The following is a 113,112-nucleotide window of genomic DNA, read 5'->3' on the forward strand; positions in this document are numbered from 1 at the left end:
GGAGTTTGGTCCAATGACTAGCGATGGGTTGTGACTTGCCAGTTGGCGCCGGCGCCTCGAGTCTTCTTCGCCCCCTGTCTCGGCTTTGGTTTTGGTCTCGGCTTCATTTCCCGATACCACAGCCGTATAAAGTGATGGACAAGATTTGAAGGGACTTCCTCGAAAAGCTGTCTCCCTGCTGTATTTTCAGCCAATTAGATCTCATTTCATTTTCAGCTGAAGGGCGCCCATTGTATGTCCTGCTGTCTCGCTCACCGCTTCCTCTCCTGCGGCTCTAACTCCTATTTCAAAACAGGGTGACGGGCCAGCGCCGTTGATTTGTGTGTAAATGTTGTCGGCTGTGATGAGGGGGAGCTGGGCGTAGCTGCACGGCGCATGAAGCCTGTGATAAGCATATAAAAATCGACGACATCATCTTTTTCACAGGTAAACTGTCCGCTCCAACTTGGTCCTGTTCTTCGCCCAGTGTCTGACCTGAGAGGCGTCTACGCCATGCTCTCGTGCTTTTACAGGCTTCTTTCCGACTTCCAGTTCTTTGAGTAGCTTCTTCACACTGAAGTTTAGGAGAGGTGGAGGAAGAAATAGAGATTAGATCGTGAGTAATTGACTTCCACAGCTCAACTAGGAGTTGAGATGCTTATGTCTAAAAGAATCAGAGGCGCAAAACTGATGACACGTTAGTGTGCTGCGAGACATATCGCGTTCTGACGGTGTTAAGCGTATCGGCATTTTATTACTAGCACGATGAATAAGTAGGTTTTCACAAGGTAATGGAAACTATTATTGCTCCATTTACCAAGCCACGAGGCACTAGCAAAAGCAAGTCCCATACGCCCACGGAAAGAGCGAACGTGTGAAGATGTGGTGATTAGATATGTTACAGGCCCTTCGTAGGTCTGCTAGATGTAGCTCACCGAGTTCGCTTTACTCACGTATAAGACAGTAAGTTTTTCTAAGATGATGAAACACACCAATTAAAACGACCAACTTTCACACAATACATGGCGCACGATGATCGTAAGCAAGCCAGTAGCGATCCCAAGTCAGCGAGATCTAGGCTATCGTCCAGAACGTTGACGTAGGCCAGCATGCGACGATTCTCTAAGTGTTCTGAGTATGTCATTTTCTCCCCATCTTGATCAATGGTATCCGTCCAGCGGCTCGTCACGATTCATTCTATTTTGTCCAATGAGCGGCTAGTAGGCTCTGGAGAATTTCCTCGATGAGCTGTCCCCCTTTGGCAATGGCCCACGGGGGGACAGCTCTTCGAGGAATTCAGTAATTTTGGAAGGCCTGCTGGAGGTTATACTCAAAGTCCGATTAAGAAGTCCTGACAATATCAGGACTTCTTAACACTTTAGCGACGATCCTCCGTACGGGTCCCGAGAGACCTGTTAGACAGCTAGATCTAAACTCTAATTGATCAGCTTGAAGACTGCGGGGTAGGTTTATGTTGCTGCCTTCACTTATAGGTATCGATAGACCTGTACCACAGCCACTCGTGAGCAGATCTGATCAGCACCTGTGCGCGATATAAGGCGTCTGGTTCACCCCACAACGCAATGGAAGAGGACGACGTTACGGGCAATTGGGATGTCCAGCTCGACTGTGAGAGCGTTTGGAGCGACAACGAGCACTTCGATGGTCTGGCAGCAGGAGATGACCTGTCCAACGACGACGATCTGATGCACGACCTGCCTCTCGACCTGGGAGACCACAGAATGCCACCGCCCCACTCCATTCCTACATTGTCTACGGCGCCGAAGTCAACGCGACCAACATTAGCAACATTGTCTGAAAACGATTATCCGGGGGGAAAGTGGCTTGCGCCTGTCAATGCAAAGGACAGTCAGAAGTGCATTTGATAAGGACGGTGCCATGGGCCTATTCGCGCTGTTTGCGACAGCACCACTGCGAAATAGCGTTCGTGGATGGACTTCGGTCAAGCGTGAGAGTTAGGGAAGTAAGGCTTGGCCTGACAGCGAGCTCAACGCATACATTGGGCTCGAGATTGCCGTGCGTCTGTGCCCCCTGAACGCTATCTCGGACTATTGGTCGGCTGAAGATTTCTAGGGCAGCCTGCTTTATCGAGGCGATGTCGCGTGATCGTTTCAAACGCATCCAAGGTGCACTTCAATTGAACCGCGCAACTTCAGTGACTTCTGCAACAATAACACAAGTTAGTGAGCTAAAGCTGCCAGAAACAAGAGATAGAAACCGTAATTACATGTACATCGCATACCTTATTTGACAGCTTTCTTTCTGCACAAACAGGCAAACGACCTTTCATTCTCCCTGACTGGAGGTAGACTAACACGCGAGTGAGCGCCTTGTTGAGCGCCTTGTGTCGACGTCGATTAGGGCCAATAGAGCCCTTGTCGCGCATTCTCGCCGCCCTCTCCTTCATAGTTGCCTCGCACGCCGCCCACGCGCACGGTACCTGGCCGCACCACCCGCATAATTCGTCGCTGGAGGAGGGGGACATCGTCGTCCTGCAGACAGCAAATCGGAATGAAGCCGCAATTGATAGATAGAGGTATACTGACCACATGCGCCCTGACCTGATTGGTTTAAAAGTTCAAATGTCGAGCAGTTGGTTCTAGTACATATCCGTAAGGACCTCTACCATACGCGTCGTCGCTAAAGGGTTAATCTATATTATAGAGGCGAAAGTGTTCACCCCAACCCTAATTAAATTGATTGGTTGAATCTGCAAACCTGAGGGGGATATAATAGATTAATATTTGTGTAGAGTCGGCCGCTGCTCACGCATCAGTTGGAACGACCACTATATTCATCCATATCACCAATATCAACTTCAGACGATAACAGAAAATGCCAATTAGTATTGCGGTACCAAATAGAATACCCCCTGTAGAATCCGACCATCTCATTGACTATACAATTCCTATTGTACCTACGCCAAATAGTATACCTCACGTTGGCATCCTAGAGCATCGGAAATACTGTCAGTTTTCAATTCGCTGTCAACAACAAGCACCTGCACCAACCAACCAACGCCACCATGCCTGGATCTCGCCTCGCCAAGACCATGTCGGAGAAGAAGGGGGTCGTCACGTGGATCGAGGAGCACCAAGAGGTCCCAGCAAGGGTTGCCAGGACAAACTTTCGACTATCATTAACGAATGGAAGTCGTCGGACCGTGTGCAGTACACGAAAGGTGGAAACCCGAAGCAGCCTTCAGTTACAGACGTTGCTCAGTGGGTGGAAACAGTCTGGAAAGATGTGCCTGACGACGTTGTTACTTGGTCTGTGGCACCGGCAGAATTCGCTCCCTGTTGCCAAGATTGGCACATCAGTCGCCATGACGTCTATGGAGAAGTATTTTGCCGCAAGTGGATCTCTCGCGACGATGATTCCGATGACAACGATGTTGAAGAGGATCTTCTCGAAAATCTGGACGAGTTCACGATTTGGGACTCCGAGGATTCCGTCTAGGCAATAGTTTACCTCCTCCTAATTGTGTACCTTGCTAAGAATGAAGTGTGTTCAATTCGATTGTATACAGTGCACTAATTGGCATTTGCCGTTAGATTACAACGCTGGGCATCACTACAATAGAACCTAAATTCAATTACGGAGTACCCCCGCTAATACAAGGTCGCATGGACTCTGGTAGGTCGATTTAGATTTGTGACAAACAGATGCGTTGGTGAACCTTCAATGAAATGCGTGCAAGGTGTATTCAGACTGACTCAAATGGTTTAGGAATCTAATCGGCGTACTGCGCAGTTACTATACCTACGGCAGTAGTATTGTTATCCGCACTTCTTGGTTAGAAAGCAAAAAGCAGAATGAATTCAAAAACAGAGAATGAAACCTAGCTAAGCTGCTTGCGACTTGGTTGCCGTAGACAGCTTGGCGTAAACTTGAACATGCAGCTTATGCAGATTGCAGTAGCGGTTGGAGGGCTTCAACCTCGCCAACTGCTGCTGCTGTTGACGCTCCGGCGTCAGCACCGCCCTCCTGAAGGTTACTTCCGGAGGAGAGACTGGAGTCCCAATGCCATCGCAAGTTTCTTGACTTTTGTTATTCGAGGATGCGCGCGAGCGAAATTTTTCACCATCACCAGCACATCTTCGAGCAGGGTAGCAGCAGGCTCCCATGAGTCTTCCGCCTTGGACAGACCCCGCCAATTCACCAGTAGTTCGATACGTTTGTTAGCCGCGCTGTAGCGGAAGTCAAGAAGTTGCGCGACAACATGCCCTTCACTGTTGTGCGCGATGTGACGAAGCAGGTCTTCTGTGACCTCCAGCGTGCTGTCACTGTAGAATTTAAGCCGCGAAGCATGGACTTCGCGCACGTCGCCTGTGACCAAGTTCTTGACAGTAAAAATCCATGCGGAGATAACTTCCAACACCTGAGCAGGTCCACACCATTTAACGCTTAATTTCGAGCGCGTGTGCGCCCACACGTCGGCGTAGAACACATAGTCGCCCACAGCATACTGGGCCATGGCAGTTGTGGCACCGCGATGATGTTTACGCCCTTTCTCGCGAGCCGCACGACTCGCAGTCGCTGAAGACTTGTGCATATCCTCGAGTGCTCTCTGCAGGTCCAGAAAAACAACCTCGCGTGTAGCAGTCAACTCGGACAGGGTGGTGGGCTGTAATGGAGTAGGCAAGGCAATCGCATCCAAGGGCGATAAAGCAGGTAACCCCGTCATGACTGTCACAGGCGCGTTGCCGCCAAGGGATTGCACGGGAGAGTGGTCCAGAACCAACTGGACCACCTTGGTCAAGCGAGGCCAGTCACGGGCGATTCTGATAGCAGCGGACGAAAACACCTGAGGGCCTCTCGCATGACCACCTCCACCGTCCCGTTGGCCCATGGGCAACGAGCCGTCGTGAAGGGGTGGTGCTCCCCGAGAGAATGCTGGAGTGCTTTGATAACCTCATTCTTGAAATGAGTACCTTGATCACTCACCCACGACGTGCACACCCCGAAAACCGCGAACCAGTCCGTTAGGCTGGTATAGGTCGTGTCTGCAGTCGCCTCCGGGACGGCAAAGAACCACAAAAATTTAGAGGCGTCATCTTTGATGACAAGGATGTACTTCTCGCCGCTAGTTGAGTCGTCCATGAACAAGTAGTCCCCATGAATAAGTTCATTGGGACGTTCACCATGGAATGCCTCTCCGAGAGGGATGGGAGTCGGTGGCCCGCCGACAACGCTGACACAATGGAGACATCTGCGGACAAAGTATTCCACGTCCGAACCGAGATCGCGCCACCAAAAGCGCTGAGCAATTGCCGCCTTTGTAGCGACGAGGCCTCGATGGCCTCCAACACCAAATGTCCAACCACACAAATACGAAGTTGAAGTGACCCTGCGTCTGGTGGAATCCAAATTTGACCCGCAGCGACTCGAAACACACCCGCCTCGTCCAGGTGGAGGGCCAAACCTGTACGATCGGACAGTTGCTGACAATGCACAATCTCAGGCATGGTAGGCCACTGGAAATTCTCGTTCAGGGTCGGCGAGTACTCACAAGGGATCAAACGGAATGCACAAATCTTGGGAAGTGATGATCTCCAATGCGAGAGCAGGTCCGCCCACACATTCTCCTCACCGGCAATGTCACAAATATCGTAGGTGTACGCCATGAGCAGCAGAGCCCAACGCTGAAGCTTGTCCGCGGTGTACTTTGGGACAGAACTGAGTACACTGGTCGGATTAAAAATGAAACACAAATTGCGGTGATCGGTGTAGAGGGTGAAGCCATCTGAACGATGTAGGAGATAGTCGGCGCGCTGGCAAGTCGCGACAATGGCATAATCATCTTTCTCCACAATGGGCCAGGACTTCGCAGAGCCTGAGAAAGTGCCACTTACAACATCAAAGGCTCATGGTGCTGGGCCGAAAACATGCGAGCTGTATGATCCGGTGGAATTTGGGTGATAACCGCACCCCAATGCGAATCACTTGCATCAGTGAACACCGAGAGATGGTATTCGGCTTAACATGAGCGAGCTCAACGGCATTGCCCAAGGCGCGTTTGCAAGCCTGGAGGCAAGCTGTATGCTGAGTAGTCCAGCCCACATCGGCCAGCAAAACCCGCATTACTTGACGCTTCGGACACGCGCCCACAGCTTTGTACACTAATTCCATGAGATCCACCAACGGCTGGGTGAGTTTGTTGTGGCCGGGGATCGCCATACGCATCCAGCCCAGCGCACAAATGAATTGCTGCAGGTCCTGCCCGTTGACCGGCGTCCTTAACTGTTGGAGTGCCTCAATTCGTTGGGGGTCATGGCGAACTCCGCTCTTCGACACGATGCGGCCACACCACTTAGCCTCGCGAAGGTAAAAGAACACTTAGACGGGTTTAATTTCAATCCTTTCGATTCACACACCTTGCGGATGTCACGAAGGAACGTGAGGAGGCCGTCCTCAGTTTTGGAATACCCAAGAAGATCATCCAGCCAGATAAGTAACCCATTGTAGAGATCATCTTTGAACATCTCCTGGACGGTGGCTTGGCAGTACGCGACACTGTCAGAGCCGCCCATCAAAACGCGTGTAGGCGTAAAAATTCGCATGTCAGTCAGAAAAGAGAAAAGCTCTTGACACTCCAGAGAGAGCAAGAACTACCAATAACCTTTAAAAAAATCCAAAAGAAAGTAAAACTCAGGGTCATTGAGGTAATCCAAAATGACTTCAATGATCGGCATCGGCCAAAGAAGACGTACAGTCTGAGCATTCACCCGGCGAACATCCACCGTCATTCGAAAGGAATCTGGTTCAGTTTTCTTGACAATCAAGGGGGGAGAGCACCATTTGCTACCCGGATTGCGATAGCACAGTCCTGCATCAATAAGTTCCTGCACGAGTTTTTTTCATAAACTCGCGGTGGGCCGGCGGGTATCGCCGGGCTGTGCAGCGTACCGGAACCGCATCAGGCTTCAAAGTGACTTTAAGAGGTGGCATGTCAACGGGTGGGTCGCGACCTAACGTCACTCTGAAGACGTCGCGAAATTGGAACAAAATTTTCCGAGCTCCGCTCGAAATGCAGCACTGCACCCCAGACGCTCAGCTTCCCCAAGCTTGTCAGTGAGTATTTTCCACTCTTGAGCCCGAGCCTCCGCCTGGTCTTGGTCGTGCACGTCAGGAAAACAGTGGTGATCCTCCTCAGATTGCAAGGCCGTTTCTTCTGGAGTGGGCTCTGGGTGTTTGGCCGCTTCGTAGGCTAGCACGCGAAGTACCCCCGTCGCCGCCACGTTCTCATCCATATAGTAGACACTCTGCTCTACCCGAGCCTGATCCATGAGAGTTTGAGCGGTGTAGCCAAGACGCTCCATGACGCCTTCACTGAGCAAAATGTCGCCCATTCCCGCTGGCAAATCACCAGACAACACCCAACACGTCACATTTTTGAGCGTAAGTTCCCCATTTGCAGTATCAAAACGGAGATCCAACTTAACTTCTTGTCGAATTGGCATAGTTTCGGCTGTAATTCCCTCAATTGCTTCACACTGATTGAGATCGCGCGTGGGAAGCCAATGGCCCCGTGTCGTTAGCTGGTGCAGCACCCTCGGCGTCACGACGGAAACTTCAGTCCCGCTATCTGGCTCAGCCAATGCTGCGACCTGGCCGCCAATTACACACGGCAAGGGTTTCTGCTGCGCAAAGCACCCCCATCAAGCACTGTCGGTCTCGGGTTTACCGCAATCTTGGTGGTAACTGACACGGTCCCCACTGGTTTGGATGTTTTACGGTTTTTGTCATGCAACTCCTTTGCTTCTGTGGCATTGGCATGGGGACATTGGAAAACACCGTGCGTTAGATCTCCGCACTTGAAACACTTCCGAATCGGACCCAGCGCCGACGATTTCTCCATCGTAGCAAAGCCACCGCCTGAACCTGACGACTTGGTCGCTGTCGTAGCCGCGGCACCTGGAGGTGGCTTGGGACTCGGTGTCGTGGACACTGCCCCCCGCGGTGCTGAGAATCTGGGGTGGCGCTGGACCCGGCCCGTCTTCACCCCCGGCGGGTTGGAAGTGACGCCACCAGCTGATCCCGCAGTTTGCTGTATGGCAGACTCAAATATCAGGAAAGCGGACACTCTTGACTTAAGCCACTCAAGGAAAACCTTCACGGACCTCTTGGTCGACTTGTGCACTTGTCGCTTAAGCTCCGTGGTGATCGTTTGTTTGAGTGCGGGTGGTCTCAGGGCCGCACACAAAAATTCGATAGCCATTTTCGGCTCGTCCAAGGGAAAGTCATCCATATCTTGGGCATCCAGAATCTCGTTAAAGTCTGTCACCGGCTTCATGACCCTGGATTCTGCGTCAGGAAGCGAGGTGCTCATGGCAAGCGACCGCATGGCTTGAGCTAGTCGGGCATGATCTTGAACTTCGGGGCGTCGTGCAGCCAGGAAATTGGACTTCCATTCCTCTTCAGTGATCTCAGACTCAGCCTTTCCGATCTCATACATGCAGATCCGGACCAGCGTTCGGTGTTCGATGCACGCACTCAAAGGCATCACAAAAATCTTTCCATACGAACCTTGGTTCAGTGCTGTAATTCGTCGCTTGTATATCAAATAGCTGTCCATGAAAGCTTTTTTTTCTTCGTCGTCGACCCTCGGTAAACGGGCGGCACAGGCGTGTTGGCCCCCGTTGCGACCGTGATAGCGGGTTCCTTTCTGCTCTCTCCAGCCTCATCACCTCCCATCGGATCATCGTCCTCCTGGCCGCGAGCATTTCGGCTAGCACTGCGGGCAAACCATCCCCATCGGCTCTGCCCGCGAGGCGACAACACTTCTTCCTTCATATCCTCGATCTGACGACCTTGATGGCCTACCGTTTCCGCGGCCTCCCGCATCCACTGGTACTGCTCCGTCAAAGCCTTCTGCTGATCTTCCAGCTGCGCGCTCAGTGATGCCTGCTTGGAATTCAGCTCAACTTGATTTTCGTACTGCTGCTGCAGATACTCAGCCGTTTTAGAAGCTAGAACTTCTTTCTGCTGCTGGAACCGGTTGAGTTGATCAACAGTAAGTTGCTGTACGACCTCTGCCTTCTTCGCAACTTGCTCCACCTTCTGCTCCGGTTCCGCTTGAAGGCTTCGTGTCAGCGATGACTCGAACGTCCGCGTCTTCCGCAGCGCCACGACCACGTCTTCCACACTCACTCGAGGAGAAAGCAGCGCCTCCATCGCCAGTTCACGGCTCCCGTGATCCGGACTTCTCATTGCTTCCGCTGCACAGCGCGAAGGGAGCTAAAGAATTATTTGTTATCCGCACTTCTTGGTTAGAAAGCAAAAAGCAGAATGAATTCAAAAACAGAGAATGAAAACTAGCTAAGCTGCTTGCGACTTGGTTGACGTAGACAACTTGGCGTAAACTTGAACATGCAGCTTATGCAGATTGCAGTAGCGGTTGGAGGGCTTCAACCTCGCCAACTGCTGCTGCTGACGCTCCGGCGTCAACAAGTATCGACCGTTCGCCTCGAGGGCGTGCCAAAAGGCAAAAAAAATCACGACGCCCCTTACTCGGTACTGCAGTCACTGCCAAGCACGCTGCTGCTGACGCTCGCCCGACGATTGGGAGTGGTCCTGTTGCACCTGTCACTGTCGACCCCAACACTGCCGACGCTCGCCCTACGACTTTAGGTTCTGGTGCGAACGTCGGCGCGAGATTGAAGCTGAAGTCTTGCTCGTCTGTTGTCTGTAATTCTGGCGCGCCAGTTTCTTGCTTTCTTCGATGGCGAGGCCAAGTTCAATTAGGCGCGTCTCGTAGCGCTGAAAGTATACACCTTCCTCACGTCGCAGAGGACTGTACCGCACGCTGTAATTAGGTCTGGTACACCAAGGGCTCAAGCATCGTGATGAACTTCTTGATCGTCTTCTCGAACTGTGAGGGATCCATGTGAAACATCGAGGAAACTGAGTCCCAACTACCGCAATGCTTGAGCGAAGCAAGCAACATGAAGAGAATATCCTTCAGATCGTTCGAGCTCTTCTTCCCTCTACCAACATTTCACTTAGAATGTGGTCCTCCAGAACGTTCCACAGTTGTTCAAACTCTATTGGCGCGAAGTTTCACATTCTCAGCACACGTTCGGCACCTTGCACATGCAGGCAAAGGTCGTATATCGGTGAACGCGACGCAAGATCGTCGTCAAATTCTCCTTTGTTGGTCTGAAGTTCTTTACGCGATAGAGCGCGATGCCGAGCTTCCTCTTCGACGAAAAGCTGATCCCAGCGTTCATGGTCTTGATTGCCGAGGTCTTCTTGGGTTCGCCGGGCTTGGTTTCGGGACGGGGCCATAGCTACTAAGCCGATGGACAACCAAATTGGAAGTGAGAGTGGGAAATAGGACTTGATAGACTACGCGGGAAAGTACAGCTTCTTATGGAAAGGAGTCTTTATCGAACATATGTCCCTGGTTTGTTGTTGCAGTCTGGTAAATGCCACAGCTCAAAGCATCTGCTACAGTACAACTGTTTTTCCAATTGCACATAGACACAACTGAATTGCACTGGGGCATTTCATCTAATACTCAGTACCCCGGCCGGAATTCTGATGTACATGTGGAGGCAGGCTTGTCGTTAGTATACTGATTTCACCCTAAAATAGTATTGATAATTGGGTGCGTGGCAAATATAATATTACAAAAGTAATAATATCAAACTACTAAAACGGTCTTACCACAGATTCCGCGCGCATTTCCTCACCCACTCAATCTCCTCGTTCTTGTGACAAAGAAATAGCTAGCACTGGGCTCGTTCTTTGCTCGTGTGTGTGCGGAGAGGGCTCATTACAAACGAACCTGTCGAATTGATTCTCTCTTGAAAAACTGTTGAGGAGCAAAGCCCCAGCCACACTCGAACGATAAGTGCTACGGCCGGAAAGGTCTGCTCACCAATGTCAACGAACGTCGATGAATTCACACGGCGTCCCGAGCTCGGGTGGGTTTGTAATGACCAATATCAGCCGGAATCCAACACCAGATTTACAACTCGCAGTTGCTTGAGTCGGTTGTCAGATTCCGCGAGAGTAGCTTCATCCACCACCGTAGCGACATAGATATCCCTTGATTGCTTGCTGGGGAGAGCTCGCCCTCCGGTTGTTCGTTATTCCTAAAGGTTATAACGAACCCTGGACTGCAAAATCTATGCATAGAGCTGACCGCATTAGATGATAGCATATCATGGACCCTAGTAGTGCTAGCCGTACCGTTTGGAAAGATCGGCTAGTTCATTGCAGCCGACATCATGAACAGACCGATCGCAGTTGCAACACGGCGCCGTTTCCGTCACATCAGGCACTCAGCAATCAGCCTCGGAACACCTCATTGGACCCGGTTGCCATCTTCGGGGAGGAAACCCCAAAATGAGCGGAAGAGTACGACAGAGTAGCTCGGTGACCACCCATTGCGCGCATCCTTTTTAAAGATATTGACCTTGAACTTCATCCTGGAATTTAGTAGTATATTTAGTAGTTTTGTTAGTACTAATATTGTGATTTTTCCTTCTAAGTTTTTGTTAGTACTAACGACTACATGTGGGATTTGTACTACTCATAACAATTATAATTATAGAATTAGTGTGTAGTATTATTCTTGGCTTTACTACCAATCCGTTAGTCGGTTCTACATCGCCTCGGCCTATCCGCTTCCCGTACTGTCAATTTCCTAGGCCTCGTTTCATTGGAGGAAAAAATAATTACGCTTTGCCAATCACTCACAAATGCTGCGGCTGGTATCGTCGACGCGGAGTCGCCTGCTGCGAGCGGGGGCCTTCCGCGCTGCTGCGGCTGCTGTGGGCCCTGCAGCCTCTGGCCTGGCTGTGGGTAGCGCCCCCTTTCAGCGCTGCTACCAGGCGCCTCGCGTCTTCTCTTCGTCCACGACAGATCATGACGCACCCTGGAAAACCATCGCTGTGTCCAATCCCGTGGCGTGGCAGGAGGTGGTGAAGCCGGCGCTCCTCGCGTTCTTCAAGCGCGAGAAGCACCTGATGGTTCCGATCAAGTTCGTCGTCCCCCACGGAGATGACGCGTACCCCGAGGCAGCGTGGGGGTATCCCCTGGGCAAACACGCCGAGTGGCTGCGGAAGCAGTGGAGAGAGGAGGGACGCAAAATTGACCAGAAGCAGCGGGAGGAGCTGGACGAGATGGAGTTCGCCTGGGATTGGTCCCAATACAAATGGGACCGCTTCGTTCTGCCAGCACTTCGGAGGTTCTACGAGTTGAACGGCCACACCGATGTGCCTACAGGCTTTGGCATTCCGAAGGGGAGCTCTGAGTGGCCTGAGCACTTGTGGGGGCAACATTTGCCTAACCTAGTACGGAACATACGAAACAAAGGATACTTCGCTAATCAGGTAAAAGCACATCAGGATGAGCTGAAACGACTGAAATTCTGCTACGACTCGACATTATACGATCGCAATTGGCGCGAGAAAGTGATGCCAGCATTGAGAACCTTTCATCGGGAGTTTGGCCACTGCAATGTGAGCCAAGCGTTCACGGTGCCGTTGCACTTGCCATGGCCAAAAGCAGCGTGGGGGATGCGTTTAGGTATTACTGTCCGGAAAATTCGTTGTGGAGAGATTGGAGCGAACCGAGACAAGCGTGAGTTGGAAGAGCTGGGTTTCGTGTGGAATTTTATTGAGTCAGAGTGGAGTGAGCGTATCATGCCAGCTTTAGAGGCCTTTCGTCTCCTGAAGGGCCATTGCCGAGTGCCATCATCTTTTGTCGTTCCATCTGATGAAAATTGGCCAACACCATCGTGGGATCTAAGGCTCGGAAATGTGGTGGACAAGATTCGTGGCAGAGGCTCTTATAGTGCACAAGTTTCACGCGACAAGACTCGATTGGAAGAATTGGGTTTTGTGTGGGATTTTTATGAGCATGAGTGGAGCGAGCGCATCATGCCTGCTTTGACGACTTTTCATCGAATTAAGGGTCATTGCCGAGTGCCTAAATCGTTTGTGGTCCCGGCGGAAGCAACTTGGCCGAGAGAAGCGCATAGTCTCAAGCTGGGCTGTGTTGTTCACTACATCCGTTACCACACCTCCTACTTTGATGGAATTGCTCGAGCGATGGACAAGTTCGAGGCGATCGAATTCGACGTGAAGATCCCAGTTTCCAAGTGGCACGAGCGCGTCGAGCCGATGCTGGATGCGTTCGAGCAGCTGCACGGCCATCGCAACGTGCCACGCGACTTCGTGGTTCCGTCGACCTTTCCCTGGGAAGAGAAGGATTGGGGCGTCCAGTTGGGAAAGCTAGAGCGGAGAGGATCGCCCCGGGAGATTTAGCATGCCACAGCATCAAACAATTAGCATCGGAAGCTGCTATTGAGTACTAACTATCCTGCTTAAAGTATCTTTTTCTCCAAACCGGTTCCAGTGCAGGATCGGCGCGAAGACAGCTTCGAATACAGCATGTCAGTACTACCGTAGAGAAGAGAACCGTGCGAACAGCTCTCACTGCAAAACTCTTTACGCAAACTCGAGAACGATTGATTGACAGTCCGTTTGAAAATTACTGCGGCGCCTACGTCTACCCCGCCAACCTACCTGACAGTCTAGACACCAACCTGCAGACCACTTCTTCCTTTGCTGCTGCTGCTGCGCTTACTTGGTCTGCAGCACACCGGCGGCAATCAACTTCTCGATCTTGGCCATGATGTCCGGGTTCTGCAGGTGGCGCTGAGCGCCCATCGGGTCCGTCTGGAAATCGTTGAGCACGTTCTGCATCACCGGGTCGCGCAGGATCGCCTGGATCTCCGGGTCGGCCATGCCGTGGCGCGCGCGCTCCTCGTCCGTTTCGCCGCTCTGGATCTTATACATGACCGTCCGCAGGCCGTCGATGCACTCCTGGTGGTTCGGGTCGAGCGCCAGACCCTTCTCGTAGCTCTCGCGAGCCTTGTGGAACTCCTTCATGAAGCACTGGATCGCACCCATGCGCGAGTACGCCTTCACATACTTGGGGTCGAGCTCGATGGCCTTCTCGCAGTCCTTCTTGGCCTCGTTGAACGACGTCAGCTTCGTGTACGCCGCCGCGCGGTTGGCGTAGTACACTGCGCACGACGGGTCGCGCTTGATGGCCTCCGTGTAGCGCTCCACGGCCTTGGGGAACTCGCCGTTCTTGAAAAAGTCGTTGCCCTCGTTCTTGGCCGCCAGCGCCTTCTCCGGGTCGATGTACGCCAGCTCCTTGGCCTTGCGCAGCTTCACCTGCAGCGCCTTGATCTTGCGCTCCACGTCCTTGGTGCGGTTCTCCATCTGCGCGCCTTCGTACGCGTCGATGGCCGCCGTCAGGTTCTGCTCCGTCTCGCCCTTCTTCAGGTGCGCGTTGCCGATGCGCACGTAGGCCTTGGCGATCAGCGCGTAGTCGGCGCGGTGAGCGCGGCCAACTTCGATCGCCTTCCTGCAAAAATAATAATAATAATAAAGCATCGTCAGTAAAAGAATGCAACAACAACAACAAAACTCAAACACTTCGCTTCAACTCACTTGCAGTCCTCGATGCACGCGTCCAACTGGCCCATCTCGAGCTTCACGGCGGCCAGGTTGCTGTAGAACGACATGTTGGTGGCGTCCTTCTCAATGGCCTCGTTGTAGCACTCGATGGCCTCCGAGAACTTCTTCTGCTTGTACAAGGCGTTGCCGCGCTGCTTGGCGTCGTCCGCGGCCTTCTTGGCTGCGCGCTCGGCCTTCTCCTCGTCCGTCAGGTCCTCCTCCACGGGGACGGGCGCGGGCGCGGGCGTGGGCTGCGCCCTGGGGGCCGAGGCGGGCTCGTCGTCGCCCATGTTGATGTTGAGCCCCATGAGCTCGCCCAGCACCGTCATGACGCGCGAGTCCTGGATGTGCTCGTTGATCTTGCTCGGGTCGCGCTGGATCTCCTGCAGCAGCTGCACGAACTGCGGGTCGCCCAGCAGCGGCGCCAGGCGCGGGTTCGTGGCGATCTTGCCGAACATGTCGGGCCCGAAGGCGTTGGCCAGCGGGTTGAAGGCCGCCGCCTGCTGCGCCTTCTTCACCTCCTCCAGCCCGCTCAGACACGCCGCGTTGCGTGCGTCCAGCTGCAGGCCGGCGCCGTAGGCCGCCGCGGCCTCGTCGTAGCGCCGCAGCGCGTGCAGCGCCGCGCCCTTGCGGCTGTGGCCCTTGGGCCAGTCCGCCTTGGCCTGGATGCACAGCTCCGCGTCCGCCAGCGCGCGCGCCGCGTCGTCCAGCGACAGGTACGCGGCCGAGCGGTTCGAGTAGAACACGTGGTCGCTCGGGTCCAGCGCGATGGCCTTCGAGTAGCAGTCCACGGCCTGCTGCGCGTCGCCGGCGCTCAGCGCCGCGTTGCCCTTGGCCTTCCACTCGGCTGCGGTCTGCGCGGAATGATTGGCCAGTTTAAGTGAGTTTAGCACCTCGGTTAGAGACGGTTAGAGACGGTTAGAGAAAAAGAGCACACCTCCGCCATGATCTCTCTCTCTCTTTTGGGTTGTTGCGCTTTTGCTTTTCCGCGACTGACGGAGCGCGTTCCACTCGATCGATCCTTGTTTCCTCCCTTTTCATTCGCACATTCCAGAATTCGGCGCGCGGCCAATCAGCGCCGGCCGACTGCATCTACGAGTTTGTATGGAATGGACGCACAGCGACGCGGATTGGTGGAAATGCATGTTTGAGGTTTAAGGCTCTTGCGGCGCTGCTGTGCGGGGCGGCTCGCTCGCCTGCGAGGGGAAGCTGCGCGGCTTGAGGCGCAGCGTCTGGCTGATGCCGATCTGGGTGAGCGGCTGCACCAGCGTGGACGGCGTGACCACGCGGCTCGGCAAACTCGACTTCAAGCTGCTGCAGCTGGTGGTGATTGGTTGACACATGGATACATTTTAGAGGCAACTTCAACTTGGCTCGGCCACCAAGCACCAAAAAGGCAACATGCATACCTGGACTCGTGGAACCTCTTGAGCTCCTTGGTGACGTGCGTGGAGAAGAGGCCAGCCTCCGAGTCCGTCGGGTCCTGCGACCGCATCTTGCGCTTCTGGCTCGGACTGCTGTCCACCAGCACTGCCAAAAAAAAATAATATCAACGGTACCAGTTAGTCTACAGGTGTATGTCTGCCTGGATGAAAAGCAATGGTTGTCACGCACAGCAGGGGACGGATGCTCGGATGGCCGAGAGTTTGTTGCGGGGGCCTCTGCGTGCTCGCTCGGGGGTTTCGTACACCACTAGGCCTGGCCGGATCGCGCTGGTCTGCTGCGGGGTGAAGGTTGTGTGTGTGTCTGTGAGGGTCGAGGTGGATTCGGCACTTGTCGTGCTGCTGTTTGTCGATGAGTCGCTGGTGGTGGACGGACCTGTTCGCTGCTCTGCCTGCTCGTCGGCGGAGACGGGCACCACGTGGGCACCGAGGTGGCCCGGGGGCGGGCATCGGTACTCGACCTCCCACCAGGGCACGACGTCGCTGCTGCTGCAGCTGCTGGACGTGGACGCCGGGGTCGACTGCCCCGTGACCGACGCCCCGTCGCCGCTAGCGGTGCAGTCGGCGTCGATCCGCAGCGAGAGCCGCGACTTGCCCGCCGCGAATCCTCGTCGGGATCGGTGCGGCCGGGACCCGAGACTTCGGTTCGGTGGGGCTGTCGTTGCGGTGGGGGACGCCACTGAACCGACTAGAAAGGGCGAGGAGCGCTCGCTGTCGGCGCTGGCGGGGGCCTCGCTGCGTGCTGAGGTGTTGTCGGGGCCCGAGGTGCTGTCCATCATGGCGGCGGTGGACACGAAAAGCAGCCGAAGAAGATCTCTCTCTTGAGCGAGCGAGCTGTCTTATGCCGGGTGACGCCCCACGAGGATAGAGCGCGCGCCTCGAGAGATCCTCGCGAGCGGCGGCGGCCTGCAAGGGGCCGCACGCAGCAGTTGGCACCGAACGGTTTCTCCGTAACTGAGGCCCCCAACTTCTCCGGCCGCTAAACTTATCCGGGTATCATGCCTGGCGTTCGCGGATTGATCCTGCAGCTCGCCTCGCTTTGAGGTTGGCGTCATGTTCCTGCAAAAGTTGTTGGATCCGGAGGATGAACAGCGTCGTCGCGTCCGCCGCGCGCGGATCGTCCGTCGCAACCGCATCAAGAGGGAGGTTGCCCAAGGTCTCCCTGTTCGACACCGCCGCGTCCCGAAAGCTAGCGACTACGTTCTCAACCTGGACGAGCCGGAAGAATGGACCGAGTCTAAGTCTCCGTTCCGACCAACGTTCGGTGGCGAATCCTCGCAGCTACGCCAAACGATGAATCAAAATTGGGGCAATGCACAACAATCGGCACCTTCACCGACCAAGTCGTTGTTTTCATCAGCGACTAACAAGCCCCGGTCGTCCGTGACCAATGCACCTCTTACTACTACGGAGAAATCTGCTTCACTAGCGTCGGTGCTTTCGCGAAAATCGATTTCTCGATCGATGACGCCACATATCAAAGCCAGGTGGCAAGAAGTTTTCCAACAGGTTGTCTTCAAGCGGCATGAAGAGATTTTAGCCAAGGACCCGAACCGAAAGTGGCGGCAGGAACGATTTGGTTTGCTGCTTTTTGCCAGGCGGGAATATGCTCGCGCTAGTGAGCACTTGGACAAGGCGGTCAGTCTCGGTGCGAATTCTAGTCTCTGTTGGCGAAGGCTGGCTGAAAGCTACTATCACATGTGGAAAGATGGCGGCGAGTGGGAGGTGCTCTGGGCTTGTCGAGCTGCGTACGAGCAAGCTCTCAACCACTTGGAAGTTGCGTGCAGCCCGATTGCGTTGTTCATGTACGCGCGAGTGCTTGAGCTACTGGGCAGCTACACCGGTGCGTTGACGATCTGCGCCTCAATTCTGCAAACATTCCCGAGATTTGAGCACCTTCGAGAAGTCAAGCTTCGTTTCGTTCTGCTCCAGCGCTACCAACTCTTCTCATTGACCAGCGAGACCTCATCAAGGCTTGCAGTGCTGAGAAAGTGTACCGGGTACACGCAGGAGTTGCTCTTGGATACAGCCATCATCGAGGTATTTTTTACACGTACGTGCCTTCGTCGTTTGGTCCCTATGTTCTAACATGAATGAAACACTTCAGGGGCCACGACATCTCAATGTGCTTTACCTGCACACTCGCCTGAATGAAATGCTGGCCGAGCTCTCAACACTGGCAGTTTCGGAGCCGCAGGGGCAGACACCAACGATAGCAAAACCAAAACTTGCTCAGGTCAGTGTCGATATTTTGTTCCAGGAGCTGTACAAGCTAGCGGTTAAGACTCCTGAGGTCGCACCTCCGCCTGGGGTCAGGTGGAAACCGTGGAGAGACCGCAGTGAGACGTACACGGCCTTCGCCGAGTACTTTAGAGCTCAGGGCGACAATATCCTCGCGTCGGATGCACTGTCCCGGTCACTCGAACTCTTAGAAACTCTACCTCCAGAGAGCAACAGCTCTGGGAAGTCAACCAACTTGTGGAGAGGTTTGACGGAAGAGCAACGCCACCAGCGCATTGCTCTGTACTTGGTGCTTGCTCGTAATTACTACCAGTGCAACCAAATGGAGAAGGCGATCCGCTCAATGGAGGCTGTGTTTGATCTCGATCCTCTGCATGCAGAAGCTCGTGCCAGTCTGGTCGAGTGGTTCCCCGCGAAATGGCAGTACGTGACGTCCCTATCATTTGAAACGTTCACCCATGTATGCTGAATAACGCCAATCACGTGACCATGCTGCAGATACCGACTGGAGTTGGAAGATGCCAGCCAAGTACAAATCGCTCGCGTTCTTCGAGGAATCTGGGACCGCAACCGTGCCTTGCTACGTCGTCGGGAAGTAATTCGTGCAGCTGAGAACAAGTATCGCGAGAACCCATATCACCTCGGTTATCGACGAAAACTACTTCGATTACTGCGCGACAAATACGCCTCCTTGTTTGCGGCCCAGGATCTTGCAGCTCGTAGCATCCAGCGGGGTGCTCGACGATACCTCTACTACGCCCGTATGCGATGGAAGAAAGAAGACCAGCGTGAAAAAACTCTGCGAGAGCTGGTGAGTGCTACACCGTAAACATAGATCGTAGCGGTCCGTGCTAACTACTCTTGTTGTCTTTAGAAAAGCAAACACCAGACGCGGAAGTACCGGTACAACCACATCGTTCGAAACCAATTGGCAGCCTTGCTACCCGACGAATACGAGCACCGATTCTTTCGTGAAGACTGTAGCACGCTTCGTATCCAGGTGGGCCACAAAATCATCGTCACAATACGCAAAAACTCTAAAATTGCTGATTGAGTTAATTCTTTCTTCTTCACAGCGGTGTTTTCGTGGTAAACGCACGCGAACGGAATTTTGTCGGCTTCGTGACGCCCGGCGACAGCAACTCCAGCACCAAAACGAAGCAGCAAAATGTATCCAGAGATTTTCCCGTCGATATTGCTGCCCCCAAACTGCTTCCTCACCGCCAGTTGATGAATTACTCTTTCGTGCACAACAGAAGATCACCCGTGCTAAGGAACGGCTGGCATTGATGTTGCAGCGCCTCTATAGACGATGGAAAGCTGACCAGCTTCACAGACACTCCTCCTTAATTTATGTGATTCAAGCTGAGGCTAGTGAGCAACGTCGGACTCTCCTCGAGCAATCTAGCGTTCTCAAGATTCAGCGATTGTGGCGTCGGTACACCGCTGGTAAAACGTTAGGCGGGCGGGTCAACAGCCAAGCGCACGTTTTCCTTGTGGAACATCTTTTCGCGGCGCAGAGACGTCAAACCACGCTGGGAGTCGACCTCGACCGCGCAGCCCGAAAGATTCAAGCGGTGTATCGCGGCAAACTCATGCGTCACTTTCTCCAACTTCTGCGGGGAAGGGTTTTAGCACCACCCTGTGCAAGTCCAATTGGCACGTTGATCGCAAAATGTGAACGCAATCATCAAGCAGGGACTGAGACGATGGCAGTGCTGCACTCGATCGACAACTTGGACGAGAAACGGTCTCTGTTCGATCACCCGGTTCTTGTCTTGCGTGGTGCCCGCCTATCCCGACGACCCGAATCTCCATCAACTAATGAAAGCTTTTCACTGCAGCACGTTGTGTCTGCGATTCAATACAGCGCGGTTTTGAAGTGCTTGATCTGCGCTAGCGGTGACTTCAAAGGGCATCGAATTTTGACGCTTTTTCAAGCTCTTCAAACGAGAAGAAACTTGAGGGTGCTGGCACTGGGTGAAATTAGCACCGCTCCTGGTACAGGATCGCCAAGCCATGAACAGTCAGAGCAGCTAGTGGGATCTTCTCTGTGGAGTTCAGGCGACAATAAAGATAAGGGTGCTCTCACCCCGTCATCTTCTCCGCTTGGGCGGCGGCTACTTGCTCTCCCATCTCCACCATCGTCGCCGCAGCCACATCAAAAGCGTCAGCTAAGTGCAATGCACACCCTCTCCAAGGCTCTATGCACGTCAAACTTTCTTCTCGAAGAATTGTACTTTGAACGAAATTCGCTGCTGGTGAGACCTCAAGAAGGTGCTGCTCTGGCTGGTATTGTGGCCGACTACTTTTTCGCGAGATACGGCCACCTTCACACGTTGGTCGTAGCTCACATGCGATTTTCAGACGAAAGCGGCGCGCTGCTGGGTGCTGCTCTAGCAATCAACACCGTCTTGCGGAAGCTGGATCTCCACGGGAATTTGCTGAGCGATGGCGCAGCAATTGCTATCGCAAACGACGGACTCCCCCACAACACTTCACTGCGTTACTTGAATTTGGCTGAGAACACAATTGGAAGCGTTGGGGGAAAGGCACTGTTCAAATGCCTGGGCACCAGCAATCGGTCATTGCAGACACTGATATTGCGGAACAATCACCTCATGAGCGATGTCATGCTTCTTCTAATTGAAGCGTGGCAAACGAACGCGGTGATTGACAGTGTAGAACTGGCAGGGAACCTGATCAATGAGCGGTATCTGCAACAATTCCAGGCAGCAACTACTGAGCGCCGTGAGGTTACGCCAGCGAAAGAAAACCACGAGCTGCGTCTGCTTCTGGCGCGGAAGCGCTTTGGATTCCGCGATACCCGTTCGCTCGTCAGCAGGCGGGGAATTGGGATATTCTCCACACCCGTCACTTCACCCGGAAAGAGAAGTGGTCTCAAGACGAAGACGAAGGGCGCACCGCTGTCACCAAAGAAGTGGCTAAGTGCCAACACGCCCAAGATCGTCTCGCCCATCGCGTTCCCCACATCGATGGACAGCCAGGCCAATGAAGTGTATGCAGCAACAATGTTTTCAGTAGAAAATGCGTACGCACCTGCTCGACCCCGAAAGCTGCTGAAAGCGTCGTCACCTGCTCGATTGATTTCGCCCTCAAAGCTGCCAGCACTGTCAACTTTCCCTGGCAAGAAGCGAGTAGCATGGTGACCGGACAACCACTGGCTGACTAAGTGGACAATGATTAACATTTGTTTTGCCATCAATACACGTGATACAGTCCGCGTCACCGCGAAGCCCCCACCTCTAGCATCACAGTCACTACCCGTCCACAGGTCAGTAGGTCGAGGCCGCGGCGATCGTGCCGACCCGCATGGCGAAGGTGCCCATGAGAATGAAGCCGTTCTGGAAGACGATGGCGGCGCCCGGCCACGCCGACTCCTTGAAGTCGTTGTCCACGTACGTGTGCGTGAACACGAGTACCGAGCCCACGAGGGCCGCCACGGACAGCGCCATGCAGAACATCACGAAGCACCTGCAGCGTAATAGTACTACGTGGTGAGAAAAGTACTTTTTCATCAACTACCCGAAGTTGGCGACACGGACTCCGTACCGCGCTCTGGAGGCCACTTCCGATCCGTAGGCGAAGCGCGCGTCCTCCGAGAGCATGTCCCAGTCCACCGTGTTGACCCTTGGCGGCACGAAACAAGCCATTTAGTACTATATAGTATAATATCGCTGTCCGCAACTACTACTCCGCCCCTCACAGGAAGAAGGCGAGCATGGAGACGATGCCCGGCAGGTACTTAACGAAGTCGAAGGGGATCTGCGAGTCGTGGTGCGTCGCGAATGCCGCACCATCCGCCAGCACCCACCAGCCCGCGCCCACCAGCAGCCCCGCCATGTAGCTTCCGGCCTTGCCCGGATCCACGCCCATAGTATTTTATTAATAATACTAGCAGCTAATAAGTTGAAGTGGTGCGGATAGGGGTAGTTGCTTGTTTTTAGTAATTTTGTTTTCAAGACTGATATGCAAATCTACAGTTCCAACTGTGAGAACACAGAGATTTTTAATGCTTAAAAGCATAGAAGAAGAAGCCGGTGGTCTCCAGAAGTGGCGTCTTGACTGTAGAATGCAATCCTTAAGGCGCAGTAATTTCCAAACTGACTGCCAATCGATCAGTGTACACGATTTTTGCGTAAAAATGTTTGTTGGCTGTGCTGTACGGACGAGTTCCTGCTATAATTCAAGCTCTTACTCAGAAGTTTTACCACGTCTATGCTTGCTGTCTTCGCGCCGATCCTGGCACTGCAACTCCTGTGAAGGACCTTCACGGAAGGTACAGAGGTGCTCCGACGACGTACAGTAGCTTCCAATGCAAGTTTGCCAAAATTGTTGTGCTGTGGCTAGTGGAGTTGCGCTTTCGGCTTTAGCTTGCCCAGCTGGATACCCCAATCCTTCTCTTCCCAAGGGAAGGTCGACGGAACCACGAAGTCGCGTGGCACGTTGCGATGGCCGTGCAGCTGCTCGAACGTATCCAGTATCGGCTCGACGCGCTCGTGCCACTTGGAAACTGCGATCCTCGAGTCGAATTCGATCGCCTCCAACTTGTCCATCGCTCGAGCAGTTTGGTTAAAGTAGCTGGAGCGGCTGCGGATGTGGCTAACGACGGAGCCCAGCTTGAGACTATGTGCTTCCTTCGGCCAAGTTGCTTCCAACGGGATCACAAACGAGTAAGAAACCCGACAATGTCCATATACTTTGTGAAAAGTCTCCAGCGCGGGCAAAATGCGCTCGCTCCACTCATACCCAGAGATGCGCCACACAAAACCCAACTCCTCTAATCGAGTCTTGTCGCGCGAAACTTGTGCACTGTAAGTGCCATCGCTACGGATGCTGCCGACGACGCTTCCGAGCTTTAGACCCCAAGACGATGTTGGCCAACTCTCATCCGATGGTACCACAAACACGGAAGGAACCCGGCAATGACCCTTAATTTCATGGAAAGTCTCCAAAGCAGGCATGATGCGTTCACTCCACTCATACTCATAAACATCCCACACAAAACCCAATTCTTCCAATCGAGTCTTGTCGCGTGAAACTTGTGCACTATAAGAGCCTCGGCTACGAATCTTGTCCACCACACTTCCGAGCCTTAGATCCCACGACGGTGTTGGCCAATTTTCATCCCGTGGCACCACAAAGGATTTTGGCACTCGGCAATGACCTTTCAGGAGACGAAAGGCCTCTAAAGCTGGCATGATGCGCTCGTTCCACTCTGACTCATAAAAATCCCACACGAAACCCAGCTCTTCCAGCTCGGACTTGTCTTGGTTGCTGCCAGTGCGTCCACTACGAATACTTATGACAGTAATACCTAAACGCATCCCCCACGCTGCTTTCGGCCACGGCAAATGCGATGGTACCCTGAACGCTCGGCCCACATTGCAGTGGCCAAACTCCCGATGAAAGGTTCTCAATGCTGGCATCACTTTCTCGCGCCAATTGCGATCGTATAATGTCGAGTCGAAGCAGAATTTCAGTCGTTTCAGCTCGTCCTGATGTGCTTTCACCTGATCAGCGAAGTATCCTTTGATTCGTATATTTGAAACTTGGCAAGCCAAATATTGCCCCCACAAATGCTCAGGCCACTCGGAGCCCCCCTTCGGAATGCCAAAGCCTGTAGGCACATCGGTGTGGCCGTTCAACTCGTAGAACCTCCGAAGTGCTGGCAGAACGAAGCGGTCCCATTTGTATTGGGACCAATCCCAGGCGAACTCCATCTCGTCCAGCTCCTCCCGCTGCTTCTGGTCAATTTTGCGTCCCCCTCCTCTCCACTGCTTCCGCAGCCACCTGGCGTGTTTGCCCAGGGGATACCCCCACGCTGCCTCAGGGTACGCGTCATCTCCGTGGGGGACGACGAACTTGACTGGAACCATCAGGTGCTTCTCGCGCTTGAAGAACGCGAGGAGCGCCGGCTTCACCGCCTCCTGCCACGCCACGGGATTGGACACAGCGATGGTTTTCCAGGGTGCGTCATGATCTGTCGTGGACGAAGAGAAGACGCGAGGCGCCTGGTAGCAGCGCTGAAAGGGGGCGCTACCCACAGCCAGGCCAGAGGCTGCAGGGCCCACAGCAGCCGCAGCAGCGCGGAAGGCCCCCGCTCGCAGCAGGCGACTCCGCGTCGACGATACCAGCCGCAGCATCGAATGTCGAATGACAACCATGTGCTAAGCGCTAAGTACGCACTCCCAGACGTCATAATCCCCTCGAGTCGCATCCTCTAGCCGCCACTATCCAACGTCCTGAGCGCCATGGAGCTGTCCCGCGCCGAGAGCGCGCTGCGCACGCTCAAGAACCGCCCCAAGGTGCCGGCGGGCGCCGTGTCCACCGCGCAGGCCGTGCTGCAGCTGCTGTGCCCCGCCAAGTCGCTCTCGTCCTCGCCCTCCTCGCCCGCCAGCGACGAGGAGACGCGGCGCGAGCTGCTGGAGCAGGAGCTGCAGACGCTGCTGCTCTACGGCCGCGAGCGCTGGGAGCCCGTGGCCGTGTTCCTCGTGGTGGTGCGCGAGCTGCTGGGCCGACGCCTGCAGCTGCCCGACCTGGACGCCGACACGGACCTGCGCCTTCCCTCCTCCTCCTCCTCCTCCGCCTCCTCTTCCTCCTCCGCCTCCTCCTGCGCCCTGGACCCGCCGCTCTACGTGACGCACATCGCGCCGCTGTCCGACGCCTTCATAACGCAAACCGTCAAGCAGGCCGTGCACCAGCACGTGGAGTTCTACGAGCCGCGCGTGCGCATGGCCGTGGCGCGGCTGCTGGGCGTGCTGGCTCGCTGGGACCTGGCCTGGGTCTCGCAAGAGTTCGCGCCGCAGCTCGTGGACTCGGTCGTGGGCAACCTCAGCCGCTCGCCCGACTTCGAGGAGACGGGCTTCGACGAGCTGGACGACAACGTGAGCCAGAACGGCATGGTCACGCCGCCGCAGAGCCCCGAGAGCACGCCGCGCACGCCCTCCACGCCCTACCGCCTGGACGACGTGAGCGGCTGGAAGGCGCTCGAGAGCTCACTCTGCGCGCTCAAGTACATCATCAAGGGCAGCGGGCAGGCCTTCCTGGAGCAGCGGCAGGCCGAGGACGGCGCCGCCAACGAGTTCGTCTACCTCACGCCGCAGATCCTCGAGCTCGTGGCCACCAAGAGCTGCTTCCACATCAACCGCCACGTGCGCGTCGTGGGTCTCGACACCATCACGGTGCTCTCGGACATCGCCCCCGTGGGCTTCCTGGTAGACCACCACGCCGACGTGAGCGACGTGCTGAACAAGTGCATCAAGCGCGGCATGGAGGACAACTGGTGCCAGGTGCGCTACGCCGCGTCCATCTCGGCACGCACCTTCCTGCTCAAGCTGCAGGAGCAGGGCCGCGCCGCGTATCTGCCCGTCCTGCTGCCGAGGCTGTGTCTCAACAGGTACTACATCGCCGAGCGCGTGCAGAAGTACTCGCAGGAGTCGTGGCGCATGATCATGGGCAACCAAGGCCGCGAGCTCGTGGCCAGGTACGCCAACGAGATCGTGGGCTATTACGTGGAGATGACCAACCACTGCGTCCGCGAGTCGGCGTGCCAGTGCATCGCCGAGTTGGGCATGAAAGTGGACCCGACGGCGATTCGCCCGCACGTTGGACGCCTCATGCAGGCTCTGCTCATCTGCTTTTACGACGTATCGAACCTGGTGCGCGACGCGGCGTGTCTGGCATCGGCGCAGCTGGTGCTTGGCTTCCCCGATGAGTGTCGCCCCTTCCTGGACGAGCTGTATCACCTGTGGATTGACCACCTTTCGGACGATATCTGGTCGGTGCGTGAAGATGCTGCCATCGCGTTGGGCAACGTAATTCGTGCCTACGGCCAAGAGGCGCTCGACCGTGTGGTCAAGGTCACGGAGGAGTATCTGCCGCTGGCGAAAAAGCAGCCAGCGATGACGCAGCAGGAGTACGACGACCTCATGCGCTCTGAGAAGAAGCACCTGAGCAAGCAGGCCTTCTCATGCTGCTCGCTCGAGCCCAAGCTGTTCGAGCGCCACGAGCACCGCGACAAGGAGCCGTGGGAGCACGCTGACGGCGCCATTTACATGGTGCGCGAGCTCTGTGACGTGGCTCCTGACCTTGCGGTGAAGTTCCTCCCGCAGGTTGCAGATATCGCAATCCTGCGCCACTTCCCGCAGACGGCCGTGCTGCAGGAGACGATTTGGAAGCAGCTGCCGCTGATGTGTGAGGCGCTCGGTAAGAAGGTGTTCAAGCGCTACCTCGAGCTGTTCTTCGACCCCTTGGTCTTCACGCTCGAGGGCACGAACCGTCTCGCCAAGTTCGCGGCCCGCGACTGCGTCGCTCAGATCAGCAAGCAGATCGGACCCAGCATCTTCTTGGGCCGTCTGGACGCGAACCCGGCCTGGAAGGAGACGCTGGGCCCTGTCGTGCCGGTTCAGCCGTACATGATCAAGTAAGCAGGCGTCTGAAGAGTGAGTGCCCACCACTTAAGCGATCGCGTTGACATGACTTTTGTCGTCTCCTATGTATTGCATTTGAGCTCGCATCTGCTAGTAGCTCAGGGCGTAGTGCTGTTTGTACCTCGACAGTTGAATTAACCCGAAGAGTAATATTGCAAACAACGAAAACCCAACTCGAACGCAGCAACATCAGTCGATTCACTAGTAACCATTTGCTTCACTGCCAACCTGCTCCTTCGTTACACGCTGCCTCGTTCGCTTCCAAGTTAGATCTTAGCCCGGGAATTGATTCTTGCGAGAAGCAGTTTTGGGCTATGTTGACTTTCACGCGTCAGGCACGCCGATACTCCACCGGGCCTTGGGGCGTCACTGCGACCGGCACTTGAGTTTCGTAGTGCGACATCTGCTGCTGCAATTTCTTCTTGTTCCGATACACGGAGCAGTACCACATCGAAGCGCATCCCGCGAAGAACGCACAGATGATCAAGATCAAAAGCACCAGCATTCTTCTTTCTTCTTGAACAGCAGGAATGGTAAGAAGGAAACGGGAGGATGAGGGACGTGGCGTATGAGACCAGTTTACCGTCTCGGTTTGGTTGATATTTTATAGTTACCGTGGAATTAATTCGGATACACTCTGCGTTTTTCAGCCCCGAAGATAAGATGCCTGACCACAGAATCAAGATCCACATTTGCGGTGTAATGATCGCTTTAGGTGTCAGTTTTAGTAAGTTCTTCGAGCCTCAAGCCAAAGTAGAGCGGGTCATTTGGTATCGTCCCAATGCCGAGTTCATCATTTACGTGGCTCGAGATGACGCCGACAACGAGTGGTTTGTTACCAACAGCATCGACCTCAAGTTGCACAGACTGACAAGTTCGGTGAAGGCGATGATGAACGATAACAACACACCAGGCGTATCTATACCCTTCAAGTGCTGGCTGAGATGGTGATTCCAGCCCAGAGCGCACCAATGACCTATCGGTTGGATCACAAGTATACGCCCACGCTACCGCCAAAGCCGCTAAGCTACGTTTCATTGGACATCAAGAAGCGAGTTTGGAATATGCCAGCACAAGGAAGTGTGAAAGGTAACGGCGCTTAAAAGCATACGTGATACAGAAGTTCTTGCATCGAAAAGGAGGCGCACTGTGCTACCTGTTAAGTAGTAGACTGGATTAGCGAAAGTATCTCAGTAACGATTTTTGCTATTTCGAATAGTTCAGCCCACTAGCAACCGCTTCCAATTCGTGCACATGGGCAGTGTAGCCTCTCGCTGCGTTTCAATCCCGAGTGCGAACCGGGTGCGCGAAGGTATCCTAGTCGCACTAGGGCGCCAATTCAGTGGAAACCAGGACGTATCGAGTCAGTCGGCGCGTTCCTGGTTAAGGGCGTGCTTCCAGAGATACGACGAGGTAAGTTTCCCACTCCGAACGAGCAGAATGTCGTTGCTGGTGTTAATTGGCCGTGTGAATGTCGACAGGGCGGTTCTGGTTTTGTGTCGTGTGATGCAGTACTCAACGTGGTGGCTGAACTCACACTTTTCCGAATCCACGAGTGGTCTGCGAACGAAGTCTCGCAATTCTGTGCCTTCTTTTTCCGAGGCGAAGACGGCGAGCGGAATTTCGACTACCAATTGTTTCTCGACTACCTTTTCTTCCCAGTTAACCAGCACACTTCTCGGATCAAACTGAAGAAGCAGATCACCTCCGACGATATATTCACTGTTCACGAAGGAAAGATGTACTCACCACCTCTTGGTCCTGAAGAAACTGACGAACGAGCATGCAATCCTGTTATTCTCAAGCAGCTCGACCTCACCAGGTTCACGGCTGAAGTAGAGAAGAATCCACAGTATGGTGAAGCAGCAGAACTTGTGGCCCTGTTACGACATCGAGTGAACGAGTTGCGACTGCTCACGCATCCGAACCTGGCAGGACTTCAGACGACGCTGCAGAACGGAACGTCGCTGTATATGGTCCAAGAACACCATCAGATCTGCACTCTACGCACGATTCTCGAATCGTTTGGGCCGATGAAGGAGCCGACAATTCGCCGCTACCTTCTACAGATTTTGCAGGCTCTGTCTTTCCTTCACGACCATGGTGTGCATCACGGGTAAGCCCAGTCAGCAAGGCTGCTGATTCATGTGGGCAGCTAATGATATGTTATTTTGATACAGAAATTTGAACATGCAAACAGTCCATATTGACAGCTATGGCCTCCTCAAACTGGCCGATTTCGGCCTTCGGCGCTGTCTGCTTCCTCTACTTGCGCTAACGAACGCTGCTGACGACGATTTTGCTCGCAGAATTTTGGTACGCACGCTAATGATGATTTAAAAGAGTGTCAAACTTCACGTGTAATGATGCTCTCATATTGCCGACGTAGGCCCCTGAAATTCTTCGAGATTGCCAAATCTGGGGTGAGAAGGCTGACGTGTGGTGCGTTGGTATGTTGACGCTCCAAATGGCAAATGGGCTCGTGAAATACCCAACTCAGTGCTCGCTAGAGAAGCCTACAGATAGAAACCCTTCGCTTCGTGACACTCGTTTCCGATCAAGCAGGGCGAGCCAATCTCATATGAAAAAACGCGGCTCCGATTCACCCGACGCACTGGGAACATCCCGATTTCCATCACTCCCAGAAACGGCATCGAAGAATTTGAGGAGTTTTGTCCGTGCCTGTCTTCAGCGCGATCCCCGCAACCGACCAGCAATAAAAGAGCTCGTGGAGATGGGGTTCTTTCGCATTGACCAGGCCAAAGAAACGAACGAGGTGCTTCGCACGGTTTGCACCGATTTGGACGCAACAATGCGCAAACTCATGTCGTCGTCTCCAAGATCGATGCGCCCCAAGGCGAGAAACTAGCTTTATCTCTTTATAAAGAAAGAGCAAGGTTGGAACACGCACGAAAGAATCAATCATTATTTGGATATAAGCTCGTTGATCTTCGAGGAATTCGCCCGCACTGCAGCAACGATTTCTTTCGCTTGTCTTGTGAGATGCGGGTCCAGTAAAGCACCCGTCGTTAGAGCAGCTTTGACCGGTGACTTGACGGCGTTAAGCTTCGTTTTCCTCTTAGTTTTCCCGAATGCTCGGACTTTCGACGGAGAAGTCAAGCGATGTTGTCCATTCAAACCTGGCGCCTTCACTGGCGAGCGGAGACTTGGAGCAGATGCAGACGCGCCAAGAACCTGATCAATTACTGGGGGCTCGAGATCGGCGGTCGAGAAATGTTTCTGGATCGTCTCTTTGATGAAGTCACGCATGTTCGAGTTCTTGGCGCCGGTGGGGTAGAAGAGCTTGACTTCGTCACTCTTGTCCACTTTGCTTAGCTTCATCTTCGTGGGAGGTTCTCTTTCAGGCTTGGATGTTGGTGCTGTGGGTGTCACGGGTCTCAGTAGTGAAGAGGCAGGATGAAACACACCAGTGTGACTCAAATCTGGCAATTGGATTGGCTCCAACAGTAGGTGAACCGAAGACAACAGTGCATTAAGTCGAGCTGCTTGCTCTTCTGAGGTTAGAGAAACCGAGCTGCCGCGTTCAAATGTCGTGGTGGAGCTAGAATTCGACTCTAGCCCATGCTTCTTTTTCAACTGGCGTTCATGTATTTCGACCACTTTGCGTGCGACTGGCAGCAGTCGACTCGAGTGAAACGATAACACGTCCAGGAACGGGGGTGGATCCACGTACGCGCGATTTAATGCCAGCAGCTGGCCGATTGTGGTTGGTCGTGGGGTGGCGTCCACATCCGCGCCTTCAGGTTCCTCTTCGCTCTCAGAGTCGTCGATCTCTTCCTCTTCCATCGCTTTTGGTAAGTGAAATCGAGGAGACGTGAATAGATGCAAGTAGTAAACGGTTGAAAGATTGTATTTTGAGTTTTACAGTACATGCAGTTGGGGTCTTGGGATCGTAACTACTCAACATGAATTTCGGTGGTGGCGGTGACTGGTGTTGTGGGATATCAGCGAGTTGATTAAGGGTTTGACGTCATACTGTGCTCAGCACAGTCGGACGATGTCGGCAACTGTAGGTTCGTCATTCTCCCAGACTTCAGAAGCAGTCCGCCACGATGGAATATGTAGACTGAAAAACATGGAACGAATCCAATACCAAGCAGTGCTACAGTACAAGAAGTTCCTATAGCGTTACCTCAAGGAGGTTCAGCTGCGGTGAGAAGAACGGGGATTGGAAAATGAGGCAGTAGCTCAGCGCCTGCACAGCACTTAGGCCCAGCGCTCAGCGAAGGCGAAGCACCAAGGTTTGCAACCCTAATAATCATTTGTTGGTGAGTAATTTTGACACGAATAATCATGGCCATGCTCTGACCGCAGGGAACATTCCACTGGAAGATCAATCTTCCCGATTGACGAATACTTTACTGCGCGTCTACTGTAGTAGTATCCGTCAGTACGCCAGTAAACGGGGACTCAGGATAGCATTATTAAACATGAAAGGAGCTTAATCTTAAAAATTTTGCTAACTAGCACAGTAGTTTCATCAACCTCATGACATGTATGTTTCGGTTAACCCCCGATACATCACTGTAACCTGACCGGGTTGGGCCAACCCCGCCCCGAGGCAACACTACTGCAAAAGCGATGAATAATTCAAAGATCGATTAATGTATAAGCCGCAAAGAGACCATCAAGAAGTTCTTTGTGATAGAAGGAGGTTGCTTCAATGTGATAATAGTAGCGTAGCGGTTTAACTGCTCTGATTCTTGCCGCCATGTAAGGAATCCCCGTTTACTGGCGTACTGACGGATACTACTACAGTAGACGCGCAGTAAAGTATTCGTCAATCGGGAAGATCGATCTTCCAGTGGAATGTTCCCTGCGGCCAGAGCATGGACATGATTATTCGTGTCAAAATTACTCACCAACAAATGATTATTAGGGTCGCAAACGTTGGTGCTTCGCCTTCGCTGAGCGCTGGACCCAAGCGGTGGAGTATCCTCGACATGTGTGGCCATGATGAATCACCATTGATGATGATGACCATTACTATAATAGTATCTGCTAGAGGAAAACCACGTGAGATTTGATGTCCAAGACATTATTGTTCGCGTGATTCATGCCAACAATCATGAAAACTGCATCACGCCGCGTGATGCAGTTCTCTGTTGCACACTTTCCCTGGGTTCACACTCAGTATCGGATTTGTGTAGCTGGCCAAGAGCTTGTTGGTCCCCGAGTACAGTACTAAAGCACGGACTCGCTGACAACTATGGACCAGCAATCGCGGTCGACAGTCCGACCACCTCGATGGCCCCAACTCTTGCTCGGAGGCTCTGCCTTGTTCTCGGTGATGATGTTGTTTTCCCTGTGGACGAAGCTACCGTCGCACGAAGCCTTGCGTCGGCCAGTTTCACCAATTCCGACGACTCCAGCACAGCTAGCCACACAGCCAAAGGCGGATCTCTTCACCCTTGTCCAGAATCGCCGGAACGCGACCGTGACCGTCAAAGTTCTCCATATCGACGACTTGACGTTCTCCGAGTCGTACCAACACTGGGCACCTGTTATCCAATCCGAATGTGTCCACGGAATGGACGGCCGATCGGCTCCATGCATCAAGGAAGCCAACAAAACGAATCTGGTCGAGGCACAGGAGCTCCTGTATCCTGCGTTTAGACTCAAGTTGCCAAGTTTCACGAATGGACCGATGCAGAGTAAGTGGCTCTCGGGTGGCTTTCACGTTGCACGGATGCGTATATCGGAGGACCTACAGTGGGCGGAGTACCCAACGTTCCAGGGGCAGAATATGGTATTTTCAAACGCGGTGTACCGAGGAGACCCGCCGCCGGACATTTGGTCGGACAAAGGCTGCATGGGCCACGACGTATCCCACGCGTCCTTCATGCATAAGATGTATTCCAGCGAGCTGGAGGATGAAACGCGAGTGGATACACTTGTCGTCGCGACGAGCCCCGATTCCTGGTCCTTCCAGCACTTCATCGACCGCGTTGCAGTTGTCTGGAGCCAGGCGCAACTTGTAATCCCCACCATGGAGAAGGATGGAACGGTGATCGTAGCAGGAAGGAAACCCCGCGACTCGATCGTAAACGAGATCTACGACGTTATGGTTGGGCAACACCTTCACGGGCCCAAGTTGGTCGCGGCAAAGCGTCTCGTATTTTCGTGCCGTGCGCCTCTGATTCATCCCTTCACGACGCAGCGTATCACGGAAAATATCTTGCGAGAGCTGCCACCACCGAAGTATAGTTCTAAGCCTGATCGTGATATCATCCTGTTCCTTTCACGGTCGAGGGGTGGTCGAGCTGTCAATGGCGGGCGCCGGATTTTGAATGAGCCCGAGCTATTCGACGCAATTTCAGCGAGGCTGAATGCCACCGGTCGGCCGGAAAAGCTCGTGTACTTCAAGCACGATCAGTTTCACGGACTGAAGGATGTTGCGACCTTCATGCGCGATCGTGTGAAAATGATGATCGGGCCCCATGGGGCGGCATTCTACAACGCGCGCTTTGCTCAACCTCGAACTGCGCTCATCGAGATTGTTCCGGATCCCAGCCAGTTTTTCGTGCCGTGTTTCTGGGAGCAAGCACGGCTTCTTGGTCAGGACTACTCGGCTCACGTGGGTAACACCCAGAACAAACAAAATGACATGATTGTTGATGAGGTCCAGGACGTGGTCGAACTGGTTCTGAAGCGGTTGGACTACCTGGACGATTCGTATCGCATGGAAGATTCGCTTGGCCACACGTACGCGTGGGACGTTGAGACAGCCTCGGCAAAATGAAAGTAGCGGAGACTCATCGAATCAAATAGACATCAATAATATAGGTTAAGCTAGTATATTGAACGATCGTTGTCTCAACAGTAGAAGCAGCTCCGAAAAAAAGTCGCGTGAATACGGTCAAGCACCACTAAGTGACAAATAGCTTTACAGACCGTGCTAACCGACCTTGAAAAACTTGTTCCAGAGACCTCCTGCGTCTGTAGATTTCTCGCGAGGTTAATCGAATTCGCTGGTTGTTTCGCTCGAGTAACGTAAGCTTGAGCTATAACAAGAGAAAAACTAACACCAAGAACGCTTCAGACTATCGAAACACAGACACGATATTCCTTACTGCTTTTTGTGCCTCAAAAGCCTCATCATGACTTAAACATGCACTCGAACGCTTGCGTGAACTGCGTAAATGAAACGCGCTGGTCGTTAATTCCGACCGCCGAAAGAATCTTGCTCTCCTTGATCCGGGCTGCCATGTCCTCGTACGTGATGGTCGGTTGATCCAGGGGGGCGAGCGTCTGGAATGCAGCCAACGCCGCATCCAGCGCCACGCGTCCATCCTTTGAGTCTGGACCCAAGCGCAGGAAGACGCTGCGCAGTAATACCTGCGAATCCTCGTGTCGCTTCAACTCCTGCTGCAGGGAGGCGAATCGATTCTCCAGCGGCGCCAGACGTGCCTTCTCGCAGTCGATTCTAAGCTCCCACTGACGCAGTTCTTCCTTGTAGCGCTCCGCCGTGATCTCAAGACTCGTCAATTCGCTCTGAAGCGCAGTCTTCGTAGCAACCCCAGCCTTGCTGCTCGTCACTAACTCCTTCTCAGGACGCGAAGAAGAACGAGGCGACTGGAGTTCCAGCGCGCGCTTTTCTTCAAGTAGCCGGGCGATCTCGACCTGCACGTCCACCAGTGTGCAGAGGTGTCGACGCGGCACGCGAGACAGCTTTGCACTCATTTCATCTCGCCGCTTCTGCTTGCGCTGCAGAGCAAGCTGCTTGTCCTGCACAGCCATCTTCAGCACGAGCAGATCTTCGGCTAGGCACTGGTTCTCGAGCTTTTGGTCGAGTACGCGCTCTCCCCATTGCGCGGCCGTCTTGGGCTTCGGAAGGCTCCTGGTCATACCGCTGGAGCCCCCACTGAGCGTAGCCGAACGCGGCACTTGGCGCATGACGTTGGCCAGTGCCGCGCTCGTTTTCAGCTGCTGCAGCTCGCTCTTGACGGCCGCCGACACCTGCTCTTTCTCGGCGAGCTGCATTGTTAGCGTGTGCAGCTGGTTCGTGAGCGTCTTCTTCTCCTGGCGGAGCTCCTGCCGCATCTCGCGCAGCGTGTCCTCGTCCCGAAAGAAAGCTGCTGAGCTGCGCATGAACGCCCGCGCAGGTTTCATCGGCCTCTGCTGCTTCGTGGTAATCGGAGTCGCCTTCACCGTCGGGTCTTCTGCGTCAGGAGGCGGACTCGACGGCACTTCCTCCTCCTCTTCTTCCTCCCCTTCAAGTTGGTCAACTGGCTCGACATCGTCGTGGTCGTCGTCCTCATACTCTTCTTCTCCTTCTTCTTCTTCTTCGTCTTCTTCATAGTCGTCTGCGTCGGGAACGCCGTTGTTATCGACTTGATCCTCTTGTGTCCTTGCAGCCTCTGACAGGAACCGGATGGCGTGTTCGCCGGCGTCCAGCTCCCACTGCTCCTCGCCGTCGTCGTACTTGACGTAGTAGCCCCTCTCGGCCGAGAAGGCGGCCACGATGCCCTCGAACCACTCGTCCTCGCCCTCCCAGAACACCTGCACGCGGCTCCCAACCGCCCGCTCGCCGCGCATGGCTGCAAAAAATGGCTACACCAACTTCAACAACCGCCAACCATCACTCTCACTAGGTATATATCGGTACACTACATATCTTTGTGGCACACGCGCCATTCGAGTATAGCCATGTTGCTCAACGTGAACGTCGGGGTGCTGGGGCACGTGGACAGCGGCAAGACGAGCCTCGTGCGCGCGCTGAGCACGCGGCTGTCCACGGCGGCGCTGGACAAGCACCCGCAGAGCCAGCAGCGCGGCATCACGCTGGACCTGGGCTTCTCCAGCTTCCTCCTCATGGGTGCGCAGCCATCTCTCCAGGTGACGCTGGTGGACTGCCCAGGCCATGCGTCCCTGTTTCGAACGATTTTGGGAGGTGTAGCCATCATCGACGCGGTGCTGCTGGTGGTGGACTGCCGCAAGGGGCTGCAGCCGCAAACCGTCGAGAGTCTGTTGCTGGCAGCACTAGCAGCCAAGAAGCGCGTTGTGGTGGCGCTCACCAAGACGGACCTGCTGCCCGGCGCAGCCCCTGATAAATTGGCTGCAATCGATGCAGCGACAACCGAGATACGAGCGTTCATGGCTACATACTTCCAAGTTGAAGTTGAAGTTGTCCCAGTGGTTCCTGTGGCTGTCGGAGCTGATCAAGAGGCCGAGGGGATTCAGGAGCTGCTGGAGGCACTGAAGACCCACTTGCAGCCTCCGGATCGAGACGCTTCCGGAGATTTTCGACTGGCGGTGGACCACTGCTTCGCTGTGCCTGGGAACGGCACGGTGTTGACTGGCACCGTGCTGTCCGGAGCTCTGAAGAGGGGCGACGAACTGGAGCTGCTGCCGATGGGAGTGAGGGCCAAGGTCAAGACGCTGCAGGTGTTCAAGCAAGACGTGGACAGCTGCGCGCAGGGGGATCGAGTCGGCGTCCGGGTGAACGGACTCGACCCGACGCTCGTGGAGAGAGCGCTGGCCGTGTCGCCTCCCGGCAGCTTGGCTCCGGTGACGCAGGTGGTGATTCCAGTCACGCGGGTGCCGTTTTTCCAAGGTGCGTCGTGTAAGAGTGGTGGGAAGTGTCACGCTACAGTGGGGCACACGACCGTCATTGCGACGACCACGTTCTTTTCGAGACTGGGGGTAACATCAAAAGACGAAGGTGGGGAGTTCGACCCGTCGGCTTTGTATGAGTACAAGGCGGAACTTGATTTTGGTCAAGGTGGCGGTGGCAGTGAGGGCGGGAGGAAGGAGGCGTCGACTTTCGCGCTACTCCAGTTCGAGCACGCTGTCTTCTGTCCACCGGATGCGCTTGTGGTGTGCTCACGTCTGGATCTGGATGCGAAGCGATTTCCGTGTCGCCTGGCGTTTTACGGCGCTGTAAATAGTGTCGTCGGGTCAAATGACGAGGAGTTGGGTGCGTTGGCGGCTGTGCACCGATCTGTGGCGGATCTGGCTAAGCTGCAAATTGGCCGAGTTAAAGGTCGAGAGGGTTTTGTGGATAAGGTGATGGCTCCACGGAGTGGCGACAGTGCTGGTGCAACTGAGGTCGTCGGGCGTGACATGTTCTCCAAGGACGTGAAGTGGAGTGTTTACCAGGAAACGATTGTATTATTCGAGCAGGCACGGGTGCTGGGTACGATTCTTGGGCCCTTCGGAAAGGCTGGCAAGTTCCGCATAGCGCTGGTGGCAAGTGCTCTACATCAGTCGATCCCTGTGCCAGGAGAGAAGTTCGTGCTGCGCTTTCTCAATCTGATGACACTAAAGCCTCCTAAACTTAAAGGGAAGTCGGCACCAGTAACGAAAGCTGCACCCAGTACAAAGCCCAAAGTCACCACCAAGGACAATGGACGCTCATTTCTGCAGGACAAACGCTTGATATATCCTGAGGCTTTCGCGCCAGCACCAACAAAGACAGCGTCCGAGGTAGACGTTGAAATTGTGGTAGCCGATGCCGCCAATCTGTCTATCATGGACACACCTGCTCCAGGGGATGAAGGTGACTCTACCAAATCAACAACTGCACCACGCAGTGGCCGTATTGAGAGACTGAAGGGTGAAACTACTACAGAGGGAAGAAACCCTTTTGCGATTGTCGCGGATATGTTTTTTACAGAGCAAGAAGCCAGGGAGGCTGTAGGTTGTCGTGTACGCTGTATTCGTGTCGATCAAGGCAGTCCTGACCTTGGCAAGATTGAGAAACCTTTTGGTAAGGCTGGTAAAGTTCGCGTTGACTTCCAAGGATGTGGAGGGACAACGGGTCAGGTGGGAGATACTGTTGAGCTATGCTGATCAGCAACACAAGAACAGCGTAGAGAGCTTCGGCAGATAATGGTACCAACCACTTTTGCTTATGCACTGGGGAACTGATTCAAGTATGAAAGGAGGATGATTCAAATGCATACGGGAAAAGGATAATTACGACGCTGTGTCTTGGCGTCGCCTCCCCTGCTACAGCATTTATCTCTTCATGTGGTTGAATAAGCGCAACGCAAGCAGCGTGAGGAAGCGATAGACGACGATGAAGCCAACGACGAATGCGATATTCCTGTGGAGATCGTTGTGTTTGATGTTGAAGACGCTCTCAAGGCACTCCTTCACCGTCAGGTCGGCAGGAAGTGTAGGCGGTGATCCTGTCAACACCTTGCACCCGATGTCGGATCCGTCACTTGAGCAGCTTCCCAACACAATCGACGAGAGGATGGCCAGGGTGTACCTCTGCAGGTTGATGTCGTAGATCCACTTGAAGCCTTGAGGGATGGCGTCTCCTGGCGGGTTGAAGCCGCTAAAAAGCAGGAAGATGGAAATGATGAGGACTCCGAAAATCGTTGCCACGTCCACGGTTGGCATCATGTAAGACATGAGCTGGCCGAAGTACGCATGCCAGAGTGCGTGCAGTGACAAGTAGAGCCAATACGCCAGGAAGGTCTCCAGGCCGGTAAACCCCACCATGGGGAAGAAGATGGCCACGAACAGCAGCGTGCTGACGAACACGTACGGGATCTCAACAAGCGTCGACGCGACAAAGTACCAGAACGCATTGTACGTCTGGGAAGCACGCTCTCGGTAGAACGACAAGCGCTCCGCCGAGGCAACTGACACGGCTCCGGAGAAGCTGTTGAAGCCAAAGAACCCCGTCGACACGTACAGCATGCCCATGCCGGAGTTAATCCCCGCGTACGTTCCGTACTTGGCGTTGCCGCACGTCAAGCCGAAGAGCAGGCCAAGAAACACCGAGATGAAGAAGCGCGTCAAGTTGTAGGACGCTGTGCGCCAGTACATGACGAAGAAGCGCTGGATCAAGAACCTAGCCTGGGCCAATTCCGTTGCTGCGCGCTTGTCTGCGTATTGCAACGCTGGGATCGAGGACGACGGGCGGAAGACGCCATTTCGCGTCATGCTAGCTTGTAGGCTCTGGAAGAGCATACTCTCTTTGAAGACCCCCACAAAGTCGGTCTTGTCGCCGTTGTCGTTTCCAACGCCAGCTCCGATCACCTCCAGCATCCATGTAACGGGATTGTAGTTTTCGGCGAGCTTCTGGACGCCCTCGATGGACTCGAAGTAGTGGATCATATCGCATGCTTTCTTCCCCAGCTCGCCGAAGAAAACGGTCTCGCCGCCTCGCTTCAGCAGGAGGAGACTGTCAAACACCTGGAAGACTTCCGACGAAGGCTGGTGGATCGTGCACACAACCGTTCGCCCGGTGTTGGCAACCTTGCGTACGCCATCCATGATCAGCTTGGCAGACCGAGCGTCCAGGCCACTGGTAGGTTCGTCGAGGAAGAGGACGCTCGGCTGAGCGGCCAGCTCGACTCCAATCGTCAGGCGCTTCATCTGTTCCACTGAGCTGCCGCAGATGATCTGGCCTGCGATCGGGTTCAAGCCCAAAAGCTCGAGGCATTCGTTCACCGAGTCGAACTTCCGGCTGTCGGGGATGTCAACGCCCTGACACAAGAAAGCACTAAAGGTAAGGGCTTCACGGAATGTCGAGGAGTCTGAGTGGATGTCCATTTGCTCGCAGCACCCCGTCGAGCGACGAATCGCCAAGTCGGTAGCAGGATGGCCGTTCAACAGGATTTCTCCTCTGATCTTGCCTCCTGTCTTGCGTCCAGCGATGACGTTCATGAGTGTCGTCTTACCAGCACCGGAAGAGCCCATCAAGGCTGTGATCGTGCCCGGTAGCGCGTATCCGCTGATGCCCTTCAGTAGGTCGATGGTTTGCTTCGGGTTAGCCGGGTCCGGAACAGAATACCACAAGTCTCTGAACGCCACCGTGACGTGGGTGAAATGCTTTTCGTCTGAGGCCGCGACAGGGACTACAAGTTCATCCGCTAACAGCTCGCAGCGAGGAGATTGAATGAGAGCGTAGTCTTCTCCCACTTATTTGGCGGCGACCGAGTCGAGTGACACGTTGTCCGAGCTTCAAATCGGATGTATTCCAGCGCAAGGTACGACAGGAGCATGAAGGCGACGTTCGCGGCTGCCATAAAGACCATGCCGTACCAGAGCCAGCCCTTCCCGGACTGCACTTCAAAGGTTTCCAGTGAGTACTCGCCCATCTTCAAGCCGAAGTCGATGCAGTAGTCGATCCCCTCGTACACGCAGACGTCGAAAGTCGAGGCCGTGTACTGGTTGACAGCTAGCGCGCGAACGCCCCAGGCCATGGGGTTGACCGAATAGATCCACACCAAGAAGTCAGGGATCTGGTTCGTGGTGATCACGAAGCCGCCGAACATGAGGAAGAACAGCACGGAGACTAACGAGACCGGGTTGGCCACGTTCAAGTTCGGGCACACCGACGCCAGGAAGAAAAACCAGGCCGCGAAGCACAAGTTCGTCAGCAGCAGCATCACCTCGAACAGGAGGAACGCCTGGATTGACGACACGTATCCGCACATCCAGTACACGATCGAGCCGAAGACGATACTCTCGACGACAGCAAGGGGGAGTTGCGACACCGAGTTAGACAGCACATAGGACGCCGTCCGGAAGAAGTTGGAGCCGCGCTGCTTGTAGAACACCTCGCGAGCTGCGATGAAGCTCGGGATCTGCGCCTGCTGCCCGAGTGAGACGAACATCATGGAGCAGAAGATGATGCCCATGACCAGCTGCGCGTCCGTCGCATTGATCTGGTAGAACGTTGTCGAGTACAGCAGCCCCATCAAGATCACCATAACGGCCCGGCCAACGAGGAAGGCTCGATCTCGCATCACCAGCTTCCGCTGGCGAGAGAAGACGGTCATCGTGCTATCCCAGAAGTTCTGGCGAAATTCCGGCAGAGCATCGATGAACTTCTTCTTGTCGTCGATCAGAGTTGGGTCGGTAGGGCGGTTCTGCTGCTCGAGCATCTCTCTGATGATGCTGGAGCGCTTAAAAGCGTCAGCGAAGTCGATAACGGAGCGCGGAATGCTGCCGGGAAACTTGTCGACCTCGTATTGGAACTGCTTGTTGGTGCCTAGATCAAGCAGGAAGTCTGCCTCGTCACGATGCGGCGGGCACTGCAAGCCGAGGCTTTCGAAGTACTGCAGCGCGTTGACTCGAGGGCCGTTGTACATGATCTGCCCTTCGTTGAGAATGATCACCGAGTCGAAGAGCGAGTAAACCTCTGGCGAAGGCTGCAGCAAGGAGATGGCCACTGTCTTGCGGAACTTCTTGGCGAGGCTGCGCTGCGTCGCGATAATGTCGAACGTCGCAGCGCTGTCCAGGCCCGTGCTGATCTCGTCCCATCATGATCACGTGCTTGTCACCGAACGCCATCTCTCCGGTCGTCACGCGCTTCCGTTCACCTCCTGACACTCCACGAGTCATGGCGTCTCCAACCACGGTGTTCTGGCAATTGTCCAGCCCCAACTGCTGGATCACGATGTCCGGGTAGTGTTTGTACATGGCTCGTGCTGCATCCAGAGCTGCCTTGTTTTCCTCAGTGGTTCCGTTGACGAAGTGCTGTTCAGTGCTCTTGCACCGCAACACGCGTGGGCGAACTCCAGCGTCTCCTTCACCGATAGAGCGGTGTAGTGTTTGTCGCGCTGACTCACGTACAACGTGAACTGAGGCAAGTTCCTGCGGAACTCGGACGATGGGAAGCCGTTGTAGATCACCTCGCCATCCACCGCGACAGCTTTCGCCTTGGGGAAGCGGCCACTCAAGACCTTCAGGAGCGACGACTTGCCCGATCCAGGCTGCCCGAGCAAGAGCGTGACGGTGCCCTGCTTGAGCACACCACTCACACCTTTGAGAATGTGCTTCTTGACGACGTGCTTCTTGGCGCCCAAACTGCGCAATCTTGTGGCCAGCTCGTTAGGGAGTGTCGGGAGCTCGGTTTTGACCTCAGACTCGTTCTTCACCACGATGTCCGCCGTGATGGACACGCTCTCGAAGCGCACCTCCACTTGTGGTAGGGCTTTACCTAGAGCAGCCTCCATCCGCGTCGCTACGTGGTCGTGCAGTGCGAGGGCCCCGCCAGCCATCATGGTCTTGCCGTTTTGGTACGCGATCGTCGACACGAGTGGTTCATCTGGAGCGAGGTGATGATCCATTGGTCTTGAAGGTTTTGAAGCAGTTGGCCGCAAGTTAGAAGATGCTTCGACTGTGAAGAACCAGCACAATTGGAAAATGGTCTCAATCAATTCAGCTCCGCTCGCGCTCACCAGAAGACTTGTCAAACAAGCAGCGGTTCCATGATTGCGATGGAGCATTTATGCTTTAAGAAGCGAACATAATCACCTGCGCGTTCCTGTGGCCCGACTTCCTTGTGGCAAAAGCGGATTGACGACACCATGACGAGCCCGAACGACGATTTCCTTGCAGAGCTCGACGAGTTCCTTGGCTCATGTGACGTGCCGGTGTTCTCTGCGATGTCGAGTCTCGTCGATGGCGACTTGAGTCTACCAATGCTGTCCAGTTAAGCGCTCAAAGCGAAAAGAGTGAAGAAGCCGCCGTCGCCCTCTCTGCTCAGCGAATGCTCATCAGGGCTGAGAAGGACCGCAAGCGACGGAGACTCTGCCACGAGCGACAGAAACTCGAGCGCGAGACTCTCAAGAAGCAAATCCAAGAACTCTCAGTACTGCTGGAGGAACGTCTACGGAAACAAACGACAGGGGAGCTCAAGAACGACGGTGGAAGTCTCCTCTCTAAAACGTGGGAAGCCATTGCCAAACGACAAATGGGAGCGCGGCGAGCAGCGGAGGAGCAGCATCGCCTACTGTGTGCTGCAGTTAAATCCAAGGCAGGTTTGATCCAAGAACTCAACGCTGCTGTGAACGGGCAGCTTGGCAACTTGACCCTGACTAGCGATCAACAGGGTGAAGTGGCCACACAACACAGGCCTCGGTCTCTCGATGCCGAAATATACGCTGTTTACATCCAAGAGCTCCAGAAGCTGTACGCGCAGACGGACGATGTCTTCAAACAAGCAGGGCATCTGAAGGCTGAGGCGATATGGAGGAGGACGGGCAGAACTGGAGGGTACTTCGAGTATGGCGACAAGCGCCTGCTTCCCTTCGGGTTCCAGCAAACCTGCGAGACTCTGTGACAGGCGTCTCACATGTTGCATCGCCAAGAATTCAGAGAACGCTACGACGGAGTCGATGACCCGGACAACACCATCGCCGTCAGATTCCGAGTTACTAGTCGGCTGAAATTTGGCAGAACTGTGTCAGTCATGCAGCACGCAGTGAGTCGTCGATATGAAGAAATGAATCGCGTGGTGATCGTCTGGCGGTCATTCACTGAAGGCGAAGGTTTTTTCGCTGGCATGAACTCGGACGAGTCGGGGTGGTGCGTCCTCAAACCATCGCTGGCGGGGATTGAAATCGAGTTGTGCGTCCGGGACACCCCGACGCACATAGCGACAGCGACGGAGGAACCTACCGTTGAACAGTTCACAGGATTTGTCTTCTCTACAAAGTCGGATAACTACAGCGAAATCGCTCACATCCTGGAGACAATGCATCTAGAGCGCAAGACAGGGTAAGTTAGTTCATATGATCGATTGTTTCTCTCTCTTTCCTCTGCACTGCGATTCAGCCGAAGAAGCAGCATTCACGGTGTGTGGTGCATGGTGGATTCGCAGCCTGCTCCGGTGGTAGTAGATTGAACGTCTTGAGCACTGACGCCCGGCTCTGTAAGCTGGAGGGGCATGCCATGCAGACTGCAGCCCCTTTAGTGGCGTAGGTCCCCGGAAAACACGGGTTCAACCGATAGTCGGTGGTGGCGAACGGACAGAAGTAGCCTGCAGGACACCAACCACTGCACGATGCTGCACTTAGCCCTTCAACATCTCCGTAGGTTCCTCTTGGACAGCGAATACGAATTCCCTGGCGACAATAGAAGCCTTGTGGACAAATCTTCACGTCGTTTTGAGTGGCATTACGACCATCGTCTGCCATTTCACTCGTCAAAACGCTGTAATATCCGCTCGCCACGAACTCCGGTTCGTTGCCTGTACCTTCGGGACAATACACAGTGCTATTGCCACACTCGTTCTGCGTGCGCGAGATACTTGGCGGATTCGGGTACGACGGACAATAGTACCCTGGAGCGCACAACCCAGAGCACGCAGCCGTACTGAGGCCACTTATGGCGCCGTAGGTGCCAGCAGGACACTGGTACTTGATGCCGTCGATGCAAAAGTACCCAGGCTCGCAAGGTCTTTGAAAGAATCGGGTCGTGTTGGTGACGCCGATGGAATAGTAGCCGACTTGGATCAGTTGCGGCTCGGGCGAACCAGTACGACAGATCAATCCGTCTGCGCCACACTCACGCTGAATTGGAGACGTGCTTCCCTTGGGACAGTAATAACCTCGCGTGCACAAGCCTGCACAGAGCGGTGATGTCTCGCCAGACTTGTCGCCATAGCGACCAGCAGGACACAAGTACTTCTTGCCATCGACGCAAAATGTTCCGGGCTCGCAGATGCGCTGGTCGTCGCGAATATCCTCACTACTCGGTGCTTGTTCGCCAGATGAACTCACGCTGTAGTCCTCGAAGCCAACGTCGGAGACCATTAAGAGGTCAGCTCCGTAGGGGAGCAGTCGAACGGAGTAGTAGCCCGACCATACCGGCGTGGGGACAGCGCTACCACTTGGACAAAACACGTTTGCGTCTCCACAGACCTGAGCCGTGCTGTTCCGACTTGCGAGTGGGCAATAGAACCCGGGGGAACACACACCAGCGCACGTCGGTCTTGTTTCGAGGCTGCCATCACCATAATATCCTGCGGGGCATGGGGAGCGCACACCGCCACCGCAAAAGTAGCCTCGTTCGCAAGGAAACTGCTCCGATCGAGTGTACACGGAGTCAGTGCTGGCTGTACCATCGCCAATGGAAGAAGCCAGAGTCTTGGGCACGAGGTCACACGATAATGTAGCTTTGTCAAAGTACAAAGCGAAGATTGATGCGTCAAAGCTATCTCCACCAGCCAGACGGAAGCAAGTGCACGATCGTCGATCGCTTGTGCTGACTGTTGTGTACTCTGGACATGGCTGGCAGAGGCTCAAGTCGTCTCCAGTTCCGGGCTTGAATGTGCCAACTGGACACGGTACGCATTTCGCAACTGGGAAAGAATAGTCTCCGTAGTCAACACTGATCGGACTCCGGCCGGTCACGACGTCCATGAACGCGTCGACGGTGGTGGAATAATCTCGATATTGGCCAGGCTCGCAGCCAGGGGCCTGCGTAGTATTCGGCATGATCGCACGAACTAGCAGCGACGTGTAGTAGCCCTGAAAAACATCCCAGGGGTTCGCTGATGCCGCAGGACAGAAGACGGCTGCAGAGCCACACTCATGCTGTGTTGGCGTCGTACTTCCTGGCGGGCAATAGTAGCCAGGCGCGCAGGGACTCGAGCATGTCGGTCTTGTTTCCATCTCTTCCGAGCCGTAGTTGCCAGCCGGACACGGGTAACACGTCCCTCTCCACGCAAACTCCCCTGGTCGAGCCTTGCGTTGATCGTACCATCTCGCTCCAGCAACATTGTCTACAGAGATGGCGCAGTATCCTCTATCCGTCGGAGTTGGTAACGCAGAGCCTTGCGGGCAGTAGGCTGCACTCGTGGCGCAGGCAACGGCTTGGGCCACGATGCTGCCTTCGGGGCAATAGTACCCGGCCGCGCAAGGGCCCGAACACGCAGGAGTGGTGAGGCCAGCCTTGTTCCCGAAAGTACCAGCAGGACATGCATAGCGTTCTCCATCTACGCAGTAATGGCCTGGTTCACAACGCCTCTGGGCCACACGGGTGATCCGATCCTTGTCGTGTTGTGCTGCCAACGCGTCTACCGTTAGTGATCCCTGCGCTATTAGCAAACCACCGACGGTGTAATACCCTGGTGATACTTGAGTCGGAAATGCTGATCCAACTGGGCAAAAGACATCTACGCTGCCACACGGAAGCTGCGTTGCACTCGTGCTGCCTCGCGGGCAGTAGTATCCAGCTGAGCAGGGTCCAGAGCATGCAGCACTCGCAAGTCCCGTGGCATTGCCAAAAGTTCCGCCTGGGCAAAGCCTAGAGCCCCCTGGAGCCTCGTCCGGGCTGCAGAACGACCCGAGTGGACAAGCAGCTTCCTCTGTTGCCGATATTTCATCGACGTGAGTTCCTCGACTCGGTGCTCGTGGCGTAGCGCTTCCCGCCGGACAAAAAGTGTCGTGATCACATGGCCAAGTTGTAGCAGACCCAGTGCCTTCCGGACAAGCGTATCCGACCGGACACACGCCGGAGCAGCTCGCGTCGATGAGGCCTTCCGTAGCACCGAAAGTTCCAGCGGGACATGGAGTTGGGTTGATGCTAGCCTTGGGACAGTAGTAACTTACGGGGCACTGCCCTGAGCACTGCGGCGTCGAAAGTCTCGACGAAGATCCATAGGTACCGGCAGGACACCCTCGCGAAGTTCCAGCTACGCAAAATGAGCCTGGATTACACGGACTGATGGTGCTTCGACGTCGATCTGTCGGTTCTCCTCCTAGCGCGAAGAAGCCTTCGGGCACGGCTGTCGGTTGCGTCGCCCCCAGCGGGCAGTAGTTGTCTGCTGCACCGCACTCGATCGGCTGGGCGGTTCCTTCCGGGCAGTAAAAGCCCTCGGGACATGGCGCTGAGCACTGCTTGGTGCGCAATCCTTCCTCAGCTCCATAGACGCCGGCAGGACACGGCCGTCGTTCGCCACCGCTGCATCCAACACGAACGAGTTACGATCAGATAGAGCCAAACACTTCCGAAGAGAGCGTAGTAGACGGACGTGCAGTAGGAACCGGGCGGGCACGGCATCGTGCCTGGGCATGGCCGTGTTGTGGTGGCTCCGGGAACTGAGTAGTAGCCTTCAAAAGTGCACACGCGCTGCACTCGCCGGCCAGTTGTCCACGCACTCGCAGCTTCTCCTGCATGAACTTCACCTGTCAACCACGCTGCGAGCACCAGAAGTCTCCAAACGCTACGCTGCATCCGTTCCGACGTGAAAGATCGCGAGTCCTACACAAAAGCTGTTAGCATGGCACGCTGCAACAGGTTAACCCAAGCAAAGGCCATGACTAGCACGTTCGACAGATTCAAGCAAAAAGCAATTTTACGTATGATGAAATGTCCAGTCACTTCGGAGAGAATGCAGAGGGCACACGCGTACAAGCGCACCGCTGATTCGCTACATAAGCTACACTACCGCTTCTGCTGCACTGCGCATGTCCTGCCTTCACGTCTTCTCCGCAGCGACGGGCCATCTGGGTCTTCATGACAGTCCGATACTCGTCTAAGACGAAGTGGAACCTGATGTACCCTGGGCCGTCTGCAGGTTGCCCTCGTAGTAGACCTGCCACAGCTGCACGAACACCACGATGTACACCACCAGCAGCGAGCCGAACACGTTGGCCGTAAATGTCGCGGCCGTGTGGTCCCAACCACAGTACTCCGTGATACTCATCTTGACCATGGGGTAGAACTGACTCATCACGAAGAAGCCGAAGAACATAGCAGACACGTAGTTCCACGGGTTCGTGGCGTTCTCGTACTCAAAGAACCGAATCAGCGCCACCAGTTGACTAAAGAGCAGCGTGAAGAAGAAGAGCACGTTGGGGATCTCTGTCCACGACGTCTTCTGACCGGCACCCGTGTTGGCCCACGACTTGTCTTTGCCCGTCACACGCGCCTGGATAGCCTCCACAATAGCCATCATCGTGATGAAGGAGAAGGAGAACCAGGTCTGCTGGGCACGCCACACATCGTTGTTGTCGACGGCGCGGTTGGCCAGCAGGTTGAGTACCCAACGGCAGAACGTCACGGGCAAGAAAGAGTACAGGAACTTGGTACCACGAGCGTAGATGGGAGCGTCACCCGTACACAGGTAGTAAATAGCGATCGCCACGTAACACAGAGCGGGAATGGAACCGAACGGGTAGAGCACCGAGTCGTAGAAGAACATCTTGCGCGGGAACGCAAGCGCCGGCTTCGGGTCCGGGGCAGGCACACGCGGCGGACGCCAGTCCGGGTCGACCTCGCTCTCATTCTTCATGAGCAGAATCTGCACGGCACCCTTGGCCCAACGCTTCTTCTGACCCATGGCAGCAGCGACCGTTTCGGGCACGGCACCTTCGCACAGACGAATGCGGTCCTTGGCATCACCCTCGAAATCCTTGCGGAAGTACACCGAGTCCCAGCCAGAAGTGTGCAGCACGTTACCCGTGTAGGCATCTTCCGTCTGGGTACCGTACTGAATGCCACCGATGGAGTCGAAAGCCTGGCGACGGAAAACGGCGTTGGTACCGGCGAAAGCTGCCGAGTCGAAACCATCACGACCACACTGTACAGCGTCGAAGAAAATGGTGTTCTTGTGTCCACACGGGTCTCCCATGATGGTCAGCTGGGGCGTGTCCTCGAAGTACTGAGGAGTCTGCACGTACGACACCTGGTTCCAGGAAATGTCGTCACTGTACTGGCGGCCTCCGCCGTCCACAGCCTCGCCCTCCGAGAAGAAGAACGGCAGCACGGCAAGCAAGAACTTCGGGTGCGGCTTCATATCATTATCCAGAATCAGCAAGTACTTGCCATCGGCACCTTCGTTGAAGAGGGCGTTGTTGATGTTACCAGCCTTGGAGTGGTGCGTTTCGGGCTTCATGCGACCGATGAAAGTCACACGCGGGATACCGCGGTCACGGTAGTCGTAGTCGTCCGACAGTGAACCAACAGCACAGTCGCGACGCTGCACGCCCTTGCTTCCCTCTTTGCGGAGCTCACGCACAGAGCTGTGCTGGCGACGCCACGTCTTCAGGGACTGATCGTCCTGCACAGGGCCGACCACGCGCTCGTGCATGATGCGAGCGACGTCGCCACGCAGGTCACCACAAATCTCAATCACCTTGGTGTTGACCGTAACCTTGAAGTGGTTGTTGGCGTCCCACACAGACTTGGCGTAACCATCATCAAGGATGAAAATGTGCAGCAGCTCCGGAGGGTACTGCATCGCAAGACAGTTCTTCAGCGTAGCCATGGAGTCCGTCACAGGTTCCATGTAGTGACACAGGAAGATGTCGACGGTCGGCCACTGCTCTTTCGGGATAGGCGGTTTGAAGTCGTTCATGTAACGGGCGCCACGACGAATCGGACGCCACATACTGAAGTTGAACAGCAGACCCAGGAAGTAGTTGAGGAACTCGCTAAAGATCATCATCGCGTACATGAGCCACGACATGAACGGCACGTTCTTGATGCAGTAACCCTCGCCGGAAGAGGAGTCGAAGTTGACCGTTGAACTGTAGCAGCCCGAAATCTCGCTGCTGGGCAGCTCACTGCAGGGAAGCGTGGGGCGGGCGTGGTCGCAGAAGTACTGCTGCGGGTACATCGTAGTCAAGTAGTACAGCCAGAAGATACCGGTGGCAGCCGTACCGAAGTAGAAGACGTGGAACATGCCACTACCCGACATCTTGTACTTGCGGATGTTGGGCGTGTCAACGGGCTCAGCGGCGCGGTTGGCGATCGAGTAGGTCGACATGGCGAACGAGCGGAATGAAGGCTCGTAATAGTTGCGCACGCCGGCGATCGAGTCGTTGTACTGGCTCATCTTGCCGTCGGGGCCCTGCACACCCGAGTCCATGAAGCGGATGCTGCGGCTGTTGTCCTTCATGCTCACGCCGCCCTCCTTGGCGTGCTTGGGGTCGACAAACGACGTCGTGCTGAGGTACGTGCGGTGCGGCACCTGCTGCCAGCGGTCGGGCACTTGAGACTTGTTGTTCATCGTGACCGACGGCATCTGCGCCTGCGAGATGCTGACGTTCGGGTCGGCGTCGTCCGAGGGCATTGCCTCACCACACTCGGTACAGAAGGCCGTGCCGCTGGGCACCGTGGCGAAACAGTTCTCGCACACGAGGCGCACGCGCTCGTTCATGGTCTGGGCAGGCAGCGTGGCGCCCGTGGGCAGCTCCGGCATCTGCTCCTCGACGGGGCCGAGCTGGGCGTGCGCACCAACGCGGTTGTAGCACATGAGTCCCCAGCGCATGGAGAGCTGGTTGAGGCCGCCGACCACGAAGACGGCGCCCCAGATGAGGAACATGAGCGTCTGCGCGCTGCTGTCGATGCCCTTGAGCGCGGCCGAGCCGCCGTCCTGGATGGAGGTGTAGGCCACGTCCGACAGAACAGCCGTCGAGTCGATGAGGCGGGACACGCCGTCCGAGGCCATCCAGCCGCCCGTGATGGCCGAGAAGATGATGTACTTGAAGCGGTGGTTCTCCAGCTCCGACGTCTTGGACGACGAGCAGCACACGAGCTCGAAGATGATCATGAAGGCGATGACGAACTCCTGGCGCGCCAGCTGGTTGTCTGACGGGAAGAGTTTCACGCCGTCGTACGCGTCCACGAGCAGCAGGTAGCAGGCGATGATGCCGCCTGTGACGAGGATCAGGATGTACGGGCCGAAGACCGTCATGAAGCCCACGATGAGGGCGATCACGAAGCCCGCGCCGCCGCCGGCCGCCACGGCGATCCACTCGTTGGTGCTTGTCAGCGACGAGATGGCGGTGAAGGCGACCACGAATCCCCTGAGGTGGAATATCACAACAGCGGAAAATCAAATTAGTGTCTGGAACGTTCCAAAATTAGAACCGAAACGACACCCAATAGTGCGCCCTCGTTTCAGAATTGGAGCAGGAGTGATGGTCAGTGCGGCACGTACATGGCGAAGGCCGAGAGGAACTGCGTCGTCACGAAGAGCGAGCGAGCGCCGAGGGACAGCGACGACCAGCCGCCGCAGGACAGCGACACGCCGCCCAGGATGCCCACGACGGAGGCGATGATGCCCGCGCCGGTGAGCCCCATGCTGCTGCTGCTGGAGAGAGCCCGCTGCTACAGTGGTTGGCTGTGTGAGGGGAGGGGGGTGAGTGTTCCTCTGTCTTGGTCCGTCCGGCAGACGCGCTACGAAGGGTAAGGCGCCGCTCTCAGTCGCTGGACGAGGGGAGGCGCGCTTTGGTCTGCTGCCGAGTGAACACAAAACCAGAAATGAGGCCTCGGGAGCGCTCGGTTTCCGCGCCGGGTGTTTTCTCTGTGGGGGCCCGGCCGTTTCCCCCTGGCGTGCGATCGACGCGATAAATTACCGATAAATTACGGGAGAATCCATAACTGAAAAAAGACAGGGCGCAGAGAAGAGCCACAACTGGCTCCTCGCGACTCAGGATCGACAGGAGTTTCAGCGCCCATTTTCGCAGGTCTAGGCTATTGCTTTGCATGTACTTCCATGTAGCGACTTGCTGGTGGGGTGCAATAGCTCTGGGTTGTTCTATTCGCCTGCCAGGCGAAACCTCCTGCCGTTAACGGCGGGGACGGAGCCTGTGCGGCTGAGCTACAGGGAGCAAGGCTCCGGGTTAATGGATCTTGGTCATGGCGTTGCATCAGCGGGCTTTCCCCGGGAGCATTGCAGCCGGCCTGTCACCGCGGCCGCCATTACCGCGACAACACGAGGCGTCCCGACTAGCGCAGCGGAAGAGACCGCCTCCGCATGCACGCACGCATGTGGCGGCCGGCGCAATAAGACTCGGTCGCCGTGTGGCTCGCGTCCGCTACCGCCGTCGCCGCCATGGGGTCCGCGTGGCCAGCGCAATTTCAGTGCCGATGGGCTCGAACCCATATGACAAGTGTGATCTCATGCCGGTGGGTGTGCGGCAACCAGCCGTCCTAGACGCCATGGAGCTTATCCGCAGCTGGCAGGCTCGTGCGATCGATTGCCTTGAGTCCCTGGAGCTCGCGAGTGACAGCCCCTCGTCTCGTCGCGACAGCCTTCTCCTCGCGTGCCGTCGACGACTGCTGTTAAAGCGGGGCCGTCCGCCGCGAGCCAACGAGCCGCGGAGCACTTCAACCTGGCGCTAAAGCTCGCCTGGACAGCCTCGCCGTGAGCGCAGCCAGCCATTTTGGCTGGGCGGCACCGCTCCTCGTCGCGCCGCAGAATTCAGGCCGCGCTGATGGGCGTCACCGCAGTGGCACCTCCAGCCTGGATGGAGTCCAGCCTTCGTGCCCAAATATTGCCAAGCAGAAAAATCCACACTGCCGCCTCCAAATCCCTCAGCTGCCCAGCGCTGGACTGCTCGGATGGCTGGGCACGGCACCGCTCGGCACCGCGACGATACTCGCGGAGCTCGCCCAGGAGCTGCCGGAGCCGCCGACGCCGCCGCGGAGATAATAAATGCGACGGTGAGCGGGGGATGCCGCCGGCTCACCCGTCCACCAAGACGCATGCACAGCCAGCTTCACCAAGACGCTGCAGTCTGGCGGCGCTGGTGGTTTCTCAAATTTTCGCCGTGACGATCGCGTCAATGGGCGAACCGTCGCTGGCCATCTGGCGCGAACTGACTCGCAATCTATCGGTAAATTACCGGGGCGTTTTGGGGCGGCAACCGCCGCCGGGCGCGGGCCGGTCCCCACTCTGTATTTTTCTCTTGGCGCAGTCGCAAGGCGAGGGCACAGAGCTCACCACCTCCACTTCTGACACGGCGGTGGTCCCCACATACATTAGCCCGCCCACACACACGCAATGGCCGCAGCAGGACTCGGACTCGGGCGGTGCGCGCTGGCGCTGCTGCTGCTGGCGCAGGCCGCGCAGGCCAAGAACTACTTTAACCAGTCGGCGGGCTACGTGATCGAGATCTCGACGGACGACTGGAGCAACTACGACACGAACGGCGGCTGCGTGACGTGCCCCTACACGTGCATCGCGCCCACGGAGAGCTACGACGGCACCACCATCAACTCGAGCAACACGACGCAGACGGCGTCGCTGCCCAGCATCTACACGCAGGTGCAGAGCAACGGCTGCTGCTACGCGTCCTCGGCCACGACGCAGCCGTCGTGCTCGAGCGAGGCCAGCCCGTCCACCGCCGAGAACTGCGGCTTCCTGTACGGCCCCACGCTCGAGTGGCGCATCAACAACGCGCTCAAGCCGCTGAGCGACAGCATGACGGCCATCCTCTTCGCCTCCACGGACTGCAAGAGCTTTTGGGCCGTGGGCAAGCAGGACATCCGCTACACGAGCAACACCAAGAGCATCAAGGGCTCCAAGATGATCCAGCACGGCTGCTACGGCGACCCGAACGGCACGCCCATGGTGCTCAGCGGCTGCCTCACCAGCCAGCTCACGTACTCCAAGACCAAGTCGTACACGTGGAAGAACCTGGCCGAGAAGTGCGAGGGCCTGGCCGGCCGCTGCGTCATCACGAACGCCGTGTGGGAGGAGCACCTCAAGTGCTGCACGTCGCGCACGGGCCTGGCCTCGGACTGGGACACGACGTACGAGGTGTACACCAAGACGCCGTCCAAGACGACGACGCTGAGCGGCGCCGCCATCACGGGCATCGTCATCGGCGGCGTGGCGCTGCTTATTTGCCTCATCCACTTCGGCGCCAAGGTGCGCGAACGCGCTCGCCAGACGGCTCTGATGCGCGAGCAGGAGGCCACCGACGACTACGAGGAGATCATGACGCCGCTCACAACCGCCGACAAGCAGCCCGTGGCGCTGCAACGCCCCATCGGCCCGGCGAGCCTCGACGTCTCCCTGCACGAGGGCGACCAGATCTACCGCAAAAAGGACGACGAGCTGCTCTTCGAGGGCGACATGTACTAGGCTTCTCATACCCCGACAGTGCAATGTCGTTGGAATGGCTGCTCGTCCCGCTCAAAAATTCATCCCTATTTTGTTTGTCTAGTGGTGCTGCGTTGCTGCTTTAGATGCTGTCGACGTCGGTCTGGCTCAGTCCTTCGTAGCACGTGAGGCCCGCGGCGTTCTGGGTCGTGTCCGCGGCGCCCTTGGACTTGAGGTACTCGGCCAGCTCCGTGTGCTTGTACGCGTACAGGTAGTGGAGCGCCGTGTTGCCGTTCAGGTTCTGTAGGTTCATGTCGGCGCGGCGGCGCAACAGGAACTTGGCCAGCCGCTTGTTGCCCTGCTGGCACACGAGGATGAACAGCGTGTTGCCGTGGTTGTCGCGCGTGTTCACGTCCACGCCCTGGTCCAGCGCCAGCTCGAGCTAATGGACAACAGCACAAGAGAGAGGTGAGACCAACGGACGGACCTGGCTCAGGGCAAGTCGAACACGACGGCAGCGTACGCCTTCGAGGTTGTTGTTGCGCGCGCAGAGCAGAGCGCGAGCCTCGCGCTGCTCCTTGGTCTCGTTCTGCTGACTCGAGTCAGGATCGAACATGTCGTCGCTGGGCTCGCCCTCGTTCTTGGCCACTGCTCCGCGTCGGATGACCGCGCTGGGCGTCCCGGACGCCTGTTGTGTGCGCAGGAACTCGGCCCATTGCATCTTCTTCTGCTGCAAGTCCTCCGCTGGCCGCGGCACGAAGTGCGCTCGCAACTCGGGGATGAACTCGGGCGGCTCGTACGGCGAACAATCTGCGGGGTCCAGCATGCCTACGGGCGTGGCGTGGTTGGTCTGGTTGATGAAGCTTGAGCGAGGGCCCTCCGTGTGCGCTTTGTAGACGCTCCGAGCGAAGTTTGGCGGCAAGCGTGAGGTTTTGAGCCGCTTCCAGCCTTCGCCTCGACGATTGATGGGCTGGGCAGCTTTCGCTCGGGCTGGCTGCACCAGTTGAAGCTGGAGTTTCGCCATCTTGGCGGCCACCAGCGCCGACTTGGATCGGTCCATGCCTTCCCCCATCAGAGCTGCCATCTCGTCGTTCAGGTCTACTTGTCGAGCGTCGTTTTCATCCACTTCTTCGTCCTCGAAGATGAGACTTCGTCTGCCGGTGCGAACTGTGGCTCGAGATGCTGGTCGAGACCGTGACGACAGACCAAGCTTCGCCTTCAGCTGCTGCACGAAGTGCTCGTCTTCGAGTAGAGCTTGTATCAACGCGGCTTGGGCCTCCGTATTCGCCCGTTGCTTTGCGGTGATGGAGGGGACAACCGAATTCGCTGCCGAGAACTTCGACGCTGCGGAAAATGTGCTACGATGCGTCGTGGGTGGCCTGGAAGCCTCGCCGTCGTCCTTCTCGTCGCTCGTCTCCCAGTCCTCCGGTGGTTCCCACAGAAATCGCCGAGCTACAGGCAGCCCCGAGTTGAGCGAGTGGTAAAACACGACGCCACTTTCGTCTACAGTGAGCTCTCGCATTTCCCAGAAACCCTGTTGCTCAAGCACGATTGATCCCGCCAGTCGATGAGCCCATTCCTGCTCTACAGCTTCTTCCGTTGCGCTATTGATGCCACCTTTGCTTCGAGCCTCAGCTTGAGCCGCCGCAGCTTCGAGTTCCTGCTCCAACCTCTTCTGCTCCTGACGTTTAGCTTCGAGTGCTAGTCGACCAGCTTCGAGCTTCTGCTCGATCTCGTAGAGCTTCTTCTCGTATGCTGCTCGAGCCTCACGCTCTGCGACCATGGCCAAATAGTTCGATAACCGGGCACCCAACACGTTCACCATGGTCTCGTGGGCCATTGCTACGCTGAAGTAGGTCGGGTCGTTCGGTCCGCTGGTCAAATGGTTCTGGATCACGTAGAGCATATCCTTCTCCATACGACGCCGGCACAAATGCATCTCGACCGGGTCGGTCTCGTGCCAGCAATATCGACCGCAGACTCCAGGAGCATTTGGGTAGGCGGTGGTAACGCTGCAATACTGCGCTACTACGTCGTAGCGTGGTGCCATCGTGCGTCCTTGTGACAGCAAAAACCACTGCCGGAAGTTATGTCTATCCGTGAACTCGCTCCAGCCTCGCCGATGACCCACAGGTGCAGACGGCAGCTCCGTTAGCTGTAACCAGTGATCTTCTTCCTGCGCAGCGTCGTTGAGCAGCGCTATGGTTCCAGGCAGCAAGTCGTCCAGTATTGACTCCAGACGCGTACTCAACAGACTTCTCAAACAGGGAGATACGAACGCCATAACCCGACCGAAGTTTGCTTCGGCTTCTGCGAGAGTGTAGAACGCAGCTTCCAGCTCTGGAGGTGGCATCTTGGAACCAACATGCCATGCAAACCACAACGGCGACAATATTGGTGCATCTAGCGCTAGGACAAGCATCACGAGGATGGAATTCGATGAAGACAGCACGCTGTTTCGCGCAAACAGAGCTACCGCCTTGGTGTACTCCGGTGGAGCAGCACCATCCTTTGAAACTTCATGATCTGGTTCATATCTCCACCAAAGCACGGGTGTGCTCCCGACAAGCGTGACGCCTGGCACTCGTTCCAGGACGTTGGGCTGGGCTTCGTGATCCCATCTACCACAGACAAGCAAACTCAAAGGACGGAAGGGGGTCCCTCCTCTTGATGCAGCTTTCCGCCGCCGAGTGCTTGCAGAATGCATCAACGACGCTTGTGAGCTGCTAGTGGGCATTTTGCCGTGGTAGGACGGCCCACCTCCGATGGAGACTGTTTGTTTCAGCGCTCTTGCGCTCGAAATCGACTGGATCTGCGAATATCCTTCCCGAATGGCTTGTTCATCTCGACGCCCGCTTAGTGAGCGGCTTTCAGGGTCGACCAGCTCGCTTTCGTCCTCACGGGCCTCCTCCAATATACGATGCCTTGTGGGTTGGTGGTTGAAGTGATCGAGGTTGGTCAGCCAGATGTGGTTCACGTCGAAGATGAATGTTTTGGTCAAGTTGCGTTTGCGGGTCTCGGCTTGTGTGCGCAGGTTCTCCAGGTTTTGCAGCGTCTCGAACAGCGCGCATATCGGATGTCGCGTCACAATGGGGATGACCGCGAGACTCGCCTGCTCCTTGGAATTGGCACTGCCGCACGTTTCGATCTCCTGCTGCTGCTTCTTGAGCTCCACAAAGGCGAACCACAGCGTCTCTCGATCCTTTTCTGACCGATACTTGACAAACAGATCGTCCGACAGCCAGCTCGTCGGCCCCTGCAGCTCCATGCTCGTCAGCAACGCCAATGCATCGCCCTCGACGCTTTTCGCGCTGCGGCCTTTAGGATACACTCGCGGGTGGTGCTCGCAGCCCGTGATCTTGTCGGGCTTGGCCCAGCACGCGTTGCACATGCGTTTGTCCACTGCATGGTCCGATCGGTGCGCCGGAGAGCCCACCCCCGTTGCGTCATGCAGACCCATCTTGCGCAGCAGCAGCGCCACGTTGTCCACTTCGTGCAGCGCCTTCTTGAGCTTCGGACCTGGCGGCGTCCCCGCCGGCACTCCGAATCCCCCCGGGTCAGCTCGAAGCTTCGTCAGCGACTTGTACAGCGGCGACTCGAGCAGCTTGAGCGCCGACGAGCGTTTTCCCGGCGTGTTGTTGGAGCCCACAGCTGGTTTGCCTTTGCGGTTGATCGCCGGCAAGTGCAGCGGCGAGTAGATGCTCCCGGGCGGCACGTACGCCACTGGAGAGCGCGGCGGTGGCAGCCTCGGCAGCGATCCGTCGTCTATCACCGCCTCGCTGCTGGAATGCTCACTTCGGCTGGGCGAACGCAGCGGCCTCGTTGTTTGCTGCTGGTTGCTGCTGGTATTGGCCGCAGACACCGGCGCCGTGATGATGAGCGAGCCACCGGACGCGTACGTGACTCGCAGCTCTTCTCGCGTGGGCGTGGTGGTCTCCGCTGCATTCTGGGCGGACGCTTTGGCGAGCGCGACGCGATCTCTGGCGGCCTGCTGCTGCTGCTTCTTGTTCTGCTGCTTGAGGATCTTCCGGGCCGTGGACTCGACGCTGTTGAGGAACGTGGTGAGATCGTCCATCGTGGGCTCCGGTGTCGTCTACAGGAAGCAGACGCCGCGCATGGTCGAGCCGCCAAGGCGCTCGAGTGTGCTGCACATGAAGGGGCACAACCGTTACGCTGCTGTCTCAAGGGAATCAGACGATATATAACAGTTCTCGAATGCACATGAGCAACGCTACGGATACGTTCATTCAAATTCATCAATCACCACCTCTGCATGTCGCCACCAACCTGCTTCGGGCCTCGCGCCATGCGCTACGGAAACCTACCTAAGCTACCTGCGTCCACCACCGGAACACGGTCAATAAAATCAGGTCAATAAACTCATCTGCCATCTCCACCGCCGACTCAGTTCTTGAGCGTCACGCGCGACTTGAAGGCGTCGTAGCGGCACTTGCCGTACGCCAGGAAGTCGAAGTCGATCTCCGACTGCGCCGCCTGGATGTAGCCCCACACGGCCCAGAACATGTGCGACGCCAGCGAGTACGTGTTGGCCTCCAGCCTCAGCTGCTCGATCTCGTTGTCGCTCACGTCGTTCTCGTCGCCGTCCTTCCCCGCCAGGTACGCGCGGCAGAAGTTGCGCTGCTGCTCCTCCGTCGGGTACTTGGTGAAGTCGCCCAGGTGCGCGTTCACCGTCTTGTGGTAGTCGTACGCCCACTCGCAGAAGTGGTTGCCCAGGTCGTAGCCGCGCGGGTTGTAGCTCGTGTACTCGAAGTCGATGAGCACGGCATCGCCCGCGTCGTTCTTCATGATGTTGCCGTACTGCAGGTCGTTGTGGCTCAGCACCATGGGGGACGGCACCTGCGCCAGGATCTTCTCCAGCTCGTCCACGTCCTTGGCCAGCTGCTTCAGGTCCAGCACGCCCTTGAACTTGTCGGCCGTGCACTTGACGCGCGCCACCTCCAGCAGCTTGCGCGTGCTCGAGAGGTACGTGGGCTGGCGCTCGATGTCGATGTCCAGCTCGTGGAAGACGCGCAGCTGCTTGGCGATGACGCGGGACTCGTCCGGCTGCCGCATGCGCTTGCTGGTGTACGTGGAGCCGTGGATGAGCTTCTCGGCGCGGCCGTTGGCGAACTGGCCCAGCAGCTCCACGCCGATCTTCTTGTCGCTCAGCAGCTGGAACAGCCGCGTCTCCTCCACGCGCGAGAAGAAGGACTCGGTGCCCTCGCCGTACACGCGCACGAGCACGTCGCGGTCCTTGCCGTCGGGCTTGTGCACGGCGAAGATGAGGTTGGTCATGGCGCCGCCCAGGTGCTCCACGTCCACGCTGTCGGGCTGCACGTCGCTCCAGCTGGGCATGCTCTTGGTCAGCGTGGCCACGATGGATGCCTGCAGCTTGAGCTTGGCCTTGTCCACGACGGCGACGGCCGCCAGGTACGGCGCCACCACGACGGCGTCCTCCGTCATGTTGTTGTTGTTGCTGAACGCCATGGCCAGTGCGTGTGAATGCGTGTGCGAGCGGTTGTGGGTACGTCCGAAGCGGCGACTTGGGCGGCACGAGGCAAAACGAGGAATGACGCTGTGCTTGGCACCACGGTCTCAGTCAGGGTCTCTCCGAATTTGTACGGATCCGTTCTCTCCGAATTGATGTATATTCGTACTTTAATGAATTGTATACTCGGTGTAAGTGGGCTTCTCATTTTTGCCCGCGACAGCTGCAAATTGCGCGGGTAGAAGAGAAGCTCGCCATGAATTCTCTGCCCCCCATGCTGCGCTGAGCTGCGCCCGGCAACCTGCTGAGCAGCCGTTGCCGCCCTGCATGCACAGCCTGCGAGAAGCGAAAAATGCCATGTGCGGCTAGAGAGGAGCCGCGATCAGCACAGGAGCCCCAAGGAAAGACAGGCCCTGGGCCACTTCGGCCGGAGATACGAGTGGCTTCACTTCCGTGCAACGGCGAAAAAGAACCCTTTGGAACGGCGTGTTCCGCAGCGGCGTGTTTGTTTCACGAGATGTCGCTCCTTCAGCTCCGCTTCGGGGCTGGGAGGCTTTGCGAGCCTCCTCTGCGTGCGGACGGCTCGCGTCAGTCGGGGTGTGCCCCGACGCTGACCGAGAGCTGACAGCCACCATGCAGGAAACGTGATGCAGAAATGGCCGTGTCCAAAACCAGCTGGCCCCGAGCGTCCATCCCCCCGGTCCGTCCATCAAAACAGCGAAGCGAGTCTGCCACCAGCGCTGCTGCATATTACTTAAGTATCATGCTAGCGTTATTGATGGCGTGTGTATAATTCACAGGCCACACGCGGCACGTGCTCGTTCAAACAAGCGATAGGGCTGCTTCGTACCGGCGGAAATGAGAGCGACCGACACCCACAGCCCCACGATTCGAGACGCCGTCCGAGCGTCAAATCAGCTGGCCGACCGCGCAGCCGGGCCACACGGCAGTGCACGTTGCAGTGCGCGTGGGTGAAGTGCAAGGAGGTACAATTGGCATTCACGAGCTTACTGTTCAGACTAGACGGCGCGCTGTGCACGCGGATTACACGCGATGGAAAGACCCGCTGCGCATCGACCCGGGCGGCGTGAGCGCCATCCCAATGCGTTCCTCGGTGTACCGGCGATGCTGGTTCTGGCGCTTGTGGCGGGACCAGGCCACGGCGATGCCCGCGACCACGGCGGCCACCGCTGCCGCAGCGGCGATCCCAGTGCCCAGGGCCTGGTCGCTGCCGGAGCTGGTCCCTGGTGTGTTCCCGCTCGAGGTGTCCACCGTGTACGAGGCGGCGCTGTCGCTGGCGCTCCACACGCAGCCCCACGTGCCGGTCGAAGCCCTCTTGCACACGGCGTCGCTTTTCGCGACGCACTTCCCGTTCGAGTAGCTAGCAAAGTAGTTGTGGCAGTCTCCGACAGCTACATCGCCCGGAACGGGGCAGCGATCGCCTGTGGGTGAGTCCCCGTTGCCGCTGCAAACTGCGCCCGTGACGCAGTACGTGGCGTCTCCGTCGATGCGAACGTTCGAGCACATGTTTTCAGCCGTCATCATGGTGCCGTTGCAACTTGCGGCGGAGACTTCTTCTTCGTTGCCAGTCGTGGTGGTGACTCCTGCATTGGAAGTGGCAGTGGGGCTCACTACTTCGTCATCCCATACACAGCCCCAAGGACCGCTGGCGATCTTCTGGCAGACGCTGTCACGTGGGGCCACGCACTCGCCGCCCAGGAAGCTCCTCATGCCGTCTTGGCAATTGTCGACTGCGACGTCGTCCTTGAGCGGGCAAGCATACCCTGTAGGTGCGTCTCCCTCACCGCTGCAAATTTGGTCCGGAATGCAGAATGTAGCGTCGTCCCCGACGCTGATGTCGGTGCAGTCAACAAATCCTGAATCCGAGTACGAGGTTGAGAAGCCTGAACCGCTATAGTAGCCTAGCTCGCTATGGTCAGAGGCATCGCTATGCTTCGAGCCACTGTTGTGGCTTGAATCGCTGCCATAGTCCGAGCCACTGCTGCTGACATCGGAGCTGCCGGAGTCCAGGTCGTCAGTAAATGGAGTCATCTCGTCGCTGCCGTGCGCGCTATCGGAATCCGCAGACTCCGACCCAAGTTGATTCATCGTGCTCGTGGTATCAAGTTGATATGGCAACTGGGTCGAGTTGCGTGTATCCGCGCAAATGGAGAAATGCAGCAGTCGAGCAGCGACACCTGCACAACATTGGCAGCAAGGGTTCTGAGGAGTGCCGCTCCTTGGCGATATGGGATTGGTCTGGGCGATGCTGGGCAACAAGAAGAAACGCCACAGCTCTCCGAGACCTGTCAAGTTAACGGTAGCACACCTCTGATCAGAACGCTTTGCAAGCAAGCACTGCAGCCAAGCAGTGCCAACAGGGAATGGGATGGAGCCGCATCGCCAATTTAGCAGATTGTCTCTACAACGGAACTGCAAATAACATACGCTCTGGGCACGTTACGTGGCCAAATGTACCGGCAATTCTAAACGGTAAGTTGGAGTGAGTTCTTCCATTGAAACGGCAATGCTTCCAGTTTACACAAATTCCATCGCAAGAGGATCAGTGCATATATATAATACATATAATATATATGCTTAATGCGTTCAATGGCGGCAGGACATCTCCTGCTGCATATTGCACTATTTCGTATGACGATGCCAGCGTCATGCTGGTAGTAGAGCCGCTACTTGGCGTTCGGGACCGTTGTCGTTACCGCTGGAGGATCCAGCAGCTCTTTGACCCCATCGTCATCATCTTCTTCAACATGGCCGCCACGGACAACTCCATCGATGGGGGGTTAAGACCGTTAGCACGCTGGTGGTCACATTTCGATACCCCTGGACAGTCGTGACGACAACGGTGGTCTCGTTCACCCGATATGTGGCGGCGACAGTGTCGTTGTCGGTCTGGGTCGTAGTCTCGTCGGTCGTGCCGCTCAGCGAAGAATTTCCGCCCTCTTCTCCCTCGTCGACGACATCTTCTTCCGTCCTAATGACAGTAGTGGCAACAGTCGTGGTTTCATTGACAAAGGAAGCGGTCGTCACCGTGCGATTTTCAAGCACGCCCATGGCAACTGGTAGCGCAGACGTGGGGTCCTGAACGCAGCTTGATTCAGTGGCAAGGCAACGATGGCTAGCGCAAAGCTTAGAAGGCGAAAAGAGGAAGAGGGCTTCATGACCGATACCGGAATTCGGAAGACTGCGCCGGGGCTGAATGAAAAGTGACATTCCCCGCGCCCACACGGAGTTCGTAAATATATTTTAGAGCATGCCCTACAACGTGGAAACCCCGCAGAAATCCAGGAGGCATTCACGCGATGAAGTGCGCTGCGACGAAGCGTCTCGATGCTCGCGGTTCGGATTTCCCAAGGTCTCACATTTATGATCGGTTTGCCCGCAGGAGCACGTTGAAGTTGGAGGCTACTATTGAGAGACAGCGGCTTCTATTGGAGTCATTTAGTGTCTACCACATTAACACTACTTTTGTCTCTGAAAGTAACGCGTAAGTAGTTTTCACCCCTCCCATACGATCCCATACAGTTCCTCAGCCCGCAATGCCGCGCAGCGTCAAGGTGTCGCCGGACGCGCCGGGCGTGACGGTCATGGCCTCGGACGGGCGCGAGCTCACGCTGCGGCGCGGGCTGACGTTCCTGGACCGGCCGTCGGCCACCGCGTTCTTCCAGGACTTCGCCAAGGCGCAGGGCAAGCGGCTGGTCATCAACAAGAAGAAGTCGGGCGGCGCCCAGTACGAGTACGTCTGCGCCAGCCGCGCGCCGCCCTGCGGCTTCCGCATCAAGCTGCTCAAGAGCCGCAGCGCGCAGAGCTCGCACTTCTTCGTCAGCTCCTTCGAGGCGCAGCACGCGCCCGACTGCGCCGGCGCCCCCAAGCTCACGGTGCGCCAGGCCGCGGCCGTGCTGCTGTCCGACGCCGACAGCGCGTCCTGCTCGGCGGCCGCCAGCGTCAAGGAGCTGCAGCAGCGGCTGAAGCAGACCAGCGGCGAGGCCATCTCGGCCCGCAAGGCCTACCGCGTGCGCGACCGCCTGCTGCGGCTGGCGGCGGGGCAGTTCACCAAGGGCTTCCAGCGGCTCGAGAGCCTGCTGCGCGGCTTCCGGAGCAAGAACGGCGGCGCCCACGTGGCGTTCGAGATGGACGCGGCCTCCAGCATGTTCAAGCGGGCCTTCCTGTCGCACCCGTTCCTCAAGGGCTACCAGGAGAGGGGGCTGCAGCCCGTGCTCGGGCTGGATACGGCCCCGCTGGCGAGCATGAACTACCGCGGACAGATGTTCGTGCTGCTGGGCAAGGACGGCAACAACGAGGTCATCCCGCTGTGCGTTGCGGTGGCCTCGCAGCCCGACGCGGAGCACTGGAGCTGGTTTCTGATGCACTGCCAGCAGGCCCAGGTGAACTTCTCGAGAGCGGTCGTGATCGCCGACAGGACGCGAGGATTGGTGGCTGCTGCGGAAGGACTGGGGCTTCCCTTGAGGCAATGCACGCAGCATATCATCGCCAACTTGAAGGCCATGGTGAAGAACTTGGCGACGGTGCAGGTGGAGGACTTGGTGTGGCGCGCGCAGGCGGCGGACAGCGACGCGGAGTTTAACTCGTGTCTGAGCATGATCGGGTTGACGTGCCCCGCGGCGGAAAATTACCTGCGGGGTCTCGACCCGCGGACGTGGACGCTGTTTTGTGTGGCGCAGCAGGTCAAGCTCTACGGGTGGAACACAACGATGTTTTCAGCGGAGGAGAACAAGACACTGCTGGCGCTCCCGCCGTACGACCTCATGCAGTACTACATGGAGAAGTTCATGACACTCGCCTACAACCAAAGCGTGCACGCCAAGAAATGGGTAAAAGAGGGCAAGGTCTTCACAGAGTACGGGGAAAAGCTGCTTGAGGAACAGCGCGAAGCAGCCAACTTCCAGGTGGTGCAGCCCAGCGACGAAGACGTGATCTTCGTGACCGAGTCCCGCTCGTTCCCGCCTCGGCGTTACCGCGTCGATTTCAGCCAACGCTCATGTTCATGCGCGTACTTGTTTCAGATGGGAGTGCCTTGTCGTCACTTTCTTGCTGGATTGACTTTTTTCAAACGCTCGGGCGAGGAATCAGGCTATGTGGACGCGTGCTACAGCGTCAGCGTCTTCGCAGAGCAGTATGACCTTCAACGCACAGGCAGTATCGAGTTGCTGCTGGATTCGGAGCTGGAAGAAAACCACGCAGTAAGAGCGCCTATCGTAGCGCGCAAGCGCGGTCGCCCCAAATCGAAGCCGTACCCGACTGGTAACGATTCGTTAATAACCCCTGCTGTCGCGAGCGCAGTTTTGACCGGCGCCAGCACCATTTTGATGGAGGGGAACGGTGCAAAGCAGCGGTGCTCCGCCTGCGGACAGGAAGGGCACAGCAAGCGCTCGTGCGACCAGAATGTGCCGCCAACTCCGTCGATGGTGGGCGAGGTCGCGCCCAACATGATGGTTTAGATATTAGGATGTAGTTTGCGGGGCGATATGACCCCGAGAAAATGTACAAGCAGTTCGAGGCAACTTATTAGTCGAAGCGGTGGCGTGGTGACAAATGCACTGTTACTTCTAACACGAGGAAACGAATGTGGGATCGTTGCTCGACGGAAGCAACACGTGGATCAACCAATTTCTGAACACGCCAAAAACAACCTCTCGAACACGCCGATCCTCCAGGGTTCGATTTTATTCTGCTGAGCCACCTTCCTTCACGAGTCCGTCGAGAAGCAACCCTCTCTGCCTTCCGCACGCGCCTTCGCCAGACCAAGCAAAGCAGCGTGTTTCCTCACCAACACACAGCTGGAGCCTCTCCAACTTAATACTGAACACGTGCTGAATGCGTGTCACATCGATTCAGAGAGCCCTGCGCCACATCCCCACTGGCCACAGAGCGCGCATGGAGCACCGCACCATCTCAACGAGCGAGACGCTGAGCGTGGCGCCCTACCTCTCGGCGGTGGCGGCGCTGGGCCGCGCCAAGCTGGAGATGCAGGCGTCGCTCGTGTCCGCGCTGACCAAGAGCGTGCCCAGCTGGAGCGACGTGCAGCCCGACAGCGTGGACGTGGAGCACCTGGGCGGCGCCATGACCAACCTCGTCTTCGCCGTGCACAAGCCCGACGGCGAGCACCGCGACGTGCTCGTGCGCGTGTACGGCGAGGGCACCGAGTCCTTCTTCTCGCGCGTGGAGGAGACGCGGCTGTTCCAGCTGCTGAGCGACAAGAAGATCGGCGTGGAGCTGCTGGGCCAGTTCGCCAACGGCCGCGCCGAGAAGCTCATCCACGGCTCCACGTACACCAGCAAGCGCATGCGGCAGCCGGACGAGTCCCGCGTCATCGCCAAGCAGCTGCGCGTCTTCCACGAGCTGGACATCGACATCGAGCGCCAGCCCACGTACCTCTCGAGCACGCGCAAGCTGCTGGAGGTGGCGCGCGTCAAGTGCACGGCCGACAAGTTCAAGGGCGTGCTGGACCTGAAGCAGCTGGCCAAGGACGTGGACGAGCTGGAGAAGATCCTGGCGCAGGTGCCGTCCCCCATGGTGCTGAGCCACAACGACCTGCAGTACGGCAACATCATGAAGAACGACGCGGGCGATGCCGTGCTCATCGACTTCGAGTACACGAGCTACAACCCGCGCGGCTACGACCTGGGCAACCACTTCTGCGAGTGGGCGTACGACTACCACAAGACGGTGAACGCGCACCTGGGCGACTTCACCAAGTACCCGACGGAGGAGCAGCAGCGCAACTTCTGCCGCGCGTACCTGGCGGGGAAGGACGGCGACGAGAACGACGTGAGCGAGAGCGACGTTGAACAGTTGAGGCTGGAGGCCAACACGTACGCGCTCCTGTCGCACGTGTTCTGGACGATCTGGGGCTACATCCAGGCGGCGCAGTCGGAGATCAATTTCGACTTCTTGGGCTACGCCAAGTGCCGATACGAGGTGTTCAAGGCTCGCATGCCGCTCAAGAACTGATACGGCAACAAGCTGCTGGCGAACGTTGGCAGATTTAGATAGAGGTTTCACAGCGGTATGCCAAGTTGCGCTTCTTATTAGTAGCTGAGTACATGTATAGAGCATGAATGTGCAGCGCTGTACGCCCCTTGGTTGACAAGATGCACGACTGTACTCCAAAACCCAGGTCGAATATCGCGGCATTGCTGAGTATCTTGTATCCGATATACTTGTATCACCTGAAGCTCTTGTCCGTGCAAATTCTATGTGCACGCAGTACATCCCTGTGGTAACAACTACTACACGTAGAAGTAATTCTACAGCGCTCATCCAATGCAGCTTCTCTTTTTGCCAAGTCAATTCAGGTATCTGTCTACGCCGTGCCTATTGGGATCGAAGCGAGCATGGTCAAAGGTTTTCGCACCGATGGTACATACCAATACTTCCATGACCGCTATTTTCACAGCTCGGGAAAAAGTGCTGACGATGAACAAGAAGAAAGCCATGAGAACTTTGCCAGAACCAATGTCCCCGGCGGTAACACACCCGGTGGCACTACGAAAGCCGACACCACTCCTTGCCTGATAAGCGAGGTCACGACGGTCAAGGCTTCGAGTACGAGACCACGACTGCCATCACAGTCTTAGCGCGGCCTCGAAATTTTCACCCGGCGAGACGGCAGGAGCACAATGACGAAGACAACAACAACGATGCTGTCATGGAACTTCTCGACACCTCGACGGTGCCGAGGGTCTCTGCTGCATACCGCCGACGCGCTGATCGACACAATTAGAGGGCAGACAGCATCGTACTCGCCTTGCATACTTGCTCGGTCGTTTCTCGAGCAGATTCCTCTTTTGACAGAACCAGTATGCCGATTTTTGGGATCCGTACATACCTTATCTGTTTCAGAAAGCCATCACTACCCATCACTTTTGCTTGTCACTTTGCTGGAAGTGCGCAATAATGGAGACCAACCCCACAAGCGATGTCAGTCTGGGCGGAGGAATGCTGACAGCAGCATTACCCCCCCCCCCCCCCGCTAATACATGTACGTACACTTGCCGTACCACGACAGGGCGTGATGATCGCTGTGAGATCTCAGCCCTGTAATACATGGTCATGGTTCATTCCCGCGTTCGCCGAGTACTGTGCTAGTGATCCATCCAAACTACTACTACTAGTATAATTGATCCCACGAAGCGTGTCATATTGATTAAAAAAAGATCCAGAATACTGGGCGAAGAAGGCTCTGAATAATGAAGACACTCGCTACCTAAGCTGCTACTGCTTCGACGCGTCCAAGAGATCACCGGACCCGACGACAGCCTTCTTCATTTCGAGACGCGGCCAAAGCGCCAGTCAGTGAGCGAGTGAGAGACCGTAGGCGACGTACCGCCTGTGCGTCAACACCGCCGCAGCCGTTTACGGCGTCACCACGTCCACGAACGTCTCGAGACGCGCGCGCTCCGCCGCCTCGGCCGAGTGCTTCTGGTACTGCTTGTACAGTGTGAAGCCGGCCACAGCCGCGACGCAGCCGGCGGCCGCAGCAATGGCGCCGACGGCTCCCCCCGACAGGCCACTGGAGGTACTGGGTGCCTCCGCGGCCAACACCGTCGCGGTGACGGCGCTGCTGCCGCTGGCACTGCCAGTCTCGCCGGCGTCGGTGGTGCCCTCGCCGCTGGCACTGCTACTTGAGGAGAGCACGCACCCCCAGGCGCCCGTCTTGATGATCTGGCACGTCGAGTCCACGGGCAGCACGCAGCTGCCCTCGCCGCCGTAGCTGGCCAGATAGTCGTGGCAGTCGGCCGTGGCCACGGCGCCCTTGGTGGGACAGAGCGAGCCCTCGGGCTCGAGACCGGAGCCGCTGCAGATGGGACCTTCGATGCAGTAGGTGGCGTCGTGCTCGACACTCACGTCCCAGCAGCCCGAGGTCGTAGTGGTGGTGGTGGTGTTGGTAGTGGAGGTGACGTTGTTGGCCGCCGCCGCTGAGGCCAACATGGCCGCCGCCAAAGTCGTGATCGCAGAAATCTTCATTGCTTTCTGTGCTGTTGCTGCTGTTCTGTGCTGGAAGCTGTTCACGCGCCGCTGCAGATTCGAGAATGGACGGTGCTCGGAGTCCAAGCGGAGACCGTCAACTTTACGGTCAAGCTGCGGTGAGAAAAGATGTGGTGCAAGCCCGCAGAGATGGGAGTCGGTCTGATGATCGGGCGAGCATACCATCGTGACACCCTGCGTGGAGCCTCGTTTGATCGCGTCGCAGCAACGCCCCTGAGATACAGACAGCGCCGAGCCGCCTACAAAGCGATGCAGCAACTAGCAGCGACAGGAAGAGACCATGGGCGCCTCCATGGCGATCGTCGCGCGGCCTGCACTCGGCTGTCGGCCAGCATTCCCCAGCCATCGACAGCGGATTTTCGCTTGTTAAGCCCGGTGGGGGGATTACGCCTCCGCCTCGACTCGTGCACGGCCTCGTCCTTGAAGATTTGGCGGACATGACACCATATTGAAGCCACCATCGGCGCAGAGACGCCTTGCGGCTCGAACACCGCCGACCGCGGCGGCCACGACCAGCATCGCCGTACTGGCGGCCAGACTCGGAATCTGACTCCAGTCAATAAGGATATTATTATACCGTGTGATGCCTCGAGATGGCTTGGACACTCACTACAGTAGAGCTCTTGCGCCGCGTGCCGAAGACAACCATTGCCTGCACAAACTTGTTGGGGGTTAACTAGCCAGACCTGGTGCAGGCTGAAGTGTACAGGTACAAGTGCACGTAGGAGCGCATGGAAGCTGAATCATCGCGATCTTCAGTTTGCCATAAACAGTATGTCTTGTGATTGCGCCCTGCGACAAAAACACACATCGAATGTATGTAAATGTATTACATGTTGCGGTTATTCTGGCTAGGGGAACTCAATGGTGCATTGATCCAACGTAAACGCTAGCTCCAGCTCAAACTCTAAACAGAAGACAGCAGCGCACACAGCGGACGCACTCGACGCGTATTCACTCGACTTCTCGAGCTACGCCCCACAACTAGAACTCAAAAACAAATGCAGGAACCAGGAAACTTGATCGCCCGCCTCAGCATGCTGTCGAAGACCAGCGCCGACTTTTCCCTTATGACGTCACCACACCCACCATGAAGCTCCGGGCCTCCTCCTTCTCTTCCTGCAGCTTCTTGGCGTGATGTCTGTAGATGGCCAGGCCGCCACCGCCGCAGCAATAGCACCGATCGCACCTGCCGACACGCCGCCGGACGAAGTCGCCTCCACCTCCGCATGCATACGCGAGATCGTTTCATCACCAGCGGCGCTGCCGTTGCCGTAGAAGCCGCTGCCATTGTCATTTGTCGTGGACGCCACCGAGTCCTCCATTGTCCCCGGAGATGGCGCAACCCCAGCACCGGTCTGGATCACCTAGCACGCGCTGTGCACGGGCAACACCGCAGGTATCACTGCTCGTGTGGTCGGGTAGCAGTCGGCGATGGCAGTGTCGCCCTTGACGGGACACAGCGTGCCGGCGGGCGAGGCACCCGAGCCGCTGCAGTTGGGGAGTAGGTGGCGTCGTTCTCGACGCTGGCGGACCAGCAGCCGAGCTCCTCGTCGTAGACCGACGGACGCGGTGGTCGGGGCCGGCGTCGGGCGAATCCAGACTGGAATGGGGGTCGGAACGGGATCGATCGCGTCCGGCATGGTGTTGTCCGAGTCTGGCATGGAGCTGCCAGGACCCGATTCGGAAATCGTAGCTGGACGGGAAGCGATCGGAAAAACGTTTTTTTCTCGGCTGACCGGAGCCAGTCTCCCCTTGGGAGGCCGCCTGTGTGGGTAACAGGGCGACGAGGCTGCAGAAGGGAGAAGGTTGAGGTCTTCATTGTCGTTGGTTGACGCTGTTACTGTTGCTGTGAGCTAAGCTGAGAGGACTCGAGATGTCGAGTGTAGTGCCTGTCGCCCTCGCTGAAAAATGCAGAATGGGAAGCGCATTGTGACTGCCTGAGGAAGCGTGCGGTCCGAAAACAACACAAGGCGAGTGACTCTGCGGTATCCACATTTCCCATCTGCGTGAGTGTAAATACAGGCAGGCAGTGTGCAGGTCAGGGCGTCTACCGGCCGCTGCAGTGACTTCGTCCGCACACTTACGTCAAATTTCACGGTTGTCCTCCTCTTGCTGGACTGACTGCCCGGATAAGGTTGGACGATGGAGGACCTTCGACTCTCACAATAGATTCCTTGTGGATCGATCGTGTTGAGAGCTTGTCCTCTTATGATTTACTTTGTGCTTACCACGAAGGCCGCACCTCCAATACATAGATACAGCTGGAGTGTAGGATGTAAATAGGTGGAGGGAAACGATAAAATAAAAATCGGAAGATTGCCAGCTGTTCAGCTTCAAGATCGCAAAACTGAGGAAATCGTAAGCCTACGTGTTGGGGCAAAACAATGAACTGAACTGCTGGGGAAATAGTGGTGCATTCATCCATCGTAAACGCTTGCCCAAAACTAAAAAAGTTCAAAGTAGGGAAAAGGTAGGAGGCTCGCCTTGCCTGGCCTCGCTTCGACTGGTTGTCGTCGTACAGCGCCTTGCTGTCCACATCGCCGTGGCCCCTACTTACGGCGTAACAACCTCCACCATGACGCTCTCCTTCTCCTCCTTCGCCCTCTTGACGTGCTGCCTGTAGATGGCCACGCCAGCAATCGCCGCCACCGCCGCTGCAGCTGCTGCAACCGCGCCGATCGCACCCGCCGACACGCCGCCGGACGAAGCCGCCTCCGTACCCGGCAGCGCGACAGAGATCGTCTCATTGCTGGCGCTGCCGTGGCCGTAGGAACCACTGCCATGACCTCCGTTGCCTCCATTGCCACCGTTTCCGCCATTGCCTCCATGGCCTCCATTGCCACCGTTTCCTCCGTGGCCGCCATTTCCACCATTTCCTCCGTTATTGCCACCGTTCCCGCCGTTGTTGCCGTTCCCGCCACTGTTGCTGTATTTGGTTGGGGCCGGGGTGGGGTGCTCGTACTTGGTGGGGGCGGGCGTCGGGTGTTCGTACTTGGTCGGGGCGGGCGTCGGGTGTTCGTACGTGGTGGGAGCCGGCGTGGGGTAGCTGCCGCCGAGGACGCAGCCCCAGGCGCCGGTCTTGATGACCTGGCAGGTGGCGTCCACCGGCAGTGCGCAGCTGTCTCTGCCCGTGTAGCTGGCCAGGTACGAGTGGCAGTCGGCGATGGCCGCGTCGCCCTTGACGGGGCACAGCGAGCCGGCGGGCGAGGCGCCGGAGCCGCTGCAGATGGGCCCGGCGATGCAGTAGGTGGCGTCGTGCTCGACGCTCACGGGCCAGCAGCCGAGATTCTCGTCGTAGACCGGCTCGGTGGTGGTCGGGGCGGGCGTGGTCGCCTCGTAGGCGGCCGCCGCCGCGAGCAGCAGCGCGCAGTAGCTGGAGAGCGCAGAGATCTTCATCGTCGCCGAGTGTTTGTCGGTGTTGCTGAGGTCTCGAGCTGTCGAGTGCGGCGCTCTAAGTCCTAGGCCGCGAAACGCAGAATGAGCTCAGGTCGCTTGGAACTGCCGAGGCGCTGCAGTCAGCTAAGGCTCAGCAAAGGCAAAGGCAAGTGCGGGTTCTGCGGTATCCAGATCTCAAGGAGATGGGGGCGCGGCCTAAGCCTAGTAGGCTCAGCCTACGTGTCGAGGCGACGCACGCGAGCGAAGTGAGGGCGAATAGAGGCATTGTTGCCTTTGTGCAGGTTGAAGTGGATGCACACTTTCACGAATAACCTACGGGTTCGGGGAATCGACGCTTGTCAAAAAATTGCAGAATCGCTGAACATTTTGACTTGCGTTCAGTATGTGCCACGTTATCGTCCGCATTGTGATTTTGTTAATGAGAAGAAGCTATCGAGGCTGCTAGCTACGCTAGCAGCAGTGAAGGCAATACGAACAAGCTAATAGACACACTCGAATGCAGCGGACAGTCTTGGTCGTACGCCCCGCCCGCCCGGCAGCAGATGTCATCGCCGTCCTCGTGAAGAGGAAGAAGATCTCGTCTCGCGCGCGTTACGGAGTCACCACGTCGACGTGGTAGTGCTCCTGAACCGCCTCCTTCTCGCCCAGCTTCTTGGTGTACTGCTTGTAGATGGCAGCGCCTGCGACCACAGCGACCACGGCCGCGGCTGCGGCGATGGCGCCGATCAAACCTGCCGAAACCCCGCTAGAAGACGACTTCGCCTCGGTGCTCTCGGCCTTGATCGTGTTGTTGCCCACGTAGCTGCCATTGCCGGAGAAGGAGCCGCTGCCGTGAGTGCAGTTTCCGGTGCACGCGGTCGGTGTCGGCGTCGGGTGAGACGTCGGAGTCGGCGTGGGGGCCTCGGTGCAGGTCGGGCACGGCTTCGTGGTTGGCTTCGCGGTTGGCTTCGTGGTGGGTTCCGCGGTGCAGCCTGGGCAAGGCGTTGACATAGCAGTTGGCGTCGGAGCCTTGGTGCTTGTTGGGCACGGGGTCGTGGTGGTTGCCGGTGTCGAGATCGAGGGAGACGCCGTCTTGGTAGGGCACGGAGTCGGAGTGACCTTCTCGCACTCTCCGTCACACGTCTTGGTTGGAGCTGGGGCCGTTTCCTCCGCGCAGCTACCATCGCAGCTGGACGTGGTGGTCGGTGCCGGCGTGGCCGAGCCCGAGAGCACGCAACCCCAGGCACCGGTCTTGATGATCTGGCAAGTCGCATCCACGGGAAGCACACAGCTATCGTCGCCGGCATAGCTAGCCAGGTACGTGTGGCAATCCGCAATAGCCACGTCGCCCTTGACGGGGCACAGCGTGCCGGCAGGGGAAGCGCCGGAGCCGCTGCAGATGGGTCCGTCAATGCAGTAGGTAGCGTCATGCTCGACGCTGATGGCCCAGCAGCCCAGGTCGTCGTCGTACACAGGCTCGGTGGTAGTCGTGGTGGGGCAAGGCGTGGCGCCCTCCTCCTCGGCGGCCGCCAGGACCAGCAGCACTGCCACACTGAACGTCGCAATGGCCGAGACCTTCATTGCCGCTGTCAGAGTCGTGTAGATGGGTGGAGGTAGTGTTCGGGACTCGAGTTGTCGAGTTAGAGGATGTAGCTGTCGCTGCGCAAAATGCAGAATGACCTTGCAAGCTGAGGGTAAACCACAGCGGTGGAGCGGCTGCCTGCGCTGTGGACACATAGCGGCGAACTAGGTGCGACTCGAACTACCGGTCATTTCGCATTGACATTTGCCGTGTGCGATCTCGTGACAAAGTCGCTGCCAAAAGAAGTATCCCGAGGGGGGATGCGCCCTACAGTACTCGAAAATTGACGGGGTTTCTCAGGCAGCGAATCGGCGCGCCGCGTGATCAAGTTGCCTCCAGCGGCCGAATTTCACTAAGCCGGCGCCCAGCATCGCCGCCTGCAGCCGACAGCAGCTACAACTACACACCATAACAGCGAGTGAGCTAGCAGCAGCGGTGGAGGTGGCGGAGCCGAACAATCGCTGCGGCTCGTTGCTTTCCATGTTGAAGTTGGGCTGCATCCACATGCCCGGCTCTGCACAGCCCTCTCATTGCTGTTCGAGGAGATGAAATGGATGCGGCGCTGGCTGGCCCCGCCGCAACTACATGTGTGTAGAGTGACCTAAAGCTGGATTTTGCGCGCGGCGCCGGCAGTGCTTGCAGCAGGGAGTCGGCAGCGCAAGGCTCGGCGGGCGGGGATCGCTCATTTCAGCTTGGGGGCAAGCGCTGTAATACTCGCTCGGCTCGTACTGTACGAGAAATCCACTCGCACTTCACCGTCGACGAAGCGTCCCACTGTCGTCACTGACAGACCGTCTACATGTATTAGACGTTCGGTGGACAGGACCCGCCTCCATCCGGGTGCTGCTGGCGGTAGCATCGTCCAGGCCCGCCGCTACGGCAGCTCATTCACCTGCTCGCCTCTAGCTGCGCAGGCAGTAGATCGGGGCGATAGCTAGGAATTTCCATCGCCGAGATCGCCGCTGGTGGATGCGAATTGGACTGGCGCAAAGACGGTGGGCGAGGTTCACCGCTTGAAGCGACGCATGCGCGGCTGACGCCCACAGTACTGTCGGACTGGCTCTCACGGCAACTTGCCCATCAATGTGTATATCGCCCGCCGGTCGACGACAGCCACCGATTTCCAATCACCGTTCGGCAGCTCTACAGTCGCGCAGCAGCGATTATCCTACACAGTTGATATTGACCTCACAGGAGACTGCTGCAGATGAAGCCTGCATCGTGATAGCCTTGCCAACCACTCCTCGTAACACCGTGCACGCGCCGAAACCTCGGGCTCGATCGGAAACGTCGGGGACGTGCTCACTGGATACTTGTAACGGAGAGAGCTCTTGTGCATCCGGATGCTCGCTCGTGACGGACTCATGCACGGCGGGCACCGGCAGAGGCGCTGCGACCCACGACGCGGGCGCAATGCCAACGTGAGAGGGACATCCTACTGGGAAGCGGGGACTAATACTGCGTGCAGCAGACCACCTGCAGTTTGTCCGAGTGAAAGTTAGCTTACATTGCGTTTGCACCTCACGATCCGAATCCACTTCAACTTCAGCTTGCGTGGTGTGGTGTACATAAACGGTATACTTCAACTGGGGTGCGCCTCACACAAGATTTCGGCCCACCACCTTTGTACGAATTCCACGAGCCAGCGATACCAGTAGCGGCGCACACCTATGGGAAGCTCATTGTTGCGTGCGTCGAATGCAGTGTATTGTGGTAGTCTCGGCATTTCTGGTTTCGTTTCGCATGGAGCAAGCACAGAGCTACCGCCGTCGGCAACAGTGTGAAGGCCGCCGAGTATTCCTGCTCTCCATCCAGTGTCACTTTGTCGGTAGAGTAATTGCACGTTCTTGAATAACATCCGACCAGGTTAGTGACAGCAACTTGTTGTAATAACCTACCCAGCTAACAACAATTAGGCGCGGGCGCAAGTCAGCAAGAAAACTGCTCTGTCGTCTTTGTTTCTTTGACGTGGTATTCGCGTCCTCAGATGTTGCGATCTACACGGCGACCATTTTGTCTAGAATTATTTAAGTTGTTCGTGGTGTTTTCCGGTCGTACGATATGTGATTGAAGTCGTGTCGAGCACCAGAGGACCGGTACCTTGCCCACTTCGAGCAGAGGTATGGCTAGCTGGCGGCAGGTATACATAAAGCGCTGATAGATACCAAATCGTCCAGTGCCCGCGCACTCGCCTGGTTGACCTGCACATCCTGGAAACCTCTTTTGCGTGTGACTTCGACGATGTCTTCCATGCAAGATTAAGTACAGGCGGGACATGTGCCAACGAGCGTGGTATTGCTGGGGTTGGTTTAGATAGGCAGTACACGCTGAAAACAATGCCCCCCCCCCCCGCCCATTCGTGAGGATAGGGACTCGAACACTGCGTGAATCGGGCGCAGAAATCTCACTGGTGATCTCCGGAAGTTTGACGGTCGGGGTGCGAGCACACCGAGGCGGCTAGCCTCCTGCAGAATCTGCAACCTGCGCCTCGCTTAGTTTCCCTCTATCAGATGGAGAAAAGCTGCGAGACGCAAGTTTCTTCTTTGAGATGGCTTCGCTTCAACGTATCTTTCTGTAGTGTCCTTGGTGGTTGCTATGCTCACCAAGATGGTGGCCCCGAAGCCGTGCAGAATGCACGGATCGCCGACCGAACAGCTCGTCACCGCGAACGTACGGCGGGCTATCTGGGCACATCCGACTCGAGCGGGAGTGGCTATTCACTTCAACTTGCACCAGATCGCTCTGCTGGACTCTTGTTTGGCTCAGTGTTTGGATCAATGGTTGGCTCACTACGCAAAGCCTCTGAGCATCATGCTGAGCATGAGCTTCTTCGTGGATAGCCGTGCTGCGGCCTCAGCTGCTTTGCGATGCGCTGCGCTGCATTGCCAACCTTTGTCTTCAGAGTTCCTATCTGTGTGGACCCTGCAGCCAAAGGGCTTGCTTTGGCCTCCGGAATCATATGAGAGCGCACCGAAGACCGCTCGTTTAACAAACTGGAGGCCCTGCTTAGTACAGGTAGATAGTGTATCTCCTGACAGCAGCCTATCATATCGCCTGCTCTACCGTAGCTCAGCACTCGCCACTTTGATGTGGCCGTACCTGCAAGACCTCGACGGCAAATAAGCCGATCTGCACGCACCCCCGCAACAGCCCCCTTCCATCACCGCCGACCAGCTGCAGCACTACCGGCCAGCGCCCTGCCCAAAATTCGCCGACGAGCAAGTCACACACAGTCGACCACCTAAATGCGAGTACTGTACCTTGTCTTTGGGCCCGCCCCAAAGACGCGCTCTGCACTGCAGGGCTGCAGAGTCTGCAGGCAGTCCGAAAACTCCAGTTCTGGCTCCCTCCGCGGTAGACGAAGGCGGCGATCGTCGCCGAGCAGCTCACCTTGCCCAGCAACGGCAACGGCGCTATCCTCCAGCGTTGGCAGCGTTCGCCGATCAACATCTTATCCGGGCCACGGTGACAGCGCGAGCGTCGGAAGGTCTCCTCACGTGCATCGGCCGCTGGCCGCATGGACAGTGCAGGGATCCGCAGCCGCGAGTGAAAGTTGAGGCAGAGCTCAACCGCTTGACCTTCCTCTCCTTCGGCGGCGCCGCATTGCAAGCGGTTCTCAGCTGGGCTGCAGCTGCGGCGACAAGGCACGCCCTGCTTTGTTGACTTCCGCCGTCTAGCGCCGGGGCGGCCCCGAATCTCCAAGTGGGCCGGCGCCGGGCCACGCGTGTTTCTGCCTTGGCCGGGCAGACTTCTTCCCGGCAGCAACTGGCATCCATTGCCATGGTTGAGGCTGCCTGCCGCAGTCCAAGCAGCGAAGCAACCGCCGCCGGAGTCAGCTCGCCCGTTACGCGAGTCAGCGCCGCCGCACCTTACTCTATGGCGTGTTTGCACGTGTGCGTTGAAGTTGCCCCGATCCGCCACGGCGACCTCGCGCTCTGGACGCAAGAAAAGAAAGCCCCCGCGGCCGACGAGCCCCGGGCCGACGCCGAGCGAGCACGCACGCAACCTCCTCGAGGCCAAGCAAGCAGCGAGCATGCGGCTCACTGCGAGCATGCGAATCGCATCGCATTGCGATGGCGTCCGTCGTTCAAACTGGTAATAATCGGGGCAGAGAACCGATCCTGCACTAACCTAAGTCAGTAATCCGCAAATTATCCGCACTTGGAGTTTGTATGAGGGTAGCTATGCGCACCAATCTGATACACGATGGACCGCATGCCAGGAAAGTTCCTGGACACGATATGATGGCGGGCGTTGATGCAGCAGAAGTGCCCATGGGATTCGCCATTCTGCATTTCTTCGCTTTGCCAGACAAGCTGCCCCAGTTGACCCCGCCCCACTTGAAGCATGTCCTCGCTCTCCGTCTTCTGCCTCGCGCTCGCGATGCTGCCCGCGCTGGTCGCCGCCAATCCGGAGCAGAGAAAGCAGCAGGCCCGGAACCTCGCGGACGCCGGCAACAGCGTCGCTAGCATCCCTCTCGGCGCAGTCGTGGGCATCGCAGCCGCCGCAGCGGTCGCCGTCGTGCTGCTCGTGGTCATCAAGGTGCGCGGCTCCGGCAGCGACCGGAGACCGAAGAGCCTGGAGCTGCACGAGGTCGTGATCTCGCCCAGCCAGCCGGCGGCGCAGCCGCTCTCCACCACGAAGCAGTTCGTCTACACGGCGCACATTTAACAAGTACCGTAGGTAACAACCTACTTGACCTACCGGGAGCCGCAACCCCCTTACCCCCCTCAAGCCCCAACCTGCCCGAAAGCGGTACTCCCCACCAGATATTTATTCGTGACGCGAGATGAAGACAGAATTCAGACCTTGTAGCATCACGCAAGTTTTTAAGCAACAGCTCTATGAAAATCAACCAAGCAGTGAACTTTTTGATCGCAGGAACGACGTCCTTCAGAAAATTTGCTCAACTATGATAAGGCGAAATGCCTCAATGCTGTTGACGCAACCGTTGCCTGCATTTTGGCGGGAGAAAAATTGGATTCATGGTCGCGATGGTGGCTATTGCAGTAGGATTGCCGTTTTTCAGTAGCAGCTGAGGCTACAAGTATCTTCAATGGAAAGCGGTGATGCTCGCCCTACAAACATTTGCCAGTCAACTTTGTACAAGTACTTTTCCTCCTTGCTAAGCGAAGCGAGTTATGGTCGACGGAAGTCACGAATTGGGGGAGCGTGTGCGGTTTACAATGTATATTTCTTCCGTGTAATGAATAAAGTGCTTGCAGAAACTATGCCATCTTGTCCGGTTCGGCGCAAATATTCCAGTTTGTGTAGACGATATGACATTCAATAATTATCAATTTGCAAATGAATATACCTAGGCATTTATCGCCACACTAGTCGTCGTATTGCCGTCAGGCCGAGTCTGATGCGTTGTCCTAGGTACGTTTGCGCTGGGACTGGAGCGCTTACGACGCAGGTCAACGACGCGATACGACTCTGATAACCCACAGCAGACCCAGTTGCGACGAAGACTACCTTAAGGAAGGCCAGATACGAGGCATCTCAGCACAGATATCCCAGCCCCGGTCAAAATGTCGGAGGTCGGAGCGGAAGTGATTCTAACGACAGCCGTTGTTAACACAGGCATAGGGATACCAAAACCACACGTCCACGGACGTGGTTTTGCAGTCGTGGTCGAAAGGTTTAAGTCGTTCAGTTGGATGTCAAAACATCCATTTTGAGACCATCGTTTGAGCACTATCATGGCTTCTCCACGCGATAGCTTTTGTAGCGCTTGGCATCGCCACGATGATTGAAGAGCGTGGCGTTTTTTCAGCTTGATTGGATTAAGGAGCAGAATAGTTGGTGTGACAGTTAGTATTGAAAGCTACACGCCGGGTTGTCCGTTTCGAGGTCTCGCAACGAAAACAAGTTGTACACTGTTCAAGTAAATAAAAAAGTGATGCGAACTTACATTGTGCTGCCATTTTTCGTAAAAAATAAATGATCAGGGATCTTACAGAACACCCAAAAGCTTTAGAGGATCCCATGCCCGCTATCTAAAGCAATGTTCTCAAGATTAGAAGACGACGAAAGACTTTTTCAAAGCTAAGATGCTAACCATGACGACAACTAACCCGATGCACAGTTGGGACGAGCGGAATGGTGATCGAATGGTATCCATGACTCGCTTCCGACGAACGTCTTCGCTTTTGGACGAGCTGGATCACAAGTGGAGTGACATTCAAATTGGTCGTCAAGGCAAATGCTCCGTTGAGCGACTCGTGAGCACTGGAAGGCGAAGTCCAGTCGCAGGTGGCGTTGGTCTTGCTGCTAACTCCACTACCAGCTTTGGTAGCAGTCGTGATACTGGAGTCGTTGCCGCTTCGACCTCCGAACGAAGGTGGGCTGTGAACTGGGTGTTTTGGATCCGCTTAGGCGTCACTTGCATGATTTGTACAGGAGAAGGGATGGCCGTTTTGAGACAAATTGCGCCTAATCTCCAGCAAACTCCCACGAAGATATTGATCAACACTTTTGGCAATGTGCTAGATTTCCTATCCAGGGTACAAGGAGAAGAACTTTTGAACGGCTGCATTCCCATCGTGAAAATTAGCATTATGCCGATGACAACCGCATTCTAAACGCCCCGACAACCCACAAGAATGGTACAGGAAATCCGATGATGATTGACATTAGCACGACAGTGTTAGTCAGCGCACCTGATGCGTTGCAGTCGGCGCTGGACCTTCGAGAAACCAGTAACAACGTGAACGCGGTCATTGCTTAGACTCGAGACCACAAAACGTCGAGCTCTAACAATATGCTATCGATCTATCAACGTTGGTTCTTAACTCCTTTAATAAAGTAGCCCGCAACCCGCTGGCTCATTCTGTGAAGTCATTGCCAGACGTTCTACTCTGGGCTTGTGAACCTCATCCGATGACAACTAAACGATGGGAGGCCTTCGAAAGACTAGTAAAAGCAAGCGTATTCAACCCAGATTTTACTCGTCAACCCAGTCTAAATCGCGGAGTTGGAAAGTTAAATGGAAGGGCAAACAGGTTGCCCCGGGACATGAGCTCGATGTGAAGTTAGTAGAAAAACGCGGATCGCCTGCATCAATCACACAAACTTTGACAGTTGCAGAGATGTCCGAAAAAGTGGTAGTGCAAGGCCTACAGCTGTCGTTTTAATGTGAATACGTTACGCTGGTTGAAAATGTCGAGTGTGTCGTCCCGCTGGTGTTCATCATCTACAAACCCGTGATGCAGTTGCTGCCTAATATTACGTTCTTCACTGGAGGAGGCAGAATCTGGAGTATTGTGACAATACAATTAGATAACATTCTGATGCTTTCGATACCGGAAGTTGTATCCTTTGTGACCCTCAACTTGCTATTCCAGCGCAAGGTTGCATTTTCTCCGCTCTATCAACTCGCGCTCGTGTTAGAGACGCAGCTTGGGCTCGTTCAACTTGACATTTTTCTCGGTGTGGTGTGCCTCCTACCATTTGATCTCATGCACTTCGGTATGTCCTCATTTCTCCTACACGTACTGAAAGCAGAATCTGACAGCACGGCGTGTTGATGTTGAATTTTGATGCAGGCATGGCTTTTATTCCCCGGTTCACCTGGCTTCGGAACACGTAGAATAAACTGGTAACGCCGCTTACGAACATTCTGCATGTATAGATAAATAGTACGAACAACTACCTCAAGTCCCCCGCAATTCAAAAATTTTAACGAAACAATTCGCTTTAAGTGATATTTAAATGTCTATGACCACGGCTCGAAAAATACCCAAAGACCGTGCTCGATTAATTTTGCGAGAAGCCAACGTCTCCCTGCATCAAGGTGTTCACCGCCACCGTGTACGACGTCACAGTCATCGAGGCGTTATCGGCGTGGTAGGACTCTGTGCCGCACTGCACCTTCGTGAGGTACTGCTTGGCGTCGGGGGCGACATCCTGCGGCAGGGCCTCGATGAACTCCGTGAGGTCGCCCGTGAAGTTCTTCGTCAGTTGGGCGGCCACATACGAGAAGACCGTCATGTTGCCGTTGACGCCGTGGTTCAGCATGAAGTCGACGCCGCTCACAGTGATGTTCTTGATGTTCTTGCCCTCACTCGCCAGAGGCCAGGCCGTTCCGATGGCCGCCAACCACACCATGATCTCGTACTCAAAGTCTCCATCAGGCGTCGAACTAGTGAACAAATCGTACGCCACGTTGGCCGTGGTGGTTGGGGTGTACTCGTACGTGTAGTTGATACTCGTAGGGATCGAGTCGACGTTCGCCAGTTCAATCGGCTTGAAGTGAAGCCCGACATTCGGGTAGCCCTTGACGTTCCAGGTGATGCCTCCCCACTTGTACTCGGTGGACCAGACAAGAGTAGAGTTGTCGGCGCTGCTGTTGAGCAGAGTGGTGCACTGGTGACCAGTGCCCGGGTCGTTGTCCTTGCCCCACAGGTTGTTGTACAGAGTGAAGTCGCCGACGACGGCCGTGTCCCAGTCGCCGCACATCTTGTCTGCCGAGACGGCCGAGGCCGCGAAGGCAGCAGCAACAAGTAAGAATTTCATCTTGGGAGATCTAATACCAACTGCAGGTGAGCTGAACGGTTCGAAGCGAATTGGCGACTGGCATGTTTACAGACGAGTTGGGATGCCGAGTTCGGCTGTGACCATTACTGCTCCCTACTAAGCTGCATGCGGTTGCGAGGAACCCAGGGCCCATCACGAGAGCTCAATTCGTAATACGAATTCCGTGTACTGTATGTGTCCGTGCAACCCGACGGAAAATGTTTCCCGGCTCGATCACGATCGCCATCACAGAAGCGCATAATGGGGTTGTCGCCCGCGGAAGGCGACATGGAGGGAAAGCCTTCCTTCCGGGAGGAGAGCTCCGTGCGTTCCGATTCCAAAACACATTGAACCCAACGGAATGGAAAATGCTTTCTCCACTTTCTTCTCTTCGTACACACGTGGATCAGACCACCACCACGAGAACAACACGTTTTCGACGATTCATGCTGAACTTTTATTTATCAAACACTGTTATCCAGCCAGCTTGTATCGCGACGCAGTACATGTATTGTAGCTCCCAAGCAGTGGGCAAGTTTTGATGAAACATGCCTACTGCTGCTGGATCTGTGAGTATTCAGCAGTCTTGACCGCTGCCGAGTACTTGGACACAGTGAGCGTGCCGTTGCCGACAAAAGGCTCCGTGCCGGCCTGGACGTTAATCAGGTATTGCGTCGGCGCGATGGTCAGGTTCGCCGGGAGGTTGTCGAAGAACTGTTTCAAGTCGGTCGAGTAGCTGTTCACGATCGTGGGGGCGACGAACGAGTAGACGGTTATGTTCCCGTTCTTGCCATGGTACAGCTCGAAGTCGACGCCACCCACAGCCACCTGGGCGACAGCGGATCCCGTGTTTGAGAGGGGGCCTGCGCCACCGATCGTTGCGAGCCACACCATGATCTCGTACTCGGCGTCGCCGTCGGCTGTGGAAGACGTGAACAGGTCGTACGCGACATTGGCGATGAGCCCGCCGTCGTAGTCGTACTTGAACTGAATGGTCGAGGGGATCGACGTGACGTCGGAGATCGGCAGGTGATCAACTGGAGGGCGACGTTGGCGTACGACTTGACTTGCGTCTTGGAGCCTGCCCAGCCGAAGCTCGTGTGCCAAGCGACGGTGGATCCGTCGACACTGTCGAGACCCGTGCATGAGTGCCAGTGGGGTCGGCGAAGAAACCCCAGAGGTTGTTGTAGACGATGTAGTCGTCCGTCCTCGTCAAGTTCCACTGGCCGCAGAATTCTTCCTCGGCGAGAGCAGGTGAGGCCGCGACAGCAACAGCGGAAGCAGCAAAAATGGCGGAAATCTTCATAGTTGGCGGTCGGTGTTTGAGGGGTTGGATGAAAATTTAAGACTGACCAACTCAACCATGTGCATAACCAGTAGAAGATGGCATCGTCAACGGGTGTGACGAGAGTTTTGTCAGCTGATGTCCGTACAACTTCGTTTAGTCGCATTGCAGCTCCTTTTCTTGTTGAGTATTGGGTGCGAAGTATGGATATCATCCGTTTAATGTACAGCCCCGATCACCGCTTCTGTATAAGAGGTCATTCCCGATAACGGATGTGCTAGTTTCGAGATGGGACGGCTAGAAGACCAATTAAACAGAGCGCACCATGTTGAAGCTCTGGGCGAAAAGGGTGCGCCAAGAAGCGACAGCATTGGGGGCTTGCCAGGCTGGAAACGCCAGTGATTCTTGTTAAAAACAATAAAAAAACTAACTTGCGAAAAGAAAGGCATACATCACCAATCGGCCTTATCAGAAAATCGGACAGCAGCACCAAAAGCTGCATTCCGGCGACTTCAAGTAAAATGATAACGCTTGTGTTTTGTACGGCACACGTAAGGGCTGACAAGCTCAAGGTGATTTGATACGTCGCAGCTCCTTTTCATGCTGATGCTTTTACTGTGACGAGAACTCGACCGAATTGGTGGAGCGCAGCAGTTTTCCTACAATGCTGCTGTGCAGGACAACCTTGACCATCTGGGCAAAGGAACAGGAGCTGCTGTACATTTAACCATCTCTTTTAGCGCCTGAATGGATAACAAACCTGGGTGCTTCAGACATCTAGGATGTAATCACATCCATCAACTGGCTGAAGCATCTTTTTGTGAGATTGTGGGATTTGGGTCTGATCCAAGCAACTGCAGTATGTACATGCATCCAGGGTGCGACTTCATCGATCCAACCTGTTTTTCTGCTACTGTGGTCGATAATTCACGACCCACGGTTATCGTGTGAATGGCGAGCATACCTGCACCCCAACGTTGGGGTTCCTCAATCAAAAATTGCGTTTACTTACTCGAGCTGTTATCCTCTCCTTACAGACACATGAGCGCGGTATTAACCGAATTAGTTGGCACCGGCAGCGTGGACCGCAGCTGAGTACTTCGGCATTGTCAAAGTGCCATTGCCCACAAAGGGTTCAGTGCTGACCTGGACGTTAATCAGGTACTGCGTCGGGGAGATGGTAAGATTCGCTGGAAGCTCGTCAATGAACTGCTTGTAGTGGGTTTGAGGTTGGATAACCTCATCCAGCCCGTGCAGTGGGCGGCAGGCTGATCTTCAGATTGGCAGTGGCAACTCGCCACTGCCAACGATCGAGTTGATGGTACGACGATCGTAGGTTTGTTGCCCGAGCTGGCAGTAGCGTACATAGCAATAGTAAGAGTCAGTTTAAGTTTTGCCAGCAAATACACAAGGCAAGAAGCTTTAGGGAGTGCCAGCTCCCCCAGTTGGTGTTCTTGTGCGAAACCCACCACACTGCTTGAAGTCCGCGGAGAAGCTGGTCGGAGTGTTGGTGGCAACGTAGGAGTACACAGTCATGTTCCCGTTCTTGCCACGGCACAGATTGAAGTCGACGCCGCCCACAGTCACCTGGGCGACAGCGGATCCCGTGTTCGAGAGGGGCCCCGCGCCACCTATCGCTGCGAGCCACACCATAACCTCGTACTCGGCGTCTCCACCAAGAGTAGATGTGGTGAAGAGATCATACGTCACGTTGGCGACAACCTTGCCTTCGTACTTGAAATCGTACTCGATGGTTGAGGGGATCGATGTAACACTCGAGATCGGCACGTGGTCGAACTTGAGTGCAGCGTTCGCGAACGACTTGACCTGTCATGCAGTTCCGTTCCAGCTGAAATGCGTGTGCCAAGCGATGGTGGTACCGTTGACACTGTCGAGGCCCGTGCACTGGCTGCCCTTCTGGTCGTCCCACGCGCCCTAGAGATTGTTGTAGAGAATGTAGTCGTCCATCTGGGTCAGGTTCTTCTCACCACAGAACTCGTTCTCGGCGAAGCTGGCGGGGCAACTGGGACGGTGGAAATCTCCATGCCTTGAGGGAGGGCTGCAGTGCAAATTTAAGACTGACGAGCTCATTCGAGCATTTGTTTTACCACCGCTTACGGTAGAGTCCGATAAAACACCACAGTGATCTGTCTGCATGTAGCTCTTTTTCGTGATGAGTACCGTACCTCACCAATGAAATGCTTAACAACTAAATTGCCATTTCGCCAACTCGGGTCAATTCTTTCTGAAAAAATGCTACTTCTTAAAGCACCAAGAAAGCTGTTTGAAACCAAGTCTAACAATAGGTTTTGTACGCAGCTACAAGCTTCTTCCTCATTTCGCGGCCACGATGAAGAGAGTCCTGCTGCAAGATGATCCGAACGCGAGCTGGGTCAAGGGCAAGAAGCACACGCTAAAACGAACACTTCGAATGATAAGATTCTACAAGAAAATTGGCCTTGTATGGGATGGGACGCAGCTTCCACACACACTTGTGAACAGGTTATTGAGTATGTGAGCGAGGAGGGTTTTGTGTACGAGTTCGTCCCCGCTGGATTGACTTCCATCATGCCCATTTGTGATTTGTACGCCAATCGCCCTTTGAAAGCTGCAGGTAAGAAGAAACTCCAGCAATTGAAGATTTCTCAGAGAATTCCACCTGGTGGAAAGTACCAAGTTGATCGCGTGCAGGTGATTCACTGGATTGAAAAAACCTTTCTGCCATGAACGAGACTCAGAGCTCTGACAGAAAGATCGAGTACATGTTCAACAAATTCGGACAAGATCCTCGTCAGCAAAGCCATGAACTCTCAAGAACATCTGAGCCAACTGCAAGAAAGCATAGTATACAGTTCTCTTCTCCGGAATCAAACGGCAGAATCGCTAGAGTAAGGAGCGCGTCTGCACATTTACATTTGAAATTTCGTTGCTGAATCTTAACAGGAAGAAAGCATATTTGCAAGCTGAGAGCATGTCTTAACGTTAAGAAAAATGCAATTCATATTTCTTCAAACCATTTCATTTGTGAGGTACGGTATGTACGATAAGATCCGTAAGCTAAAAGCAGAAAGACGCGATTGGGCAGGTGGACCACCACCTTCGAAAGAGTTAACGGTCCATAAAACGAGGGTTATTTTTATTCCGACTGGTGGGGCACTTGATATTAGTGGGATGAAGAGTTAGCCTTAATTGCCACTTTTTCTATGAGAATTAGCGCGGAGATTTCTGTAGCCACCCGAGAATGTACCCAGATATACCAAGGAACCAACTCGCATTTATGAGTGTAGCCATCATAAATGGGACTGATCCCTTGTCAGACTTGATTTCGTAAAAAGTCGGCAGAGTTCGAGGCCGCACGTAAAAAGGGTGATGGAGAGTACTGTTCCATGTACTGTCTTAGGTAATATTGAACTAATTGCTGGCAGCGCTCAACGCTGTTGCTCGCGCTCGCTCACTCTCGCTCACTCTCGCTTTCATTTTTGCTTTTGCGCCGCAGAGCACAAGCAATCAACCAACCAACCTTCTTCATCTCCAAGCGCTCCCATTCAAGCACCATCCTCTCCTTACTACCGACTGTAGTGGGCCTACTTTGGCTCACTACTTAAGCTTACACGTTGCGCTGCGTGTATGAGGAAGCGGTAGTTTAGATTTAATCTAAATAAAGACACCAAAGTTATTAGTTTAAGGTAAAATGAAAACTGCATTGTTTGTAAATTGATCTTCCTCCTAAATCGGCTGAAACTGTTTAACATCTATGATAGGGTTGGCAACGACTGGCTGTCAGAGCCCCGCCAATACACGTTGCGCTACGTGTATGAGGAAGCGTAAGTACTTAGTAATTACTTGAGTTAATTATATTTGAATACACAAATATAATTTAAATCAGATAAGACTCCAAGTGACTTAGATTAGGTAAAATGAGAACTGTATTGTTTGTAATTGATCTTCCTCCTAAATCTGCTAAAACTGTTTATCATGTATGAAAGGGATTGATTGGTACAAAGATGCTGCTTTCTACCAATAGGATCTTTAGGTATGTGTGGACCACTCATTGTGGTGGCCCACTTCAATGTATCCATTGGTGTGACTTACACCAAGGTGAGGAAGTGTCTAAAACTTTTAACAAATATTTTATCTGTCAAAATCACAAGTAGCTTGTAGCCACTTGTGCGAGTAACCCCGTTACACCATCCCCCCTAAGGTTAGACGCGCGGGGTATCCGCACGTCAATACCATTCGTCAAATCCGCGTTTGGAGGAGGAACCCGCGCTCATACAACAAAGAGAAGAAAGATTCGAAGGCGTTGGAGATCTCTCCATCGATTAGTACTACGAGCGCCAGACAGCGAAGTACGGCGACGTCGTCGACTTCGGCGACGACAACGAAGACGTGGAGGACAAGAAGGACTCGTCTTCTAAGCGCAAAGACTCAGTGTCGAGCGACTCGCTCGACCCCCACGCTGGGAACGTCCGCCCTGGCGAGGGGGACGAATCGGACGCTTCGAGCTCGAAGCGTTCGCGAACTGAGAGCGATACCCCACTCGCTTCTGCTTGGGCTCTCAGTTCTCCTCGCGCTGCACCAGCAGCGCGTGATTCCAAAGCTCAAAGCTCTCAGCGCGTTGCGCTTGCAGCGCGTGACCCATGGATGCCGTCCGCGTTCGAGATCACAGACCCGTATGGAAACTCGGTACCTCCGAATGAGGTGCCATTGTACGTATGCAGCGCCATCAAAGATGACGCTGTGGCTGCCGAGCTGCACTTTGATGCGGAAACGCATCAAAGGCGCGATTACTACATCGGACTCTTTCATGAGCTCCGATGGTTTCAAAGCAAGAAGACCTCTTCTCGCAGCAAAGTGCCCGAATGGCAGGCACTTTGTCAAAGCTGGAATGCCTTTGTTGAGAACTTCAACAAGAGGCCGAGTGCTTACCGTGATCGGATTAAGCAAGCGCGTGATCGCTTCGTGACGTACTCGAAGCGTGGAAAGTTGGAGCAACTCCACGTTGCTGCGGAGGAGGCGAATGTGCCGTGCGCTGTGCCCGAGGACTTTCAGTGCGCGAAGTGCTTCCCAGGCGCGGTCCGCTTGAGCGACCGCGACCTGAACGGGTACACGTCGTTCCGTGTGCCCGATAGTCTCCAAGAGCTCCGTGTTAAGCTCTTAGCGCGTGAGGGCTCGGGCGATAGCGATGACCGCAGCGCTCGCACTACTTCCGCTGCGCCAGCGCGTACTGCTCTTCGTACGCCCTCAAAATTTCCGGAACGTCCTCCAGCAAGACGTTCCGCGGCTCCCATGTATCTTGACGGGGAGGAAATCCTCTCCAACGAATACGAAAACGATCCCCTTGAGGGTCCGTTTTCGGGATACTATGGTCAACAATCCGCTCAACAATCCAGCGGGTTGAGCCGCGGGCGTCACGGATTGGCGGTGGCAGGGGTGGGAACACGCCTCGGGTACGATCAGCCCCGGGCTGATCAATTCGCGCCTCTCCACGACCGGGTGACCGCCGTGGAGCGTCTCCAGGGCGCTGAGTTCGCCGCCCTGAAACAGGAGCTGCGAGCCAGAAGGCCCCGGTCGCGGCGGTCTCGCAGATCACCTCGAATAGCCAGGTCGAGTTGGGACCCGGATGAAGGAGAGACTAATCGTTGCCGAGGCCAATGCTTCCGCTTCTGCCTTGGCTTCGGGTCAACCGAGCTAAGTGGCTCGTGCCGCAGGTACGGCTTCAGCCGTCCGACGTAAAAGGTCGGATGGAGGCGCATGCTAGACGGTGGTCTGGCGTGTAAGCGTTGCCGTGCCGTACCAACACAGTGAACGGCCCGACGAAGCGCGGAACAAGCTTACTTGCTCCGAAGTCCGAAACTGCATGTTTAGGCAGGTTTTGCGTAGCTAATAAAACTAATGAACCAGCTTTGAATTCATTTGTGTTGCCTCTGCCCACATTATCTGAGTTTAGCTTCTGTTGATCAACAGAAGCTGCTATTGCATCTTGGACAAACCGAATTATGGCTTGTCTTTTATTAATGAAGTCGATTGCATCCGAGCTGAAGTCATTCAGCTCGCTCTCCGCAAGAGGCCCGGCCTCTGCGTGGTTCTTCGCGGTGTCTGCGCCCTGCGCAGACCCGTGGTCCTTGTTCCTTGTGGAGTCTGTGCTCTGCACAGACTCGTTTTCCTCGTTCTGGGGGTCAGCGCCCTGCGCTGACCCTTGGTTCTTCCTGCCAAGGTCTGCGCCCCGCGCAGACCTGGTTGTCTTGTTCCTTGTTGTCGCGGCTGACACTGTGCAAGGGTCAGCGGCTTTTTGCGACTGCTGTGTTGCAGTCGTAGATCCTCCCCCACTTAAAGTGGGAGCCACCACTCCGAGTAAACTCGGCAGACGGGGATGCCGCATGGCATTCACATAAAACGGTGTATGCCCGGTCGAGGCATGCACCGAGTTGTTGATGGCGAATTCCGCCATCGACAAACACTCGCTCCAGTATTGGAACGAGTGAGCGTAGCTCTTCAACATATCGATGAGCACGCGATTCACGCGCTCGGTTTGACCGTCCGTCTGCGGATGATCCGCAGTCGACATTGAAAGCTGGCTCCCAAGAAGTGTAAACACTTCTTGCCACAGGTGCGCTGTGAAGCGTGGGTCTCGGTCCGACACAATGTCGGACGGCATGCCATGGTGTTTGAACACCATGTCAACGAACAGACGGGCCGTCTACTTCGCGGTCACTTCTGCCGGCACCGTAGCAAGATGTACCATCTTGCTGAAGCGGTCGACGAAGACCACAACACCGGTATTCCCTCCGCTGTCCGGGGGAAGACCAAAGATGAAGTCCAATGACATGGACTTCCAACACTCCGACGGAGTCGGTAGTGATTGCAATGGAGCCTGCGCAAACGGCGCAGGCTTTACGCGTTGGCATACCTCGCAAGCACGGACGTACTTGCGCACCCACTTGTACTGGTGGTGCCAGTAGAAGTCGCGCGTGAGAAGGACGTATGTCTTCTCACGTCCGAGATGTCCCGCAGTCGGGGCATCGTGACACTCGTACATGATCCTGAGGCGCAGGTCATGGTCATTTGGCACGACAACGCGGTCCGCGTTGTCGTCGACTGCATTGTAAAGCAGCAGTCCGTCGTGCACCCGATATCGGTGTGCACGCGCACGAAGGTGCTTGGGCAACTTCTGACGAGCCTTGTCAGAAGGTGTTGTGCCATAGGCCAGCAAGAGTTTCGCGTCCGCGTCGTGCGCGTACGTGGCCTTCACGTCGTCCAACAGAGACGACGTGGGTGTGCTCGTTCGCATGGCGTCAATGGCATTGACGTCAGAAGCTTCTGCATAATCCGGCCGACGTGATAACGCGTCGGCCACCACATTCAATCTTCCGGGTTTGTATTCGACCCGGAAGTTATATTCTGCAAAAATGAGAGCCATCTCGCCATTCTTTGTGATATGTGTGGCGACTTCACTGCGGTGCGCAGTGATGCATGGTCGGTGTAGACCACAAATGGTCTACTTCCAAGTAGATACACTCGGAACTTTGCGAGTGCATATTTCATGGCAAGGGGTTCCTTGTCATGTACCGGATAATTACGCTCAGCTGCTTTCAGCTGACGCGACTGGTAATAGACGACACGATCACGGCTCTCGTGATCGTGCTGCATCAACGCACATCCGATCGCGAAGTCGGATGCGTCACATACGACGTGGAATGGACGATCTTGGTTAGCCACTGCCAAGATCGGCGCCTCAGTCAAGCCCCACTTGACTGCATCGAATGCCTTTTGGCAATCGGTTGTCCAATTCCACACAGCTTCCTTCTTAAGAAGCTGTGACAGCGGGCGGACCTTGCCCGCGTAATCCTCCACGTACTTGCACAAGTTCGTGGCCAAGCCAATGAACTGTCTCAGTTCCTTGACACTTGAAGGCGTTGGCCATTCGTTAACCACTCTGACCTTTTCTGGGTCAGGGCGAACACCATTCTTCCCTACGAGACACCCGAGGACGGGTATCTCGCTCGCCCCGAAGATACACTTCTTCAGGTTCGCGTAAAGCTTATGCTTTCGCATAAGCTCAAGTAGCTTCCGGAGATGCACCCTGTGCATCTCTACGTCGGTCTTCCCGTCCACAGCCCGGCTGTGGATGAACACATCATCGAAGTAGCTCGGTGCGAAGCCGCGCACCGAGCGCAACAAGTGCGTCACGCACCTGTTGAAAGTCGCAGGGGCGTTCTTATGCCCCTGTGGCATTACTAGCCATTCCCAGAGCATGCCGCTTGGCGTGCTCACTGCCGTGAAAAGGATATCGCTCTCACGCATTAGGATTTGATAAAATCCATCTCGCAAGTCGAGAGCACTGTAAACGGTGCTCCCTGCCATCAAATCGATGATAACATCTTTTCGCGGTATCGGCGTCTGCGCCGGTACCGTCGCATCGTTCAGCTTGTTGTAGGCATGAACGATGCGCCATCCGCCCTGTGGCTTTTTGACACAGAACGTCGGAGCACTGTGCGGGGACTTCGATTCCCGCACTTGTCCAGCTTTGCGACGACTTTCAAAGAAGTCGTCGATCGCCTCGACTTGATCTCGCGGCAGTGGCCACTGCCGCGTAACGCAATATATCGTACCCGGCACGAGATTAATCTCGTGCTGAATGCCCGTATCCTGCGGAAGCTCCGCAGGAATCTCTTCCGGGAGTACGTCTTTGTACTCCCTCAACAATTCGTAATAGGGACTCGACTTCAGCGAGTCCCAGCCTTGTTCCTCGAAGCGCTCTCGCTTCGTCTTCGCACTGAGAGTGTCTTCACTCTCAGTGGTACTTCCCATGAAGAGCTGTCTCAGCTCTTCGCTCTCGCTCGCAGTTCTTTCGCTGTCCGAAAGAACGCAGACTTGTTCGATGCGTCCATCGTGCAAGTCGCGCGTGAAGCGCTTCCAGCTCATGGCTGGAAGCGAAGTCAACTCCGACGCCGTCGTCGGAGGACTAGCGAGTTCCATCTCACGATACTGGAATCCAGTATCGGTGCGCGTCAAGACGCTTAGCGTCTCGACGTCCGGCGTCACCGCCGCAGTCTGCCCAGCAGACTGCTCTTGTTGCGTCTCGGTCCCGGACCGAGACTTGCGCAGCGTTCTCCGCTTGCGCCGTCTTCTTGTTGTGCGGAGCCCGGCCCCGCACAGTTGTTCTTCTGGTCCAGGCCCGGCCATGGACGGTTGTTCGCCGGCGGACCCTGTCCGCGGGTGCGCGGTATCAAGCCCGGCTGCACGACAGCATACAAATTGCGTCAGTACGGGACGTTTGCAACCGCCCGTACTGTTTGCAGCGTCAACTCCCGGAGTTGACACGCGTTTGTCAGTTATTGACGGAGCCCCTCATCACTGGGGGTGCGTCGTCTCCCGGAGTCGACGCGTCGTCGTCGACCTGACCTCTTCGGGTCAGGGACTGTCCCATGCGTACTTGAACGCGAGTGTTGGTTCCCGGAACCGACACATCTTTTCCTTCCGACGTCGGCAGCATTGCCGACGTGGATTCCTCTTGTGCGCATCCTCGCGCACCCTTTGGGCACCCCGGGACAGCGGCATTAAGCGCTGTCTCGACTGGCGAGTCGCGCGCACCTGCTGGTGCGTGCGCTGCGGTAACAGGGCCATCGCTCTCTGTTTCGCAGTCGCGACCGAAGCGCACGAGCGTGCGCTTCTTCCAGTCAATTACCGGATCATGCCGTGCAAGCCACGGCATGCCCATAAGAACGTCGAACTTATCGTCCAGGTCCTGGCCGATAAAGCGTTCGACAAACATTCGTTGTTTGTACGAGAAGCGCACGTTCACGACGCGCTTCTCGGTCTTCACGATGGCACCTGTTGCCAGTCGTACCTCCAGAAGACTTCGAGGTACATTTACCTCCTCGAAGTCAAGTCTCGGCAGGCTTCGAAGTCGAACAAAGTTGTTCGACGCGCCTGAATCTACCAAAGCTCGAAGAGAGTCACTCGCTCTCTTTGAGTAAACCTTCAAGATGACTAGGTTTGGCCTGTCATCTTGTTTCTTGCAGCGAGATCCGGTCTCACTGGGGGCTGCAGTCCTCAGTGTCGCGTGCCCGATGTCGGCACGCGTAACTGCATTACCAGTAGGGCGCCCCGCGCCTACTGGATGTTCGCGTTTTTTGTTTGTTCGCGGCGATGCCCAGCATCGCCACGACGGCCACCCCCAGGGGGCATGGGAGCCGTGCACTCTCTGGCAAAGTGACCGATCCTTCCGCAACGGAAGCATCGCACATTACTTCCGTGCTGCTGGTGACCAGCAGCCGTTGCATTCGAGAGGTCCATTGGTTCCGGACCTCCCGTGCTCACTACCGGGCGCGGTTGCGACCTCGGCACGTTCGCATGCAGTTTAGTCTGCCGCAGGCTAAACTCTTCTTGCATTTCGAGGGTAATCGCAGCTTCGAGAGTACTCGGGTACTCTCGGAAGAGATAGGTCTTCACAGGCCCATCCCTCAGTCCCTTCATGAACGTGTCCCTTCATGAACGTGACGACTTTAGTCGCCTCGTCCATCGGGTTGGTCACGATGTTCGAGACCAAGTACCGTGCACGCTGCGCGTAAGCATGGACGTCATGCTTACCCTGCTGCAGGTCGAGGAATTCCGCCCTCGACCGGAACTCATTTTGCGGGGGCTCAAACGCTTGTCTGAGCTCCTCTTTGAATACTTCGTACGTGCTAAAGCACGTAGGATCTGAGAGTCGGCGTCCGTACGCCCAACCCCTCGCTCGTCCGCCAAGACATGACATGGCGAACGCAACCTTTGACAACGGGTCGACGATTCGTCGAGCCGCAATGGCTGTGTCGAGTTCGACAAGCCATCGGAGGAGAGGCTCGCCCTCTCTTCCTACATAATTGTTCACGCTCAATTTTAATGATTGAGCACGCGGTGTCGTCCCCGACGACGCCGTCGCTGAGGAAGCAGCATCGCGCTGCTCCTTCATGATGAACCCCAGAGCAACACCATGTTGCTCTGTCGGCGATAGCGTACGCAGCATCGTAGCTATCGTCGTCTCCCCAATGACTGTTGACAGTCGTTGGAGGGCCGCCCACTCTGGATCTGACAGGTGGGGGCAGTCCGCGCGTGCAACATGCGTTGCTGGCGTATTGGAGCTCTCCATGGATACCTCCGTGCTCATGGGGTTCTCGGCTCCGCGTTCGTACACCCTGTACGAACGTCACGTAGTCGGTCGTTGGACGGACTACAAAGTGCTACCAGGTGTAGTGGGCCTACTTTGGCTCACTACTTTAGCTTACACGTCGCGCTACGTGTATGAGGAAGCGTAGGAGTTTATTAATAATTTGAATTAATTATACTTGAGTCCACAAGTATAATATAAATCAAATAAAACACCAAGTAGGTAGTTTAAGGTAAAATGAGAACTGTATTGTTTGTGAATTGATCTTCCTCCTAAATCTGCTAAAACTGTTTATCATCTATGAAAGGGGTTGACAGCGGCTGGCTGTCAGAGCCCCGCCAATATGCACGTCTCTAATTGGTAGAAAGATGCTGCTTCTACCAATAGGATCTTTTGGGTAGGTGTGGACCACTCATTGTGGCGCCCCACTTCAATGTATTCATTGGTGTGCCTTACACCAATGTGAGGAAGTATCTAAAACCTTTAACAGATATTTATCAGTTAAACCATAAGTGACAAACGTCATGCACAAGTGACAGTTGCCACTTGTAACCGTTGTCATGCACAAGTGACTGTTGTCACTTGTGTGTGTAACCCCGTTACATCGGAGCTCACAGTAGCTTGGGCAGTCAGGCTGAAAGCGGGATTGACAGTCGCCACTACGGCAATGAGACCATTTTAGCGGCGCTCTTGGTTGTATACCTTGCGCTCGTTACCGGAATCTCGCTTGTCATTGTCTTTGCCCTTGTCGGATCAGTTATCACGTCGGTCCTTGTTGCCACGGCTGCCGTTGTTGCGTCCACGACTGGAGTTCTTGTTGTTGCGGTAGGGATGGCTGCGATTCGAGTCGCCTCCCTTGAATGCGAAGTTCGCAGGGAGCACCGTTCCCGCTGTCACACGTCCTTCGCGAAGATCCTTCTGCAGTGAGCGGCACTGGCGAATGTTGTGGCGCGGTCGCTCACACTACGAGCACACACCAGGCGAAGAGTGGCCTCCCGGATGTAACTTGGGTGTAGCGACAAGAGCTCGTTAATTCTTGGTCGCTTGGGTCTCCAGTGTGCCTTTGGCTAGCGTGTAGCGCTCTTCAGCTTGAATCTCGCGAACCTTTTGTTCGATGTTGGTCTTTAGTTCTCCATACGGGATATTCTTCCGCTAACCCTTCCAAACACGGAGATCATCCTTCCATGACTTGGGTAACGCGTGGAACAGGTAGATAGACTTCTGTCCTTCCGTCATCACCGATTCGGTGACTTCCGATGTAGCATTCATCGCGTTTTCCAGCTTGAGAAAGAAATCGTCAAAATCTCCTCCCTCCTCGTACTTGAGTTCCATGAGGTAGTGCTGGATGAAGTACGGATCGCCATGAAAGGCGGCACCTTCGTACTTCGCACAGATCGCTTGGAAGATCTCGTAGGAAGTCTTGAGATCCTTCACGAGGCGCACATGGGTGTTGTCCATGGTTTTCATCAGAAATGCCTTCGTCTTCCCCTCTTGGCGGCGTCGCTCGCGGGGATTGAGCGGTTTCGGCTTCGTACGAGCCTCGCGCTTGGAAGCACGCTTCGTATCACTGCGGTTGAAGGGACGGATGAGGGGTAGTTTCTTCGTCTTCGTCGTCGTGTCGCTGTCTCCGGATTCTTCATCAGAGCCGGACGGATGTTTCAGCTCGTCGTCGCTGTCCTCGTAGTCCACAGCGTCAGAATCGATCTCCTCAGCCGGCTTGGTCTTCGGCGAGTCGTCTACGTCGGACATGTCGCGCTCGCTGTCTTCGCTCTCTTCCTCGGATACACCATCGTAGTCGGGCTTCGTTACGAATCCGAGCAGGCGTTTGCCATCGAGGGCTGCGCACACGCGGGTCTTCCAGACGTCGAAATTCTCTGCGCCGATGAGACGCGGAAAGTCGTCGCTTGAGGCTTGGCTTGAGCTCATAACCTGTTGAGGTGAGCGGGTGGGAGCAGACGGGAAAGGAGACTTGATTGAGAGAGGGAGAAAGAAAGAGTAGATTGAGATGTTAGTGATTGAGAATCTAGTGGCCTCGTACACTCTAGCGTACACTATACTATAGTTAAAGCCAGTAAAATCAGGTATGATCATCTTAGAGAGGGTTCAAGTACCTCGGGTACAGTGTACCACGATAGGAAGAGGCACTATCTTTAACAAAGGGCACTTCGAGCTAAAGTAGAATAGAGCCTCTTGAACGCGCGTATATGCCTCGTCCATCCAATAGTACCTTTGAGTCTATGAGCTATGCTTCGCTCGTTGAAGGACATGACGTAGTAGATAAGATTAACTAGCTTGCAGCAACTCATGGCTGCTGGAAAAGAAGTGGTGGTCGTGGTTATTATAAAAAGAGCAAAATCGCAGTCATACGCGCGTCGCCACGGATAGCTCCTGATATAAGTAATCCAAAGTTTTGTTACGCGGAGGTCTTTTTGGACGTGCCTTGGCGAACACCCGAAGAACACCCGCAAAACGACGGCGAGTGCATAGAATTTTTCTGCATGAACAGGAAGCAAATTTAGGCGACGAGCTGCTTCAGGAATCGAATGTAAGACTGCCTCGTCAGCATTCATTTGATTTGATCAAAAGGTCGCTGCTCCGAGCTGTGAACAGCTTCCGCCATCCGAATATGTTTTATCGAGGATACGACCTCCTTTTGGCGAGAGCAAGAAGGCCAGGTGAACTCCGAACTCCGTTTGATCGGACAAGGGCTACCCCGTGGTCACCAAAGCATTCATATTCTGGCAATGACATCCAGAGAGCGAAAAACTTCATAAACGATCACGTGAAACCTTGCATGAAGGAGAGAAACGAAGTTGTCAACTCGAACACTTTTAGGCGTATCACTTACTATCAATACCCTAACGATTAGGATATGGCTGGTGTAAAGATACAATGTCTGAGACCCAATGGCTACCATTTGCGTTAGCGATGAAGCAATCGAGGGACAGATTAAAAGCTGAGCATGAGGGCACGTCGTGCACACCACTGCAGATGATCGTTAATGGTGAGGGTGGCTCGGGGAAAAAGTTGGCTAATAGATCACTTGGTAAAGGATATAGGTTACGTTTTCTGAGAGCGGTCCACAAAGCTTTCCAAATCTTACTTGCTCATCAACGCACGGCGGCATTCAATATTAATGGGCAAACCGTGTGCTCAGAGCTCGGGTTCTCGTCGTTTTCACGATCTGCTTTTCCATCTCCTTATGTGTCGCTAACTGCACAAAAGCACGGACCGAATAAGCTAAACAAACTGCAACAACGATATAAGGACGTGCATTTGGCAAACACCGACGAGTTTAGTGTAATTTCCTGCGGAATGTTATATTGGATTGACCAGAGAATGAGAGATATCTGGCCTCAGTACTGACATTTACCTTTTGGCGGGCGCGATATAGTATTTATCGGTGATGCTGCGCAGTAAGACCCCGTGGACCTTTACTCCGGTGAAAAAGGTGCACAATGAAGTACAATGTAAAGGTCGTGAGTTGTGGGAAGGCATACCTAATGTTTGCATGCTAAACGATCAAATTCGCGGACACGTGCTCCTGAGTGGTTTGATGCGTTGAGGCGCTCACGTAGCTATAGTCCAACAGCGGTCTATATTGAATTGTTCAATTAGCGGTGTAGTTCTGGCACGCATAGAGCAGATTGGTATTCGAAAGCAAATCATATTGCGCACAAAAATGCTGGCGTTGATGCTGCGAACATGGAACGTCTTCTTGGCAGTGACGCGAACATTGTTCATGTTCATGCATTACATCACGTCCAACAGAAAGTAATACATCAACAACGCGAAATACCAGAAGGAACGGTGTCGGCTCTCATTAGCGAAGCTAAAACAGTACAACATGACAGCGATAGTGTTGTTGCGACAAGATTGATGTTGTGTGCTGGAGCTCTTGTCACCTTGATCTTTAACCTCGAACCATTAGCGGGTCTTCGTAATGGAACAAATGGGGTAATATATGATCTCATCTTCTTTACGGGCAGCGAATTTCTTATTGTGCTAATCAAAGTTACCGATCCATATCCCGGTCCCTCATTCCTGTAGTACGTCACAAAATTTGTGACGCGGCAAACAAAAAGATGCTTAGCCACCATTTGGAGTAATCGAGATAATCGCGTTTAAAGTTGAGCAATCAAAATTCGTACATAACCGGACATAAAAATTAAAAGTTAAAAACACTCGCAGAAAGCATAAAACAACTCTAATGCGATTGCTTTTTACAAGAGGTTTCCGATAATATACAATACGCTAATATTGAAAAAAAATTGAGGTTACACGCCCCAAATAAAGTCCAGGATTTCGGGGGTCCGGAAATGGAGATACTTTTTATTGACCGATGTAAATACACGAGTGATTTTCGGGTTGTACGTAGGGGAATTCCTTTGCGCATTGCCTACGCCATGGCAATACACAAGGTCGAAGGTTTGACGTGCGATAAGGTTGTCTTTCACAGCAATTCAATTCCGACGGTAGCGTTTGCGTATGTGGTTCTATCGCGCGTGAATCATTGAAACGCTATTTTCCTGACATTGCCTTTAGCGCTAGCTAAACTCACCACTCCACCTTATAAAGTCGCTGTTTTTGCAGCAGAGGAATCTCGAGTTGCCGCAGCGGTCTCTAAAACGATGGAGACCGCTCTGCCAGTGGTGCAGCAATTGAAGCTGCTCGCCCGGCTACACAACAGCGCGGTCCCTCCTCGCGTGTAGACTTCGTCTGCGGTACTAAGTACTCCGGCAACCCCCTGCTGCTAAAGCCAACTGCTGGGGGTAACGTTTCGCCAAGCTATCGTACACTGAGAACACAAACACGACAAGCGCATCTTATATCACGAATCGAACAGCAATAAAGAACCAAACGCGTTATAGTCGGACAAGACGTAATTTCGTGTTGATCATCACGAAACGCTAAGGATACAAATCAATTCGCTTTGATGAACTTACGTTGTCTACGTGTGTCAGAGTCGCCATTCTTCTTCATGGCACGAGGGCGTTAGCAGGTACTTCGATGTCCGTGTGGCGATGCGGGCTTCTAAATCAGGGAATATCCTCGCGACTAGACCTTGATCTTAGACCTCTCAACTCAGAATCTGAGATTAGATCTCAGATTCCAAGCTGAGTGAGGCGTGTGTTCCTCACTCTTGCAATCTCTTGACTTGGTTCTTACTAAGGCTACGATGTGGGCCCAGACTTGCGTCGGCCACACCAGCTGCCTCCGAACTCGAACGTTCCCAGATGCCCCCAGACGATGCTTGTTCCTTGCTTGGAAGGCCCTTGTACGCACGTGCAAAGTCCGCTGTGCCCCCTTTTCTTGAATATAAACACGTCCACTTCACACACACACTTAGTCCATTTCTCTTCTCAGGCCCTCGGACTCTGGGCCTTAACAGCCTCCTCCTTGCTCAGCGACTCCGGCTTCGAGTCGCTTCCAGTCACGACATTTCCTCCGGCGGCTCAGTCTGAGAGCCGCACAACAATCTTCACTCGCCCCTCAGACCAGAGTGGCCCCGAGAGTTTGCTCGGCTTAGGCCTTTTTTGATCGAGGGTTCTCGCTCAGCACCCTGGGACTTCCGCGCACCACGCCTTGATGTAGGCGACACAGCGAAGCTGGGAACCACTATTCCAGACTATTCGCGCCACACGGATACCACTAGCAACCCCAGAAACCACTATCCCAGGTGTTGCTCTGCCAAAACCTTAGAACGGAGCACCTTCCGCCCCCAAATATGAAGCATCGCCAGGAAACCAGCCAACCAGCAAGCAAAACCAGTAAAACCAATGTCTCGCGTGTGGAGATACAACAACGAAGGCAAACCGAGCCGAAATACGAAAGGGTTGGTTGTTGAACTTGAATTTATTTGGAGTTAGCTGAGCTTGACCGTTGAACACTCGTAGCGACTCCACTTGGTCTTGCGCGCGCCGCCGGGGGGCAGGGACTTGGTCCCTGTGAAGCAACACGCCCGTCGGCGCAAAACGAATTCCGCCGCGTGCGGTCTTCGGGGTCAAACAAACACTGATTGATTATCATGCACATGCACATATGTGGAGTAGCGTCCTCACAGAAAACCGTAATTTACTGTAAGTTCGTCCTCGCACAAACCCAGCACGTCCACCTGAGTTGGGGGGAGGGGGGGGGGGGTCAGGTTGACAACCTGCTCGGATGCAAGCGTGTCGGATCCCTTGGGAGTGCGACGTTATCGGGCTGGCGTTTCCTCGGGTTTGCGCGGCGTTATCGGGCCTACGCGGTCTTGTGCACGGCGGTTATCGGGCCAGTGTGGTCCTTCGTCTTAGAAAGCGCGTTATCGGGCGCGCTGGCCGACGGTATAGTTTAACGTGCCCTCCTTTTAGGCACGGGGTTGAGGGGGGTGAGACCCGAGCCAGCGAGCGTCGGCTCGACTTGCCGACGCTTGGTGGTTCCCCTGAACGAGGGAGATCTGCAGGAGGTCTTTGTGGTTCAGAGAAATTTCGGGACTGAGCCTTACCCTATCTTATGTCTTGGCCACTGACTACTGGCTGTCTAACCACTCATTCTGTACCTAACCCTACTTCCGGCGTGCTTCCCGCAACTGATCTTCAACCTGATTCGTGGCCCGTGTGACGGGGTCCGAGTGACGGGGTCTTGAGTGACGGGATCTTGAGTGACGGGCTTTGAGTGACGGTGTTGTACATAGCCGGGCGCCGAATCCAGCGCCAGATCAGCCCTGATACCGCGGCGGGATCAGATTCAGGCGTCATGTCGCATCCTCGCTCCGTGTACCTTCTCGCCGGAGTCACCCGCGTCACACTTCATCCATCGTGTCGCCTAGCCTCATCGGCGGCAACTTCTGCGTTTCCCCGGGGCACTTTTCCACAACCGTCCCTCTGCCACGCGCGCGCACTTCACAGATGGGTGCGCTGCTGCAGAACTAGCCCCGGGCTGGCACTTGGCACTGACTTCGCCGTGTCACTTGTTTCCGTAGCGCGCATTTCGCTCTCCTGGCCTCAAGTCGTCCGACGACGGTACGCGCACTTGGGCGACCGTGATTGACACCGACGACCTCGACTCCGGCCGCTGTGTCGTCTGCGCGATGGGAGCGCGGCGTCCGAGCACTCCCGGCCACGCGAACATCAATGTCCCGGCGCCTGGCGCCCGGCGCTCCTGCCTCGTCGGTGAGCGCCCTTGTCGCCGCCACGACGGCCTTGGAACACGAGAACCAGGTTCTCCGCGCGTGGTTTGAGCTCGTGACGTTGCAGAATGCCGGGTTGGCCACGCATGCGTCGGCCCTTCACGACCGCAATCTCGGTCTTCTTCGTCGCGCTCGCGAGGGTTACGAGGCCGGCACGGTGACGCTCGAGCGGAGCTTCCAAGAGCGGGACAGGCTGGCGCGCGAGAACACTGCTCTCCGGGAGCAGATCATTGATCTCCGTGCACAGGGGGGTCGCTACACCGCCCTGGAGACGCGCTACCGCGTGCTGGAGCAGGTCCCTGCGGACGAGTACCAGTCGTTCCAGGACCAGCTCGCCGCGGAGCAGGCCCGGATCGCCGACTTGCGGCACGACTCTCCCTCGCGTCGTCCCCGCCTATCGTGCCCTCCGTGTCTCCTTCGCAGTTGTTTGATGCGCGTGCAGTGCGTGACGATGCCCGAGCCCAGCTCGCTGACGCCCAAGCGTCTCTCAGAACTGTCCAAGCCCAGCTAGCCGTGGTGACCGACGAGCGCGTCAAGCATCGGCGACCTCCGAGCGGCAGCATAGTACGCTCGTTGAGGAGCTCCGCTCCGTTCGCCAGTCACTCGCCCAGAGGCAGGGTGACGCCGCGTCGGCGCGCCACCTGAATCAGCCGCTGCAGGACGACCTCCGACGCGCCAACGCGCTGTTGGTCGCTCACGCCGAGGAACCCCGACGCAGTGCCACGCGCATCCAGGATCTAGAGAAATTCCTGAGCATCGCCGGGGACGCCAGCATCGCCGCCGATGCGGAGGCCACACGTGCGCAAGCTGATGAGCTGCAGGCCGTTTCGCGGGCCGAGAAGTACCGAACTGGCTGGCGCGACATGCGCCGCACGTCGTCGCAGCTGCCTGGTGTCGCGCGTTCGCGCCGCCTGAGCACTCGCGTCGTGGAGCTGGAGAGCGAGGTCGACCAAGCCGTCCGCGAGCGTGATGAGGGCGCCGTTGCCTGGTGCCGCTTGATCCGCGAGGAGCGTCGAGGGCGGAAGTCCACGCAGCGCGTCCGTGACTTACTGGCCAGCCGTCTGGCCAATGCTGTCATTTCCGTCGGCGACAGCGTCAACACCTCCGACCTGATTAGGCAGTTGGAGGCTGCCGTCGCCGCCGACGTTAGAGCCGCCATGTCCGCCCTGGTCAGCGATTCCAGCCAAGCGCCCGGGTCCCCGGTATCCGGGGATGGAGGTCCAACTTCGCCGGACGTGGCGTCCGCTCCGCCTCCGGTCATGCCGTCCGCCCAAGCGGGACCCAGCCCGCCGACTCCGTCTTCGACCTCGGCGGGCCCGGGCACTGGGCCGCCTTCCGGTCCAAGTCCGTCGACTCCGCGTCGCCGGACACCGGCGTCTTCTGATCCCCGCGCGTTAGGTTGTCGACGCCAGTCGCAGGCGCCCCCTAGTCCAAGCTCGTCCACAGCACGTGCTCGGTCGCGTGCGTCTTCAGGTCCAAGCGCAACGGGTTCCCCTTGTCAATGGCAGGCGTCCCCCGCAGGTGCCCGTCAGTCTCGGACGAGCAGGGCCAGCGGTACTGCAACCGCCTCCGGCTCCACCAGCCCGGCTATGGCGACCAGCTCCTCGTCGGCCCCGGCATCTTCTCGACCAGATTCTTCTCCTCGCCGACGGAGTCAGAGGCCGTCCACGGTGGCGGACACGGCTGCCTCGGACAGCGCGTCCGCACTGGCCTCGTCCGCTGCTTCCACGACCTCCGCCATGCCTCCAGTCTCGTCGACCAGTGCAGCCGTCTCGACTTCTCCGTCGACGTCTCAGACGGCCCGTGTACGGGCTCGTCCGGTATCAACGCTTTTCTCGTCGGAGTCTTCGGGCAGCGAGACTCGAGTGCGGAGCTTCCGCGTCAAACGCCGCCGTCTGCGGCGCCACGCGTCACGCTCGCGCTCTTCCTCCACGTCCTCCGCGCGTCCTGCAAGCACGGCGCACTCGTCGGACGCGTCCAGCTCTTCATGCTCAACCACGTCGCCGCCCTCGGCGGGCTCGGCTCGCTCGTCCAGTTCCCCGCGTAGGCGCTCGACGCGCCCGGGGACTGCGTCTAGGTCCGAGTCTAGTAGTTCCAGCGGTGAGGGGCCTCCGTCTCTCAGCTTCAGCTCCGACTCCTTCTCGAGCGTCCAGTCGAGGACTGCTCCTGCTGCGCCATTCTTCTCACCGGCAATTCCGCCCGTGGGTAGCCCGTCAGGGTGGACGCGGTGCCGGTGCCGTCCCTGGTCCAAGTCCGCGCGAGGTCTCCAGCTTCAGCGGCGACCGCACGAGCAGTGTCTTGCAGCTCGTCGTCGAGATGTTTCGTTCCCGGCTCGCTGACATGGACTTGATCCTGGACCCGATGGTGTTGCACCTCACGCCCAGCCGCTCCCGCCTCGACCGTTGGTACCCCGGCTTCGAGCACGCGACACTTCAATGGACCTTGGACGACCTCGACGCTAGAGCCATGGCGGCGCTTCTTCCGTACGCCGCTCACCGTGGAGGAGATGGACGCCGGCGTCCAGTGCACGGTATCGCGCGCCCACCGCGTTTACTTCCTGCCTCGGCTCGACGGTAAGTTCATCCAGCAGGTTTGAGCCGAATTAGCGGTTCCTAGCTCCCGTAGCCCATAACCTTAACATGTTTCTCCTTCCATGCTCATCTTCCGTTTCTCTTCCACTTTTCACATCTTGAAGGAGACGGCCCTCATGTTCAGCCAACTGGTTGGTCCACCAGACTGACCTCAACCGTCCCCTCGTCCCCGTCCATTCTCAGAAACGAGGATCTCCGCGTATCCTCCCATCGGCAGCCTCCCTGCCGACTTTGTCGCACCCCAAGGTGCTCACCCACCTGAGTCCGCCGTCGCCTCCGCGCTCTCGTGCGACTGCATCGCTTCGAACCGGTTGCGCCCCGTGCGCTCGCGCAGGAAGTCGTACAGCAGCCCTCCGCAGTTAAGGTCGAGCTCGTCGACTCACGTCGCCTCCGGATACCCTCGCCACTTCACCTCCGGTTCACGTCGCACACGTCCACACCGAGTGGCTCTCCCCTCACGCACGTCCAAGATCCTTTCGACTTCAAAGACGTCGTCGTCCAGCTCGTTCCTGTTCTCCCAGCTATCATCCGGCAAGAATTCCTCGTCGAAGTCCAAGCGCTCGTCCGTCCGACGGAACCGTTAGGCGAATGTCCGGGCGTGATGGGAACTCTAGGACTGGCTTCAGTTTGGAAACGTGGACTATGGGGTACAGCTGGTACGACGTGTCGCTCGTCTCGAGGCGTACGGCGTACGCGTTGACCAGCACCTCGACGCGGAACGGTCCGTGCCACATGTGCGCGAGCTTGCGCGCGTAACCAGGTTTCACCCGATCAAGGTACAGCCATACTCGTTATCCCGTCTCGATCGTGTGCTGGGACGCGGTCTCGTTCTGACGACGCGCCATCGCATCGACCGCTTCTCGTACTAACTCCAGCGCTTGTGCACTTGCGACCTTATAGTGTCGCTGGATCCGCAGCTTCCAACGCTTGGCCTCGACGTCCCGCCGCGACGTATTCCTGACGCCGAGTGTGGCTTCCAACGTGGACCGCGGATCCCAGCCGTGCACCAAGAAGAACGGTGTCTCGTCCCTCGTGCGATCGTGCGCCGTGTCCAGCGTGAAGATAAGGCGCTCGGCGTATTCGTCCGAGTCGCGCTGGTCGACGTCCGCGATGTACATCTTAATGGCTCTTGTGACTGTCTGTACCATGCGCTCTGCAGTGCCGTTGGCCTGAGGACGATAGGCGAGCGTCGCCAGCTGCCTCTGACCCATGAGCTTGTTGAACGCCTTGAAGAAGTCCGACATGAAGCCCGGCTCGCGGTCGTGACGAATTGCCTCGCTCGCACCGAAACGCCCGAACACCGCCTCCTCGTACGCCTCGGCCACCGTCTGTGCGGTTCGTGCCGCGTTCGCTTTCACGATGACGAAACCCGTGAACAGGTCCACCCACACTAACAGCTCCGTGTTGCCCTTGTAGGACGCGGGCAGTGACGGAATGTGGTCCATGGCGATGACTTGGAAGGGGTATGTCGCGACGATGTTGCCTGGGGACTCGCCTTGGATGGTGGGTCGGCCCTTCCCTGTTTCGCAGTCGGTGTATTCCCCGAGGTAGCGCTGGACGCTCCGGAAAATCCCGGGCCAATGGAAGTGACGTCGCACTCATTGATAAGTGCGGCCTTTGTCCTGGTGCCCGCCCTCCAAGCTCGCATGATAGTGACGGAGGACGTCGTCGCGGAGCGTCTCGGGGATGACCAGCTTCAACAGCGTGTCGCGATCTTCAGTGAACTCGTCGCCCCTCCCGTAATAATAGAGGAAGCCACCTTCGCCTTCTTCGTACTGACGAGCGATTTTCTGGCAGTCCTTCGCTTCGCGCCTGGAGAGACCCCCAAGATCGCCACTCAGATACTTCTTCAAGTTCGCGATCCAGGCTTCTTCGTCCTGTTGCAACGCGAATGCGTTCTAGACGAAGTCGTTGTACCACAAATTCTTGTAAGACTTCTGGGGTCCGGTTCCGGTCGGTTGTCGCTTGAGGGCGTCATTACTGCGAGGACGGGTGCCGTCCCGCATCCCGCGTCCACGTCGCTGGGTCGTATCCCGTCACACCCGGGTTGGTCCGGGACATGATTGTCTGTGCCGGGGTCGACTGCGACGGGGTCAGCGTGATCTACCGCCTCGAGGCTTAGTGCCAGGGGCCGTATGACTTCTCCCAGGCGGTTTAACGTCTTCAAGTCCTGAATCTCGTCTGGACCGTGAGAGGTTCGGCCGCCTTGTCGCTGTAGAGCCTGCCCGGCCAATATGTCGGCACTCGCATTCCAATCTCGACGCACATGGAAGAGTTCGTGATGCGGCCACGCTTGCAACGCGTTTCGGGCTCGCTAGCGTAGAAGCCTCAACCCCGGTGACTTGCACTCCATCTCGTCTCGCATCTGTCGGATGATCAAGTTGGAGTCTCCATAGACCACTAGTCGTGCGATACCATCCACTCCCTCCAGTAGCGAGCATCCGAGGAGCAACCCCCGGTACTCGGCCTCGTTGATGGTTAGGTCCATCGCGTAACTGGATGCCGCTCGCACGACCTCCCAGCCGGGCAACTGCCAGACCACTGCGCTGAAAGCATCGCCTTCTCGCTTGCCCTTGGCTGAGCCGTCGAAGCTCATGACGTGAAGCTCTTCGTCGTGCATCACAACTGGAACCGGGATGACGGCCACCTTCGAACGGTATCGACGAATGTTCGGGGCGTGATGCTTGTGGCCAGCGTGCCCAGGATCTCCTTCTCTCCCTTCGTGGAGCAAGTGATCTCGAACCTCTATGGAGAAAGGACCGCGGCCCATTGCGAGAGTCGGCCTTGGAGTCCCTTGGATCGGAGTAGCCAAGCGAGCATTGTATGGCTGGTCAAGACACGGCTCAGTCGGCCGGCCAGCATCGTATAGCATTCACTCGGTACGCGCATCAGGGCCAAGATTTCCTTCTCGACGACGCTATACTTCAACTCGCTGGGCTTCAGCGTGCGGCTGACAAATTTCTCCGGCATGCACACGTCGTCATGGACTTGAGCGAGTACGCCTGAGATTGCCCACTCGCAGGCATTTACGATTACGACGGGCTCTCGACTCGCGTCAAAGTGTTTTAACATCGGGGTCTCGCCGAACTTTGTTTTGAGTGCGTCAAAGGCACGCGTCGCATGGATCCATCTTTCTTGTTCGCGCACTTCCGGTCTTGCCACGTAGTCATCGAATTCCGTCTCCGCGAGCGAGTACAGCGCTGTCGCGTATATCGCGAAGTCGGCGATGAACCGGTGGTTGTAGTTGAGACAACTCAGGAACGACTGCAGCCCCTTGAGCGTGCGTGGAAACTCCAATGTCGTAAGCGACTCGAGATTCTTGGGTTTCACCTGAAGACCCTGCTTCGACATTTTGTGGCCCAGGTAGTCGACCCAAGACATGCCCCACTCACGCTTCTCTACACTGATGGACAGGTGCCACCGTTCGCAGACATCCAGCAAACGCTCGGCTTTCTCGGACAGGTCGTCCCACGACGTACCGCCAATCAGGATATCGTCGATGTATGACCTCCTTTCCAAAACGGAGTGGATCCCTGGGGCTTCTGGTTTCCCGTCTTCGAAGACGTCCCGGGTGGTGCTGTCCGGAGACAGCTTCAGGAACCCGTAGAGGGCGTTGCCCAGAAGTCGCTGGTATATTTGCGGCGCGTTGCACATGCCGAAAGGAATCCGCAGCCATTCAAGCAAACCCATCGGCCTGATGAAAGCCGATATGAGCCGGGCCCGGTCAGTCATGGGGACGACCCAGAACCCGCTGGTCATGTCAAGGGAGCGGTACCACAGGTACTTGTCCAAGTCTTCCAACAAGTCATTGACGAGCGGCATGGGATAGATCATCAGCTGCGTGAGTCCGTTGACTAAGCGACAGTCGATGCAGAGCCGGATGTCGATGCCGTTCTTCTTCACAATCACGACGATTGGTGACGCCCATGGCGACTTCGACGTTTGGATCATGCCTGCGTTGAGGAGCCCCTTGATCAACTCCGACACCTTCTCTCTGTACTCCGGCGGGATCTTCCGAACGCGTTGAGCTATTGGTTTCGCGTCACCAACGTCGATATCGCAAACGACGCCCACGGTCGCTGGCGGCAGGGCGTTTCCATTCCCGATCAGTCACTTCCGTCTCTTCCAGATGATCTGGCGCAGTCGGTCTTCCTGTCGCGCGGCTTTTCGGTCGACTCTCCGTCTGGCGTCCCGACTTTCAAGTCTTCGATTTTCACCTCGGCCGTCAACGAGAGATCCGGCAGTACGGTCATTTACGACTCAAGGCCATCGGCGAAGAGGTTGGATCCTTCGTGGATGAACACCGCGTCGTCTTCGTCCGCATCGTCGGTGACTGGCTCAGTTTCCTGTTCCGACCCCGACATTGTCTCCTTCCGGACCTCTCTCGTCGCGGTCTCCCCCGTCACAAGTGGCGAAGTGTCGGGTTGAGCTTCTGGGACAATTCCCTGGAGCTTCCCTCTGGCAGCGGTTCCGGCGCTGGTTCCTTCGGGGCTACTACGGCGACGGCAGTCAGCATTGACACCAGTCGCTGTCGCGCGTCGGGCTGCTCACCCTCCATCTTTGGTTTCGGACGCAGGATCGGCTTGGGCGTTGGGTAAGTGGGGCGCTCGACCATCGGCCCGTCGAACTCAACTGGGACTCCGGGTCACACGTCGCACTGTAAGCCAGATTATGCCACTCTTGGCAGCGACGGGACCCCAACTGGACAAAACCCCGCGCTCGCGGAAGAACGTCAGTAGGCGTCCACCACGCCAGCGTCTTGTGGGCGTCCAGCGTTATCGCCGAGTCCCCAACCTTCGTCACGTGCAGGTAGGTTCTTCTCCCAACCTTGCCTTTCACGAATGTGGTGACCCATGACTCCCCTCGCGTTACCCACAGGAGTGGCGCATTCCGGTCTGGCCGAAACATGACTTCGTGCGTGCGTCCCGGGTTCAGCCGTACAGGCGTTATAACGTTCACAGGGTGCATCTTCGTGCCGTACAGCGGCCTTCTTCTGATCATCTCAATATGCACCTCGTCGTGCACGCCGTGCCGTCCGCCGTATCGATGCGCACTCCAGCCGGCACCATGAAGTTCATCCCCAAGATCGCGTGTTGGCCAGCCAAGTCTCCGACCCACAGGTGCATGTAGTACACCAAGTTCCCAGCCAAAGTAATGTTGACTTCCGCTCTCCCCACTGTGTAATATGTCTCATCGCGGATTCCCACACACTCTTGCGGGATGTCTGTGTCGATCAGGCAGCCTACCTCACGAGCAAAGGTGGTGTCCAGAATGGACAGCTCGGCTCCTGTATCAAGCAACAGCACTGCGCGGCGATTGTCCAACTTCCCGTGGATCTTGGCCTGTTTGTACCACTTGTGCGGCGCATAGTGTTTCCAGTACCCGCGTCGCTCTCCTGGTTGCAAGTCTATCACGTCTAGGGGCGGTTCCCGCGCAAACTCGTCATCCGTCGTACGTCGGATAGCTGAAACTCGGGGTGCGCGTTGTCGCGTGGTACGTTCCAGGTTGGATTCACATGTATTATCATTCAGGGAGGTTGGGCTCTCACTAACCACCTCTTGCGACTTCTTGGCCACGTATGCATAGACGGAAACAGATCGCTTGTTTCGTACTGGTTTCCAAGCCAGCGAGCGACCTAGTTTAACATCTTCTCGGCTGTCGGGGGCAGCATTCCTGCGTGTTTGTGCGGATCAAACCACTGGTGAAGCGGGTTGAAGAATTCTTCGAACGGACATTCTCCGGCATCATGGACATCACCGCAGGCCTTGTACACTTTCAAGCATCGGTCTGTCGGTGGTGACCTCCACATTTCTGGCATGTCAAAAGACGCCAAGGATCTCCATCGTTGTGGCGACGCAATCCACAGTGACGGCATCGCTGACGATCACGTCTCGAGTCTTCCGAGTCGAAGTTGGGACGCGGGACCTCGGCGGGAGGTGCCTGGCCGGTAACGAACAGTCTAGCCCGCTCTTCTTCCTCCTCATCCTGGTCGTACAGACAGTCGTCACCGTCGTGACTTTCGCGTCCCAAGTCATGCTCATCCAGCGCGGCTTGAATCGCACGGACCGCTCGAGCCGGTTGGGGTGACGGCGTCGGCGCCTCCTGACGGAACTTGTTCGACCCGAAAAGCGTTTTCTTCTGGTGGGCCATCCCACGTTGCCGAGCGCGCAGCTTCTTTTCCAATGCGACGGAGTCTGGGACTTCCATCAAGGTGACTCGTGAGGCGACCTCTTCCTCCTGAGTACTCAGCGTCTTGACGAAATGTTCGACGTGTTCTCGCTTCTGTTCCGTCGTGCCATCAGCGTACGGGATATTGGCTCGCAGACCGACGACATTGAGCCGGTACAAGTAGTCCAGCGGAGTCTCGTCGGGTTGCTGCATCGCGAGATAGTAACGACTCGCCATCGGCACCCCTATCCCGCAATACTGGATGCGAAATTGTTCCATCAGCTCCGATCATGACTTCCTGACGTTCTTCGGTAGCTGGAGGTACCATTAGCGCGCGGGGCCTTTCATCAGGTCGCTGAACAGTCCGCAAAATCCTTACCCCGTCATTCCATCGCGGCGAGCTGCGGACTTCAGACAATCAAGTCACGCTCGGGCATTATCCTCGCTGGCGTCTCGTCCCTGAAACTCCTTCAGCTCGGGAGACGCTGAGAGGCGTATCCGCGTGAGACCTGCACCAGCCGTTGCAGTCGAAACCGCGCCGCGTTTCCGGGCGTCCCGATGTCCAAGTCGAACAAGTCGTCGGGGTCTTCGTCCACGTCTCGTCGAGGTTCTGATCTTGACGTTTAGTGTGAACTGACAGATTCCATGGCGACGCCGACCGGTTCTGGTTGTCGCACCGTTGCTGGCGCGGAACGCGTTGGTGGAGGCGGCTCGGCGGGGGCCACGGGCGCCTGGGGGTTTGGCGTGCGCATCGCCGTCGACCGCATGAGCCGGATGATAGTGTCTTCCAGTGTCTTGGGGATCGCCTCTCCCGGGGTCGTCGAAGGTTCGGCACGCGTTGGCGCGGCAGCGAGTTGCATAACGCGCGGTGGCCGGTTCGTGGACATGCGCGTAGGCGACTCAAGGCTGCTGTCGGAGTCCACGTTCGACTGGTATCGAGGCGGGGGTGACGGCGTCGGCGACGACGCCGGAGCCGGGACCGTCATGGATGGTGCGCCTTCGCGTTCGACGGATCCCGCTAGAACCGTCAGGGGCTCCACACGTCGCGGATCGTGCGCGTCCATGCCTCAAACTCCCAGTCCTACACCTTCTCCATCTCAAACGCGCCCAGCACGAAGCCGGATTCACGTAACATCTCGAAAATCATCGGCGCTGCACGCATGACACTCGTGAGGCTGTCGAAGTCTGTCGCTAGGAATGGGCCGTGAACTCGCTCATCAGCTGGGTCTTGATAAAGCTCAGGATCGGGTCTCGCTCCAGCAGCTGGAACAGTCCTGTGCGGGCCAGCACGTAGCGCATCTCCGCGGCGGTGTACTGGCGTCCCGCGTCCCTGCCTTGTGGCTTGGACAGCGATTCGACTGCCGAGTCCGGCGCACGCAACTTCTTCTCCTTCTTCTTCTTCTTCTTCTTCTTCTTCTCTTCTTCTTCTTCTTCTTCTTCTTCTTCTTCTTGGGCGACTTGCGTTTGGCGACGGCCTGGGTGGGGAGTGGTTGTCGGTCTTCAGCCTTTTCAGGCTTCGGACCGGTAGGACCACGACTTGCGTCGTGGCCCATCGTGGCTCCCTCACGGGGAGCCATATCGGAAACGGCAAACTGTTCTTCGTAGCCCCCTTGATTGTCGCTGGCCCCTTGGCCTGTCGTGAAGGTTCCTTCCGAGCTCCACGAAGCGTCTCTCTGTGCTCACTTGCTTTCGACACCTTCCAACCGACAGCGCACCTGCCTCAGATGCCTGCTGGATCGTTACCCCGTCATTTGAAGTAGTACTCCCGGGTCGCGGCACCATTGTGGAGTAGCGCCCTCATAGAAAACCGTAATTTACTGTAAGTTCGTCCTCGCACAAACCCAGCACGTCCACCTGAGTTGGGGGGGGGGGTCAGGTTGACAACCTGCTCGGATGCAAGCGTGTCGGATCCCTTGGGAGTGCGACGTTATCGGGCTGGCGTTTCCTCGGGTTTGCGCGGCGTTATCGGGCCTACGCGGTCTTGTGCACGGCGGTTATCGGGCCAGTGTGGTCCTTCGTCTTAGAAAGCGCGTTATCGGGCGCGCTGGCCGACGGTATAGTTTAACGTGCCCTCCTTTTAGGCACGGGGTTGAGGGGGTGAGACCCGAGCCAGCGAGCGTCGGCTCGACTTGCCGACGCTTGGTGGTTCCCCTGAACGAGGGAGATCTGCAGGAGGTCTTTGTGGTTCAGAGAAATTTCGGGACTGAGCCTTACCCTATCTTATATCTTGGCCACTGACTACTGGCTGTCTAACCACTCATTCTGTACCTAACCCTACTTCCGGCGTGCTTCCCGCAACTGATCTTCAACCTGATTCGTGGCCCGTGTGACGGGGTCCGAGTGACGGGGTCTTGCGTGACGGGATCTTGAGTGACGGGCTTTGAGTGACGGTGTTGTACATAGCCGGGCGCCGAATCCAGCGCCAGATCAGCCCTGATACCGCGGCGGGATCAGATTCAGGCGTCATGTCGCATCCTCGCTCCGTGTACCTTCTCGCCGGAGTCGCCCGCGTCACACTCCATCCATCGTGTCGCCTAGCCTCATCGGCGGCAACTTCTGCGTTTCCCCGGGGCACTCTTCCACACGTACATAGGGTCTATCAAGTAAGGGTGCTAACATCCTGGGTACACTGTCGAGTAGGAATTCACGATTTTACGAGTCCTCGTCCCTCAGCCTCGACAAATGGGACGGGTCCAACCAATAACACGCGCTTCCCTCGAAAGGTCGGCGACGATTGTTGGGGTTAAACCTGAAGACCAGGTCCGATCCCTTACACCGGGCTGGAAATATGCCTTGTATTGAAGTATCGGTCAGGTAGGTAGAGCCCACACACAGGCACCGCCAGCCACGTGCAACGGCTGGGGAGTGTAAATATAAACGCTTTCGTGCTAAACCCACTGTGGTCCCTCCGAAAGGAAGGGTACCAGGCCGGTCAAGGCCTTTGACAGGGGCGCCGAGGTGAAACCTCCGCCAAAGGTTCAAATACACTGGGGGGACACGCCACGCACCCATGACAACGTACAAACGTACCGTGAGGACTCTCTATCTCCCAACACTCGGCCACTATCCACTCTTGGCCTTACCAGGGCGAACTCTCGGTCAATGTACCTTAAGCTCCCCGGCAGACATACCCCGCGTTGGCCGAGCGTATCCAGACCCTACAGCTAAGCTAGCTAGACTTACCGTAGACGGACTTGATCCTGATGGCTTGGGGGGATATTCTGCTCTGATTTAATGGTTAGAGGCGGTGAGGTCTCTACTATAACTAACCCCTAATGTCTATACAAATATCTAATATAGACCGATCTTTCGGTCTAATCCTACAACCGGACCAGTCTTCGTCTTAAGTCCGGATTCCTAACAAGAGGCAAAAGGTGAATCCACTATGACTATCCGGAGATCTCGGCGAGAATTTATTAGGACCCGCCGAGCCCCGCAGTCACTAACTAGCTTCCTGTCACTCTGGCGCGGTAAATGTGAGTAGCCAATAGGAGACCTCGGTCATCTTCTCTCAAACTCTCGACGCCGTTAGACCTCGGTCTGGCGGCTCCACTCCGCAGTCAAAACCCAATCTCACAAC

General features: G+C 56.1%; 30 protein-coding genes across 31 annotated transcripts; 10 read left to right on the forward strand and 20 right to left on the reverse strand.

Annotated features, from left to right (window-relative positions):
- Positions 1-13,598: 13,598 nt before the first annotated feature.
- IUM83_06062 (Stress-induced-phosphoprotein 1) lies at positions 13,599-15,429 on the reverse strand (the record flags this gene model as incomplete). The annotated part of the gene is made up of 3 exons (XM_067930241.1): positions 13,599-14,391; positions 14,478-15,337; positions 15,421-15,429. 3 exons carry the CDS (start codon positions 15,427-15,429, stop codon positions 13,599-13,601), a joined length of 1,662 nt encoding a protein of 553 aa, XP_067782752.1.
- A 208-nt stretch (positions 15,430-15,637) lies between these two features.
- IUM83_06063 (Uncharacterized protein family UPF0220) lies at positions 15,638-16,704 on the reverse strand (the record flags this gene model as incomplete). Its single annotated transcript, XM_067930242.1, has 3 exons — positions 15,638-15,803; positions 15,893-16,013; positions 16,098-16,704. The coding sequence occupies 3 exons, from the start codon at positions 16,702-16,704 to the stop codon at positions 15,638-15,640; spliced, it is 894 nt and encodes a 297-aa protein (XP_067782555.1).
- A 919-nt stretch (positions 16,705-17,623) lies between these two features.
- IUM83_06064 (NLRC3 protein) lies at positions 17,624-19,259 on the forward strand (the record flags this gene model as incomplete). Its single annotated transcript, XM_067930243.1, has 6 exons — positions 17,624-17,965; positions 18,033-18,589; positions 18,665-18,977; positions 19,041-19,082; positions 19,151-19,166; positions 19,243-19,259. The coding sequence occupies 6 exons, from the start codon at positions 17,624-17,626 to the stop codon at positions 19,257-19,259; spliced, it is 1,287 nt and encodes a 428-aa protein (XP_067782755.1).
- A 2,203-nt stretch (positions 19,260-21,462) lies between these two features.
- IUM83_06065 (Transmembrane protein 50A) lies at positions 21,463-22,063 on the reverse strand (the record flags this gene model as incomplete). The annotated part of the gene is made up of 3 exons (XM_067930244.1): positions 21,463-21,661; positions 21,740-21,817; positions 21,894-22,063. 3 exons carry the CDS (start codon positions 22,061-22,063, stop codon positions 21,463-21,465), a joined length of 447 nt encoding a protein of 148 aa, XP_067782709.1.
- A 2,378-nt stretch (positions 22,064-24,441) lies between these two features.
- IUM83_06066 (rRNA-processing protein FCF1) lies at positions 24,442-26,757 on the forward strand (the record flags this gene model as incomplete). The annotated part of the gene is made up of 2 exons (XM_067930245.1): positions 24,442-26,612; positions 26,700-26,757. 2 exons carry the CDS (start codon positions 24,442-24,444, stop codon positions 26,755-26,757), a joined length of 2,229 nt encoding a protein of 742 aa, XP_067782754.1.
- Positions 26,758-27,873: 1,116 nt separating this feature from the next.
- Positions 27,874-30,040, forward strand: IUM83_06067 (STE/STE11 protein kinase; the record flags this gene model as incomplete). Its single annotated transcript, XM_067930246.1, has 5 exons — positions 27,874-28,032; positions 28,101-28,735; positions 28,800-28,935; positions 29,009-29,061; positions 29,956-30,040. 5 exons carry the CDS (start codon positions 27,874-27,876, stop codon positions 30,038-30,040), a joined length of 1,068 nt encoding a protein of 355 aa, XP_067782708.1.
- Positions 30,041-33,738: 3,698 nt separating this feature from the next.
- On the reverse strand, positions 33,739-35,178 carry IUM83_06068 (uncharacterized protein; the record flags this gene model as incomplete). Its single annotated transcript, XM_067930247.1, has 1 exon — positions 33,739-35,178. One exon carries the CDS (start codon positions 35,176-35,178, stop codon positions 33,739-33,741), a length of 1,440 nt encoding a protein of 479 aa, XP_067782636.1.
- Positions 35,179-35,289: 111 nt separating this feature from the next.
- Positions 35,290-43,229, forward strand: IUM83_06069 (Selenocysteine-specific elongation factor; the record flags this gene model as incomplete). Its single annotated transcript, XM_067930248.1, has 3 exons — positions 35,290-36,872; positions 43,063-43,110; positions 43,214-43,229. 3 exons carry the CDS (start codon positions 35,290-35,292, stop codon positions 43,227-43,229), a joined length of 1,647 nt encoding a protein of 548 aa, XP_067782653.1.
- A 2,867-nt stretch (positions 43,230-46,096) lies between these two features.
- Positions 46,097-46,514, reverse strand: IUM83_06070 (uncharacterized protein; the record flags this gene model as incomplete). Its single annotated transcript, XM_067930249.1, has 2 exons — positions 46,097-46,299; positions 46,370-46,514. 2 exons carry the CDS (start codon positions 46,512-46,514, stop codon positions 46,097-46,099), a joined length of 348 nt encoding a protein of 115 aa, XP_067782880.1.
- Positions 46,515-46,873: 359 nt separating this feature from the next.
- Positions 46,874-50,427, reverse strand: IUM83_06071 (cellulose synthase 3; the record flags this gene model as incomplete). The annotated part of the gene is made up of 2 exons (XM_067930250.1): positions 46,874-50,150; positions 50,285-50,427. 2 exons carry the CDS (start codon positions 50,425-50,427, stop codon positions 46,874-46,876), a joined length of 3,420 nt encoding a protein of 1,139 aa, XP_067782848.1.
- A 1,705-nt stretch (positions 50,428-52,132) lies between these two features.
- IUM83_06072 (Proteasome subunit beta type-1) lies at positions 52,133-53,218 on the forward strand (the record flags this gene model as incomplete). The annotated part of the gene is made up of 1 exon (XM_067930251.1): positions 52,133-53,218. The coding sequence occupies one exon, from the start codon at positions 52,133-52,135 to the stop codon at positions 53,216-53,218; it is 1,086 nt and encodes a 361-aa protein (XP_067782882.1).
- A 100-nt stretch (positions 53,219-53,318) lies between these two features.
- Positions 53,319-55,115, reverse strand: IUM83_06073 (Acyl-CoA-binding protein; the record flags this gene model as incomplete). The annotated part of the gene is made up of 2 exons (XM_067930252.1): positions 53,319-53,618; positions 53,700-55,115. The coding sequence occupies 2 exons, from the start codon at positions 55,113-55,115 to the stop codon at positions 53,319-53,321; spliced, it is 1,716 nt and encodes a 571-aa protein (XP_067782881.1).
- Positions 55,116-55,648: 533 nt separating this feature from the next.
- On the reverse strand, positions 55,649-57,251 carry IUM83_06074 (Acyl-CoA-binding protein; the record flags this gene model as incomplete). Its single annotated transcript, XM_067930253.1, has 2 exons — positions 55,649-55,797; positions 55,937-57,251. The coding sequence occupies 2 exons, from the start codon at positions 57,249-57,251 to the stop codon at positions 55,649-55,651; spliced, it is 1,464 nt and encodes a 487-aa protein (XP_067782879.1).
- A 329-nt stretch (positions 57,252-57,580) lies between these two features.
- On the reverse strand, positions 57,581-58,663 carry IUM83_06075 (the record flags this gene model as incomplete). Of its 2 annotated transcripts, none has more annotated exons than XM_067930255.1 (1): positions 57,581-58,663. In XM_067930255.1, one exon carries the CDS (start codon positions 58,661-58,663, stop codon positions 57,581-57,583), a length of 1,083 nt encoding a protein of 360 aa, XP_067782844.1. The 2 variants fall into 2 exon arrangements, with proteins under 2 accessions (XP_067782844.1, XP_067782843.1); XM_067930254.1 differs by having other exon boundaries at positions 57,581-57,793.
- Positions 58,664-59,708: 1,045 nt separating this feature from the next.
- Positions 59,709-60,773, reverse strand: IUM83_06076 (Mucin-like protein; the record flags this gene model as incomplete). Its single annotated transcript, XM_067930256.1, has 1 exon — positions 59,709-60,773. The coding sequence occupies one exon, from the start codon at positions 60,771-60,773 to the stop codon at positions 59,709-59,711; it is 1,065 nt and encodes a 354-aa protein (XP_067782601.1).
- Positions 60,774-62,221: 1,448 nt separating this feature from the next.
- On the forward strand, positions 62,222-64,141 carry IUM83_06077 (mutatorlike transposase; the record flags this gene model as incomplete). The annotated part of the gene is made up of 1 exon (XM_067930257.1): positions 62,222-64,141. One exon carries the CDS (start codon positions 62,222-62,224, stop codon positions 64,139-64,141), a length of 1,920 nt encoding a protein of 639 aa, XP_067782845.1.
- A 436-nt stretch (positions 64,142-64,577) lies between these two features.
- On the forward strand, positions 64,578-65,654 carry IUM83_06078 (Choline/ethanolamine kinase; the record flags this gene model as incomplete). Its single annotated transcript, XM_067930258.1, has 1 exon — positions 64,578-65,654. One exon carries the CDS (start codon positions 64,578-64,580, stop codon positions 65,652-65,654), a length of 1,077 nt encoding a protein of 358 aa, XP_067782595.1.
- A 1,404-nt stretch (positions 65,655-67,058) lies between these two features.
- On the reverse strand, positions 67,059-69,016 carry IUM83_06079 (putative mucin-like protein; the record flags this gene model as incomplete). The annotated part of the gene is made up of 3 exons (XM_067930259.1): positions 67,059-67,784; positions 67,854-67,930; positions 68,881-69,016. 3 exons carry the CDS (start codon positions 69,014-69,016, stop codon positions 67,059-67,061), a joined length of 939 nt encoding a protein of 312 aa, XP_067782594.1.
- A 42-nt stretch (positions 69,017-69,058) lies between these two features.
- On the reverse strand, positions 69,059-69,355 carry IUM83_06080 (putative mucin-like protein; the record flags this gene model as incomplete). Its single annotated transcript, XM_067930260.1, has 1 exon — positions 69,059-69,355. The coding sequence occupies one exon, from the start codon at positions 69,353-69,355 to the stop codon at positions 69,059-69,061; it is 297 nt and encodes a 98-aa protein (XP_067782793.1).
- Positions 69,356-70,247: 892 nt separating this feature from the next.
- On the reverse strand, positions 70,248-71,090 carry IUM83_06081 (putative mucin-like protein; the record flags this gene model as incomplete). The annotated part of the gene is made up of 1 exon (XM_067930261.1): positions 70,248-71,090. The coding sequence occupies one exon, from the start codon at positions 71,088-71,090 to the stop codon at positions 70,248-70,250; it is 843 nt and encodes a 280-aa protein (XP_067782794.1).
- A 591-nt stretch (positions 71,091-71,681) lies between these two features.
- Positions 71,682-72,650, reverse strand: IUM83_06082 (putative mucin-like protein; the record flags this gene model as incomplete). The annotated part of the gene is made up of 1 exon (XM_067930262.1): positions 71,682-72,650. The coding sequence occupies one exon, from the start codon at positions 72,648-72,650 to the stop codon at positions 71,682-71,684; it is 969 nt and encodes a 322-aa protein (XP_067782795.1).
- A 4,348-nt stretch (positions 72,651-76,998) lies between these two features.
- IUM83_06083 (uncharacterized protein) lies at positions 76,999-77,322 on the forward strand (the record flags this gene model as incomplete). Its single annotated transcript, XM_067930263.1, has 1 exon — positions 76,999-77,322. One exon carries the CDS (start codon positions 76,999-77,001, stop codon positions 77,320-77,322), a length of 324 nt encoding a protein of 107 aa, XP_067782796.1.
- Positions 77,323-80,412: 3,090 nt separating this feature from the next.
- IUM83_06084 (cell 12A endoglucanase) lies at positions 80,413-81,171 on the reverse strand (the record flags this gene model as incomplete). The annotated part of the gene is made up of 1 exon (XM_067930264.1): positions 80,413-81,171. One exon carries the CDS (start codon positions 81,169-81,171, stop codon positions 80,413-80,415), a length of 759 nt encoding a protein of 252 aa, XP_067782790.1.
- Positions 81,172-81,723: 552 nt separating this feature from the next.
- Positions 81,724-82,317, reverse strand: IUM83_06085 (putative hydrolase; the record flags this gene model as incomplete). Its single annotated transcript, XM_067930265.1, has 1 exon — positions 81,724-82,317. The coding sequence occupies one exon, from the start codon at positions 82,315-82,317 to the stop codon at positions 81,724-81,726; it is 594 nt and encodes a 197-aa protein (XP_067782791.1).
- A 1,379-nt stretch (positions 82,318-83,696) lies between these two features.
- IUM83_06086 (cell 12A endoglucanase) lies at positions 83,697-86,012 on the reverse strand (the record flags this gene model as incomplete). Its single annotated transcript, XM_067930266.1, has 3 exons — positions 83,697-83,806; positions 83,926-84,283; positions 85,977-86,012. The coding sequence occupies 3 exons, from the start codon at positions 86,010-86,012 to the stop codon at positions 83,697-83,699; spliced, it is 504 nt and encodes a 167-aa protein (XP_067782792.1).
- Positions 86,013-94,757: 8,745 nt separating this feature from the next.
- On the reverse strand, positions 94,758-95,531 carry IUM83_06087 (Copia proteinlike; the record flags this gene model as incomplete). The annotated part of the gene is made up of 1 exon (XM_067930267.1): positions 94,758-95,531. The coding sequence occupies one exon, from the start codon at positions 95,529-95,531 to the stop codon at positions 94,758-94,760; it is 774 nt and encodes a 257-aa protein (XP_067782633.1).
- Positions 95,532-100,717: 5,186 nt separating this feature from the next.
- Positions 100,718-101,284, forward strand: IUM83_06088 (uncharacterized protein; the record flags this gene model as incomplete). The annotated part of the gene is made up of 1 exon (XM_067930268.1): positions 100,718-101,284. The coding sequence occupies one exon, from the start codon at positions 100,718-100,720 to the stop codon at positions 101,282-101,284; it is 567 nt and encodes a 188-aa protein (XP_067782789.1).
- Positions 101,285-101,426: 142 nt separating this feature from the next.
- IUM83_06089 (uncharacterized protein) lies at positions 101,427-102,820 on the forward strand (the record flags this gene model as incomplete). Its single annotated transcript, XM_067930269.1, has 2 exons — positions 101,427-101,893; positions 102,295-102,820. 2 exons carry the CDS (start codon positions 101,427-101,429, stop codon positions 102,818-102,820), a joined length of 993 nt encoding a protein of 330 aa, XP_067782574.1.
- A 1,335-nt stretch (positions 102,821-104,155) lies between these two features.
- On the reverse strand, positions 104,156-104,809 carry IUM83_06090 (reverse transcriptase; the record flags this gene model as incomplete). Its single annotated transcript, XM_067930270.1, has 1 exon — positions 104,156-104,809. The coding sequence occupies one exon, from the start codon at positions 104,807-104,809 to the stop codon at positions 104,156-104,158; it is 654 nt and encodes a 217-aa protein (XP_067782616.1).
- An 869-nt stretch (positions 104,810-105,678) lies between these two features.
- IUM83_06091 (reverse transcriptase) lies at positions 105,679-106,853 on the reverse strand (the record flags this gene model as incomplete). Its single annotated transcript, XM_067930271.1, has 2 exons — positions 105,679-106,011; positions 106,512-106,853. The coding sequence occupies 2 exons, from the start codon at positions 106,851-106,853 to the stop codon at positions 105,679-105,681; spliced, it is 675 nt and encodes a 224-aa protein (XP_067782615.1).
- Between the last annotated feature and the right edge of the window lie 6,259 nt (positions 106,854-113,112).

This window comes from Phytophthora cinnamomi, assembly GCF_018691715.1.
Source record: "Phytophthora cinnamomi strain GKB4 chromosome Unknown Contig104, whole genome shotgun sequence".
Taxonomy (NCBI): domain Eukaryota; phylum Oomycota; class Peronosporomycetes; order Peronosporales; family Peronosporaceae; genus Phytophthora; species Phytophthora cinnamomi.